The 131,096-nt window shown below is 64.7% G+C and overlaps 12 protein-coding genes and 1 non-coding gene across 28 annotated transcripts; 6 read left to right on the top strand and 7 right to left on the bottom strand.

The window, feature by feature from the left end:
- Window positions 1-21,997: 21,997 nt before the first annotated feature.
- OXA1L (OXA1L mitochondrial inner membrane protein) lies at window positions 21,998-27,926 on the top strand. 3 transcript variants are annotated; one of them, XM_043527414.1, is made up of 10 exons: window positions 21,998-22,180; window positions 22,548-22,667; window positions 23,965-24,157; window positions 25,613-25,756; window positions 26,086-26,171; window positions 26,371-26,535; window positions 27,071-27,175; window positions 27,315-27,429; window positions 27,502-27,582; window positions 27,695-27,926. In XM_043527414.1, the coding sequence occupies exons 1-10, from the start codon at window positions 22,094-22,096 to the stop codon at window positions 27,802-27,804; spliced, it is 1,206 nt and encodes a 401-aa protein (XP_043383349.1). In that variant the 5' UTR covers window positions 21,998-22,093; the 3' UTR covers window positions 27,805-27,926. The 3 variants fall into 3 exon arrangements, 2 of the variants coding, with proteins under 2 accessions (XP_043383349.1, XP_037733011.2); XR_006285523.1 differs by having other exon boundaries at window positions 21,999-22,180; window positions 26,346-26,535; window positions 27,267-27,429; window positions 27,695-27,756; XM_037877083.2 differs by having other exon boundaries at window positions 22,001-22,180; window positions 27,267-27,429.
- A 314-nt stretch (window positions 27,927-28,240) lies between these two features.
- SLC7A7 (solute carrier family 7 member 7) lies at window positions 28,241-37,811 on the bottom strand. 5 transcript variants are annotated; one of them, XM_037916041.2, is made up of 10 exons: window positions 37,673-37,811; window positions 35,738-36,214; window positions 33,092-33,217; window positions 32,516-32,769; window positions 31,714-31,837; window positions 31,536-31,639; window positions 30,829-30,925; window positions 29,522-29,671; window positions 28,689-28,872; window positions 28,241-28,478 (listed from the first exon to the last, which is right to left on the bottom strand). In XM_037916041.2, exons 2-10 carry the CDS (start codon window positions 36,210-36,212, stop codon window positions 28,418-28,420), a joined length of 1,575 nt encoding a protein of 524 aa, XP_037771969.1. In that variant the 5' UTR covers window positions 36,213-36,214; window positions 37,673-37,811; the 3' UTR covers window positions 28,241-28,417. The 5 variants fall into 5 exon arrangements, with proteins under 5 accessions (XP_037771969.1, XP_043383347.1, XP_037771968.1 ...); XM_043527412.1 differs by lacking the exon at window positions 37,673-37,811 and adding an exon at window positions 37,531-37,633 and having other exon boundaries at window positions 32,625-32,769; XM_037916040.2 differs by lacking the exon at window positions 37,673-37,811 and adding an exon at window positions 36,526-36,635.
- A 619-nt stretch (window positions 37,812-38,430) lies between these two features.
- MRPL52 (mitochondrial ribosomal protein L52) lies at window positions 38,431-40,232 on the top strand. Its single transcript, XM_037916046.2, has 5 exons — window positions 38,431-38,581; window positions 38,722-38,797; window positions 39,527-39,594; window positions 39,737-39,801; window positions 40,064-40,232. Exons 1-5 carry the CDS (start codon window positions 38,518-38,520, stop codon window positions 40,214-40,216), a joined length of 426 nt encoding a protein of 141 aa, XP_037771974.1. The 5' UTR covers window positions 38,431-38,517; the 3' UTR covers window positions 40,217-40,232.
- Window positions 40,233-41,632: 1,400 nt separating this feature from the next.
- MMP14 (matrix metallopeptidase 14) lies at window positions 41,633-54,085 on the bottom strand. The gene is made up of 10 exons (XM_037916047.2): window positions 53,874-54,085; window positions 50,486-50,634; window positions 49,602-49,724; window positions 48,761-49,068; window positions 47,667-47,828; window positions 47,073-47,233; window positions 46,740-46,878; window positions 46,491-46,641; window positions 45,782-45,897; window positions 41,633-45,216 (listed from the first exon to the last, which is right to left on the bottom strand). Exons 1-10 carry the CDS (start codon window positions 53,973-53,975, stop codon window positions 44,888-44,890), a joined length of 1,740 nt encoding a protein of 579 aa, XP_037771975.1. The 5' UTR covers window positions 53,976-54,085; the 3' UTR covers window positions 41,633-44,887.
- A 3,340-nt stretch (window positions 54,086-57,425) lies between these two features.
- LRP10 (LDL receptor related protein 10) lies at window positions 57,426-64,460 on the top strand. Of its 2 annotated transcripts, none has more exons than XM_037916048.2 (7): window positions 57,426-58,463; window positions 58,923-58,952; window positions 59,237-59,375; window positions 59,658-59,842; window positions 60,816-61,656; window positions 62,014-62,143; window positions 62,518-64,460. In XM_037916048.2, exons 1-7 carry the CDS (start codon window positions 58,415-58,417, stop codon window positions 63,007-63,009), a joined length of 1,866 nt encoding a protein of 621 aa, XP_037771976.1. In that variant the 5' UTR covers window positions 57,426-58,414; the 3' UTR covers window positions 63,010-64,460. The 2 variants fall into 2 exon arrangements, with proteins under 2 accessions (XP_037771976.1, XP_037771977.1); XM_037916049.2 differs by having other exon boundaries at window positions 57,428-58,463; window positions 60,819-61,656.
- A 1,986-nt stretch (window positions 64,461-66,446) lies between these two features.
- On the top strand, window positions 66,447-70,661 carry REM2 (RRAD and GEM like GTPase 2). 3 transcript variants are annotated; one of them, XM_037916050.2, is made up of 5 exons: window positions 66,449-66,780; window positions 66,979-67,244; window positions 67,443-67,516; window positions 67,947-68,154; window positions 68,699-70,661. In XM_037916050.2, the coding sequence occupies exons 2-5, from the start codon at window positions 66,998-67,000 to the stop codon at window positions 68,971-68,973; spliced, it is 804 nt and encodes a 267-aa protein (XP_037771978.1). In that variant the 5' UTR covers window positions 66,449-66,780; window positions 66,979-66,997; the 3' UTR covers window positions 68,974-70,661. The 3 variants fall into 3 exon arrangements, with proteins under 3 accessions (XP_043383346.1, XP_037771978.1, XP_043383345.1); XM_043527411.1 differs by lacking the exon at window positions 67,443-67,516 and having other exon boundaries at window positions 66,447-66,780; window positions 67,909-68,154; XM_043527410.1 differs by lacking the exon at window positions 67,443-67,516 and having other exon boundaries at window positions 66,451-66,780.
- Window positions 70,662-71,429: 768 nt separating this feature from the next.
- PRMT5 (protein arginine methyltransferase 5) lies at window positions 71,430-85,890 on the bottom strand. Of its 6 annotated transcripts, XM_043527408.1 has the most exons (31): window positions 85,697-85,859; window positions 84,639-84,757; window positions 84,078-84,163; window positions 83,764-83,898; window positions 83,567-83,679; window positions 83,299-83,348; window positions 83,046-83,209; window positions 82,509-82,670; window positions 81,579-81,656; window positions 81,222-81,280; window positions 80,864-80,986; window positions 80,204-80,379; window positions 79,894-80,003; window positions 79,617-79,710; window positions 79,380-79,496; window positions 78,907-78,971; window positions 76,674-76,781; window positions 76,504-76,584; window positions 76,291-76,338; window positions 76,168-76,217; window positions 75,922-75,966; window positions 75,539-75,694; window positions 75,155-75,208; window positions 74,723-74,840; window positions 74,057-74,209; window positions 73,471-73,608; window positions 73,225-73,290; window positions 72,696-72,888; window positions 72,333-72,431; window positions 71,920-72,004; window positions 71,430-71,741 (listed from the first exon to the last, which is right to left on the bottom strand). In XM_043527408.1, the coding sequence occupies exons 1-31, from the start codon at window positions 85,825-85,827 to the stop codon at window positions 71,738-71,740; spliced, it is 3,180 nt and encodes a 1,059-aa protein (XP_043383343.1). In that variant the 5' UTR covers window positions 85,828-85,859; the 3' UTR covers window positions 71,430-71,737. The 6 variants fall into 6 exon arrangements, with proteins under 6 accessions (XP_043383343.1, XP_043383341.1, XP_043383342.1 ...); XM_043527406.1 differs by lacking the exon at window positions 85,697-85,859 and having other exon boundaries at window positions 75,922-75,963; XM_043527407.1 differs by lacking the exons at window positions 75,155-75,208; window positions 85,697-85,859.
- Window positions 85,891-86,392: 502 nt separating this feature from the next.
- Window positions 86,393-86,465, top strand: TRNAR-ACG. The gene has a single exon. It is a non-coding gene; the product is annotated as a tRNA-Arg (tRNA).
- A 1,752-nt stretch (window positions 86,466-88,217) lies between these two features.
- On the bottom strand, window positions 88,218-92,725 carry HAUS4 (HAUS augmin like complex subunit 4). Of its 2 annotated transcripts, XM_037877152.2 has the most exons (10): window positions 92,589-92,725; window positions 90,590-90,650; window positions 90,379-90,521; window positions 90,173-90,304; window positions 89,422-89,562; window positions 89,237-89,333; window positions 89,021-89,166; window positions 88,821-88,951; window positions 88,526-88,594; window positions 88,218-88,458 (listed from the first exon to the last, which is right to left on the bottom strand). In XM_037877152.2, exons 2-10 carry the CDS (start codon window positions 90,642-90,644, stop codon window positions 88,275-88,277), a joined length of 1,098 nt encoding a protein of 365 aa, XP_037733080.1. In that variant the 5' UTR covers window positions 90,645-90,650; window positions 92,589-92,725; the 3' UTR covers window positions 88,218-88,274. The 2 variants fall into 2 exon arrangements, with proteins under 2 accessions (XP_037733080.1, XP_043383344.1); XM_043527409.1 differs by having other exon boundaries at window positions 88,821-89,166.
- Window positions 92,726-93,325: 600 nt separating this feature from the next.
- On the bottom strand, window positions 93,326-104,236 carry C13H14orf93 (chromosome 13 C14orf93 homolog). The gene is made up of 7 exons (XM_037916063.2): window positions 104,133-104,236; window positions 98,516-99,147; window positions 97,830-98,087; window positions 97,687-97,748; window positions 97,304-97,407; window positions 94,966-95,078; window positions 93,326-94,370 (listed from the first exon to the last, which is right to left on the bottom strand). The coding sequence occupies exons 2-7, from the start codon at window positions 99,071-99,073 to the stop codon at window positions 93,963-93,965; spliced, it is 1,503 nt and encodes a 500-aa protein (XP_037771991.1). The 5' UTR covers window positions 99,074-99,147; window positions 104,133-104,236; the 3' UTR covers window positions 93,326-93,962.
- Window positions 104,237-106,916: 2,680 nt separating this feature from the next.
- PSMB5 (proteasome 20S subunit beta 5) lies at window positions 106,917-108,936 on the bottom strand. The gene is made up of 3 exons (XM_037877137.2): window positions 108,705-108,936; window positions 107,840-108,146; window positions 106,917-107,423 (listed from the first exon to the last, which is right to left on the bottom strand). Exons 1-3 carry the CDS (start codon window positions 108,906-108,908, stop codon window positions 107,122-107,124), a joined length of 813 nt encoding a protein of 270 aa, XP_037733065.1. The 5' UTR covers window positions 108,909-108,936; the 3' UTR covers window positions 106,917-107,121.
- Window positions 108,937-111,447: 2,511 nt separating this feature from the next.
- PSMB11 (proteasome subunit beta 11) lies at window positions 111,448-113,025 on the top strand. The gene has a single exon (XM_037877030.2). The coding sequence runs from the start codon at window positions 111,448-111,450 to the stop codon at window positions 112,246-112,248; it is 801 nt and encodes a 266-aa protein (XP_037732958.1). The 3' UTR covers window positions 112,249-113,025.
- A 1,354-nt stretch (window positions 113,026-114,379) lies between these two features.
- CDH24 (cadherin 24) lies at window positions 114,380-124,202 on the bottom strand. Its single transcript, XM_037877120.2, is given in 13 exon segments — window positions 114,380-115,294; window positions 115,297-115,637; window positions 115,892-116,146; window positions 116,429-116,543; window positions 116,652-116,773; window positions 117,745-117,881; window positions 118,176-118,429; window positions 119,525-119,706; window positions 120,267-120,434; window positions 121,772-121,891; window positions 121,977-122,271; window positions 122,519-122,796; window positions 124,078-124,202. Coding segments are annotated over 12 exon segments (2,274 nt in total). The 5' UTR covers window positions 122,723-122,796; window positions 124,078-124,202; the 3' UTR covers window positions 114,380-115,213.
- Between the last annotated feature and the right edge of the window lie 6,894 nt (window positions 124,203-131,096).

Raw genomic sequence — 131,096 nt, 5'->3', positions numbered from 1 at the left:
CCTTGGACTCCCCTGTCTGTCTGTCTGTCTGTCTCCTTCTGTCGTTTCTGCCCAAGGCTGCAAGCTGCCCACACCTGGCACTTATCGGCTGCAGATGTCAAAGTGCTTTAGAAAGAAGGGCGGCCTCATTACTGCCACCACCCAGATGGGGAAACTGAGGCATGGGGGGGGACATGAGTGACCCGAGTTCCCCCTCCCCGCCACAACTGGCCAATGGCAGAGCCAGGAATAGAGTCCCCTGACTCCCAGGCCACTCACACAAACGAGATTTCAGATCGCCGCATGGTGGATCAAAGTCACACAAAGCAGGAAGGATCTGCCAGTTGCTTTCAGCTGCCTCAGCCCTGGGCGAACAGATGGCGTGTGAATCCCTGGGCAGCAACCGCCCTGGGTTAGAGACGACTCAGCTCACGCCAGGGGGTTTCCAGCCACTAGCCACGTGGCCAGCGCGGTAAAAAAAAACCCTTGCAGGCAGAGATTCATTCGTAGATTCCCAGGCCCCCAGGAGGATCCTCCAGGCCAGCTTCCTCCCTCTCACAGGCCATACGGTTTGCCCCAGAAGGTGGATTGAAGCATCTTCAGAAAGCAATTAAATCCCATCTTAAGGATCCCCAAGCTCTTTGGAGCAAGGGTCACCTTTTAATGGGTGTCCAGCCAGAGACCAGGACAACAGGGCCCTGATCTTGGTCAGGGTCTGGGCAGCGCCCGGCTCAATGGGGCCCTGATCTGGGCAGAGCCTGGCACGATGGGGCCCTGATCTCAGTCGGGCTCTGGGCAGCGCACGGCGCAACGGGGCCCTGATCTCAATTGGGGTCTGGGCAGTGCCCGGCGCAACAGGGCCCTGATCTCAGCCAGGGTCTGGGCAGCGCCCAGCCTGATGGGGCCCTGGTCTCGGTCTGGGTCTGGCCAGCGCCTGGCACAATGGGGCCCTGATCTCGGTCGGGGTCTGGGCAACTCCTGGTGCAATGGGAGCCCAAAAAAAGTCATTTATTTACACCATATGCACCAGTCGTGGTGCAGGATGGTCACATGCTGGCGAACCCCTTGTGCCAGACCCAATGTCCAATTTCCCAGAGAGCAACCCCGCCCCACAAATTAACCCTAGTGATGTTATGACACAGCAGCAAATTCCCCTGCTGTTTGCAACAGCTGCTCCGACTGAAAAGCACGTCACAAAACCCTGAGCAAGGCCGCAGCCTCCTCCAGGACTGAGACCCCACTTGCAGGCTCCATAATGATGAAGTGTAACAGTTCATCTAGTGGGGCCTGAGATCGACAGGGAAAGTTCACTGACCTGGAGAGTCATGTAAACTGGGATGGTCAAACAGAACCAAGCCCACTTCTGGGTCTAATCTAGGTTGGGTTCTTCTCAGTTCATGGGAAACCATTTCCAAGCGGCCGACCTGCTGTAAGTAGTCGATATCTCCGCTTGCTTGGACTTTCTTCCTTCTTGGAGCAGAAAACGTAGGGCAGTCACAAAACAAAGCCCAGAGAAAATCGATCCCACCTCTGGGTCTAACCGGAGCTGGGTTCTTCTCAGTTCATGGGGAGACCACTGAGTTCTTCATAAACTTGTCCTGTTAGACTTCTCCATGAGGTCAACTTAACCCAAAACCCTGGGCTAATGACTCAAGGGGCCCGGAGCCATTTCAAAAGGTCTTGGGACAGAATGATTATCAGACTGGGTCAAACCACTTCTCCTGGGTTCTCTCCCTGGCTCTGGGAGGGGGGTGGGAGCCAGGACTCCCAGGTTCTATCCCCAGCTCTGGGAGGGGAGTGGGGTCTAGTGGTTAGAGCAGGGGGGGCTAGGAGCCAGGACTCCTGGGTTCATCTGCAGTTGGAAAAGGGAGACCAGGTCCTGTTATGGAGCCAGGACCTGACTCCATCTTCAGCTTCTGCTGCTGCCATGTGGCCATTTCTCACCAGTGCCCCCAGTCTAAAATAAAGTCCTGTTAACTCAACCCCAGCCCCAGGGGCCCTGCTGAGCCGTTGTCCCTTTAATTGGGTCATTTACTTTGCGCGTCGCTGCCCACCCCACTGCAGAGAAGGGGAGAAGCTGGTCAGGGGCAGGGCAGGGTCTCAGCCTGGGAGCCAGGATGTTGGGGTAGGATTTTATATTTGTATTAAAGGTCATACTTTATCCTGCCAACCACCCTTTTTGAATAGCCGAAAGGAAAGACCTCCTGGAGCACCGGGTTTAGGATAAAAGGGTTGTATTATAAAAGGTGGGGTCTTGTTTTCTATATGCATTATAAACTTCCCTCTTGGCATTTCTTTGTTTTAAGGTTTAGTGAGTAAAAGACAGGGCCATGTATTGTGTCTATGTTAATTAACTTAAAGGAATGCTGAAGGCCCAAGCCACAGCGTGAACTGTTTTAATTATAAGATTTAGCAAGGCTTAATTTACAATGTCTTTTGCTCAGTATAAAACACTGCTGTTTGTGTACCTTTGAAGGTCTCTGTAAAAGACTGGTTGCATGAATGAGGAGTGCATGCATCCGGAACAGATAAGGTGTGAAGGCCATTGTCGGAGCCAGATGGTCAAAAAAAAAAAGGAATGAAAAAATTTAACAGATTTATCAATGCCAAAGAACGACCAATGCGCAGCCAGGACTGAGGGAAGGCAGATTGACGACCCTAAGGTAAAGACTGGCACTCCTAAAAACAAGACAATTAATTAAATCAAAAGGACAGAATGACCCTTTGGAAGGTGCTTTAAAATGTTAACATCAAAAAAACACCAATTAAAAAGTAACTGTTCACAGACTAACCCAGCAAAATCCATAAACTTCAACAACAAGAAAAGACTGTAAGAACAGGGTGCTTGCCCATGGGACTTTGGGTTGGTCTTGCCACTACTCCAGGTGCATCTGATCGCAAGCAACAGAGCCCAGCTCCCCTCTGCGACCAATCTGGCTGGCCACTAAATTAATCCAAACTCTGAACTAGTAACTAGAAATATCGGCTGGCGGGAGAGTGCAAGGCGTGTGTGTGTGACTGAAAAGCATACGCCAGCTGCTGTATTAGCAAAACATGTGGTGCTTTGCCCTCTCCCCTGTAAAAGATCTTGTGTGCTTTGTACAGCATCACAAGGACACCTGGTTCCCTCCCTGGCTCTGGGAGGGGAGTGGGGTGTATAGGGCAGGGGGGTAGGAGCCAGGACGCCTGGGTTCTCTCCCTGGCACGGGGAGGGGAGTGGGGTGTATGGGGCAGGGGAGTAGGAGCCAGGACACCTGGGTTCCCTCCCTGGCTCTGGGAGGGGACTGGGCTGTATAGGGCAGGGGGGTAGGAGCCAGGACGCCTGGGTTCTCTCCCTGGCACGGGGAGGGGAGTGGGGTGTATGGGGCAGGGGGGTAGGAGCCAGGACACCTGGGTTCCCTCCCTGGCTCTGGGAGGGGACTGGGCTGCATAGGGCAGGGAGGTAGGAGCCAGGACGCCTGGGTTCTCTCCCTGGCACGGGGAGGGGAGTGGGGTGTATGGGGCAGGGGGGTAGGAGCCAGGACTCCTGGGTTCCCTCCCTGGCTCTGGGAGGGGACTGGGCTGCATAGGGCAGGGAGGTAGGAGCCAGGACTCCTGGGTTCCCTCCCTGGCTCTGAGAGGGGACTGGGCTGCATAGGGCAGGGAGGTAGGAGCCAGGACGCCTGGGTTCTCTCCCTGGCACGGGGAGGGGAGTGGGGTGTATGGGGCAGGGGGGTAGGAGCCAGGACTCCTGGGTTCCCTCCCTGGCTCTGAAAGGGGACTGGGCTGTATAGGGCAGGTGGGTAGGAGCCAGGACGCCTGGGTTCTCTCCCTGGCACGGGGAGGGGAGTGGGGTGTATGGGGCAGGGGGGTAGGAGCCCGGACTCCTGGGTTCTTGGTTTGGGAAGGGGAGGCAGAGTCAGTTCAGGACACTGGAGCTGCCTCAACTTCTGCTCCTCTGCTGCCGCCTAGTGGCCATTTCTCCCATTGCACCCACTCAAACCACAGGCCTCTAATAAACCCAGCGTCCCTTGAGTCTCTTTAATTACCTGCTTTCACTTCCCCATTCACTGCCTGGCCCATCTGTGTGAATCACAAAAACACCTCGGGGGCAGGGTCTGAGCCTGGGTTCTCTCCCTGGCTCTGGGAGGGGAGTGAGGTGGGGTCAGGTGGTTAGAGGAGGGGCTGGGAGCCAGGAGCACTGCACTCTATCCCTGGCTTTGGGGAGGGAATATAACAATGGCCAGACTGGGTCAGACCCAAGGTCCATCTAGCCCAGTGTCCTGTCTCCGGACAGTGACCAATGCCAGGTGTCCCAGAGGGAATGAACAGAACAGGGAATCCTGAAGTGATCCATCCCCCCTCGCCATGCCCAGCATCTGGCAGTCAGAGGTTTGGGGCCACCCGGCACAGGGGGCTGTGTCCCTGACCAGCTTGCCCAATGGCCGTTGCTGGACCCGGCCTCCAGGAACGTGGCTCCTTGTGTGTCTGCAGTGTATACACCACTCATCACAGGCAAGGGGGTTTTGGACCTTCTACTTCTGGCCTCAGCCCATCCCCTGGCAGTGAGTTCCACAGGTTAACTGAAATCCTGCCTGCTGGAAACCTGCTGCATGTTCCTGAGCCCCCAGTTTGTGTCAGCCCTAGTCACCGTCTCCGCCCCGGCCCTCTGCCATGGGCCCGCGGTCACCCCTTCTCCCTCCTGAGCAGGCCCCGGCTTTGCCATCTCTCCTCACACGGAGCCCACTCCAGCCCCCACAGCCTGCTTCTGGCCTTTCTCCCAGTGCCTGGATCTGGGCGTGCGGGATGCCAGGGGTGGGCACTGGGGTTCCCTGTCTCGTTCTCTCTCCTAAGGCGCCGGGAGCTTTTCCGAGGGCGGCTGCGCGGCGAGCGGCTGTTTGCCGGGAACGAGCCGCGGCTCCGAGATCTCTCTCGTGGCAGCAGCTAATCTAGCCCTGTAGCAGGGTGGTTCCCTGCTCCGGCCCTGACAGGGCTGAAGCTGGCCCAGGGAGAGGGCTGGGGCTGTGGGGAAAAGCTCAGCCGGATTAAGGCAGCAGCCGCAGCTGTAGCCAGCTCCATCAGGCCTGGCTGGCCCTATAAGAGGCTGTGAGCCAGGGGCCCAGTCAGTCTCCCTCTGCCTGGAGAGGGAGAAGGGCCTGGCTGCAAGGTGCCGAGCAAGACACCCAGACTGGAGCAGGGCTGGGGAAGGGCCAGAGGGGCTGGGAGCTCCGGCCTGGAAAGCCTCAGGCTGCCGGCCTGACGACAGGCCAAGTAGGCGCAGGGTTGCAGAGGGCAGCCCATGGGTAGGTGCAGGCAGCAGGTCCAAAACCCCCTTGCCGGTGATGAGTGGAGTGGGCTAAGTGGGTCCTGGCAGTAGCCCAGACTGAGGCGAGGTGGGGTTAGAGGGTGGGGGTCCCCCTGGGTGGGGAGACCCAGAACCTGAGAGTGGGGGGGTACTGCCAGGGGGGCAGCACCCCAGAGAAAGGGGCACCGGGTCCTGGGAGGGACATGGGGCTGGCGGTAAGGCGAATCACTGGCCTGCAGAGGGCGCTCTGGTGGTGGGATGAGCTAATTCCCCACAACTACCAGCAGGAGGCGCCGCCGGGTGAGTCTGAACCTCCGCGGGCCTCAACATTGTGTCTGTAGCGGGGGTTACTTCTCCCCGGTACCTTCCCTTGTATCTATCCCCACTGACTGCGGAGGGAGGAAGGGAGAAGGAGCCCGGACGCCTGGGTTCTCTCCCTGGCTCGGGGAGGGGACTGGGGTGTATAGGGCAGGGGGGTAGGAGCCAGGACACCTGGGTTCTCTCCCTGGCTCGGAGAGGGGACTGGGGTGTATGGGGCAGGGGGGTAGGAGCCCGGACTCCTGGGTTCTTGGTTTGGGAAGGGGAGGCAGAGTCAGTTCAGGACACTTGAGCTGCCTCAACTCTGCTCCTCTGCTGCCGCCATGTGGCCATTTCTCCCATTACACCCACTCAAACCACAGGCCTCTTTAATACACCCGACGTCCCTTGAGTCTCTTTAATTACCTGCTTTCACTTCCCCATTCACTGCCTGGCCCATCGGTGTGAATCACAAAAACATCTCGAGGGCAGGGTCTGCCCCAGGCCTCCTGGGTTCTGCCCCCATCTCATGTTTTCCCCAGGAATTGCAGTTGGACTGTGAGGGGTTGTATGTGGGGGTGGGAAAATGACTAAATGGGTGACGCTGAGTAGTTGCCCACAGGGGAGGGATGAGAGTTCAGAGGGGGCCTAGGAGCCAGGACTCCTGGGTTCTTTCCCTGGCTCTGGGAGGGGAGTGGGGGGCTAGTGGTTGGAGGATGGGGCAGGATCAAGAACTCCTGGATTCTTTTACTGGCTCTGGGAGGGGAGTGGAGTCTGGTGGTTAGAGGAGGGGCTGGGAGCCAGGAGTCCTGTGGTCTTTCCCTGGCTTTGGAAAGGGAACATAAGAATGGCCATACTTCGTCAGACCAAAAGTCCATCTAGCCCTGTGTCCTGTCTTCCGACAGTGGCCAATGCCAGGTGCCCCAGAGGGAACAAACAAAACAGGGAATCACCAAGTGAGCCATCCCCTGTCACCCAGTCCCAGCATCTGGCGGCCCGAGTTCTGGAGCCACCCGGCGCAGGGGGCTGCATCCCTGGCCAGCTTGGCCAATAGCCATCACTGGACCCAGCCTCCAGGAATGTGACGCACTGTGTGTCACACCCCTTCTACTTCCAGCCTCAGCCCATCCCCTGGCAGTGAGTTCCACAGGTTAACTTGGCGCCATGGGAAGAAATACTTCCCTAGGTTTGTTTTAAAGCTGATGCCTCTTCCTTTCATCGGGTGACCCCTAATTCTTGTGTTATGCGAAGGAACAAATAACAAGGCCCTAGTCACAGTCTCCGCCCCGGGCCTCTGCCGTGGCCCCGTGGTGGCCCCTTCTCCCGGCAGAGCAGGCCCTGGCTTTGCCATCTCTCCTCGCATGGAGCCCGCTCCAGCCCCCGCAGCCTGGTTCTGGCCTTTCTCCCAGTGCCCTGGATCCGTGCGTGCGGGATGCCAGGGGTGGGCACTGGGATGCCAGGGGTGGGCACTGGGGTTCCGTGTCTCGTTCTCTCTCCTAACGCGCCGGGAGCTTTTCCGAGGGCGGCTGCACGGCAAGCGGCTGTTTGCCGGGAATGAACCGTGGCTCCGAGATCTCTCGCGTGGCAGCAGCTAATTTAGCCCCCATCATTGTGTCTGTAGAGGGGGGTTATTTTTCCCATTGTATGTTACTTTGCATTTATCAACACTGACTTCTGAGGGACGTAGGAGGAGCCCGGACGCCTGGGTTCTCTCCCTGGCTGGGGGAGGGGAGTGGGGTGTATGGGGCAGGGGGGTAGGAGCCCGGACTCCTGGGTTCTTGGTTTGGGAAGGGGAGGCAGAGTCAGTTCAGGACACTGGAGATGCTTCAACTCTGCTGCCGCCTAGTGGCCATTTCTCCCATTGCAACCACTCAAAGCACAGGCCTCTTTAATACACCCGGCGTCCCCCGAGTCTCTTTAATTAGCTGCTTTCACTTCCCCATTCACTGCCTGGCCCATCGGTGTGAATCACAAAAACACCTCGGGGGCAGGGTCTGCCCCAGGCCTCCTGGGTTCTGCCCCCATCTCGTGTTTTCCCCAGGAATTGAAGTTGGACTGTGGGGGGTTGTATGTGGGGGTGGGAAAATGACTAAATGGGTGACACTGAGTAGTTGCCCACAGGGGAGGGATGAGCGTTCAGAGGGGGCCTAGGAGCCAGGACTCCTGGGTTCTTTCCCTGGCTCTGGGAGGGGAGTGGGGGGCTAGTGGTTGGAGGATGGGGCAGGATCAAGGACTCCTGGGTTCTTTCCCTGGCTCTGGGAGGGGAGTGGGGGGCTAGTGGTTGGAGGATGGGGCAGGATCGAGGACTCCTGGATTCTTTTACTGGCTCTGGGAGGGGAGTGGAGTCTGGTGGTCAGAGGAGGGGCTGGGAGCCAGGAGTCCTGTGGTCTTTCCCTGGCTTTGGAAAGGGAACGTAAGAATGGCCATACTTCGTCAGACCAAAAGTCCATCTAGCCCAGTGTCCTGTCTTCCGACAGTGGCCAATGCCAGGTGCCCCAGAGGGAATGAACAGAACAGGGAATCACCAAGTGACCCATCCCCTGTCACCCAGTCCCAGCATCTGGCAGCCCGAGCTCTGGAGCCACCCGGCGCAGGGGGCTGCATCCCTGGCAAGCTTGGCCAACAGCCATCACTGGACCCAGCCTCCGGGAACATGGCTCCTTGTGTCAAACCCCTTCTACTTCCGGCCTCAGCCCATTCCCTGGCAGTGAGTTCCACAGGTTAACTTGGCGCCATGGGAAGAAATACTTCCCTAGGTTTGTTTTAAAGCTGCTGCCTCTTCCTTTCATCGGGTGACCCCTAATTCTTGTGTTATGCGAAGGAGCAAATAACAAGGCCCTAGTCACAATCTCCGCCCCGGCCCTCTGCCGTGTCCCCGTGGTGGCCCCTTCTCCCGGCAGAGCAGGCCCCGGCTTTGCCATCTCTCCTCGCATGGAGCCCGCCCCAGCCCCTGAGGCCTGGTTCTGGCCTTTCTCCCAGTGCCCTGGATCTGTGTCTGTGGGATGCCAGGGGTGGGCACTGGGCTTTCCTGTCTCATTCTCTCTCCTAACGCGCCGGGAGATTCTCCAAGGGCAGCTGCGCGGCGAGCGGCTGTTTGCCGGGAATGAACCGTGGCTCCGAGATCTCTCGCGTGGCAGCAGCTAATTTAGCCCCCACCATTGTGTCTGTAGAGGGGGGTTATTTTTCCCATTGTACGTAACTTTGCATTTATCAACACTGACTTCTGAGGGATGTAGGAGGAGCCCGGACGCCTGGGTTCTCTCCCTGGCTCGGGGAGGGGAGTGGGCTGTATGCGGCAGGGGGGTAGCAGCCCGGACTCCTGGGTTCTTGGTTTGGGAAGGGGAGGCAGAGTCAGTTCAGGACACTGGAGCTGCCTCAACTCTGCTGCCGCCTAGTGGCCATTTCTCCCATTGCACCCGCTCAAAGCACAGGCCTCTTTAATACACCCGGCGTCCCCCGAGTCTCTTTAATTAGCTGTTTTCACTTCCCCATTCACTGCCTGGCCCATCGGTGTGAATCACAAAAACATCTCCGGGACAGGGCCTCAGCCTGGGAGCCCGGACTCCGGGGTTCTCTCCCTGGCTCTGGGAGGGGAGCGGGCTCTGGTGGTTAGAGGAGGGGCTGGGAGCCAGGAGTCCTGTGGTCTCTCCCCGTCTTTGGGAAGGGAACATAAGAACGGCCAGACTGTGTCAACAGGGTCGTCCCTAGGCATACGCAGCTGCGTAGGGCACCATGAAATTTGGGGCACCAAATGTCACGGTGCCCTGGGCACCTGCATGCTGCATACACAGCAGGACCAGCCCCGGCGACCAGCCCCGTCCCCCGACCAGCCCCGTCCCGTGGGCTGCACCCACTACAAGGGGCAGGGCCATCCCTAGGTGGTGTGGGGCCCCAGACAACTCCCTCTGCTCCACCTCTTCCCCTTCCCCCCTGCTCCACTGGGGCAGGGCCGCTCCGCTTCCCAGCGGTGAGTGGGTGGCAGGAGGAGGGATCCCTTCCCCCAAATCCCTTCCCCCAAGGCCCCTCACCCAGGCAACACGGTTGGGGCTGGGGTGAGGGAAGCAGAGTGGGCTCCTCCTGGCCCCCTGCTAATCCCCTGGGCCTGTGGGGCCCCCAAAGTGGCCCCCCACAGCTCCTGCCTCCCAGACCATGGGGCCCCACGCAGCCCCCACCACCACCCCCGCGGGGGGCTGCATAGGACACCCTTATGGCTAGGGACAGCCCTGTGTGTCAGACTACAGGCCTATCTAGCCCAGTGTCCTGTTTGCTTTCAGTGGCCAGTGCCAGGTGCCCCAGAGGGGATGAAGAGAACAGGTGATCATCAACTGATCCATCCTGTGTCGCCCAGTCCCAGCTCCTGGCAGCCCGAACTCTGGAGCCACCTGGCACAGGGGGCTGCATCCCTGGCCAGCTTAGCCAATAGCCATCACTGGACCCAGCCTCCAGGAACGTGACTCACTGTGTGTCAAACCCCTTCTACTTCTGGCCTCAGCCCATCCCCTGGCAGTGAGTTCCACAGGTTAACTTGGCGCCATGGGAAGAAATACTTCCCTAGGTTTGTTTTAAAGCTGCTGCCTCTTCCTTTCATCGATTGACCCCTAATTCTTGTGTTATGCGAAGGAGCAAATAACAAGGCCCTAGCCACAGTCTCCGCCCCGGGCCTCTGCCGTGGGCCCACGGTCGCCCCTTCTCCCTGTGGAGCAGGCCCCGGCTTTGCCATCTCTCCTCGTACGGAGCCCGCTCCAGCCCCCGCAGCCTGGTTCTGGCCTTTCTCCCAGTGCCCTGGATCCGTGCGTGCGGGATGCCAGGGGTGGGCACTGGGATGCCAGGGGTGGGCACTGGGGTTTCCTGTCTCGTTCTCTCTCCTAACGCGCCCGGAGCTTTTCCGAGGGCGGCTGCACGGCAAGCGGCTGTTTGCGGGGAATGAACCGTGGCTCCGAGATCTCTCGCATGGCAGCAGCTAATTTAGCCCCCACCATTGTGTCTGTAGAGGGGGGTTATTTTTCCCATTGTACGTTACTTTGCATTTATCAACACTGACTTTTGAGGGATGTAGGAGGATCCCGGACGCCTGGGTTCTCTCCCTGGCTCGGGGAGGGGAGTGGGCTATATAGGGCATGGGGGTAGGAGCCCGGACTCCTGGGTTCTTGGTTTGGGAAGGGGAGGCAGAGTCAGTTCAGGACACTGGAGCTGCCTCAACTCTGCTGCCGCCTAGTGGCCATTTCTCCCATTGCACCCACTCAAACCACAGGCCTCTTTAATACACCCGGCGTCCCCCGAGTCTCTTTAATTAGCTGCTTTCACTTCCCCATTCACTGCCTGGCCCATCGGTGTGAATCACAAAAACATCTCGGGGGCAGGGTCTGAGCCTGGGAGCCCGGACTCCGGGGTTCTCTCCCTGGCTCTGGGAGGGGAGCGGGCTCTGGTGGTTAGAGGAGGGGCTGGGAGCCAGGAGTCCTGTGGTCTATCCCCATCTTTGGGAAGGGAACATAAGAACGGCCAGACTGTGTCAACAAGGTCGTCCCTAGGCATACGCAGCTGCATAGGGCACCATGAAATTTGGGGCACCAAATGTCATGGTGCCCTGGGCAGCCGCATGCTGCATACACGGCAGGACCAGCCCCGGCGACCAGCCCCGTCCCCCGGCCAGCCCCGTCCCGTGGGCTGTACCCGCTGCAAGGGGCAGGGCCATCCCTAGGTGGTGGGGGCCCCAGACAACTCCCTCTGCTCCACCTCTTCCCCTTCCCCCCTGCTCCACTGGGGCAGGGCCGCTCCGCTTCCCAGCGGTGAGTGGGTGGCAGGAGGAGGGATCCCTTCCACCAAACCCCTTCCCCCAAGGCCCCTCATCCAGGCAACACGGTTGGGGCTGGGGTGAGGGAAGCAGAGAGGACTGCTGCCAGCCCTCTGCTAATCCCCTGGGCCTGTGGGGCCCCCAAAGTGGTCCCCCACAGCTCCTGCCTCCCAGACCTTGGGGCCCCACACAGCCCCCCCCCGCCCCCCCGCGGGGTGCTGCATAGGACACCCTTATGGCTAGGGACAGCCCTGTGTGTCAGACCACAGGCCTATCTAGCCCAGTGTCCTGTTTGCTTTCAGTGGCCAGTGCCAGGTGCCCCAGAGGGGATGAAGAGAACAGGTGATCATCAGCTGATCCATCCTGTGTCGCCCAGTCCCAGCTCCTGGCAGCCCGAGCTCTGGAGCCACCTGGCACAGGGGGCTGCATCCCTGGCCAGCTTAGCCAATAGCCATCACTGGACCCAGCCTCCAGGAACGTGACTCACTGTGTGTCAAACCCCTTCTACTTCTGGCCTCAGCCCATCCCCTGGCAGTGAGTTCCACAGGTTAACTTGGCGCCATGGGAAGAAATACTTCCCTAGGTTTGTTTTAAAGCTGCTGCCTCTTCCTTTCATCGGGTGACCCCTAATTCTTGTGTTATGTGAAGGAGCAAATAACAAGGCCCTAGCCACAGTCTCCGCCCCGGCCCTCTACCGTGGGCCCGCGGTCGCCCCTTCTCCCTCCTAAGCAGGCCCCGGCTTTGCCATCTCTCCTCGCACGGAGCCCGCTCCAGCCCCCACAGCCTGCTTCTGACCTTTCTCCCAGTGCCCTGGATCTGTGCGTGCGGGATGCCAGGGGTGGGCACTGGGATGCCAGGGGTGGGCACTGGGGTTTCCTGTCTCATTCTCTCTCCTAACGCGCCCGGAGCTTTTCCGAGGGCGGCTGCACGGCAAGCGGCTGTTTGCCGGGAATGAACCGTGGCTCCAAGATCTCTCGTGTGGCAGCAGCTAATTTAGCCCCCACCATTGTGTCTGTAGAGGGGGGTTATTTTTCCCATTGTACGTTACTTTGCATTTATCAGCACTGACTTATGAGGGAGGTAGGAGGAGCCCGGACGCCTGGGTTCCGGTTTTGGGAAGGGGAGACGGAGTCAGTTCAGGAACCCAGGAGCTGCCTCATTTGTGGGCCTCTGCTGCCACCAAGTGGCCATTTCACCCATCGCACCCACGCTCAGCACAGGCCTCTTCGGCAACCCAAAAGGCCCCAGAGTGACCTGAGTCTGTAATTAGCTCCTTTCACTTCCCCATTCGCTGCAGGCTCATTGGGGCGACCCACAAAAACAACTCGGGCGCAGGGACTCCTGGGTTCTGCCCCATCTCGTGCTTTCCCCAGGAATTGAAGTTGGGGGGATGATCGAATTTATGGGGATGGCGGTTCAGAAAATGACTAACTTGGCAATACTGTGACCACAAGGGAGGGATGGGATCCTGGACTCCTGGGTTCTCTCCCTGGCTCTGGGAGGGGAGTGAGGTGAGGTCAGGTGGTTAGAGGAGGGGCTGGGAGCAGGGAGCACTGCACTCTATCCCTGGCTTTGGGGAGGGAATATAACAATGGCCAGACTGGGTCAGACCCAAGGTCCATCTAGCCCAGTGTCCTGTGTCCGGACAGTGACCAATGCCAGGTGTCCCAGAGGGAATGAACAGAACAGGGAATCCTGAAGTGATCCATCCCCCCTCGCCATGCCCAGCATCTGGCAGTCAGAGCTTTGGGGCCACCCGGCGTAGGGGGCTGTGTCCCTGACCAGCTTGCCCAATAGCCATCGCTGGACCCGGCCTCCAGGAATGTGGCTCCGTGTGTGTCAAACCCCCTTCTACTTCAGGCCTCAGCCCATCCCCTGGCAGTGAGTTCCACAGGTTAACTGAAATCCTGCCTGCTGGAAACCTGCTGCATGTTCATGAGCCCCCAGTTTGTGTCAGCCCTAGTCACCGTCTCCGCCCTGGCCCTCTGCCGTGGGCCCGCGGTCGCCCCTTCTCCCTGAGGAGCAGGCCCCGGCTTTGCCATCTTTCCTCGCACGGAGCCCGCTCCAGCCCCCACAGCCTGCTTCTGGCCTTTCTCCCAGTGCCTGGATCTGTGCGTGCGGGATGCCAGGGGTGGGCACTGGGGTTCCCTGTCTCGTTCTCTCTCCTAACGTGCCGGGAGCTTTTCCAGGGCGGCTGCGCCGCGAGCGGCTGTTTGCCGGGAATGAACCGTGGCTCCGAGATCTCTCGCGTGGCAGCAGCTAATTTAGCCCCCACCATTGTGTCTGTAGAGGGGGGTTATTTTTCCCATTGTACGTTACTTTGCATTTATCAACACTGACTTTTGAGGGACGTAGGAGGAGCCCGGACGCCTGGGTTCTCTCCCTGGCTGGGGGAGGGGAGTGGTGTGTATGGGGCAGGGGGGTAGGAGCCCGGACTCCTGGGTTCTTGGTTTGGGAAGGGGAGGCAGAGTCAGTTCAGGACACTGGAGCTGCCTCAACTCTGCTGCCGCCTAGTGGCCATTTCTCCCATTGCACCCGCTCAAAGCACAGGCCTCTTTAATACACCCGGCGTCCCCCGAGTCTCTTTAATTAGCTGCTTTCACTTCCCCATTCACTGCCTGGCCCATCGGTGTGAATCACAAAAACACCTCGGGGGCAGGGTCTGCCCCAGGCCTCCTGGGTTCTGCCCCCATCTCGTGTTTTCCCCAGGAATTGCAGTTGGACTGTGGGGGGTTGTATGTGGGGGTGGGAAAATGACTAAATGGGCGACACTGAGTAGTTGCCCACAGGGGAGGGATGAGAGTTCAGAGGGGGCCTAGGAGCCAGGACTCCTGGGTTCTTTCCTTGGCTCTGGGAGGGGAGTGGGGGGCTAGTGGTTGGAGGATGGGGCAGGATCGAGGACTCCTGGATTCTTTTACTGGCTCTGGGAGGGGAGTGGAGTCTGGTGGTTAGAGGAGGGGCTGGGAGCCAGGAGTCCTGTGGTCTTTCCCTGGCTTTGGAAAGGGAACATAAGAATGGCCATACGTCGTCAGACCAAAAGTCCATCTAGCCCTGTGTCCTGTCTTCCAACAGTGGCCAATGCCAGGTGCTCCGGAGGGAATGAACAGAACAGGGAATCACCAAGTGAGCCATCCCCTGTCACCCAGTCCCAGCATCTGGCGGCCTGAGCTCTGGAGCCACCCGGCGCAGGGGGCTGCATCCCTGGCCAGCTTGGCCAATAGCCATCACTGGACCCAGCCTCCAGGAATGTGACGCACTGTGTGTCAAACCCCTTCTACTTCTGGCCTCAGCCCATCCCCTGGCAGTGAGTTCCACAGGTTAACTTGGCGCCATGGGAAGAAATACTTCCCTAGGTTTGTTTTAAAGCTGCTGCCTCTTCCTTTCATCAGGTGACTCCTAATTCTTGTGTTATGCGAAGGAGCAAATAACAAGGCCCTAGCCACAGTCTCCGCCCCGGGCCTCTGCCGTGGCCCCATGGTGGCCCCTTCTCCCCGCGGAGAAGGCCCCGGCTTTCCCGTCTCTCCTCGCACGGAGCCCGCTCCAGCCCCCACAGCCTGGTTCTGACCTTTCTCCCAGTGCCCTGGATCTGTGCGTGCGGATGCCAGGGGTGGGCACTGGGGTTCCCTGTCTCGTTCTCTCTCCTAACGCGCCCGGAGCTTTTCCGAGGGCGGCTGCACGGCAAGCGGCTGTTTGCCGGGAATGAACCGTGGCTCTGAGATCTCTCGTGTGGCAGCAGCTAATTTAGCCCCCACCATTGTGTCTGTAGAGGGGGGTTATTTTTCCCATTGTACGTTACTTTGCATTTATCAGCACTGACTTATGAGGGAGGTAGGAGGAGCCCGGACGCCTGGGTTCCGGTTTTGGGAAGGGGAGACGGAGTCAGTTCAGGAACCCAGGAGCTGCCTCATTTGTGGGCCTCTGCTGCCACCAAGTGGCCATTTCACCCATCGCACCCACGCTCAGCACAGGCCTCTTCGGCAACCCAAAAGGCCCCAGAGTGACCGGAGTCTGTAATTAGCTCCTTTCACTTCCCCATTCGCTGCAGGCTCATTGGGGCGACCCACAAAAACAACTCGGGTCCAGGGACTCCTGGGTTCTTTCCCATCTCGTGCTTTCCCCACGAATTGAAGTTGGGGGGATGACTGAATTTATGGGGATGGCGGTTCGGAAAATGACTAACTTGGCAATACTGTGACCACAAGGGAGGGATGGGATCCTGGACTCCTGGGTTCTCACCCTGGCTCTGGGAGGGAGGTGGGGTCTAGTGCTTAGAGCAGTGGGGGCTGGGAGCCAGGACTCCTGGGCCCATCTGCAGTTGGAAAAGGGAGACCAGGTCCTGTTATGGAGCCAGGACCTGACTCCATCTTCAGCCGCTGCTGCCCGCTTGTGGCCGCTTCTCACCAGTGCCCCCAGTCTAAAATAAAGTCCTGTTAACTCAACCCCAGCCCTCAGGGGCCCTGCTGAGCCGTTGTCTCTTTGTCAGGCATAGGGCAGATTCTCAGACTGGGAGCACGGACTCCTGGATTCTCACCCTGGCTCTGGGAGGGGAGTGAGGTGGGGTCAGGTGGTTAGAGGAGGGGCTGGGAGCAGGGAGCACTGCACTCTATCCCTGGCTTTGGGGAGGGAATATAACAATGGCCAGACTGGGTCAGACCCAAGGTCCATCTAGCCCAGTGTCCTGTGTCCGGACAGTGACCAATGCCAGGTGTCCCAGAGGGAATGAACAGAACAGGGAATCCTGAAGTGATCCATCCCCCCTCGCCATACCCAGCATCTGGCAGTCAGAGCTTTGGGGACACCCAGCGTAGGGGGCTGTGTCCCTGACCAGCTTGCCCAATAGCCATCGCTGGACCCGGCCTCCAGGAACGTGGCTCCTTGTGTGTCTGCAGTGTATACACCACTCATCACAGGCAAGGGGGTTTTGGACCTTCTACTTCTGGCCTCAGCCCATCCCCTGGCAGTGAGTTCCACAGGTTAACTGAAATCCTGCCTGCTGGAAACCTGCTGCATGTTCATGAGCCCCCAGTTTGTGTCAGCCCTAGTCACCGTCTCCGCCCCGGCCCTCGGCCATGGGCCCGCGGTCGCCCCTTCTCCCTCCTAAGCAGGCCCCGGCTTTGCCATCTCTCCTCACACGGAGCCCACTCCAGCCCCCACAGCCTGCTTCTGGCCTTTCTCCCAGTGCCTGGATCTGTGCGTGCGGGATGCCAGGGGTGGGCACTGGGGTTTCCAGTCTCGTTCTCTCTCCTAACGCGCCCGGAGCTTTTCCGAGGGCGGCTGCGCCGCGAGCGGCTGTTTGCCGGGAATGAACCGTGGCTCCGAGATCTCTCGTGGCAGCAGCTAATTTAGCCCCCACCATTGTGTCTGTAGAGGGGGGTTATTTTTCCCATTGTACGTTACTTTGCATTTATCAACACTGACTTCTGAGGGACGTAGGAGGAGCCCGGACGCCTGGGTTCTCTCCCTGGCTGGGGGAGGGGAGTGGGGTGTATGGGGCAGGGGGGTAGGAGCCCGGACTCCTGGGTTCTTGGTTTGGGAAGGGGAGGCAGAGTCAGTTCAGGACACTGGAGATGCTTCAACTCTGCTGCCGCCTAGTGGCCATTTCTCCCATTGCACCCGCTCAAAGCACAGGCCTCTTTAATACACCCGGCGTCCCCCGAGTCTCTTTAATTAGCTGCTTTCACTTCCCCATTCACTGCCTGGCCCATCGGTGTGAATCACAAAAACACCTCGGGGGCAGGGTCTGCCCCAGGCCTCCTGGGTTCTGCCCCCATCTCGTGTTTTCCCCAGGAACTGAAGTTGGACTGTGGGGGGTTGTATGTGGGGGTGGGAAAATGACTAAATGGGTGACACTGAGTAGTTGCCCACAGGGGAGGGATGAGCGTTCAGAGGGGGCCTAGGAGCCAGGACTCCTGGGTTCTTTCCCTGGCTCTGGGAGGGGAGTCGGGGCTAGTGGTTGGAGGATGGGGCAGGATCAAGGACTCCTGGAGTCTTTCACTGGCTCTGGGAGGGGAGTAGAGTCAGGTGATTAGAGGAGGGGCTGGGAGCCAGGAGTCCTGTGGCCTTTCCCTGGCTTTGGAAAGGGAACATAAGAATGGCCATACTTCGTCAGACCAAAAGTCCATCTAGCCCTGTGTCCTGTCTTCCGACAGTGGCCAATGCCAGGTGCCCCAGAGGGAATGAACAGAACAGGGAATCACCAAGTGACCCATCCCCTGTCACCCAGTCCCAGCATCTGGCAGCCCGAGCTCTGGAGCCACCCGGCACAGGGGGCTGCATCCCTGGCCAGCCTGGCCAACAGCCATCACTGGACCCAGCCTCCAGGAACATGGGGGTAGGAGCCCGGACTCCTGGGTTCTTGGTTTGGGAAGGGGAGGCAGAGTCAGTTCAGGACACTGGAGCTGCTTCAACTCTGCTGCCGTCATGTGGCCATTTCTCCCATTGCACCCACTCAAAGCACAGGCCTCTTTAATACACCCGGCGTCCCCCGAGTCTCTTTAATTAGCTGTTTTCACTTCCCCATTCACTGCCTGGCCCATCGGTGTGAATCACAAAAACATCTCGGGGGCAGGGTCTGAGCCTGGGAGCCCGGACTCCGGGGTTCTCTCCCTGGCTCTGGGAGGGGAGCGGACTCTGGTGGTTAGAGGAGGGGCTGGGAGCCAGGAGTCCTGTGGTCTATCCCCATCTTTGGGAAGGGAACATAAGAACGGCCAGACTGTGTCAACAGGGTCGGCCCTAGGCATATGCAGCTGCGTAGGGCACCATGAAATTTGGGACACCAAATGTCATGGTGCCCTGGGCAGCTGCATGCTGCATACACGGCAGGACCAGCCCCGGCGACCAGCCCCGTCCCCTGGCCAGCCCCGTCCCGTGGGCTGTACCCGCTGCAAGGGGCAGGGCCATCCCTAGGTGGTGGGGGCCCCAGACAACTCCCTCTGCTCCACCTCTTCCCCTTCCCCCCTGCTCCACTGGGGCCGGGGCGCTCCGCTTCCCAGCGGTGAGTGGGTGGCAGGAGGAGGGATCCCTTCCCCCAAGCCCCTTCCCCCAAGCCCCCTCACCCAGGCAACACGGTTGGGGCCGGGGTGAGGGAAGCAGAGTGGGCTGCTCCCGGCCCCCTGCTAATCCCCTGGGCCTGTGGGGCCCCCAAAGTGGCCCCCCAATGCTCCTGCCTTCCAGACCCTGGGGCCCCACACAGCCCCCCCCCCCCCCGCGGGGGGCTGCATAGGACACCCATATGGCTAGGGACAGCCCTGTGTGTCAGACCACAGGCCTATCTGGCCCAGTGTCCTGTCTGCTTTCAGTGGCCAGGTGCCCCAGAGGGGATGAAGAGAACAGGTGATCATCAACTGATCCATCCTGTGTCGCCCAGTCCCAGCTCCTGGCAACCCGAGCTCTGGAGCCACCTGGCGCAGGGGGCTTCATCCCTGGCCAGCTTGGCCAATAGCCATCACTGGACCCAGCCTCCAGGAACGTGACTCACTGTGTGTCAAACCCCTTCTACTTCTGGCCTCAGCCCATCCCCTGGCAGTGAGTTCCACAGGTTAACTTGGCACCATGGGAAGAAATACTTCCCTAGGTTTGTTTTAAAGCTGCTGCCTCTTCCTTTCATCGGGTGACCCCTAATTCTTGTGTTATGTGAAGGAGCAAATAACAAGGCCCTAGCCACAGTCTCCGCCCCGGGCCTCTGCCGTGGGCCTGCAGTCGACCCTTCTCCCCGCGGAGCAGGCCCTGGCTTTGCCATCTCTCCTAGCACGGAGCCCGCTCCAGCCTGCAGCCTGATTCTGGCCTTTCTCCCAGTGCCCTGGTTCTGTGCATGCGGGATGCCAGGGGTGAGCACTGGGATGCCAGGGGTGGGCACTGGGGTTTCCTGTCTCGTCCTCTCTCCTAACGAGCCGGGAGTTTTCCAAGGGCGGCTGCATGGCGAGCGGCTGTTTGCGGGGAATGAACCGTGGCTCCCAGATCTCTCGCATGGCAGCAGCTAATTTAGCCCCCACCATTGTGTCTGTAGAGGGGGGTTATTTTTCCCATTGTACGTTACTTTGCATTTATCAACACTGACTTCTGAGGGACGTAGGAGGAGCCCGGACGCCTGGGTTCTCTCCCTGGCTCTGGGAGCGGAGTGGGCTGTGGGGCAGGGGGGTAGGAGCCCGGACTCCTGGGTTCTTGGTTTGGGAAGGGGAGGCAGAGTCAGTTCAGGACACTGGAGCTGCCTCAACTCTGCTCCTCTGCTGCCGCCATGTGGCCATTTCTCCCATTGCACCCACTCAAACCACAGGCCTCTTTAATACACCCGGCGCCCCCCCGTCTCTTTAATTAGCTGCTTTCACTTCCCCATTCACTGCCTGGCCCATCGGTGTGAATCACAAAAACATCTCGGGGACAGGGTCTGAGCCTGGGAGCCAGGACGCCTGGGTTCTCTCCCTGGCTCTGGGAGGGAAGTGGGGACTGGTGGTTAGAGGAGGGGCTGGGAGCCAGGAGTCTTGTGGTCTATCCCCGACGTGGCCAATAGCCATCGCTGGACCCAGGAACATGGCTCATTTTGTGTCAAAACCCTTTTGGTCTCACATGATCCCCTGGTAGTGAGTTCCACAGGTTAACCATGTGGCGGAGGAAGAAATACTTCTCTACATTTGTTCAGTTCATTGGGCGACCCCTGGTTCTTGTGTTATATGAACGGCCCTAGTCACTGTCTCTGCCTCAGGTTTACAGCCCTCTGGCGTGTCTTCTGCCCTCAGACGGAGGCTGCTCCGGCCCCTGCAGCATTTTATTCCCAAGGGTCCCAGACTCACATGAGACTCTGTCGTTAGCTCTCAGAGCAGCAGCCGTGTTAGTCTGTATCCGCAGAAAGAACAGGGGGACTTGTGGCACCTTAGAGACTATTTGAGCATAAGCTTTCGTGAGCTACAGCTCACTTCATTGGATGCATACTGTGGAAAATACAGTGGGGAGATTTATATACACACAGAACATGAAACAATGGTGTTGCTTCCCTCTTTTGGTTTTAGACCTTTAGGAGACGTCTCCCCTGGTCTACTCGGGCCCAGGCCTTAGCCTGCGAATCTCATTGGTGGCTGAAAGTCCTGGGTTCCTGTTCTCCCAAGCTCACAGGACTGGTGAGGCTTCACACACTGGCAGGACTGGAAATGTGAGGAGAGACGCTGGTGGGACCACATATCGGAGGTGCCTCCCAGCACTGGAGCAGCTCCCAGGCCTGATGCCCCCCTGCAGGGTTCTTATCTCCATCAAGCTGAGGCATAGGGAATCTGTGGCAGGGGCAGGGAATTGAGCCCTGTCTTGGGTTAGTGCCAGCCCCTAACTACTGGCCCATGCTTCCTCTCAGATACCCCAGCCACTGGGCTGGCTGGGGTTGATGGATGCAGCACTGAGGTGGGATTTGGTAGCTGCTTTCAACTACCTGAAGGGGGGTTCCAAAGAGGATGGCTCTGGACTGTTCTCAGTGGTAGCAGATGACAGAACGAGGACCAATGGTCTCAAGTTGCAGTGGGGGAGGTAGTGATAATCAAGGTTGGCCATTTCCAGCAGTTGACAAGAACATCTGAGGAAGGCGGGGCGGGGGGGGAAATAAACAAGGGGAAATAGTTTTACTTTGTGTAATGACCCATCCACTCCCAGTCTCTGTTCAAGCCTAAGTTAATTGTATCCAGTTTGCAAACTAATTCCCGTTGAGCCGTCTCTGGCTGGAGCCGGTTGCTGGAGGTTTTTGTTGAGGAATCGCCAGTCTGGGGCCCGAGGTCGAGCGGCCGGGGAGGTTGACGTGCCCCCGCCTGGGGGGTGAATGTTCCCGTCCCTGGCGTCTGGTGTGTGTCCCGGAGTCTCCGGCGCAGGGAGGGTCCGGTTGGCCAGCGGGCATGGCAGGGGGCATTGCGGGCACGTGGTGGCATCGATCACATGGGTGGATGTGCAGGGCAACGAGGGCAGAGTCTCAGCCTGGGAGCCCGGACTCCTGGGTTCTCTCCCCGGCTCTGGGAAGGGGGAGGGGGCTAGTGGCTGCCGGGGGGAGGCCGCGGGGGCCGGTCCCTTTAAGACGTTTCCGGTATAAGTCTGAGGTCACTTTTAGGGGACACATCCAATAGGGCTGCCTCCAGGGCGCCCTCACACCGGCGGCCGGCGAAGGGCCCCCTTGCCCTCACCTAAAATGGCCCCAAGAGTCCTGTGCCAAAATTAAATATGGCTTCCGCCATGCACTCAAAGGCACGTCTGCGCAGGACAGACCACACTCAAAATGGCCGCCACACCTGCCCTCAGCCAGGCTTTGCCACATTCACTATGGCTGCCGGAGGACATCCGGTCAATGGAGGCGTTGCCCTTTCTCAATATGGCCGCCTTTGGTAACAAATCATGTGATCATGCCTTCAGCCAACATGGCCGCCTTCCGAACACGCACGCGCGCCAGCCCTTTCTCATCATGGTCGCCTCTTAAGAATACTGGGACGCTGCCCTCATTCAATATGGCTGACACACGCCGCGGACGGACGCCGCCAGCCAGGACGGCGCCGACGCCCACGCGTACGCGTTGCCGGGTTGTTGCCACCATCGAAGATGGCCGCTGCCCATAATCCGGAGGCGGGGATACTGCCCGCACTCAAGATGGCGCCTGGCTGTATCAACATGTGATGCGTGCCCATAAACAACATGGCTGCGCTCGCTTCGTCACAGCGTCGCATGCAGCACTGCGCTGGCTCAGAAGGCGGGCGCGCGGCCGGGGGCGGCTCCTCCCCGCGAACATGGCGGCTTGTGCGGCTGCGAGACGGGGCTGGCGCCGGCTGGGACCCCCGGAGCTCGTCCCGCTCCTCAGGGGGCTCCACACGCAGGTGGGATCCGGGGGCACCCTGTGACGTCACAGCGGTCATGACCTTAGGGAAGCGGGGCGGGGGAAACCCCCGGGGTCACGTGGTCTGGGGCTTGGGACCCGCTGCCGTGGTCATTTCGGTGCTTTAGAGGTCGAAGGTCGTGACCTCTGAGGTGGGGAGCACGAGGGGTTCGTGGGCATGACCCCGCTGGTGACGTCACGGAAAAGGGAAAGACACGCCCCCTTGGGGCTTAACCTGGGATCAGCCTGGGGTCAAAGGTCATGGGGTCAAAGGTCCCTGGGGGTTCACAGGTGGCCAGGGGGAGCCCTGATCCTTGGCATGACGAGGTCAAAGGTCACCAATCCCCTCCCCCCTTTTCTCCCCCCAGATCTACAAGGGCGGGGCCCCCTCTGCCAGGCTCCATGGAAACACATTACGTGGGGCTCCCCTGCGCCCCCGACTCGTCCTGCGGCCGCCCCCGGCCCGGTGCCAGAGCAGCGCGGCCCAGGTGAGGGGCTGCGGGTCGGGAGTGAGGGGCACCGGTGGGTGGGGAGGCAGGCCTGGGCTGGCAGGGGGCTGCGGGTCAGGAGTGAGGGGCACCGGTGGGTGGGGGGGCAGGGCTGGGCTGGCAGGGGGCTGCGGGTCGGGAGTGAGGGGCACCGGTGAGTGGGGGGGCAGGGCTGGGCTGGCAGGGGGCTGCGGGTCGGGAGTGAGGGGCACTGGTGGGGGGGGGCAGGCCTGGGCTGGCAGGGGGCTGCGGGTCGGGAGTGAGGGGCACTGGTGGGTGGGGGGCAGGGCTGGGCTGGCAGGGGGCTGCGGGTCGGGAGTGAGGGGCACCGGTGGGGGGGGGGGGCAGGGCTGGGCTGGCAGGGGGCTGCGGGTCGGGAGTGAGGGGCACCGGTGGGTGGGGGGGCAGGGCTGGGCTGGCAGGGGGCTGCGGGTCGGGAGTGAGGGGCACCGGTGAGTGGGGGGGCAGGGCTGGGCTGGCAGGGGGCTGCGGGTCGGGAGTGAGGGGCAGCGGTGGGTGGGGGGGGCAGGGCTGGGCTGGGCTAGCAGGGGGCTGCGGGTCGGGAGTGAGGGGCAGCGGTGGGTGGGGGGGCAGGGCTGGGCTGGGCTGGCAGGGGGCTGCGGGTCGGGAGTGAGGGGCAGCGGTGGGGGGGGGGGCAGGGCTGGGCTGGCAGGGGGCTGCGGGTCGGGAGTGAGGGGCAGCGGTGGGGGGGGGCAGGGCTGGGCTGGCAGGGGGCTGCGGGTCGGGAGTGAGGGGCAGGGCTGGGCTGGCAGGGGGCTGCGGGTCGGGAGTGAGGGGCACCGGTGGGGGGGGGGGGCAGGGCTGGGCTGGCAGGGGGCTGCGGGTCGGGAGTGAGGGGCACCGGTGGGGGGGGGGGCAGGGCTGGGCTGGCAGGGGGCTGCGGGTCGGGAGTGAGGGGCACCGGTGGGCGGGGGGGCAGGGCTGGGCTGGCAGGGGGCTGCGGGTCGGGAGTGAGGGGCAGCGGTGGGCGGGGGGGGCAGGGCTGGGCTGGCAGGGGGCTGCGGGTCGGGAGTGAGGGGCAGCGGTGGGGGGGGGGCAGGGCTGGGCTGGCAGGGGGCTGCGGGTCGGGAGTGAGGGGCAGCGGTGGGTGGGGGGGCAGGGCTGGGCTGGCAGGGGGCTGCGGGTCGGGAGTGAGGGGCACCGGTGGGTGGGGGGGCAGGGCTGGGCTGGCAGGGGGTTGCGGGTCGGGAGTGAGGGGCACTGGTGGGGCAGGGCCAGGCTGGTGCTGTGGGTTCAGAGCGAGGGGTGCCTCTGTCTCATTGTCTCCTCTCCCCAGGTGCTGCCCCCCGCGGCTGCTCCGCCCCCAGCCCTGGGGGGCACAGTGCCCGGGGGGGAGCTGGCGGAGGTGCCGGAGCTGGGGCTGGCAGAGCTGGGGCTCGGCTCCTACACGCCCGTGGGGCTGATCCAGAACCTGCTGGAGTTCCTGCACGCCGACCTGGGGCTGCCCTGGTGGGGCGCCATTGTGGCCGGTGAGGGGCATGCTGGGATAGCGGGGCGCTGGGCGTCACCCCCAGGTCTGGAGATAGCTACCCACAATGCACTGTGGGTAACACTACCCCCCAAGGTATGGGGGCAGCCTGTGCAGTGCATTGTGGGTAATCCTGTCTCCCCCACCAGGCACGGGGGAGGTCTGTCCATTGCCTTGTGGGTGACGCTCTCTTCTCCAGGCACGGTGGGGGCGCGCTGCCTGGTGCATTGTGGGTAATGCTCTCTCCCCAGGCACGGTGGGGGCGCGCTGCCCGGTGCATTGTGGGTAATGTTCTCTTCTCCAGGCATGGTGGGGGCACGCTGCCCGGTGCATTGTGGGTAATGCTCTCTCCCCAGGCACGGTGGGGGCACGCTGCCCGGTGCATTGTGGGTAGTGCTCTCTCCCCAGGCAGGTGGGGGCGCGCTGCCCGGTGCATTGCAGGTAGCGCTCTCTCCCCGGGCACGGTGGGGGTGCGCTGCCTGGTGCATTGTGGGTAATGCTCTCTCCCTGGGCACGGTGGGGGCGTGCTGCCTGCTGCATTGTGGGTAATGTTCTCTCCCCGGGCACAGTGGGGGCGCGCTGCCCGGTGCATTGTGGGTAATGTTCTCTCCCCGGGCACAGTGGGGGCGCGCTGCCCGGTGCATTGTGGGTAATGCTCTCTCCCCGGGCACAGTGGGGGCACGCTGCCCGGTGCATAGTGGGTAATGCTCTCTCCCCGGGCACGGTGGGGGGCGCGCTGCCTGGTGCATTGTGGGTAATGCTCTCTCCCCGGGCACGGTGGGGGCGCGCTGCCTGGTGCATTGTGGGTAATGCTCTCTTCTCCAGGCACAGTGGGGGCGCGCTGCCTGGTGCATTGTGGGTAATGCTCTCTTCTCCAGGCACAGTGGGGGCGCGCTGCCTGGTGCATTGTGGGTAATGCTCTCTCCCTGGGCACGGTGCGGGTGCGCTGCCTGGTGCATTGTGGGTAATGCTCTCTTCTCCAGGCACAGTGGGGGCGCGCTGCCTGGTGCATTGTGGGTAACGCTATCTTCTCCAGGCACAGTGGGGGCGCGCTGCCTGGTGCATTGTGGGTAACGCTATCTTCTCCAGGCACGGTGGGGGCGCGCTGCCTGGTGCATTGTGGGTAATGCTCTCTCCCCGGGCACAGTGGGGGCGCGCTGCCTGGTGCATTGTGGGTAATGCTCTCTCCCCGGGCACAGTGGGGGCGCGCTGCCTGGTGCATAGTGGGTAAAGCTCTCTTCTCCAGGCACAGTGGGGGCGCGCTGCCCGGTGCATTGTGGGTAACGCTCTCTCCCCGGGCACGGTGGGGGCGTGCTGCCCGGTGCATTGTGGGTAACGCTCTCTCCCCGGGCACGGTGGGGGCGCGCTGCCCGGTGCATTGTGGGTAACGGTCTCTTCTCCAGGCACGGTGGTGGCGCGCTGCCCGGTGCATTGTGGGTAACGCTCTCTTCTCCAGGCACGGTGGCGGCGCGCTGCCTGGTCTTCCCGCTCATCGTGAAGGGGCAGCGGGAGGCCGCCAAGCTGAACAACCACCTGCCCGAGATCACCCGGCTCACGCAGCGCATGCAGGACGCCAAGCGCTCCGGCAACCAGTTTGAGTGTGAGGGCTGGGGGCGGAGCCAAGGGAGGGGGAGGGACCTGGGGTGGGTGGGGAGATAAGGGGGATGGAGACAAGGGATGGGGGTAGAAACTTGGCAGGATGTGGGTGGAGTCAGCAAGAGGGGGAGGAGCCTGAGGGTTGAAGGGTGGAGTCTAGAGCCAAGGGCGGGGCTTGGGAGCCAGGAAGGTGACACCTGGGGTCAAGGGGAGGAGCCTCCGTGATAGTGCAGACATTGGGAGGGGGAGGAGCTTGGGGGCTTTAGGGGAGGGGGTTTCTGGAGGGCTGAGAGATCAGAGCCGAGCCCCTAACTCCCCCTTCCTCCCCCCCAGTCTCCAAGTCGTATTCAGAACTGAATCTGTACCAGAAGGCCCACGACGTCAACCCCATACGGGGGTTCCTGGTGCCGCTTGTCCAGGTAAGGCTCCGCCCCCTGCCTAAGGCCCCGCCCTGCCCCTCACTGCTGACCCGCAGCCCCCTGCTAGCCCAGCCCTGCCGGTGCCCCCCACTCACGACCTGCAGCCCCTGCTAGCCCGGCCCTGCCGGTGCCCCTTACTCCCAACCCACAGCCCCCCATCTCTCCATGGCTCTGACCCTCATCTCTGCCCCTGCTCCAGGCCCCCGTCTTTATCTCGTTTTTCATCGCACTGCGGGAGATGGCCGCCCTGCCCGTGCCCAGCATGCAGAGCGGCGGCCTGGCGTGGTTCGTGGATCTGACGGCAGCCGACCCCCTCTACGTCCTGCCCCTCGTCGTCACCGGCACCATGTGGCTTATCCTGGAGGTGAGCCTGGGGGGGTGCGTGGTAGTGTAGGACCTACACGAAACAAGGGAGCCAGGAGCTGGCTGTAAATGGGCGAAGGGCAGGACTGTGCTCATTACGCTGGAGCACCCCCGCTGCCCGGGAGAGGGATGAAAATAATATAGGACCTACAATAAAGAAAGGGTGGTGGGGTTCCTGTAAACGCACTGGGAAGGGAAGCGGGGGGTGAAGGGCGGGGCTCTGCTCTCGCACCCCTGGCTGGCCAGCAGAGGAATGACGATCGCGTAGGACCTACAGTAATATGCTAGAAAGGATCATAAATAAAGGGCCAGTTGGCGGCTGTACCCAGCTGGCCAGGGCAGGACAATAATAGTGTAGGGCCTACAGGAAACAACGAGCCAGTTGGCTGCTCTGGCCTGGGGTGCTACAAGAATATTAGAGGGCCTACAGGAAACAAGCCTCAGTTGGGTTGCTTTTTGTTTGGTGGGGGCGTGTCTGGGGGTGGGGCCTATCTCTAACCCTGCCCCTCTATGTGTCCCCCCCACCCCTCTGGCAGCTGGGGGCGGAGTCCGGAGTGGACAACCCCAACCTGAAGGTGATGAAGACGGTTTTCCGGGTGATGCCGCTGGTGATCCTGCCACTAACCATCAGCTTCCCCACGGTGAGAGCCTCCGGGGGGGAGAAGGACAGCCGGGGGGGCCTGGCCCCGATCTCCCCCCGGCACCCACCTGACACTGCCCTGTCTCCCCCAGGCCGTCTTCACCTACTGGCTGACATCCAACCTGTTCTCCCTGGCGCAGGTCGGGCTCCTGCGGGTCCCGGCCGTCCGCACCCGGCTCCGCATCCCCGACCGCGTCCAGCATGACCCGGCCCTGCTGCCCGCGCGCCAGGGCTTCGTCCAGAGCTTGCGGGCCGGTGAGTGACCCGGGGGGGTGGGGGAGGGCTCAGCACAGGCGGGGGCTAACCCCTCCCTCCCGTCCCCCGCAGGCTGGAAGGACGCCCAGCTGGCCCAGCAGCTGCAGGAGCGCGAGCGGCGGGTCAAGAATCACCTCGCCCTGGCCGCGAAAGGTCTGTGCCCCCCCCCAACCCCTGCAGCTGTGGGACCCCCCTTGCATGCTCGGGCCACTGCCCCAGAGGGGTGTCCCCCCCCCACCCCATCTCACCCCATCTCTCCCCCCAGGACCTCTGCGCCAGACCTTCTCCCACAACCCCTTGCAGCAGGAGGGTGGGGCCAGCAGCACCAGCTCCAGCCCCCGCCCAAAGAGGCCCTGGCAGGACACGCTGGGCTGAGACCTGCCCCACAGACATCGCTGGACCCCCAGGACCTCAGAACCGCCACCAGGGGGCACCCCCCCCCCAATCTGGACTCTGCTCAGGGGGTGGGTCTGAGCCAATAAAGGACTCATCACCCACCCGCTGGTGCCATTGGACTCTGCTTGGGGGGTGGGGTAGGGTTGGAGACCCCTCTACTACTGGGGGCAGGAGAGTGCGCGGACTGAGGTCTTGTTGGGGGGAGCGTGGGGGCGAGATTGAGGGGCTCATTCCCAGGTTGGGGGACAGGAGGCAGAAGGGGCTATGGGGCAGGAGAGAGGCAGGGAGCGCAGTGCATGGGGGGAACTGGGAACCCACTGATGGGGCAGAGGAGGAGGAAGGGGATCTCCGGGGGGAGAGGCGGGGTTCTCTGGGGGAGGGCAGGGAGCGGACAGATGACACCCGGAGCCGGCTGTGACTGGAGTGATGCTGGTTTATTGGTAGCAGCTGCCTCCGGGGCAAGGGGGGGGCTGGTGGTGCCCCGACACTGGGCCGAGGGGGCCAATAAATTAAAGAGGAGGAGTGGGTCTGTGGGGGAGGGAAGGTGCCCCTTCCCCACTGGCTCCGTCACTGGGATTTGGGGCGACTGTCGTCAGGGTCCAGCTCCGTCACCACGGCCCGGCACAGCAGCTGGATGTGGCGGGAGACGCCGGCTGCAGAGAGAGCGGGACAGTTAGTGGAGGCTGTGGGTCAGGAGTGAGGGGCATAGTACAGCTGGGGGGGGTCCAAGGCTGGGCTAGCAGGGGCTGCGGGTCAGGAGTGAGGGGCACCGGGCCGGGCTGGCGGGGGCTGCGGGTCGGGAGTGAGGGGGGCCGGGGGGGCTGCGGGTCGGGAGCGGGGGGCGCTGGTGGGGTCTCACTCACCCACGGCCGCCCGCAGCCAGCGGGGCCGGCGGGTGTCCGGGCTCCGCACCAGCAGGAAGTAGACGGGCAGCCCTGAGAGCGCGATGCCGATGCCGATGAGCGAGTTGAGGGGGTCGGTGTAGAGCGGGACGGCCACCAGGAACACGGTGCACAGGCAGAAAAACAGCGGGAAGACGATGCTCAACTGGGGAGACAGCCAGGGGGTGAGCCGCCACCCCGGGACACGGTGGGGCCAGCAGGGGCCGGGGGGCAAGGGGTGAGCCGCCGCCGTGGGGCCGGGGGGCAAGGGGAGAGCCACCGCCCCGGGGCACGGCGGGGCCGGCAGGGGGCCGGGGGGCAAGGGGAGAGCCACCGCCCCGGGGCACGGCGGGGCCGGCAGGGGGGCAAGGGGAGAGCGGCCGCCCCAGGGCACGGCGGGGCCGGCAGGGGGCCAGGGGGCAAGGGGAGAGCGGCCGCCCCGGGGCACGGCGGGGCCGGCAGGGGGCCGGGGGGCAAGGGGAGAGCGGCCGCCCCGGGACACGGTGGGGCCAGCAGGGGCCGGGGGGCAAGGGGAGAGCGGCCGCTCTGGGGCACGGCGGGGCCGGCAGGGGGCCGGGGGGCAAGGGGAGAGCGGCCGCCCCGGGGCACGGCGGGGCCGGCAGGGGGCCGGGGGGCAAGGGGAGAGCGGCCGCCCCGGGGCACGGCGGGGCCGGCGGAGACCCAGCCCCAGGGCATTGTGGGCCAGGAAGGGAGCCCATGGGGAGAGACACTGCCCCAAGGGATTGTGGGATGGGCAGGGAGTCAGAGGGGGAGACACTGCCCCCAGAGGATTGTGGGAGGGGGTGGAGCCTTACCTTGAGTGGGCGGGGCCTGTCGGGCTCCTTCCAGCGCAGGTAGAGCTGCCCGGCGATGGACAGGCCCACAAAGAACCAGTAGCTGAAGCTGTAGTAGTTGATGAGCTGGAAGATGTCCTCCACGCAGAGATAGACCAGAGCCATGGCCCCCTGGGAGAGGGGGAGACCCCCCTCAGGGAGATGGACTGACCCAAGGGGACACACCCCTCCCAAGACAGGGCAATGGACTGACCTTTGGGACAGCCCTCCCCATTGGGGTAATGGGCTGACCCACAGGAACACCCCCCCCCCTTAGAGACAGGGCAATGGACTGATCCGTGGGTTAGTGCCCCCCCCCATCAGGGGCATGGATGGACTGTCCCAGGGGATGCCCTCAAGCGTGGGGGGTGGAGGGAATGGACTGACCTGACTCCTGCCCCCACTAGCTCAGGCAAATGGACTGTCCCATTGCATTCAACAACCCCTGGGCCTCCAGGAAAACTGGACTCTTCCAGGGTGTGAAATCTGCCCTTGTGGGGTGGTGTCTCCCATAATCCGTCGTGGTCTGTAGTCTGTCACTTTCCCCCACCCTTGCCCCTAGCCATGATCTGGCCAATGGGTATGATCGGTCCCATGGCAAACCCTGGGGGATGGTCTGGCCCGTGGCCACAGCCGTGGTCTATCCCATACCCCCCCGTGGGGAATGGTCCGTCCCATGGCCATAGCCATGGTCCATCCCATACCTCCCCATGGGGAGTGGTCCATCCCGTGGCTCCTGCCGTGATCCATCCCATACTCCCTCATGGGGAATGGTCCGTCCCGTGGCCCCAGCCGTGGTCCATCCCATACCCTCCACATGGGGAATGGTCCATCCCGCGGCTCCTGCCATGGTCCATCCCATACTCCCCCATTGTGAATGGTCCATCCCGTGGCCCCAGCTGTGGTCCATCCCATACCCCCCCCCACAGGGAATGGTCCGGCCCATGGCCCCAGCCGTGGTCCATCCCATACCCCCCCCCACGGGGAATGGTCCGGCCCGTGGCCCCAGCCGTGGTCCATCCCATACCCCCCCATGGGGGATGGTCCATCCCGCAGCTCCTGCCATGGTCCATCCCATACTCCCCCATTGTGAATGGTCCATCCCACGGCCCCAGCTGTGGTCCATCCCATTACCCCTCATGGGGAATGGTCCATTCCGTGGCCCCAGCCATGGTCCATCCCATACGCCCCACGGGGAATGGTCCAGCCCATGGCCCCAGCCGTGGTCCATCCCATACCCCCCCACGGGAGATGGTCCGTCCCGCGCCCCCCCGGCGCGTGGGGCTCACATTGAAGAGCAGGGCTGGCACGGGGGTGAATCGCTCCACGTGGATCATGCAGAGGGCGTCGGGCAGGTGCCCCTCCCGCGAGCCCACGAAAAACAGCCTGGGGCAGAGCAGAGTGTCAGGGGGCGTGGGGCGCAGAGGGGCTGGGGGTCGTGGGGGTGGGGAGCACTCAGGGCCTGGGGGTCACAGGACGGGTATGCCAGGGGCTGCGGGTCAGGGGTGGGGGCACTGTGGGGCTGCACTGGGGGCTGCGGGACGGGGTCACAGGGGGGCTGCAGGGTGGGGGGCAGGGGGTGCCGGGAGGCACTGGGGGCTGCAGGACGGGGGCTGGCGGGGGCTGTGAGGGCACTGGGGGGCTGCAGGTCGGAGGCAGGGGGCACTGGGAGCCGCAGGACGGGGGCTGGTGGGGGCTGCGGGGTGGGGGAGGTGCGGGGTGGGGGGGCTGCAGGTCCGAGGCAGGGGGCACTGGGGGCTGCGGGACGGGGGCTGGCAGGGGCTGCGGGGTGGGGGAGCTGCAGGGCGTGGGGGGCTGCAGGTCGGAGGCAGGGGGCACTGGGAGCCGCAGGATGGGGGCTGGTGGGGGCTGCGGGGTGGGGGAGCTGCTGGGTGTGGGGGACTGGGGGGCTGCAGGCCAGAGGCAGGGGGCACTGGGGGCTGCGGGACGGGGGCTGCGGGGTGGGGGAGCTGTGGGGCGGGGGGCTGGGGGGCACCTGGAGGCGGCGAGGATGGAGGCGTTCAGTCCCCCGAAGCAGGACAGGGCCACGGCCAGGGGGATGGTCCAGTTGAAGACGCCGAAGATGCGGTCGGCGAAGCTCTGTGGGGAGACGGGGGGTGAGAGCCCGGCCGGGGGGTCCCCCCACACCCTGCCCCCTTCCCCCCGGTACTCACCACGGCCACGGCGTCGCTGGCCAGCAGCTCGCCGGGCGCCAGCACCGTGTAATAGGCCACGTTGGTCAGCAGGTAAATGGCCGTCACCACCGGCATGGAGACCCCGATGGCCAGCGGCAGGTTCCTGGGGCCGGAGCCGGGTCAGAGCTGGAGCCTCGCAGCTGGTCAGCCCCGGCCCCCCACGAACCCCTCGCCTCCCGCCCCCCATGGCCCTCTCGCCTCCCGCCCCGGCCCCCCACAAACCCCTCGCCTCCCACCCCCCATGTATCCCCTTGCCACCCGCCCCGGCCCCCCGTGAACCCCCTCGCCTCCCAGCCCGGCCCCCCACAGCCCCTCCTCACCTCCCAACATGCCCCCCACCTCCTCTCCCACCCCGGCCCCCCCACACCTCCCCATCACCTCCCAACCCGACTCCTGCACAGACCCCCCCTCCAACCTCCCAAACCAGCCCCCCATGGACCCCCCACGGGCCCCCCTGCACTCACCTCCCAACCCCCTCAGTCCTTGCAACTCACTGACCCTGGGGCGTCCCAATGAGGAGCCCCCGGTCCGACCCCCGAGGCAGCTTGGGGGCCAACGTGCCAGGTGGGGAGTTAAACACCCCGCAGATGAAGTGGGGCAACAAAGCGAAGGGAAAGCCCAAGACCCTTCTTCCTGGAGCAGCCCCCCTCTCCTCCCCAGTCACGGGGGTCGCTATGGCTCCAGGCCGCACCCCCTGCCCCACAGGCTGGGGGACAGGTCAGGTCCCAGCTCAATAGTGGCAGGGGGGATCTATGGGGCAGACTGAGGATGGGTCACGTACCAGCTCAGCGGGGGCAGATCTATGGGGCAAGCTGCAGGGGTGGGACCGGTCCCAGCTCAGCGGGGCCAGATCTGTGGGGCAGGCCCGGCCCTCAGGGAGCAGCACCCACCTCTCGGGGTCCTTGATCTCCTCAGTGACGAAGTTGAGGGTGTCCCAGCCCGAGTAGGAGAAGAGGGCTGAGTAGAGGGCCAGGGCCAGGTCCCCTACGGCCAGTGAGGAGCCCGCGAAGGGGTCAGCGAAGTGCTCGGAGTGTCCTGCAGGGGGAGGCAGGGAGTCGGCCGGCTGGGGGGCACGGGCAGGGCTGTGGGGGGCACGGGCAGGGCTGTGGATCGGGGAGTGAGGGGCGCCGGGGGCTGTGGGCCGGGGCTGAGGGGCACTGGGGGCAGGGCCGGCAGGGGGTGAGGGGCCACGGGGGCTGCGGTCCGGGGCTGAGGGGCCCCAAGGGCAGGGCTGGCGGGTGGTGAGGGGTGCTGGGGGCTGCAGGCCGGGGCTGAGGGCCAGCGGGGGATGAGGGGCCCCGGGGGCAGGGCCGGTGAGGGGCCCCGGGGCAGGGCTGAGGGGCACCGGCTGCCCTACCCTGCGCCAGGCGCACGACGCCGGCGACGATCACGGCCAGCAGCGCCAGCAGCTTGGCGTAGGTGGAGATGTCCTGCACCCGCGTCCCCCATTTCACGTAGGCGCAATTAACGAATGTCAGGAGACCTGTGGGGAGAAGAGAGCGTGAGACCCCCTGAGTCGCCCCAGAGCCCCCTGCACGCCCCGGACGCCTGGGTTCTTTCCTGTCTCCCGGAGAGGAGTGGCGGCTCGTGGTTAGAGCGGGGCACGGGGGCTGGGAGCCAGGACTCCTGGGTCCTCTCCCTGGCGCTGGGAGGGGAGTGGGGGCCGGTGGGTCAGAGCAGGGGGCCCTGGGAGCCCGGACTCCTGGGTCCTCTCCCTGGCGCTGGGAGGGGAGTGGGGGCCGGTGCGTCAGAGCCAGGGGCCCTGGGAGCCCGGACTCCTGGGTCCTCTCCCTGGCGCTGGGCCCCACACCCCTCCCTGTTGTTTTCCTCCACTTCCCGTCAGCCTTGATCTTTCCCCAGGCATGTTGTGACTGGGAGACTCATAAATCCGGCTGGACCCGGCCCGGGGGGGGGGCCCCGGTGTCCCCCCCCCATCCTGGCGCTGGGCCCTGGGGGCTGGGCCAAGCGCCGGGGGCAGCCGGGGACAAGGCCAGAGATTCCTGCCCCTCTCCGGCTGGGCCCAGACACACCCGCCCCCCATGCCCCTCACTCCCGCCCCACGGCCCCCCACGGGCCCAGCCCTGCCCCCACCCGCCCCCTATGCCCCTCACTCCCGTCCCACGGCCCCCCACGGGCCCCTACGGGCTCGGCCCTGCCCCCTCACCCGCCCCCCATGCCCCTCACTCTCGCCCCACGGCCCCCCCACGGGCCCAGCCCTGCCCCCACCCGCCCCCTATGCCCCTCACTCCCGTCCCACGGCCCCCCACGGGCCTGGCCCTGCCCCCCACCCACCCCCCATGCCCCTCACTCCTGACCCATGGCCCCCCACGGGCCCGGCCCTGCCCCTCACTCCCGCCCCACGGCCCCCCACGGGCCCGGCCCTGCCCCCCACCCGCCCCCCATGCTCCTCACTCCCGCCCCACGACCCCCTCCCGGCCTGGCCCTGCCCCCCACCCGCCCTCCATGCCCCTCACTCCCACCCCACAGACCCCCACGGGCCCGGCCCTGCCCCCCACCCGCCCGCCATGCCCCTCACTCCCGCCCGCAGCCCCTGCCGGCCCAGCCCCCCATGCAGGCCCGCGTGAGGCGGTGGTGCAATGTGGGGGCCTGACTCGGCGTTTTCCGGCCGCTGGATCCGGCAGTGAATCCCCGACTCAGCACCGGGGCCATCAGCCGAGCCCAGCCCACAACCCCCTGCCCCCCGCGGGCTCAGCCGGCCGGACAGAGCCCCACACTCGCCAAGCCCAGCATCCCTCCGCCGCGGGCTCCGAGCTGGGGCTGGGAGCCAGGACGCCGGGGTTCCTTCTCTGCCAGTGGGGGTTTCCTATAGGGTTGGAGGAGGCCAAGGAGCGAGACTGGGCCAAAGGGCGAGTGACGGCCAGAGCGGAGGGGGAGAGAGAGAGAAGATGATGCCCCACACTCCTGCCCTGCAGCCCCCTGCCCCCCCGACCTGCCCCCCCCAGACCTGCCGCTGCCCCTCACTCCCGACCCACAGCCCCCTGCCCCCCCAGCCCTGCCGCTGCCCCTCACTCCCGACTCACAGCCCCCTGCCCCCCGAGCCCTGCTGCTGCCCCTCACTCCTGCCCCGCAGCCCCCTGCCCCCCCGACCTGCCCCCCCCAGACCTGCCGCTGCCCCTCACTCCCGACCCACAGCCCCCTGCCCCCCAGCCCTGCCGCTGCCCCTCACTCCCGACCCACAGCCCCCTACCCCCCGAGCCCTGCCGCTCCCCCTCACTCCTGCCCCGCAGCCCCCTGCCTCCCGAGCCCTGCCGCTGCCCCTCACTCCTGACCCACAGCCCCCTGCCCCCTCAGCCCTGCTGCTGCCGCTCACTCCTGCCCCGCAGCCCCCAGCCCCCCCAGCCCTGCCGCTGCCCCTCACTCCTGCCCCGCAGCCCCCTGCCCCCCGAGCCCTGCCGCTGCCCCTCACTCCCGACCCACAGCCCCCTGCCCTCCCAGCCCTGCCGCTGCCCCTCACTCCTGACCCACAGCCCCCTGCCCTCCCAGCTCTGCCGCTGCCCCTCACTCCTGCCCCGCAGCTCCCTGCCCCCTGAGCCCTGCCCCCCAGCTCTGCCGGTGCCCCTCACTCCCGACCCGCAGCCCCCTGCCCCCGAGCCCTGCCGCTGCCCCACACTCCTGCCCCGCAGCCCCCTGCCTCCCGAGCCCTGCCGCTGCCCCACACTCCTGCCCCGCAGCCCCCTGCCCCCCCAGCCCTGCCGCTGCCCCTCACCCCCTGCCCCGCAGCCCCCTGCCCCCTGAGCCCTGCCGCTGCCCCTCACTCCCGACCCACAGCCTCCTGCCCTCCCAGCCCTGCCGCTGCCCCTCACTCCTGACCCACAGCCCCCTGCCCTCCCAGCTCTGCCGCTGCCCCTCACTCCTGCCCCGCAGCTCCCTGCCCCCTGAGCCCTGCCCCCCAGCTCTGCCGGTGCCCCTCACTCCCGACCCGCAGCCCCCTGCCCCCCAGCCCTCCCGGTGCCCCTCCCTGCGGCCCCCAGCCCCCGCTCACAGATGCAGACGGCGGCCAGCAGGCGGTGGGCGGCGTAGGGCCCCGGGCAGCTGGGGAAGACGGGCTGCACCATGTAGCTGGCGAAGGTGAGGGCGATGACGGCCTGGCTGGTGGGCTCGATGATGAGGAGGGAGGCCCAGAGGCGGACGAAGGCCGCCAGCCCCCCGAAGGCCTCCAGGATGTAGGCGTAGCTGGCCCCCGACTTGGTGACGGTGGTGCCCAGCTCGGCGTAGCACAGCGCCCCGAAGACGGAGAAGAGGCCGCCCACGGCCCACACGGCCAGCGCCAGCCCGTAGGAGGCGCTGTGCAGTAGCACCCCCTTGGGCGAGACGAAGATGCCCGACCCGATCATGTTGCCCACGATGAGGCAGATGCCGCTGAGCAGCGAGATCTCCCGCTGCAGCTTGACGGGGGGTTCCGGGGGGCTGGCGGGCTCCTGCGGTGGGGCTGGGGCATAGTGCGGGGTGGGCGCCATGGCTGCAGAGGGGAGAGAAGGGGTTAGGGTGGGGGGGCGCAGGATGGGACATGGGGCCTTTCCCCTCTAGGGGGCGCCGATCTCATCAGACAGCCCCCCAGCGGGGAGATAGGGGAGAGGGGAAACGGGGGGGGGTAGTGCGTTAGAGCAGGGGGGGGCTGGGAGCCCGGACTCCTGGGTTCTCTCCCCAGCTCTGTGAGCGGAGTGGGGGCTAGTGGGTAGAGCAGTGGGGCTAGAAGCCAGGACTCCTGGGTTCTCTCCCAGCTCTGCAGGGGAGGGAGGCGAGGCCCCAGGGCTCCGCACAGACACTCACCGCTCCTGGCACGTTCCCCTCCGTCCCCTCGCAGAAAGAGGAAGAGCCGGGAGGGGCAGAGACTTTAACTTGACAAGGGGGGGCTGGGCTCTGGGCCGGGTCCAAGGTCCCTGGAGGGGAGCCAGCAGCGTGACAGGGGAGATAAGTGCTGCGAGCTTCCCCCGCGCCTGCTGCGAGCTTCCCTGACAGTGCCCCCATGCTGCAAGCTTCCTCCTCCAACAGTGCCCCACCACTGTGAGCTTCCCCCCACCCATGCTGTGAGCTTCCCTGACAGTGCCCCCACACTGCAAGTTTGTCCCTCCCCCCACTGCGAGCTTCCCTGACAGTGCCCCCATGCTGTGAGCTTCCCCCCCACTGCAAGCTTCCTTGACATTGCCCCCCAAGCTGTGAATTTCCCTGACAGTGACCCCACACGCTGTGAGCTGCCTCCTCCAACAGTGCCCCCTATGCTGCGAGCTTCCTCCAAGAGTGCCCCCCTATGCTGCAAGCTTCCCCCCGACAGTATCTACACACAATGGGGACATTTGCACCCATAGCTGGGGATTGAACCCAGGAGTCCAGCCCTGTGAGGCTCATTGGCGTCCTCATTAATAATTAGCCAAAAGTTAATAACCAATGAGTCAAACTATTAATTATGTGACCTCTGACCCTGACTTTGCCCTGCCCCCTCCCCCACTCACAGGAGATGGGAAGGGGGCAGAAAAGGGACCCAGGCATTCAGGGATCCTGGACAGAGAACCAAAGAATGGCCAGACAGGGTCAGAGCAACGGCCCAGCCAGCCCGGCTCCTGGCTGCCAACAGACCAGGGCAATTATCCAGGGATTCTCCCCGAGCTCTGGGGCCACCTGGCACAGGGGGCTGCGTCCCTGACCAGCTTGGCCAATGGCCGTCTCTGGACCCGGCTTCCAGGAACGTGGCTCCTTGTGTGTCAAACCCCCTTCTACTTCTGACCTCAGCCCATCCCCTGGCAGTGAGTTCCACAGGTTAACTGAAATCCTGCCTGCTGGAAACCTGCTGCATGTTCATGAGGCCCCCAGTTCGTGTCCACCCTAGTCACAGTCTGCCATGGCCCTACGCACTGGATCCGCCTGGCAGGAACCCAGGCGTCCGGGCTCTGAGCCCAGGCTGAGACTGGGCAGAACTCACTTCATCTCGGGGGGAGGGGAGGGAGAGTCCGCGAATTGACTCTTCTGGGCTCCCGTGGATACTTTCAAGACGGCGAAAACTGCAGGGCCAGGAACGAGCCAATATGGCCGCGCTCAGTGGATGCCTTCCCCACATACGGTACAAGATGGCGGCGCCCATTAATTTCCTTTAGCAAGATGGCGACGGTCAAAAATGCCTTTCCAAGGTGAGGGCTACGATCATTTCCGGTCCGAACATGGCAGCCCCTACAATATCCTTCACCAATATGGCGGCCCCTATGCATCCCTTCCCCAAAAATGGCTGCGCCTATCACTGTCCTTAAAAAAAATGGCGGCCCACTGTCTAAAACAAGATGGCTGCGCCCATTAAAGCAAACTAATTATACAATTCCGTCAAAGATGCTGTCCCCCTTTAAATTCCTTCCCAAATATAGCGACGTCCTGTAGTTCCGTAACCAAGATGGCGCTGCCTGTATTTTCCTCACCAACATGGCGGCTCACAGCCTTTGGCTATTCAAGATGGCGACCCCCATTAATTCCATGTTCAATGTGGCTAATACACAATATCTGGCCGGAAGATGGCGCCGTCCTGCGAGTTAGTGCCAAGATGGTCCGCAGACCCCCTTTCCGTACAGTTCCCTTAGCCTGTGTGTCCAACATGGCGGCGCCTATCTCCCTTCAAACCAACATGGCGGCTCTCACGCCAAAAATGGCGGACCACTTCACCAATATGGCCGATGCCACGTTTCCCATTCTGAACATGGCGCCGCCCCTTGGGCGCTCCCATTTCTAACATGGCGGCGCCTGTATCCTCCCTGCCGTACAGACTTTATAAATTGCTCCCACATGGTCCCAGCGCTACTTCCTGTCCCATTTCCGAAAATGGCAGTGCCCCTGGGCCTGAAGCTGGGTAGGGGAATGTGGGGAGATCTAGCATGGGGGCGGGGTCAGATCAACGGGGCGCGGGCGATGTGGGGGGAGGGGATTCCCAGGTTGGCAATTGGGGGGCCCCCATATCTCACTGACCCCCCTCTTTCCCCACCCCCGCAGCGCCTCGCCTGGCCGCAGCCCCCCGGCACATTCACTGCGGCGCCGCCCGCCCGGCCGTGGGGCAATGGAGAGCCCAGTGAGTGGGGCTGCGGGACGGGAGCGGGGGGCACCGGGAGGGGGCAGGGGGCTGCGGGTCGGGAGCGGGGGGCACTGGGAGCAGGGAGGGGGCTGCGGGTCGGGAGCGGGGGACACCGGGAGGGGGGAGGGGGCTGCGGGTCGGGAGCGGGGGGCACCGGGAGGAGGGAGGGGGCTGCGGGTCGGGAGCGGGGGACACCGGGAGGGGGCAGGGGGCTGCGGGTCGGGAGCGGGGGGCACCGGGAGGAGGGAGGGGGCTGCGGGTCGGGAGCGGGGGGGCACCGGGAGGAGGGAGGGGGCTGCGGGTCGGGAGCGGGGGGCACCGGGAGGGGGGAGGGGGGCACCGGGAGGGGGGAGGGGCCTGCGGGTCGGGAGCGGGGGGCACCGGGTGGAGGGAGGGGCCTGCGGGTCGGGAGCGGGGGGCACCGGGTGGAGGGAGGGGCCTGCGGGTCGGGAGCGGGGGGCACCGGGAGGAGGGAGGGGCCTGCGGGTCGGGAGCGGGGGGCACCGGGAGGGGGGAGGAGGCACCGGGAGGGGGGAGGGGCCTGCGGGTCGGGAGCGGGGGGCACCGGGAGGGGCCTGCGGGTCGGGAGCGGGGGGCACCGGGAGGGGGGAGGGGCCTGCGGGTCGGGAGCGGGGGGCACCGGGAGGAGGGAGGGGCCTGCGGGTCGGGAGCGGGAGGAGGGAGGGGACTGTGGGCTCATTGTGACCCCCTTTGCCTTCACCCCAGGCAGGGACTCGCCCCCAGCTCGGCCGGCTACGGGCCCCTCCGGGATCTACCTGACTGGTCCTTTGCAGGTGAGAATCTTCCTCTGTTACCACCGTGCCTCCCTGGACGCCTGGGTTCTCTCCCCAGGCTGGGAAGAGCGGGGACGGGAGCTCGGACTCTTGGGTTCCAGGATGGGGCAATGGGGTTCACTGACTTCTCGGATCTCCCCAGACGGGCGCCCTGCCCCCCTGTGGAAGGGCCAGACCCGCCGGCGGCAGGAAGACGAGGCCTTTGCGGTGAGTGGGAGGCTGGGGGGGGTCCAGGGGCTGGGAGCCCGGACTCCTGGGTTCTCTCTCTGGCTCTGGGAGGGGAGTGGGGGCTGGTGGTTGGAGCAGGGGGACTGGGAGCACGGACTCCTGGGTTCTCTCCCCCGCTCTGGGAGGGGAGTGGGGGCTGGTGACTAGCCCAGTGGGGCTGGGATCCCCGGCGTTGCTCTCGGGCTGGGAGCCAGGACTCCTGGGTTCTCTGGGCCCCCCTCACCCGCCTCTCTCTCCCCAGCGGCGCGTGGCCATGCTGGGCCAGGAGATGGAGCGAGGCCTGCAGCGCTGGCAGGTCCAGCAGCGCCAGCAGCAGGAGGCCAAGGAAAGCAAGAGACAGAACCAGCTGCAGCCCAAGGGGGCCGCCCTGCGTCGGGGCAGCCCCCCCCAATAAATCCCTGCGCCCCCAGCGACCGTCTCTGGGACTGCTTTCCGCGCCCGGCCAGGACGCCTGGGTTCTCCACTGGTTAGAGCGGGGGGAGTGGGGCTGGGAACCTGGGTGAACTCATCAGGTAACAACCTCCTCCTTCCCTGCCCCCCCTCCGGAGCGCCCCCCCGTAGTGCCCCCAGCAAACCCCCCCCCCCCCCCCCCCCCCCCCCCCCCCGCCACCCGCAGGATGTGAGCTCAGGCTCTGGAGGAAGTAACAGAGACTGAAGAGTCTCCTTCCTTCTCCCCCCCCCCTCCGGCCTGCCGGTGCCCCTCGCTCCCAACCCGCAGCCCCTGCCCCCCCAGCCCTGCCCCCCCCCCCAGCTCTGCCAGTGCCCCTCACTCCTGACCCGCAGCCCCTGCCCCCTGCCAGCTCTGCCGGTGCCCCTCACTCCCGACCCGCAGCCCCTGCCACCCCAGCCCTGCCCCCTGCCGGCTCTGCCGGTGCCCCTCACTCCCGACCCGCAGCCCCTGCCACCCCAGCCCTGCCCCCCCCAGCCCTGCCGGTGCCCCTCACTCCCAACCCGCAGCCCCTGCCACCCCAGCCCTGCCCCCTGCCGGCTCTGCCGGTGCCCCTCACTCCCAACCCGCAGCCCCTGCCAGCCCTGCCCTCCCTCCCCCCGCCCCAGCCCGACCCGCAGCCCCTGCTGTTGGTGGTTGTGTGTGGTTTCTCCCCATTTCTCTGTCTCCCGAGTGTTTCATCACAGGCGAGTCATGAGGCTGTGACTTGGACCAGCTGCAGTTTCGTGGCTGGTGGGTGGGGGGGTGGATTTCCCCTCCCCCCCCTTGAAGACTTGGCTGTTTTGCAATCCAGGCACTCCCCCCCTCCCCTCCCCCAACAGCTGTAATTGCTTCCAGATGTGCAGCCACGACAGCAGCTGGTCTGACTTCATCGTGTGGGCGCCGCGCCCGGCGCACGGGACTGGGGGAAGGCAGCCAGGGCTGGGGGGAGGGAAGACAGTGCCCCTTGCTGGGCCCCCCCATTCCCAGCCCTGGAGCCCCCGCCGGCCCCCACCCCTGTTTGTTGTGTACTGCGCCGGCGGGATGATATGGGACGGGGATTTCTGGCTTTTTGGATCCAGCAGGAGATTGCAATAGGGGAAATCGCGGTTAGACCCACGTCACGGTGTCTGGGCCACAAGCCGTGGGTTTGGTGACTCAGCCCCCCACAGCTCTGCTGGTGCCTCTCACTCCTCCGACCTGCAGCCCCTGCTCGCCCAGCCCTGCCAGTGCCCCTCAATCCTGACCTGCAGCCCCCTGCTCGCCCAGCCCTGCCGGTGCCACTCACTCCCGACCCGCAGCCCCTGCTAGCCCAGCCCTGGGATCCCCCCAGCCCTACCACTGCCTCTCTGTCTTCACCCTTTAGAAAACGCACTCAATTCATTTGCAAAAAAAAAAAAAATACTTTTTATTCATTGATTTTTCTTAAAAAAAAAAAACAAAAACAAAACCAAAACATCCCCTGACAAATGTCCCCAAATCCCCATTTTTTGGCTAATTTTCTCCTCCAAAGCTGCCTGCCAACATGAACCAAAAAAATCCCTTCAAATGAAACAAACAACTTGAAAACACGAGACCCTGGAAATGTTTCCAGTGGCCCTGGAGCCAGGTTTGTGTTACAAGGAGAGAGATTCTGGAAGGACGCACTGAGAATCCCCCAGTGTATCCAATTCTTCCCAAAACTGGGGTTTGTTTATTTCTAACAGCGAAAGAGGAAGAAAAACTGCAATGTCGTAATTCAGTGCCCAGGAAAACGCTGATGTAAGTCAAGGAAGATCATAACATAAAACCACAACATTGTGTAGAAATCCGGCTGTGTATGAAACTCCCACAGGGTTTTCATTGCCAGGCAGGACAGAATAATTCTGAAATCTCTGGACAATTGAACCATGAAATCCCTGCACTTTTGTTGTTTCCACTCTGGAGATGGCGAGATCACACCAAAACCAGGTGAATTTCTGGATAATTTGACTTACAGTTTATTCAGATTGATTTTCCTCAGATCAAGAACAAAACTGGGCGTTTTCCTACCACGTTTTTAGTCCCCATCCCCCCGGGAAATGACTTCTTTGTTATTAGGATTTTGCAACTAATAACAAATATCTCAAAGAAACTGCAGGACACCCAAGAGAGGAGCAGAAAGGCCTGAATCGTCCCTGGAAAATGGGGGTGTCTCTTGAGGAGCGAGGGCAGGATCTGAAAATCCCCATTTATTTAGCAATTCAAACGCGGCTTGTTTCTTAAATGTGCCTGCTCTTGGGTTTCATCAAACCGACCATCTGGAAATAATAGCCAGGAAAGGCCCTGCCGATGGCGCGATAGGATGGATATTGATTCTTAAGAGCTGACACAAATGACAGTAATTTCCTGGGACATTTTTAACAGTCACACCAGCATTTTGGATGCAGCGATTGGGGGTTAATGAGTTGTTAATTCCAGTTCCCTGCTGAAGATAGTTAAAATGTCCTGGGGCTTTTAATAACAGCCGTTAATGATTAATGGCCCAATAATTGCTAATAAAAGCCTCTGCAAACCAGCTGCCAGTTTTATTCAATTTCCCCAGATGCTAGAGGTTTAAAAATAGGGAAAATTGCTAATACCCCCCCACACACCCCGAAAGTTCAAACAACCCCAATTCCTGGGATTTCATTCAAGTTGCCCTGGGTTCTTACTGCCATGGAAGAGTAACCGCTGTGCTGGCTGGCCCGACAGAAATTACCCGCACGATTTATACACTTTCCCCAGCAATCGGTGGTGAATATTAAGAGCAAAATCATAATAAATCCTCAGAAAGGGGGGTTTATTACGAAGAGTGATATCTGCAGCCGAAATCTCTGGGCGTTTTCATGGCACGTACGTTCCCCGAGCGATATCTGCTAAAACCCACGGCCACGTTAATAAAAAGCCCAACAATTCAACTGAGACGATTTCCCCAGAAATGCGCTGACTCAATAGCAAAATAATATTAATTAATAACAATAATACATTGAAAAATACCCAGAGAGACAAAAAACAACCCTCCCCCCAGAAAGCACTTTAATCCGACGGTTTCAAAACACCCGGGTGAAAATCCCTGCGAAGCGGGTGCGGGGCAAAGCAGGCCCCTTGTCCCGGCCAGCGGGAATTGAGGGGCATCCCCCTGCACCCCACTGTACCACCCCCTCTCCCGCTTACACACTGATTTTAGTTAATTGCCTTTTGTTCTATACAATAATTAAGTTTTTTATTACAAAAATTATACATTTAAAAAAAACCCAAACAATGAGACCCCTCCCCAACACTGAAGAGGAAAGAGGAGGGGACCCCTAAACCTGACCCTTGCTCCACTGAACCAGCCCATAAACCCCCAAACTGGGCCCACAGTGCACCCCCTAGCCAGCCCCCCATCTGCCCCATTCATCCCAAACTGGATCCAGCCATGGTCCCTGCCCCCCACAGGGACTCTTTCCTAGGCAGAGTCTATGGGATGGTCTCTGACACCTGGGTGACCCCTACTGGGCTGTGGTCCCCTATTACTCGGGGGGGGGGGGGGGGTGCAAGATTCCCTGTGGCCCTGCAGGAAAGTGGGGGCAAAATAAGGCCCCACCCCCTTCCTTTGGCTCTGCCCCCAAATACATCATGCTGCCCCATGAGCACCGTGCCTGTTTTCCCATCATCCCCGGCTCCTCTAGCCCCGCCCATTAGAACGTCCTGGGTTTGACCTTGGTTTGACCTAGCTCTGCCCATTGTACTGCATGGCAACCGTCATCTGCATAGCCCCGCCCACTGTAATGTAAAGTCCCCTTATTTGCATAGACCCACCCACTAGAATGCAAAGCCCCCTCATCTGTGTAGCCCAGCCCACTGGAATGCAAAGCCCCCTTATCTGCATAGACCCGGCCATTTAATGCTAAAGCCCCACCCCCTTCAGCCAAATGCCATCCCTCTTTTACTAGCTCCACCCCCATAGTTCTTATGGCCCCTCCCCCTCTGCAGCTCCACCCCTGGGTTCCCAAGGCCCTGTCTAAAGTACCTGAGGGCCAACCAGGGTCCTCCATTCCACAGATGGCCCTACCCCCAACTTTGTACACAGACCAATGGGAGATTCAGCCCAACCCAACCCGACAAACAGGGGAAATAGAGCCAAGCTGATGGGCTAGGTCATGAGCCCAAGACTGGGGGGAGGAGCCAGCATGACCTTTGCGGAGGCAATCACACTGCTGTCTCCCATTGGCTTCCCCTCTGGTGAGGTGAAAGTTGAGAGGTCATAGGGGAAGCTGAAGGACCTGAACTTTGACCTTTCCCCAGGAGGTCAAAGGACACATGGTTACACAAGGGGAGGGGGTCAGGGGTCACCCCGCAGGCTACTGAGCGCGCTCAGCACGCTTCGGGGGGGGGGGGGGGGGAGAAAGGAATGTCAGAAAGGAGGAGGTGCCAAGGGGAAGCCCCCACCCTTCACATCTTGTCCAGCAGGGAAGGGGAGGAGCTTAAGGGGAGGAGCCAGAGAGAAGCCCCGCCTCTCACACCTTGTCCAGCAGGGAGTGCTGGCTGTGCAGCAGGGGGGGCAGAGCTGGGGAGGAGCCAGGGGAACCCCGCCCCCCACCTTGTCCAGCAGGGGGTGGGGCCAGGGAGGCAGGCAGGGCTGGGGAGCCCCACCCCTCACACCTTGTCCAGCAGGGAGCGCTGGCAGTGCAGCAGCCGCTTGGGGGTCCCACGGCGTTTGAAGACCAGGACGGCGGCACCCAGCGCCAGGGCGCAGAGCAGCAACATGACGGGGAGCACCACGGCAGCCAGGTCCACCGCCCCGCCTCCCGCCTCGTCCACCTCGATGACGATGACCTCGGTCTCCTCCCGCTCTTCATCCTCGCGCCGGCCGCCCCTGCAGCCTAGCCAGTCCCGCAGCGCCGACTTGGGGTAGCCCGGTTCCACCCGCAGCTGCTGGTTGTTGAACTTCCAGTAGCGGCCGCCCTTGTAGAAATAGGTGAAGGCTGCGTAGCCGGGGCGGGGAGCGGGGAGAAGAGACACGCGGACGGGAGGAGACGATCAGACACGGGGATAGACAGACGGGAGGAGACGGACATACGGACACAGGGATAAGAGGACAGAGAAAGAGACGGATGGACAGGGGAAGAGAGGGGCGGACGGACACAGGCCAGACGGGGAGGAGACGGACGGATGGATACACAGCCAGATGCGTCAGAAGACATACAGACACAGAGTCAAGCAAGGAGGAGATGGACACAGGACCAGACAGGGGAGGAGATGGATGGGGGGACCGGGATGGGATGGGATGGATGAGGAGTGGCGGGAAGAGGGGAATAAAGCAGAGGCTAATCAGCCGCGTCCCTCAAGTCCCTCCCCCACCGCTGCCCCGAGCCCTATCGACCCTCCTGGTGAGGTCAGAGCCTGGGTGGGGACCCCACGGCCCAAAAGTCCCACCACTCGCCTCCCCGCGTCACCCCGGGCTCTCCCCATGCCTCCCCAGAGATGTCCCAGCCAGGTGGGGCTCAGCCGAAGCACCCCCCCTCTTTGTCCCCCACGTCCCCGCCATACCTTCATCGCTGCCCATGAAGGCCCCACGGGGTGACTCAGGAATCCCCTCCCAGACGGCGACGTTCTTGGGGTACTCGGCATCCACTGAGCGGCTCTCCTCATTGAAACGGTAATATCTGCGGGGGAGGGGACAATGAAGGGGGGCTAACAATGGGGGGGATCCCAGCGGGGGGCTCTCTGGAGGGGCGCTAACAGCACAGGGGGACCCCAGGATAGGGAGTGGGGGGTCCCAGTGCGGGGATCTCTGGGAGGCTCTGACAGCACAGGGGGATGCCAGGGTGGAGGTCACTGTTTCCTCTAAGCTGTGCGCGCACACATATCCGAAACCCCGCGCAGACGGTGACACACCGCGCACACAACAATTTGCACAGAAGAAATTTTTTGCGCACACGGCCTGTCAAAAATTAGAGGGAACATTGGTCAGGGTCCCAGTGGAGAGAATCTCTGGGGGGTGCTGACAGCACGGGGGACAGCGGGGTGAGGAGTGGGGGGTCCCAGAGGGTGGCTCTCTGGGGGGGCACTGACAGCCCAGGGGGACCCTGGATTGGGGAGTGGGGTTCCCAGTGGGGGATGTTCTGGGGGGCACTGACAGCACAGGGGGACCCCAGGGCACAGAGAGGGGGGTCTCAGCGGGGCATGCTTTGACAGTGCAGGTGGACCCCAGGGAGTCCCAGTGGGGGGGGTTGCACGGGGGACGACTCGCACTGACTTGTTGCCCCGGAAGAAGTAGGTTTTCCCGCTGGGCATCCAGAAGAGGGCAGCATCGATGCGATCAGTGGGGAGCCCCCGGCCCAGCTCCCGGAGAGGTTTGGGGTACCCAGGCTGCAGGATGGCTTCATCGAACACCCAGTGCTTGTCACCTGCAGAGCGTGAGGGCAGGGTCAGCCCTGGGGGGAATGGCCCCATCCCCCACCCCCAGCCTGCCTCCCCCCCAGGAAAAGGCCCCGCATTCTGGTACCTTTGAAGAAGACAAATTTCCCGTCTTTCCTCTCATAGGCCGTGCTGATTGATGCCGGGAGACCGACCCAGAACTGGCCAATGGGGAGTGGATACCCGTCCATGACCCGGTTGTTCCGGACCCGCCAGAACCAGCGCTCCTGGGACCAGAGAAATTCACAGTTCTGCTGGTGCCCCTAACTCCCGACCCGCAGCCCCTGCTAGCCCAGCCCTGGCCCTCCCCAGCTCTGCCAGGGCCCCTCACTCCCAACCCACAGACCCCTGCCAGCCTGGCCCTGCCCCCTCCCAGCTCTGCTGGTGCCCCTCACTCCTGACCCACAGACCCCACACACACCTTGAAGACGAACATCTCCCCACGCAGGACAGCAATGGTGTCAAAGTTGCCGTCGCAGATGTTGGGACCATAGGGGGGGTTGTTGGGCTCGTCAGGCACATGGGGCCTGGCCGTGGTGCGGGGCACCGGGGGGGCCTTGGTGGGGACCCCCAACTTGCTCCCTGGGCAAAGGGACACAAAGGGTTAATGGAGAGCGGAGTAGATTGGGGTTCCCGTGGGTGGGGGCAACCTGTGAGGGGAGGGGTCAGGGACTATGAGGGAGTCTGGGTGGGGGTCAGGTGTTGTGCCCCATGCACCCAGTGCTGGGGGCTGTGGGTGCCCTGTCTTTCAGGGTGAGATTCAGGGGGTGAAGTTATTGGCTGCTGGCCGGGGTTGGGATGTCAGCATGAAGGGCGAGGCGGTGTCACACCCAAAGGAGTTAAAGGTTAAGGTCAGGGGTGAGGATGCGGGTCACACCCCCAGAGAAGGGCAGGGCCCCCTGCACTGTGAAGCCGCAGGTGTCCTGTTGGTGGGTTAGAAGTTGGGTGGTCACACGCTCCTGCATGCCTCGCCAATGGGCAGGGTTTACAGTTTCAGGGCAGGGGACAGTCGCACCGTAGAGCTGCTGGATGCCGCGCAGGTCATCTTCCGGCAGCACGAAGTTCTCGGTGTCCATCCACTGGTAGAAGGGCGCCATGATGGCCGAGGGGTCGTTCGAATGCTCCAGCCCCAGCGCATGGCCCAGCTCATGCACGGCCACCAGGAAGATGTCGTTCCCTGGGGAAGCAGGAGCGTCAGCGTGTGGCACGGCCTGATGGGGGTGTCACCACAGCCGCCCAGGAACGGGGACTTCACCGTATCCACCTGGGAACGGGGACGTCACCACATTCGCCCCAGAACGGGATGTCACTGCATCTGTCTTAGGACAGGGATGTCACCAGGACTGGGGACACACCATGTCTTCCTGGTAGCAGGGATGTCACCACGGCCAACTGGGAATGGGGACACCGCTGTGTCTGCCTGTGAACGGGGACGCCACCACGTCTGCACAGGTGAAATCATCCCCCCTGCATGTTCAATTCCCACAAACCCCTTGGAAATGGGACATGCGGGGGACTGGCTGGGGGTAGGGAATGGGGCACTGGCCCAATCCAGCCCCAAAGCAGGGGACTGTCTGGCTCAGGGGGCAGGGAATGGGACACGGGGCCTTTCCCCTCTGGGAGGCGCGGACTCTGATCCCGCCCCGAGGGGACTGGCTGGCTCAGGAGCGGCTCCCATGTGGCCCCAGAGGGGAGGATTCGGGGGGGTTCCCACCGATGTGGAAAGGGCAAGTGATGCCATAGTCAGCCCATAGTCAATGAGTTGGGGGAGGGGACTTTCCCAGCGTCTCCTTCCCTGCCCTGCTCCCCTCCCTCGCCTCCCTCCATCCCTGGAAGAGAAAGTCCTGTTGACTCCCCCACCTCCTTCTTGCCGTGCTCCCAGCCCCACATAACCTCTCCCATCGTTCCCCCGACACCCTGTCTGTCCCCCTGCCTACCCCGAACCCCCTATGCCCTCTCCCTTCCCCCCAAGCCCTCCACCCACTCCCAGCCCCCCACGACCTCTTCCGCCGCTCCCCCAACACCCCATCTGTCCCCCTGCCTACCCTGAACCCCCTATGCCCTCTCCCTTCCCCCGAGCGCTCCACCCGCTCCCCAGCCCCCACTTACCATTGAGGTCATCGTTGCGGACGGTCCAGGGCTCGGCCAAGTCGAAGTGGGTGTCACCGCCAATGTGGGGGCCGGGGAAGTAGGCATGGGCCAGGAAGCCCCCCTCCCCATCAAAGGGGGTGCTGTCACCGTGGAAGCCCTCAGCGAAGAAGATCATGATGTCGGCCTGCGGCGCCCGGCCCTGGCGCACGTGGGCGTAGGGCACCTCGCGGAAGCGCAGTGGCGTGGCTGCCCCCCACACCCCAAAGGCCCGGCGGATGGCTTCAAACGTGGCTGCCTCACCCACCTTGGGTGTGTAGTTCTGGATGCTGGCAGGGGGTGGGGGGAGAAAGCCTGGGTCAGACCTGCCTGGCTCCTCCACATTGCTGCCCCATGGTCACTGTACGCCCCCCCACCCCGTCACTGTCCCATGCCCCCATTGCCCCCTGGCCCCCTTCACTGCTCCACAGTGCCCCCCTCCCGGCATGGTCTCATGGCCACCCGACTGTCCCACACCCACAGCCCCCCATCACTGCCCCTCGGCCACCCAACTGTCTTCCCTGCAACCTCCCAGCCACCCCGCTGCCCCCCAAAGCCCTGTCGCTGCCCCACAGGCCCATGGCTCCCCACAGCCCCCTGTCACTGCCCCACAGCTCCCTCACTGCCCCATGGCCCCCCCATCACTACCCCACAGACCTCCCCCAAAATGGCCCCTTTGTCTCCAACCTGCCTGCCGCAGCCCCAGAGCCCACCCAGTTCCCCATGGGCCCCTCAGCTCCATGGCCCCCCAGCTCTCTGCCCCTTCACACCCACCCCCAACCCCTTATGCCCCCAGCCCCCCCCACCTCCCTCGGCCTCTCACCAGAACGTAATCTCGTTGTGCTCCCATTTCAGGCCCTGGATGGCGTAGCGTCTGCGCCGAACGTTGGCCTTGATCTCGGCCCCGAACTTGTCCGGGACACCGCAGCGGGGCCGCTGCATGGCCCTGAGGGAGCGGAGAGCAAGGGTAAGCCAGGGGGAGGGGCGACTCCACTCGACCTCGCCCCTGCGGGCAGAGTCTCCCAGCACTTGGGGCAGGTTTTCGTGTGCGTGAGGGTTGAGATCCCGTCTCCTCAGCATCGTGTGGCAGGGCTCACCCTACCCATTTCCTTTCAAAGGGACCATTGCCCGAGCTCAGGGCCCTCATGGTGCGGGGTGCTCCGCAGACTCCAGGTCACGAGTAGGGTTGGGAATAGAACCCAGGTGTCCTGCCCCTTCCCCCTGTGATGTCACAGGTTTGTCACCCTGCTGTTACTCCCAGCTCCCAGAACGGAGCAAAGGTCCAACTCCCGGGCCATTTCCTCCCTTCCCAAATCCCGCCACAGTTCCTGGCTTCATACCCGCCCTGGGGCTCGGATTGGGGGCACCAGTTTGGGAAAATCCCATGATTCTCAGTGGCGGGAATTTCCAAAGAGGCAACCCCGATTGACCGCTAAGGGGCTAAAACCCAACATCTATTGTTGCCCAAACCCCACTGACCCTTAATGGGGCTAGAACCCAATGTCCATTGGCACCCAACCCCCATTGACCCCTAGTCGGGCTAGAACCCAATGTCCATTGGCCCCCAACCCCCATTGACCCCTAGTGGGGCTAGAACCCAGCGTCCTTTGGCCCCCAATCCCATTGACCCCTCATAGCACTGGAACTCAAAGCCCGGTAGGCTCAATGGGGGTGGCTCTCCTGGGGCTTGGCAGTGGGGTGACTCACTTCATGGTGTCGGCGTCTGCAGTCCCAGTGACCCGCAGGCCGTAGAAGCTCTGCATGGCGCTGATGGCAGCCGAGAGCGACTGGGGCGAGCGCTGGGTGTGGGTCCGCAAGTCGCCGGGGGGGAGGTACCCGTACTGCTGCAGCCAGGCCTGGGGAATGAGAGAGTCAAGGGGGCCCACAGACCCCCACAACACCGACCACCCATCCTCCCTCCCCCTGAGCAGCCCCCCAATGCCCAGCTCACACACACTTGCCCTCCATCCTCCATAAACACCCCCACCTGCCCTCCTTATCCCTCATGCCCCCAGCCCCCCACTGACCCCATCTGCTCCACACCAACCCCCACACATACCCTTCACTGATCACTCCGTCCCCTCACCCCCACCCCACCCATATAGTGATGCCTAAACCCCATCCCCCACACATGCCCCACAACACCCACCCCATCCCAGACATTGTCCCCCTATAACCCACCCCACGCCAGCCCTGAATCCATGCAAGAGCTCACCCACCCATCCCCCAACCCCTGGCATCATGTACTCTGCAACTCAAGGCTGGGCCAGCAGGGGCTGCGGGTCCGGAGTGAGGGGCACCGGCAGGGCTGGGCAGGAACAGGACTGGGCCAGCAGGGGCTGTGGGTCGGGAGTGAGGGGCACCGGCAGGGCTGGGCAGGGACAGGACTGGGCCAGCAGGGGCTGTGGGTCGGGAGTGAGGGGCACCGGCAGGGCTGGGCAGGAACAGGACTGGGCCAGCAGGGGCTGTGGGTCGGGAGGGGGGGCACCGGCAGGGCTGGACAGGGACAGGACTGGGCCAGCAGGGGCTGTGGGTCGGGAGTGAGGGGCACCGGCAGGGCTGGGCAGGGACAGGACTGGGCCAGCAGGGGCTGTGGGTCGGGAGTGAGGGGCACCAAAGTGCTGGCGGGGAGGGGGGGTGTCATTGAATAAGGGCTGTTCATCAGAGGCATGAAGGCGGGGGACCCTTAGCCCAGTGTGCTCTGGATTGTGCCTATTGGATCAATTCCTCACCCAAGCCGCCCCCCTCCCCCCGTTCACCTCCCAAAGCCTCCAGTTGATTTATCCTCCAGCTTCCTTTCTTCCCTCCCCCGCCCCAGCTCTAAATACAGCCCCTCCACCTCCCCCGCTTCCGCTCCCCCACCCCCAGGGGCTAAATTTTCTCTTCCAAGCGAGACACAAACAAGTGTCGCCCACTCGCCGGCGGGCAGATCCCACCTGCTCGACACGCGGTTATCCCTGGCCTGGTTCGTTCCTCCTTCCCAGCCAACCCTCCAGCGCTCGAGTCACCCAGTTCCCCTGCCCTTGTCTCATTTCAGCTCGTTTCCATTTGGGGGCCCTGCACTCCTTTCTTCTGGGCCTGGTTCGTTCTTCCCACCAAACGTGGAAGGGAAAAGGTGTGCGCGGCCCTTGGCCCCTATGCCGAGCTCTCCCGAGCCCGCAGGGCCCTTGGCCCCTATCCCGCGGGCTCCTTGCTCACTTCTTCAGTCTCTCTCCCAAGCCGGGAGCAGGAAAGGCAGCACGCTGGCCCAGTCCCCCCTTCCCCCACTCCCTCTCCCTTCACCACACAAGCAGGCCTTTGTGGCTGGGGATTTGGTGGCGAGTTCCCCCCCACCCTCCGGGGGATCCCAGCCAGCTCCCCCCCACCCCCACCTCCTGGAGCATGGAAGAGAAGGAAGGAGACGGACTTGGCTTGGAGGAGCGAGAGGGCAGAACCGGCAGAGAGTTTGGTGGAAGCCAAGAAAGTGTTGGCCACAGAAATGGGGTGGGAGGCCAGGGCTTTGGTGAGGTCCTTCAAGGAACGATTGTGTAACTGGAACAGCCTCCGGACTGAGAACGAGAGAGAGAGAGAGAGAGTAGATAGATACATAGATAGATAGATAGATAGATGGGGTGTATGTAGATAGATTAGATGATAGAGGGGATGGATGGGGATAGATAGATAGAGATAAGGTGCATGGTGAAGAAAGAAAGAAAGAAAGAAAGAAAGAAAGAAAGAAAGAAAGAAAGAAAGAAAGAAAGAAACTGGCAGCCAAAAGAGGAACATGCCAGTTTCTTGGGTGACATCCAGATATTTCGGAGCGGGTCCAGATGTGACTCACGCAGCCCAGCGAGAATGGAGGACTGAAAACACGGAGGGAGTGGAGGAGAGAAGGGGGAGGTGGGGGGACCCAGGTAGGGGAAGGGAGCTGTGGGAGAGGAGGGCCAGAGAAATACCATTAGTGAAATGAGAAAATGAGAAAATGGCTCAATAAATAAGTACAAGGGGAAGAAGAAAAGGAATGGGTAGAAGGAGAAAATCCCCAAAGAAAGGAATGGAAGCAAGGGAATGAGAAAGTCTGGTGAACAGATGAGTGAGCGGGAAGTGGTTCCTGGAGTTACATTTCAGGGCTGGCCCTGGAGGGAGAAGAAAGGATGGCGGAAAAGCCCAGATCAAGGAGTTCAGGAAGGAGAGAAGGAGAAACCCCCAGATGGAGAAGTAAGACGGAAGGAAGGGGGAAACAGAGGCATGAAAGAAGATTGGTTGAGGGTCACCCCTTACAGAAGTGGCGTCCCTGGGACGGGGAGGGGAGAAAGGATAGGAAAAGAGCGTAAATAAACGAATGGAAGCGGAGGGGAGGAACAAAAGAAAGGAGGGAATGGGACAATCTGGCAAGCGGAGGAATGGAAACCAACAGCCAGGCGTGGAGATAAAGCGCCCGGCTCGCTCCAGGCGCAAAGCGCGAGGGGGGGACGAAGGAACCGGCGGCCAAACCAGGGGGCCGCGCAGGGCGCAGAGGAAGGAGCGCGGCAGCCGCCGGAGGGAGCGAGGGGCGCGCAGCGAAGGGCCGAGGGGCGAGGAGCTGGAGCCCGGCGAAGGAATGTGGAAGTTTTTGGCAGCCGAAGTTTGCCGTGGGGGAGGGACGCGCCGCGCGGCGGGGAAGCCCGGCACGAAGCGGGGCGGCAGCAGCGGCAAAGGAGGGGTGCAAAGGGGAGCGTGCGGAACAGAACCGAGGGATAAAACGAGGGGCAGGAAGGGGCGCCTGGCCCAGCGCCGGAGGGGAGGACTGTGAACCTGGGCAGGGGGAGGTGGGGGCCCCCCCGGCTAGGAAAGAGGGGGCAGGGCGGGGGGGCACCAGAGGAAGGCGAGAGACGCGGGCGAAGCTGCGGAGGGAGCCGGGGGACCGGGCGGCGCGTGTGAAAAGCGGGGCCCCTTGGTTTTCCGGGCGGATTGGAGACCAGCCCCCAGCTTCGGGACGGTCCCCAGCGCCGGGCCGTCGGCGCACCCGGGCGGGACGGCCCGGGCAGCTCTGCGGCCAGGGGCGGGCGGGAGCCCGGCGCCAGCGGCTTGGCCCGCGGCGAGTTGGCCGGCGCGATGCCCGGCGGCCGGGACTCACCTCCGGGCTGAAGCTGGGGCCCCCTGCGGTGCCCTGCAGCAGGGAGCTCAGCGCCAGGCTGGCAGAGAGCAGGGAGGGCACCAGGCTCGGCGAGGGGCTCATCTTCCCGTCCCTCCCTCCGCGGCGACTGTCCCGGTCCCTCGCCTCGCCGCCTCCCCTCGGCTGCTCCCGCCTCCCGCCGCCGGACTGGGGACGTGGGCAGCGCCTGGCTCCAATTAGAGGGCGCGGGGCGGGGGGCTGGGAAGGGACCGGCCGAGGGGGGAGTGGGGAGCGAAGCGGTGGTGCATGGAGCCGCCTAGAGGAGAGCGGCGGGAGAGCTCGAGCCGGGCTGGCTGGGGAGATGGGTCGGGGGGTGTCTGGGGAGAGAGATCAGGGGGTGTCTGGGGGACAGATCCAGTCGGGGGATGGATCTGGGGGGTGAATCCGGGGGTGTCTGGTGGGATAGATCTGGGGGTATCTGGGGGGTGGATCTGGGATGTCTGGGGGGATAGATGGACGGTCTGGTGGGATAGATCTGGGGGTGTCTGGGGGGTGGATCTGGGGGTCTGGGTGGATAGATCTGGGGGTATCTGGGGGTTGGATCTCGGATGTCTGGGTGGATGGATCTGGGGGTGTCTGGGGGAATAGATGGGGGGTCTGGGGGGATAGATCTGGGGGTGTCTGGGGTTGGATCTCGGATGTCTGGGTGGATGGATCTGGGGGTGTCTGGGGGAATAGATGGACGGTCTGGTGGGATAGATCTGGCGGTGTCTGGGGGGTGGATCTGGGGGTGTCTGGGGGGTGGATCTGGGTGTCTGGGGGAATAGATCAGGGGACTCTGGGTAGATAGATCTGGTGGATAGATCCGGGGTGTGTGGGGATGAATCCAAGGGTGTCTGGGGGAATAGATGGGGGGTCTGGGGGGATAGATCTGGGGATGGATCTGGGATGTCTGGGGGGTGGATCTGGGGGTCTGGGTGGATGGATCTGGGGGTGTCTGGGGGAATAGATGGGGGGTCTGGGGGGATAGATCTGGGGGTGTCTGGGGTTGGATCTCGGATGTCTGGGTGGATGGATCTGGGTGTCTGGGGGAATAGATCAGGGGACTCTGGGTGGATAGATCTGGTGGATAGATCCGGGGTGTGGGGGGATGGATCCGAGGGTGTCTGGGGGAATAGATGAGGGGTCTGGGGGGATAGATCTGGGGATGGATCTGGGATGTCTGGGTGGATGGGTCTGGGGGTGGATCTGGGTGTCTGGGGAATTGATGGGGGAGTCTGGGGGATGGATCTGGGGGTGGATCCGGGATGACTGGGTAGATGGATCTGGGAGTGTCTGAGGGGTTGGATCCAGGGGTGTCTCGGTGGATAGATCCAGGGGTGTATGGGGGGATAGATCAGGGGATGTCTAGGGGGATAGATCTGGGGTGTCTGGGGGTGGATCCGGAGACGTCTGGGGGGATAGATCAGGGGATGTCGGGGTGGGAGTGGTGGATCCAGGGGTATCTGGGTGTGTAGATCCGGGGATGTCTAGGGGGATAGTTCGGGGGGTCTGGGGGATGGATCTGGGAGTGTCTGGGGGGTGGATCCAGGGGTGTCTGGGGGATAGATCAGGGGATTTCTAGGGGGATAGATCCGGGGTGTCTGGGGGTGGATCCGGGGGTGTCTGGGGGATAGATCAGGGGGTGTCGGGGGGGTGGAGGCAGGGGTGTCTGGGGGATAGATCCGGGGTGTCTGGGGGGGGATAGTTCGGGGAGTCTGGGGGATGGATCTGGGAGTGTCTGGGGGTGGATCCGGGGGTGTCTGGGGGGATAGATCAGGAGATGTCTGGGGGGTTGGATGCAGGGGTGTCTGGGGGATAGATCAGGGGGTGTCGGGGGGTGGATGCAGGGGTGTCTGGGGGATAGATCCGGGGTGTCTGGGGGGGGATAGTTCGGGGTGTCTGGGGGGGATAGTTCGGGGGGTCTGGGGGATGGATCTGGGGGTGGATCCGGGGGTGTCGGGGGGGTGGATGCAGGGGTGTCGGGGGGGTGGAGGCAGGGGTGTCTGGGGGATAGATCCGGGGTGTCTGGGGGGGGATAGTTCGGGGAGTCTGGGGGATGGATCTGGGAGTGTCTGGGGGTGGATCCGGGGGTGTCTGGGGGGATAGATCAGGAGATGTCTGGGGGGTTGGATGCAGGGGTGTCTGGGGGATAGATCAGGGGGTGTCGGGGGGGTGGATGCAGGGGTGTCTGGGGGATAGATCCGGATGTCTGGGGGGGGATAGTTCGGGGTGTCTGGGGGGGATAGTTCGGGGGGTCTGGGGGATGGATCTGGGGGTGGATCCGGGGGTGTCGGGGGGGTGGATGCAGGGGTGTCGGGGGGGTGGATGCAGGGGTGTCTGGGGGATAGATCCGGGGTGTCTGGGGGGGATAGTTCGGGGGGTCTGGGGGATGGATCTGGGAGTGTCTGGGGGTGGATCCGGGGGTGTCTGGGGGGATAGATCAGGAGATGTCTGGGGGGTTGGATGCAGGGGTGTCTGGGGGATAGATCAGGGGGTGTCGGGGGGGTGGATGCAGGGGTGTCGGGGGGTGGATGCAGGGGTGTCTGGGGGATAGATCCGGGGTGTCTGGGGGGGATAGTTCGGGGTGTCTGGGGGGGATAGTTCGGGGGGTCTGGGGGATAGATCAGGGGGTGTCGGGGGGGTGGATGCAGGGGTGTCTGGGGGATAGATCCGGGGTGTCTGGGGGGGATAGTTCGGGGGGTCTGGGGGATGGATCTGGGGGTGGATCCGGGGGTGTCTGGGGGATAGATCAGGGGGTGTCGGGGGGTGGATGCAGGGGTGTCTGGGGGGGATAGTTCGGGGGGTCTGGGGGATGGATCTGGGAGTGTCTGGGGGTGGATCCGGGGGTGTCTGGGGGGATAGATCAGGAGATGTCTGGGGGGATAGATCAGGAGGTGTCTGGGGGATAGATCAGGGGATTTCTAGGGGGATAGATCCGGGTGTCTGGGGGGTGAGCTCACGGAGTAGCCAGGCAGACGTGGGTGGTGGCTGAAGACAGGCAGACTGAGGGAGCTGGGGCAGGCGGGGGGGGGGGGGCTGTGGGGCAGGATGTGGGTCTCTCTCATCAGCACATTTCCAACCATCGGTTTGTTCCTCTGGCTCTTTGATCCTGTGGCTGCTGATTCAGCCTCCTCTGATTTCGCTAAGCGAGGCCTCGACCCCAGCTGGGGTCAGACAGCGAACCCAGGAGTCCTGGCTCCCAGTCCCCCTCACCCCCAACCACTAGCCCTCACTCCCCTCCCAGTCCTGGCTGGCTCCCAGCGCCCCCCCCCCAAGTCAAGGACCTTGGCTGTTTTATTTAGCAGCAGGACAGGACAGACAGTGTGTGAGGGGTGTTGAATAAGAGCCAGTGGGGGTGGGGAATGGGGGGGCGTGGGGGGAGGGGGGGAACCCATGCTGGTGCCCCCATCTCCGCACCTCCCCCTCCTGCCACTAGGTGGCGCCAGAGGCTGTAGGATGGAGATGGGAGGGAAGTTGGTTCTTAAAGGGCAATTCTGGGACCCCCCCTCAAAAAAACCAGGACTCTTAAAGGGCCGGTACCGCAATTCTGGGACCCCTCCCAAACCAGGGCTCTTAAAGGGCCGGTACCCCAATTCTGGGACCCCTCCCAAACCAGGGCTCTTAAAGGGCCGGTACCGCAATTCTGGGACCCCTCCCAAACCAGGGCTCCTAAAGGGCCGGTACCGCAATTCCTGCCCCCAGCAATGTTAGTTATGAACATTTCCAGCCATTGTTCAGTGGCCACTAGGGGGCGCCGAGCGAGGAGCTGAGAGTCCGTGTAAACAGGAAATTGTGCACACGGGGAGTCCCGCAATTCTGAGACCCCCCTAAGGGTCTTAAAGGCGCAGCAGCGCCCTGCCAGAGCGGAGGGTGGGCACTGAGACCTTTGAACCCCAATACCCAGCCCCGCGAGGGGGAGGAGCGTACGGGGGGGGGTAGAGTTAAAGGGCCAGGAGCATCACGGCAATGGGGGAAGGGAGGCAGCTTCCCCCCAGACCTATAGGCTCCACGCCCCCCCTCCCCCGGCTGCGGGACACACTCCTAGCCCCCCCCCCCCCGGAATGAGGGGCCTCTGGGCGAGGGGAGGGTCAAGGGGAGTCGCCCGAAGGGGGGGGTGAGGAGCAGGAGGTCACGTGACCCGGAAAGTTGCAAGCCAGGAAGCGAAGGACGGAAACAAAGTTACCAGCGAAGGAGACGCGCGACGGGCGGGGGGTTCTAGGCTCGGGACGGGACCGGACCGGGGGGGTTCTAGGCTCGGGACGGGACGGGGGGGACCGGAAGGAGGGAAGGAACCAGCCCGGCTGTGAGAGGGGGTGAAGGCCCCCCCCCCGAATCCCTGCCCTCCCCCCCCCCGAACGGAAGTCGCGGGGTCGGGGCCCTCCAGAGCCGGGCGGGGGGAAGTCGGGGAGCGCGGGAGATGTGCGGGTGCTAGGGGGGAGGGGAATCCGCCCACCGACCCTCCCCCACCCCCGGATCCTCTGGGGGGCAAAAGGAGAAAACCGGGACCCCCCACCCTGAAAATGTCACCACTGGGGGCCGCCTGGATCCTGCTGCTTGGACTCGTCTGGGGTAAGAGATGCCGGTGCCCCTCACTCCCGACCTGCAGCCCCTGCCCCCCCTCCCCCCCCCCAGCCCTCCCGGTGCCCCGCACTCCCGACCTGCAGCCCCTCCCTCCCCCCCAGCCCTGCCGGTGCCCCACCACCAGCGCCCCGCATTCTCGACCTGCATCCCCTGCCGGCCCTGCCCCCCCCCAGCCCTGCCGGTGCCCCGGACTCCCGACCTACAGCCCCTGCCGGCTCTGCTCCCCCCCCCGCCGGTGCCCCGGACTCCCGACCTACAGCCCCTGACGGCCCTGCCCCCCCCCACCCCTGCCGGTGCCCCGGACTCCCGACCTACAGCCCCTGCCGGCCCTGCCCCCCCCCCCCCAGCCCTCCCAGTGCCCCGCACTCCTGACCTGCAGCCCCCGCACGCCCCCCAGCTCTGGGTCCCCCACTTTTTCTTCTTATCTCAGTTTATTTTCCCCCCTAGAAGCTGCTTCCTACACAGAGAAAGACTCGGGTGAGTGGGGGGGGGGCTGAGTGTGAGAGGAGGGCTCTCTGGGGTGCAGAGAGTGGGATTGGGGTGCAGGGCCTGGGTGGGAGAAGGACAGCAGTTGGGGGGCTGGTGGGGGGAGGGGGAAAGGCAGGGATTGGGGTGCAGGGGCTGGAGGGAGAAGGGGAGGGGGAAGGGTGGGGATTTGGGGTCACTGGGTGGGGTAGCACTGTGATTGGGGGGGCTGGGTGTAGGGGAGGGGGCACGGGGGGGTCCATTGCTGACCTCTGCACCCCCCCGTTCCTCCCTAGCCACCTGTCATGCACCCCTGGAGGTGCGGGGGGAGCGCCAGGGGCTGATCCGCAGCTTCCCCCCCCGGCACGGCCGCATCCTGCCCAGCAAGTGCACCTGGGTCATCCTGGGGGGCCCGGAGGATGTGGTGACCATCAGGTGAGAGACCCCTCTGCCCCCTGCCCCACTCCCCCGGCCACCCACCTCCTCCCCCACTCCCTCAGCCCTCTCCTCACTCCCCCCACCGGCCATCCTGTTCTGCCCCAGAGAAGAGCAAAACCAGTAATTATCCCAATTAACCTCCCTCCCCTCCCCGGCCCTGGGGCCAGATGGGAGTCAGCGCCCCAGAGGGGAGAGGCCCCATACCCTACCCCCTACCCTGGAGCTGGCGCCCCCTGGAGGGGAGAAGCCCCGTACCCCTCACCCGCCTCCTCTCTGCAGGTTCGAGCGGTTCCAGCTGGCGTGCGGGGAGGCCAAGCTCTACGTCTGGGCTCACTCCTACCCCCACCAGGCCCTCTGCGGCTCCCGGCTCCCCGCCCCCCTGGAGTACAGGGGCACCAACGTCACCCTCAGCTACTGGCGCAGCTGGACGGTGGCCGAGGGCTTCCAGCTCCGCTACGAGAGAGGTGGGGGCGCAGCTGGGGAATGGGGCAGGGGGTGCACCTGGGAGGGGTGGGCAACTCGTCAGTCTGTCTCTCCACCCCAATGTCCCGCCTTCCACTCATCCCTATGCGACCCGACCCAACCATCCATCCATCCCCACCTGCCCCGACCCTACCATCCATCTATCCCCACCCGACCCTACCATCCATCCCCACCAGCCCTGACCATCCATCCATCCATCCCCACCAGCCCTGACCAACCATCCATCCCCACCCGCCCATACCCAACCATCCATCCATCCCCACCAGCCCTGACCAACCATCCAATCTCACCTGCCCAGACCCGACCATCCATCCAACCCCATCCCCACCTGACCAGACCCTACCATCCAACCCCATCCCCACTAGCCCTGACCAACCATCCAACCCCATCCCCACCAGCCCTGACCAACCATCCATCCCCACCCGACCTCACCATCCGTCCATCCATGCATCCCCACCCATCCATCCCCACATGACCCAACATCTGTCCATCCCCACACAACCCAGCCATCCATGCAACCCAATGCAAGCATGCATCCATTCCCCACAACCTGACCATCCATCCATCCCCACACGACCCAACCCAACCATTGATCCATCCCCACACAACCCGACCAACCATCCAACCCCACCTGCCCAGACCCGACCATCCATCCATCTCCACCGGCCCAAACCAACCATTTCACCACACCCGCCCAGACCCAACCATCCATCCCCACACAACCTAACCCGACCCATCCGTCCGTCCTCACCCGCCCCGAACCATCCGTCTATCCATCCATCCCCACACAAACCGATCCAACCATCCATCCCCTCGTGACCCAACCATCCATCCCCACACGTACCCATCCTTCCATCTATCCAACCATACACCCATCCCGATGCAACTGTCCCATCCATCCCCGTGCAGTCTGTCCATCCCTGTCCCTGTTTCACTCTCTCTCTCTCATCCCAGCAGGTCCCCTCCTCTCTGCCTCACCCCCATCTTGTAACCTGACCCTGAATGATTTCTATGGGGTCTTCTCCCCACCTGCCTGGCCTGGGGGCCACGCTGGTGCCCTCATCCGGTGCCGCTGGGCCCTGGACCCCCACGATAGCCGCCCCCTCACTGTACTCTTCACCACACTGGACCTGGCTCCGAACGACTCCCTGGAGGTCTATGAGGGCCACCCAGACCTGCCGGCTGAGCCGAGGCTTCTGCGGCGCGTGGATGCGGCCAGCAATGGGCAACCAGTAGCGGTGGAGTCGCCCTCCAGCCGGGCGTGGGTGGCCTGGCAGGGCCTGGGGGACCACGGCTTCAATGCCACCTACCACGTGCGTGGGTTCTGCGTTCCCTGGCAGCGGCCCTGCGGCCAGGGGGATGAGGCCCGGTGCTACGGCGAGGCGGAGCGCTGCGATGGCATCTGGCACTGCCCAGATGGGGCAGACGAGGAGCGCTGCCCAGGCTGCCCAGAGGGGAGCTACCCCTGCCGCGCTGGTGCTGGGGGCCCCTGCTACGCGCCTGCCGACCGGTGCAACTACCAGACGCTGTGCCCAGACGGGGCGGATGAGCGGGGCTGCTGGCGCTGCCAGCCCGGCAACTTCCGCTGCGGAGACGGGCGCTGCGTCTATGAGGCCTGGCGCTGCGACGGGCAGCCCGACTGCACCGACGCCTCCGACGAAGCCGCCTGCCCCTACGCCCTGCCCCGCAAGGTGGTGGCCGCCGCGGCCATCGGCAGCCTGGTCTGCGGCCTCCTGCTGGTCATCGCGCTGGGCTGCACCTGCCGGCTCTACGCCGTGCGCAGCCAGGAGTACAGGTGGGGGCGGGGCCATGGGATGGGCGGGGCTATGGGGCGGGGCTTCACCTGCCGGCTCTATGCTGTGTGCAGCCAGGAGTACAGGTGGGGGTGGGGCCATGGGATGGGCGGGGCTATGGGGCGGGGCTTCACCTGCCAGGTCTATGCCGTGCGCAGCCAGGAGTACAGGTGGGGGCAGGGCCATGGGATGGGCGGGGCTATGGGATGGGGTGGAGCTCTCGTGTGGATGGGGGCGGGGCTATGGAGGGGTGGGATCAGAGGCAGATGAACCGAGGGCTGGAGGGAGTTGTGAGGAAGGGGGGCAGTGGGGGGGAAAGCCCCAGGGTCACCATCTCACGCTCTCCCCCACCCCTGCAGCCTCTTCGCCCCCCTGTCCCGCAGCGACGCCCAGCTGGTCCGGCAGGAGGCGCCACCGTCCTACGGGCAGCTCATCGCACAGGGCCTGGTCCCACCCCTCGAAGACTTCCCCACCGACAGCCCCGGGCAGGTGAGACGCATCCACCCTGCACCCCGCTGAGCCCTCCCCTGTCCTCTGAGCCCCCCACGGCACCCACCACAACCCTGTCTCCACAGAGAGAGGCCCCCACTCCAGCCCCGAACCCTGAGCCCCCATGACCTGGCCCCCACTGAGCGACCCACCCCACACTGTGCCCTCCACTGAGAGCCCCAGGGTGGTGACCGCCTCCTAGGTCTCCACACCCCCTCCCACAGCCCCCCCCCGGCTTCTCCACAGAGACCCTGGGGCAGATGACACCCCCTGATCCTCCCCACCCGACCCCTGAGCCCCACTCCTGGATCCCCAAGCATGGGAGGCTCCCTCCCCCTGGTGCTGACCCCCCCTCCACCCCTGTCTCGTTGCAGACGTCGCTGCTGGGGAATCTACGCTCTCTGCTCCACCTGCTCCAGCATGAGCCGGTGGGGGGGCGCCGGGCCCGCCGGCCCCCCCGCCCCCTGCGCCGTCTGCTGCGCCGCCTACGCCGCTGGGGGCTGCTGCCCCGCTCCGCCCCTGCCGCCCGCCCCCCTGCTGCCCCCTCTGCCCAGCCCCCGCCAGATGCCGCCAGCCAGGAGGAAGGGGGGGCGGCCGGCGGGCCCGATGAGGCCCCGCCCCTGCCACAGAAAGTCCCGCCCCCTGGGCCAGAGCCCCCCACAGCCCCACCCCCTGCAGGCCCCCAGCGGCTGCCCAGAGGGGTGATGGGGGCCCTCCGTGGGTGCCTCTTCCCCTCCTCCGAGGGCCATGGGGAGCCTCCGAGCTTCCCACCCTCCCCCGTGGGGGAGGACGACGTGCTGCTACTGCCCCTGGCTGAATCCCGGCCCCCGCCCCCTGCCGAGGACGATGACCCCCTCCTCACCTGAGTGCCTCCCGCCGGGCCGCATCGCCTTGAAGAACCCAGCGGCCAACGGGGAGAGCGGTTAAGCCACCCCTGCCACCAGCAGGGTTCAACTGGGGTGGCAATATTTGTGAGGCAGTCAAAAACTGGCCCACAAAGGATGGTGCCATTGCACGTTGCCTTTAAGGACTTAACGCTAACTGAGCAGCGAAAGAATATTTGCCTGCCCGTCAAAAAAGCTCTTCAAGGGAAGAGCTTTGTCAGACATTGCCTTTAAGAACCTGGTGGCTAATCGGAGAGCAGGGCAGCTGGGCAGGGTTGAACCAATCGCGCCCACCCCCAGAGGCCACATCTGGCTGCATCTGAGCGGAAGGAAAAATATTTGTCTGGCAGTCACAAAAGGCTCTTGAAGGGGATGTGCCCTTTCAAAGTCTTTGTATGGCTGTTCTAAAGAACGTCTTAAAGGTGCTGGAACCCTATTAGTGGAGGAAAGAAAAGGCAGTTAAAAAATACTCTTAAAGGCAATGGCTCAGCTGGCAGTAATTTTCCTCTTCTATGAGTCGAAATTTTCTATAATCAATTATTTTTTCCTACCTGGGTTAGAAAAATGAACCTTTGCACATTTCTTTTTGCAGTGCCTGATAAATGAATCTTTATGGTCAGCAAGCCTTGTGTGTGTGCAGGTTTAAAAAAAAACGTCTTTTAAAGGCAACGGGCAAAGGGCAAAATCCACAACATTTTACTCCCCGTTTGCTAAAATGTTGTTCTGATTGAAACAAAAAAATGAGAAATGGGCAGAAAATGAATATGTGAGTTTATGTAGCTGGGATTCTCTACGCAAAATATTTACATGGCTGTCAAAAAAGAAAACTCTTAAAGGTAATGACCATTTGACCTCCTCAAAAGATTGTTTGACGTCATTGGTTTTTTAAATATGACTTAGAAGAGACAATGTGCATTTGTATTCAGCTGACAAATTGATCAGTGATTCTGAATGACAAAAGATATATGTGGCAGTTTTTATATATATATACACACACACACACACACACCTAAAGGCAATGACTAAATCTGAAAGATTGTCGGCCATTTTTGATAGATTTTTAATATATATATGTGTCGTTTTTGTGAAGAAGGTGAGGAATAAGATGAAAAGAAGTGTGTGTGTCTATGGATGTGGGAAATTCACTTGTGAGTCTTGGCACCAAATATTTGTAATGTAAACTGATTTTTAAAGGCAATGGCAAAAGCATTTAACCAGCTACCGCGAGAGAGGTGTTTTGTTTTTTTTTTGTAGTTACTTTTTTAAATTCAAAATCGGAAGCTGAATTTTCACAAGTTCCATGGCTAGAAAAGCTGGACTTGATTCTCAACCCAGCTGCTTTGTGTTGCTGAGTTTTTGTTGTTGTTGTTTCAAATAAGCTTCTTAAAGGCAAAGTTTGGATCAGAAAAAAATACACCAACTTTTGGCAGTGACATTTTATTTGGTTTGCGTGTTTGCTTGTTTGTTTTGTGCAATTATATTTGAAAGAGAGGAACTAGGGAGAAAATCAAGTTACAAATCTATGCCCCAGGACATCGAGGTGGGGGATGTCAGTGTAAAGTATTTGCCTGGCCATTAACAAATAAAATAAACCCAGTTGTTTCTTGCGTTTATCTGTACCCATAAATTAAATAAAAATCCGACGTGACTCACCATACAGCTTACTTGCGAAATACAACGGTGAGACTGAAAAATGTAACCAGCTTTGGTAGAGAACTTTTAAAAAGAGAAAAAAACCCACAATAAATGGGTGCATCAGTGTATGCAGCCTAGGAGAGACAGTGCAAAAATTTGTGTGGCAGACAAAAAATAAAATACTGTTAAAGGTAATGGCTGGGGTGGGGGAATTTAACCAGGTTTTTCTGAAGAACTTGTTTTATTTAAAAATGAGAAATAACTGGAAAAATAAGATTCAAAATCTACATAGCTGCAAAATTAGAATTGACGAGGCAGTCAAAAAATCAAATATTAAAGGTAATGGCCAAAATGCAAAATTGTAACCAGCTCATTTGTCCATCGTTTTGTAAAAAGAGAGACAATAAATTTGAGCATCTGCCTATGTAAAAAATAAGATGAGAATTCACATGCAAAATACTTGTGTGGCAGTCAAAAAATACAAAGTTCTTAAAGGCAATGGCCAGGTGGAAAATTGGAGCCATCTCTCCTGCAGCGATTTCTCTCGGTGTGAGGGAACCGGGGGGGGGGGGGGGGGGGGGGGGGGGGGGGGTTGCCAGGCCGGCGGTTTGACGGCAGGTGGGGAGGTTCCTGATTATTTTGGTATATTTGGCCTGGAGGCTCCAGGCCAATCAGATTTCTTGTTAGAATTTTGCCTATTATTGTCTGTTCAAATTATTGCTAAGAATTCAAGGAAAAACACATTGAAGAAGAAAAACTGGTGAGGGTTTTTCCTCCCCTCTGAGCAGAATAACTGGCATTTAATGAGCAAGAACAGGCCAGGAGACGCACTGTCCGGAGTGCCAGCGAAGAGCCTTCTACTGCTGCTACCTAGGAGAGTCCCCCCTGTAGAGCGAGGGGCCACTTCAGCGCTGGGGGCCCTGGGTTCAGCTCCTACTTCTACATTCACCTGTCTCTCCTCATACCCCCCCATCTATATGTCTCTCCCCATACCCCCCCCCGTCTATCCCCATACCCCCCCACCCATCTATCTATCCATCCATCCATCCATCCCCATGCCCCCCATCTATCTAGCCCCATCCGCCCCTAGATAGATAGACAGATAGAGGGGTGGGTGGGGGAGTGGGGGTGGGTTGAGAGAGGGGTGGGGGGGATGGATGGAGGGGGGGGGAGGGGTGGTGGATGGAGCGGGTGAGGAGGGGGAGGGGGAGACGTTGGATGCTCTCTCTCTCTCTCTCTCTCTCTCTCTCTCTCTCTCATTAGCGGCTCACTCTCATTAGCTGCTAAGGTGGAAATTATTCAATTAGTCACGAGCGGGAAAATGCCAGGGAGGTTCAATTACCGCCTGCGGGGGCGGGAGGGGAGAGAGTCTCCCAGCGGGGCTGGTTCCTGAGCCCCCCCGCGGGCTGTGGGGGGGGGGATTGGGGTACTGGGGGGAGGGGAGGTGCTGGGGGGGCTGCAGACTGGCGCGGGGGGTCCCAGGAAATCCACCAACGGGGCTAGTTCTTCCTTCCCAGGACCTAATCACACCAGCCAGTCCCCATGCGCCCCCCGCGCCAGACAGGGAACCCCCACCCTCCATAACACCCCCCCCCGCCAGCCAGGGAACTCCCAGCCCCATCGGTCCCCCCACCCTCCATACCCCCACCGCCAGCAAGGGACCCCCCCGCCCCATCGGACCCCCCAGTCCCCTTGGCTCCCCCACCCGCATACCCCCTCCAGCAAGTCCCCATGACCCCCCCAACATCGCCCCCCCAGCCAGACCCCAAGCGCCATTGGTCCCCCACTCGCCATACGACCCCCCCGCCAGCCCCATCGGTCCCGCCGTCCCGCATCAGCCGGCCACCGACCCCCTCCCAGCTCTCTGCCCCCGAGTCCGGCGGCCCCCAAGGGCTCCAGGGCTGTCGCTGAGGGGGATGGGCGGGGGGTCCCCTGCCCCCCTCACGCGTGACCTCACGGGGGCGGGGCGTCCCCCCGCTGAGCGGGGGGGGATTTAAAGGGAGCCGCTTCCCGGCCGGCTCCGGAGAGACGCGAGCGCGGGAGACGGAGGCAGCGGCAGGAACCAGCCCCGGGACCCCAGGACCGGACCGGACCGGACCGGACCGGACCGGGCAGCAGGTGGGGGGCGGGGGGATGGATCGAGAGATGGGCTCGGGGGAGGGGAGTCGAGGGGAGATTAGGGGTGCTGGGGGAGTCGAGGGGCTCTGGGGGGAGGGGGTTGGGGTTTTGGGGGTGCTGGGGGCGTCGATGGGGGACTGGGGGGAGGGGGGTTATTGTACTTATTTAATCTCCCCTCTCGCCTGTGCCCCCCCCCAGCTCTGCCCCCAGCCCCCCCATGGCGCTGCCCCCGCTGGGGGGGCTCCGGGGGCCCCGCCGGGGCAGCCTGCCCCTGCCCTCCAAGCACCAGCTGCGGCGGGAGGCAGCGGTAGAGGAGCCGGACTCGCCCCCCGAGTCGCCGGGGGGGTCCCCGGGGGGGCCCTACCGGGTGGTGCTGGCTGGCGAGAGCGGCGTGGGGAAGACGGCGCTGGCCGGCATCTTCGGGGGGCTGCCGGACGGAGCCCCCCGCGAGGACGAGCACCCCGGTGAGTGCCGCAGGAGTGGGTGGGGGGGCAGAGGCGGGAACTGGGGTCCCCTGGCTCTGTTGGGGCCCCTGCCCCATGGGCGCTGTCCTGTCTCACGGGGGTGGGGGACCCTGGCTGTAAGGGGGGGCCCACACCCCCCAGGCCCACCGTGGCTCTGGGGAACTGGCGCCCCCCTCCCAATTGTGGCTCCCCCCCTAGCGGACACGTACGAGCGCCGCCTGTCGGTGGACGAGGAGCACACCACCTTGATCGTCTACGACATCTGGGACCAGGTGGGACCTGGGGGGCCCAGCACGACCGGGGGGCGGGGCCTCAGATCCAGTGCCTGCTTTGCTAATTATATGCAGAGCTGTGCACGTGATGCATGGAGGTGGAGTGGGGGGGCTCTGCATGTAGATTTATGCAAATGATGCAGAGAATTGGGGTGTGTGGAAGGCATGCAAATATATGTAAATTAACGCAAGCTTGACCGGATTGGCGTGGGCCTATGCAGGCCAATACACGTGGATCATTGGAGGGAATTGGGGTAGCATGTAAATTTATGCAGATGTATGCAAATTAATGCACGAGGCTGGAGGGTGCATGACATGAACTAGCCAATCATGTGCTGGCTGGGGGAAGGCGGGGCCTCACTTAATGCATGCAGATCTATGCGGCTCTCCAGGTGCTGACGGGGGGTCCTGGGGGCACCTCTCCCCCCAGGGCGAGGCGGGCAGCTGGCTGCAGGAGTCGTGTCTGCAGACGGGCGACGCCTTCCTGCTCGTCTTCTCAGTGACCGACCGGCGCAGCTTCAGCCGCGTCCCGCAGACCCTCCTGCGCCTGCGGGAGGGGAGCCCCCACCCCGACCCGCCCGTCATCCTGGTGGGCAACAAGAGCGACCTGGCGCGCTCCCGAGAGGTCTCGCTGGAGGGTGAGTGACCCCAGAGGATGCCCAAACTGCCCTGATCACCCATCCCCCGGTGGGTCCCCTAAAGTGCCCTGAAATCTGCCCTAACCCCCCAGGGGGACCCCTAAATCACCCTGAGCCCCCCCTGGGGGGCCCCCTCTAAACCACCTGGAGCTCATCCCTGGGGGGGGGGCCCCAACCACCTGCCTGAGCCCCCCAGCCCCTGGAGCCCCCCCAAACCACCCACACACCTGCATGACCCTCCCCAGCCCCTAAACTACCCTGATTCCCCCCCAGACCCCTCCAAACTGCCACCACACCTATTCCCACCCTATCTCCTGAGCCCCCAGCCTGCCCCCCGGCTACCTGATCCCCAAAACCTCCTATGCACCCCCCAAACCTGAGCCCCCTGCCCCTCACCCCCCCAATCCCTAGGGACCCCACAATCTACCCCCAGTCCATAGAACCCCCCCCCCCAACCCCCACTGACCCCCTGCTCAGCCCCAGGGTGGGGAGGGGGGCAGCTGGGCACAGGTCACTAATGTGGCCACTTGGCCCCACCCCCCAGAGGGCCGCAGTCTGGCTGTGATGCTGAGCTGCAAACACATCGAGACGTCGGCCGTGCTGCACCACAACACGCGGGAGCTGTTCGAGGGGGCCGTGCGCCAGATCCGCCTGCGCCACCGCCGGCCAGCCGGGGACGGGGGCCGAGATGGGGGCCCAGGCAGGCGCCGCGAGAGCCTCACCAAGAAAGCCAAGCGCTTCCTCTCCAGCCTGGTCCCACGCAATGGCCGGTTCTTCAAGCAACGCTCCAAGTCCTGCAACGACCTCTCCGTGCTGTGAACCGGCCCTTTAAGAGGAGGCCTCCCCCACCCGCCAGTGGCTGAACCTTTAAGAGCTGCTCCCAGGCGGAGACTCCCACGATCCCCCTGGCTTCGCACCTTCCCGGCCTCCGGTTTGCCAGCTGGGTAAGACTTAATTTTTGTCCTCCGTAGTTGCGCACATCACCTTTAAGAGGACATTAAAGGCACCATGTTTAGTTGGACAATCGGGGACATTGTGCGCTGGAGGTTTTTTTTTGTTTGCCGTAGCCACGCACTTTCCCCTTTAAGAAGGTGTTGAAGGAGCGGTGGCAATGGGACACACCAAGATTTTGTTTGCCGCAGTTGTGCATGTCGCCTTTAAGTGCCATGTCGTTGGAGAGGACTGGCCGCCTTTGGGCTGTTTTTTTATTTGTCTCTTTCACCTTTAAGAGGATCTTAAATCTCAGCAAGAGTTTTTAAGGTACCACCTCCAAGTGGAATTTGCTATTTGCCCTCCATGTTTGCACACCTCACCATTAATGAATGGGGTATTAAAAGGCCCCTCCCAGCAAAAGGCTGTTTTATTTGTCCACCACACTTCTGCCCTTCACCTTTAAGAGGGGCTTAAAGGTGCCACCTTGGAACTCTTTGAACAGGTGCTGATGGATGGCTTTAAACTGGATTTAATATTTGACCTCTGCAATTGTGCGCTGCACCTTTAAGAGGATTTTAAAGGCATGGACTTTGATCAAGCCTTATTATTTGTCCTCCACATTCCTGAGCCTCCCCTTTAAAGTGGCTCACCTTGACTACACCGACCTGAGAATGTTATACTGAGACACCGGACGGCTTTGTCCTGAACTCAGTATTTACCCTCCACACCTGTGCACCTCACCTTTAAGAGACTCTTAAACTCACCAAGTGGGGAATGAGTTAATCAGCTACTTCAGCGCCTTGTCCTGGAAGCTTTATTTCTTTATTTACTATCCTCCACATTTGTGCACTTTTCCTTGCACGAGCTCTTAAAGGTGCTGACCTTCCAGTCCTCCACATTTGTACCCCTCACCTTTACGACGCTCTTGTTAAAGGCGCCTCCGTGGGAGCCAGCTGCCGAGGCCAGACATGGAAAACGTCCTACTGGCTTGCCATACATGGGCACCTCCCCTTTAAGAGCATGTTAAAGGCACGACTCAGGTCACATTTTCTGTGCCTAGCTTTGTTCCTGGAAGAATGAATATTTGCCCTGCTGGTCTTCGATATGCATCTTTAAGAAGCTCTTAAAGACACAGAGTGGGGGACCTTTCACTCAAACACAAGAAGTGGACTACTTTGTGAACCTCCCCTTTAAGAGACTCTTGAAGGCACCAACTTAGGGGATCCTCCTGCCCAGACATTGTGATTTGGCCATGTACACCTCCCCTTTAAGAGCAGCCAAAAAAACACCAATCAGACAGCCTGCCCCTTTGAGAGAGAGAGACTCTTAAAGGTACAGGTGGATTCTCCCCTCTGGGTCTCTGCTTTAGTCTCCCAGGGACCCCCGCAACACCTCGGTCAGGCTCCCCCACTGCCCCGACTCTGGGGAATGGAGGCCATTTTGGGGGCATGGCCTCCTGCTCTCAATTAAAGCCCTTCTCTACCACAGCTGAGAGCTGCATCGTTATTAGGGGAGCCAGAGGGCCTGGGGGAGGGAAAGGGACAGGGGTTGGGGGGAGTTGAGGATCCTCCTGAGCCCTGGTCACGCTCCTTGCATTCGCTCTGGGGGCAAATGGGCTGAATGGTGGGGGATCCTTGTCCCAGGAGCCCCCCAACCCCCTGTCCCCCGGCTGCCATGGGCTCCTGCCCAATTCCCCCACCAATTCTCAGCCCCGGCCCCTACCCCGCACCCACCCCCCAGTCCCACAACCCCCTCTCCCTCACCCCCTGCTCCTAGCACCATCCCAGCTCTTCCCCCACCCATCACCTGGGGGGCACAAAGCTCAGCCCCCCCCCACGCCACTAGGACGGGGGAGAGAGTCAGCGACAAAGAGAAGTAACTGCATCCTGTTGCCATAGAAACTGAATCCCCTTGCCATGGAAACTGCATGGTGGTGCAGCCTGGAGGTTGCCATGGAGATGGGTAATGTTACCAAAGCAACGGAGCAGTGGCTGCAGGGGGTCATCTGGCCTCTCCCAGTCAGGGGTGCTGGGGGGACCTTCTATTTATAGCCTGGCCCTCTGCCCCCCCGCGCACCAGCCTGTGGGGGCAGCAGGTGACTCAGACTGACGTGGGCACAGCCCAGAAACAGCCAGAGCTAAATCTGGAGCTGCCCGTGCCCCGGCCTGGGGACGGGGGGGGGCAGCACTGGGCCAGCCAGGGGCTGCGGGTCAGGAGTGACAAGCGACATCAGCCTCCCCAGCCCCGCCCCTCACTCCCGACCCACAGCCCCCTGCCCCGCCGGCGCCCCTCACTCCCGACCCGCAGCCCCTGCCCCTCCTCCGTCACAAACTTTTGATGCCTTTTTTGGTGGTAATTGTTTTTAATTTGTTTCCATAAAGAAAATAAAAGAAAAAGAAGAAAAAAAACCCACTTGTTGGCAGGGGGGAGGGGCTGGGTAGGGCCAGGGGGCAGAGCCAGGTGCCCCCATTTAGCCCCCGCTCCCCGAGATGGGCCCCTGCGAGGTCAGGGCAAAGTCCGCGGGGCAGGGGGGGTGGTTTGTTGCTCGTGCCCCCCCCAGCCCCATTTCTGCCCCTGGAGCTCTGACTCCGCGGGAGGCCCTGGCAGCCCAGCCCCCACTCCAGCCCCAGGGTCCGTGGGGGGGAGGTCGCTACCTGCAGACCGAAGAGGGGGAGTGTTAGAGGGGAAAGGACCAAGCTCCACCCCACATTCCTGAGTCCCACCTCCGCCAGCCCAGCCTCACCTCAAGCAGCCCCTCTCCGCCCCACCCCACCCCACCGTCAACCTGCCAGCCCCCCACCCCTGCCCAGCCAGCCCCGCCCCCAGACTCACATGCCCGGGGAGGAGAAGAGCCCCGAGAGCTGGAGGCACTGGGATGCCAGTGTCTGCGAGGCCAGGTTCAGCGCCGGGCTCAGAGCTAGGGGGGTGGAGGAGAGACGGTCAGAGGGACTTGCATGGAGCCCCAGCCGCCCCGGACCCATTCCCCGCAAGGCAGCCTGCAGGGGATGCCAGGTGTCTGGTGCCAAGCCGAGGGGGCTCTGGGAGGGTGCAGGGGACACACAGAACCGACAGCAGCCCGAATCCTGGGGGGCTGGGCCAGGCCGGGACCCCCTCGGCGGCGGGTGGGGAGTGACGGGCCAGCCAGGAGCTGGTGCTGCCCGGAGCTGCTGAGGGGGCCCAGTCCCTGTCCGTGGGGACATGGGGTACACGCCACCCCTCCCAGAGCCCCTCAAGCACCGAGTTACCTGTCAGGGCGGCAGGGTTCAGGGCGCTCAGCGGGATGGCGCCGTTCAGTTGAAGGGCGGCCTGAGCCGCAGCTGCAGCCGGCAGCTGGATCCCGGAGCCTAGGGGGCAAATGGGGGGTCATCGGGGTGCAAATGTGCCCCCCCCGCCCTACCCCACCAGCCTGGGTCACAGCTGGATTCAGGCCACACAGGACCACTCTCCCCCTTTGGCCAGGAACCCCCACTCGTCAGCATGGACAGGAACCGCTCCCCCCCAGCCACTGTCTCCCCCCTGCCCAACCGCAGCCCTCCCAGGCCAGGAACCCCCCCCTCCAGCCACAGCCCCCCCCAGGCTAGGAAACTCCCCCAGCTGCAGGCCCCCACCTTCAGCCAGCTTGGCCAGCAGCTGCAGCCCGCCACCGGAGCCAGGCTCGGTCTCCTCGGGGCCCTCGGGGAAGGAGATGTCCGTGGTGCCGTCCAGCCGCTCGGTGACGTGCCCCAGGCGCATGGGGCGCCCGGCCAGCTCGAACCCGTTCAGCTGCTCCAGCGCCCGGCGGGCACATTCTGCCTCCGCGAACTGCAGGGGGGGGCCAGGTCAGGGGGGAGCACAGAACGGCTGGGGGAGGGGCAAGGCCAAGGGGTGGTGGTGAAGCCGGCCTGACTGCAGGGCAGGAGGTTACGGCTGGTGGGGCAGGGGCAGGGATGGCCTGGCTAGGGGATAGGGGAGCCAAGGCCGGCCCACGGGGGAGGTAGGGCTGGGGGGGCAGGGCCAGTCTGGCAGGGGGTCTATTGAGGGCATACTGGGGAGGAGCCATCAAAATGGAAAAATGGGGGTCGGGTGCTTCAGGGGAGCCAGGGCTGGGATGTGTGTTGGCGCCGAGGGGGGCCGGCTGGGGGGTGGGGTCCCACTCACCGTCAGGAATCCGTAGCCTTTGGACTGGCCGGTGTCTGGGTCCCTCATCAGCACGATGCTGTCAATCTGCATGGGGGCCAGGCAAAGGATACAGAGCTAGAGTGGAGTCAGACAGGGCCCCTCCCACAACCACAGGCCCCGCCCACAGCTCCGGGAAACCCCCAGCCCCTCCCCACCATGGGGATGCCCACTCCCCACAGGGGGAATCCTCGGCCCCTCCCCCAGCAGGGAGCCCGCGCCCCCCACCTTGCCGAAGGGCTCGAAGATCCCGCGCAGCATCTCCTTGGTGATGTTGCAGTGGAGGGAGCCCACGTAGAGCCGCATGGGCCCCCCGCTGCCCTTCTGCAGGGCACTGGCCATGGCCGCCAGCCGGTTCTTCTCCGCCTGCGGGGCAAGGCGTGGGCTGAGCCGGGGTCCTGACGCCCCCGCCTCTGCCCAGTCCCCTCCCCGTCCCCAGACGTGGCCCAGCCGGCCCCCTCTCCCCCCAACACCACCCAGCTGGCTTCCGCTCCCAGGCGCCCCACTCCTCAGCCAGGCCCCCCCAGGCCCTCCTCGGCTGTCCCCTGCCCCTGAGACATCCCCCAGCCCTGCCCTGGATGGTCCCGCCCCCCATCATCCCTGGTCGTCCCCTTGCTCCTGTCATCCCCCTGCCCCCCTGGACACCCTACAGTCCCCCGACACCCCTGTGCCCCGCCATCATCCCCCCACCCCCCAGGACACCCCTTAGTCCCCTGACACCCTTGCCCCCAGCAGCCCCCCTGGACACCCTCCACCCCCGAGCACCCCCTGACACTGCCCCACAGCTCCCCTCTATCATCCCCTTGTCCCCCACCTGGGAGGCCTGGACGATGATGGGCACGCCCAGCAGGCGCTGCCCCGTCAGCCCGATGGCCAGCGGCACCGACTGGATCTCACAGAACTCCACGTAGGCAATGCCCTTGGAGCGCCGCGAGTTCCGGTCCGAGATGATCCGCACGTCCCGCACCTGGGGGGAGACGGCCGAGGGGCGGGGCCCAGAACAGGGCGGGGTCAGAGATGGCAGGAAGGGCAGGGCCAGGCACAGGGGGGACGGCCACGGAGAGGAGAAGCGGGCCCAGCATGGGGGGTGGGGTTGGAGATGGCAGGAGGAGCGGGGCCTATGCACAGTGGGTGAGGCTTCAGGAATGAGCAGGTGGAAGAGCCAGGTTACCCTAGCCTAGGGTGTCCAGATGTCCCCTTTGCAAAGGGACAGTCCTGTTTTTTGGGACTTTTTCTTATATAGGCGCCTATTACCCCCACCCCCGTCCCGGTTCTTCACAGCTGCTGTCTGGTCACCCTACTCTGGCAAGACAGACCTCCTTCGGGCCACCAATTCTGGTCGGACGTATTCCCGGAGATTTCATCACAGACATCCCTAATTCAAGATTACTGTTTAATTCCCAAGACTCTTGGCCAATCCTGGAGGGTTGGCAACCATCGACCTCCTGGGGGTGGGGGTGGGGCAGGGCCGGGGCGGTACCTTGCCGACAGCGGAGAAGAAGTCCTCGAGGTCGCGGGGGCGGATACGGGCGGCCAGCTGCATGCAAAACACGGTGCGAGCGTCCCGCTCCTCGGGGCTCAGGCTGCCCAGTGCCTCCCTGCAGGACAGGGTGTCAGGGGGGCTGGGCCAGGGCCCTCGACTCTTCCCCCACTGCGCTCCCCCAACCAGACCCCCCAGCTCCTCTCCCGCCAGGCCCATTTGCAGCAGATCCTCCCACCCAGATCCATCAGGTCCGCTCTCCCCGGATGATCCAACCCCTGGACAGATCCCCCCAACTCTCCTCCGCCCAACCAACCAGATCCCCAGCCAGACCCCTGCCAACACCACTCCCAAAGCCCCCATCTCTGCTCCCGGCATGGGGCCCAGATCCATGCCCGGCCTCCCCCGGCTCCTGGTATGGGCGTCACTCACCGCACGGGGCTTTTCTCCCGGTACAGGGGGCTCTTACTGTGTCCAAACCGGCGCCTGGGGGCAGACACCAGGTCAGGGCCAAGCGAGTGGAGGGAAGGCAGGGGCTGGGTTCCCCAGGGGGCTGCAATGAGAAGGGGAGGGAAGGGGGTGGGGTCCCTCCAAGTACGGATGGGCAGGGAGTGTTGTGAGGGCAGGGCCTGGCTGGGGAGCGGATTCCCTCGCCCGGGGGTAGGTCTGGCCAGGGCCTTCCTCACCAGGACGCAGGGGTTGGTCAAGGAGGGGCGGGGGGGGTCTCATTCACCTGGGGGTGGAGCCTCACTCTCCCAGGGGCAGGGTTTGGCTGGGAGTGTGGTTCCACTCACCCAGGGGCAGGGCCTGACTCACCCGGGGAGTGGGGGGCTGCGGTACCGGGCTCTCTCCTCGCGCCGGCGCTCCCGGCTCCGGGAACGGCTCCCCCGCCGGCGCTCCCGGCTCCGGCTCCTGTGGCGGCTCCGGCGCTCCCGGCTCCGGCTACTGCGCCGCCGCCGCTCCTGGTCCCGGCTAGAAAGACAGAGTGTCAGAGACCCCGCCGGCCAATCACACACTCCCTTGGCCTCACCCAGCCAATCAAAGCCCCCTGGCCAATCACAGCATCCCTGGGCCACCCTCAGCCAATCACAACTCCCCTCACACACCCTATGCGCCCCTGGCCAATCACAGCTCCCCTCACACACACACTCCCAGCCACCCCGTACCCCCAGGCAAACACACAAGCCCCCTGCCCCTACCTGTGTCTGTGCTCACGGCTCCGACTCCTCTTTTTCCTGCTGCTACTTGGGGGGTGGAGAAACAAAATTAGCATAGGACAGCCCCCTGCTCCCCCCAGTGTCAGGAGGGGACACCGTTAGCGTGGGGCAGCCCTCCGCGGCCCGCCCACTGCCAGGGGGAGACACCGCTAGGGTGGGCCAGCCCCCGCCCTGCCCACTGCCAGGGGGAGATGCCGTTACTGTGGGGCAGCCCCCCACCGCTCTCACCTGCTGCTGGCACTCTCCTTCTTCACCTCCTTGCTCTGCTCCTCCGGGGGCTGTGGGGGGAGCACGGAGAGATGAATACAGGATGCAGCCCCCCATCCCCCCACAGGCCCCCCCATACGTTACCTGAGCCGCAGGGGCTTCAGCTGGCGCCTTCGAGGGTCCTGCCTGGGCCTGGAGGAAACAAAGCCACGCCTCAGTGGGAGAAGGGGCAGCCCGCATCGGCACCCCCGCTCCGCTCTCCCCACCAGCCACCAAGGACCCCCCTCCAGCCTCCACTGCTCCAGAGACGCTGGGGAAACTGAGGCACACCCCTCGCAAGGGCCCCCCGCCCCTCACCTCCTCCTTCTTGTAAGGCGCCTCCAGCATGGCTTCGATGACAATGTCGAAGTCGTCGGGCGTCATGGCGTCGGCCGAGCTCTGCGGGAGAGGAGAGGGGGGATTAGCCCCAGGCCGGCCCCTCGGGGCCCCATCCAGGGAGCCACAGCTGAGGGGAGCAGGGTACTCACGGGCTCCTGCAGCGGATTCGAGACCCCCGGCTCCATGGAGCGCGCCGGGGGTGCCCCACCCCCGAAGGGCAGGGCAGACTCCGGGCTTGAGCGGCTCTCAGACGCGTCCTGCGGAGAGATGGGGTGTGGTGAGCGTGGGGGGGCCCCCCCAATCGTTCTAGCCTGCATGCTCCAGACCCCCCCACCCAATATCAGGCTAGGGGTCCCAGGCGTTCCGGACCCATGTCCCTTTGCTGCCCCACTACCAGTCTGGAGCACTTTGCAAGATACCCCTCTCCCGCCACATATTGAGCCTGGCTGCCAGTCCCAGGCTGGGGGCTCCAAAACCAGCGGAGGGGAAAGAGCCACCCACAAGTCACCTGCTTCCTGGCACCCACCCTGCTCTAGCCCCCCCCCCGCCCCCCAATTCCAAACATTCAGAGAAGACACCACCCCTAGGTCTGGGGAACACCTTGGGAGGCACAGCCAGGCCTGTTCTAGAGCACCCCATCTCCAGCATGCCGCCCCGAGAGCATCATGGCTCTAAATCCTGGGCCAGAGTCTGCTCTAGATCCCCAGGGAGCCAAGCCTGCTCTCGACCCTTCCCAATTCCAGACCGGTTCTACAGACCCAGGACCCGGGATGCTGATGTGCGCAGGGCACCCCCTTCATCTGGCCAAGGGCCTAGCAAGACCCCAAGTCCCAACCCGGTTGGAGGAACCTCTGCTCTAGAATCCCTCCACTCTAGAACCTAACTTCTAGGCCCCGCCTCCACATTCTAGACTTTGATGCCACCCCTCCCCCGACTGTTCTATCCCTGCAGCAAGCCCCACCCTCCGCGTTCTATGCCCCCTTGCAAGCCCCACCCCGCCCCGTAGCCCCGCCCCCCAGCCCTCCGCGTTCTAAGCCCCTTACAAGCCCCGCCCAACCTCTTAGCCCCGCCCCTAAGCCCCCAGCGTTCTAAAGCCCCTTGCAAGCCCCGCCCAGCACCGTCCCCAGCGTTCTAAGCCTCCCACGAACCCCTCCGCCCAGCATTCTAGAACCCCGCGCTTGCGCCCACCCCCCTCACGGGACACTGACGTTATCACCTTCACCCCCCGTGAGGTGCCCCCCCCGCCATGACGTCACCCTGCCCCCGCTCTCACCCTCCTCCGGGGTAGCGCCGGCTCCTTGGGCTCCGGGTTTCTCCGCGGCCGGACGCGGCGCTAAGATGGCGGAGGCCGCGGCTGCCTCCAGAACCTTCCCCTCCCCCAGAAGCTTCGCGCGCAGGCGCGAACGGGGCGGCAGCGTGACCCTGATTGGGTGAGCGGGACGGCGCTGATTGGCCGCGGTCGGCCAAGGGGACGCGGCTTGGAACAGCGCCGTTGCTGATTGGTCAGTTCCCAGAGAGGGCGGCGCTGATTGGCTCAGAGTTTGGAGGGGACGGGGTGTTTTTGCGTCAGCTCCAGCGATGATTGAGCGAGAGCGAGAAGGGGGCGGGCCTTCCCTCCAGTGGCCTCGCTGTTTGGCCCGGAGCGGGGGGTGGGGGGTGCGCTACTTTCCCCGTGGCCGAAGGGTGATTGGCAGGTGAGGCGGGACTTGGCGGAGAGCGACCACCCTGATTGGTTGAATATGAGTCAGCGGATGTGGCTTGGCTCACAACAGCAACGTTGATTGGCCCAGAACGAAGAGGGGCGGTACAGCAGCGTCAGTAACCTATCCCCACTCGCACGGCTGCACGCAGGGGGCTGGTTGCCATGACAACGGGAGGGCGCCCCTCTCCCGCCATAGACGGACACACACAGGGGCCCAGACAGAAAGCTTTATTGAAACGCACGGACCATGGACAGAGAGGGGAGCGAGGGCCGCATGGGGCGGGGTCTCGGTCCAGGCCCCGCCCCCGGTGACGTCCGGGCCACTCACAGGCCGAGACGGAGAAGGGGGCGGGGTCTCAGTGACGTGGCGCCCGCTCAGAGGCCGATGGTGGAGGAGCGGCCGCTGGGGTTGTGCAGGGCGGAGCAGCCGGGCGCCGTCACCGCCCACTCGTACCACACCTTGCGCGGGGCCGCGCAGCGCCAGAAGGCCACGCGCACGCGCTCCCCCGCGCGCACCGCCAGCGGCTGCTGTGGGGAGAGAGGGAGCGTCAGCCCGCGCCAAGCCCCACCCCTTGCCAAGCCCCGCCCCCTCCCCAGGGACACGCCCTACCGCTTCCCCCTCCCCCGTGAGGACACTGCCCCCCCGCCGGGGAGCCCCCCTGGGGGCGGGGGCCGCTCACCTTGATGGGGAAGAAGATGGGGAACCAGGAGAACATGCCGGGGGAGTGCGTCTCTGGCCGGATACCTGGGGGGAGGGGGCGTGAGACGGGGGCCAGGACCCCCTGGGCACCCTCCGCCCCCCCCAAGGAGTCTCCCCCCCCCACCGGGGGAGCTTCCCCCCAAGATCTGCCCCCCTGCCAGCCTGGGCAACCTCCCCCCTCCCCCCTGATCTGCCCCCCCCCTCCCCCCAACACCTAGGGAGCCACCCCCCTGCCAGCCTGGGCAACCTTCCCCCCCACCTGGGGAAGCCTTGCCCCTCTGGATCTGCCCAACCAGGAAAATCTCCAGCCCCTACTCAAGCTTCCCTACTCCCCCTGACATCCCCCCACTGCACCGTGACCCCATCCCAGTGCCCTGGCCCTGCCCCTCACAAGCCCCCAGCTGCACCCTGCTGTCCCCCTTCCGGCCCAGCAGCCCCCGGCCCCGCACTCACTGAGTGTGACGTCGCCGTAGAGCGTGGTCTCGAAGTAGCCGGCGAAGCCGTGCAGCACCGTGTTCACCTCCACCGCGAACTCCAGCTGCCGGTACTGGCTCTTGTCCCGGTCTGGGTCTGCCCAAAGGGGGGAGGTTAGGGGAGAACTTTCTCGTAGAAGGGTGTGGTCAGCTCAGGCCCCTCCCCTCCCCACCCCAGAGGGGTGTGGTCAGCTCAGGCCCCGCCCCAGCGCCCTACCTGGGTGCGGATGGTGGAAGGTGAAGCAGGGCTGGGGTGGTGCCAGCTGGTGGAAGTTGTGGAGCCGCACGACATAGGGCATCTCGAACTGCGCCTGGGGGGGGAAGAGAGAGACCTGGTCAGAGCGTGACCCCCAGCCCCTGCCAGACAGCACCCGGGCAACCCCTGACCAAGCTGGGGGGGGGGTTCAGACCGGCGGGGGACAGGAGGACTGGAGGGGGCTGTGGTCGCGAGGCCAGGAAGGAGGCACGTGGTGGGGCATGGTTGGGGGGCTCACCTCGGGGTGCCGGTCCTTCTCCCGACAGGCGCGCACCTCGTTGTACAGCTTGGAGGAGGAAATGGGTGCCAGGAAGGACGTGTAAGTGCTGGGGATGCTCACGCCACCCGCTGGAGAATGGGGCGGGGGGAGAGGAGGGTGTCAGACATTGGGGCAACAAGCGCCCCACACCAAAACTGCCTCCCTGCACAGCAACCCTCCACAACTCCCCCCCCATGCCCCACCAGCTCCTCCCTCTGCCCCCCACCAACACCTCCCACTGCTCCCCCTGCCAGACCCACAGCTCCCCCCACCCCCGGAGCCCGCTCACCCCGCAGGCAGTGCTGCGCCCCGTCCAGGCACTCGGGGGACAGCTCGTTGTCAGCAAAGGAGCCCAGCAGCTCCGACACCAGGAGATCGGCCTGCTCAGGGGCTGTCCAGTCCCGCATGTCAGACGATACCACGGTCACCTGCGAGCCCCACTCCTCGTACTGCCAGCTCTCCAGTCTGCGGGGAGTGCAGAGTTAATCCAGGGAACTGTCCGCCACTGGCTCCCCGCTCCTACCACGAGCACTCCAGATTAAACCAGGGAACTGCCCACCGCTATATCCCCCCATCCTGCTGCCAGTGCTCCAGCCTTCGGGTTGGTGTGGGGCTAACCCAGGGAACTGCCCACCACTGGATCCCCTCCTCCTACTTCGATTGCGCCCCTTCATACTGCCAGCTCTCCAGCCTGTAAGAGTCACGGGGTTAACCTGGGGAACTGCCTGTCACTGTATCCCCCCACTCCTACCGCCAGCTGTCCAGTCTGCAGGGAGCGAGGGTTAACCCAAGGAACTGCCAGCCACTGGATCTCCTCCCTCCTCGTACACCAGCTCTCAGGGGAGGAGGGATGGATAAACACAGACAATGGGCCTAGTCTCAGCAGGCTCTAACTTGGCAGGGGGAAGGGGGGGCGAATATGGGGCAGGGCCAGCACAGGGGCACTCACGTCACCACAGCGTTGGGGTTCTTCTCCACGGCATAGATTTTCACCCGCCGGCCGGCCTGGCGGGACGCCCGCAGCGTGGCATTGACCAGGGGGCCCCGGCCGGCCCCCAGCACCATCACTACCCTGAGGGGCACAGAGGGAGGTCAGAGGGCAGCACACAGGGGGTGCCAGGGGGATGGATCTCCCCATCTGGGGGGAAGGGTCCGAGTGACCTTCAGGGGCATCACCGGGGCAGGTTGTCAGGCGTGCCATGTCCCATGGGGCTGGGGCAGCACCAGGTGGGAGGGGTATAACTGAGGGGTGGGGCGTTGCCATGGAGGGGCGGGGTGTTGCCATGGAGGGGCGGGGCGTCACTCACTGCACATTCGTCTCCTTCTCCTCTTCAGGCACCCGGTCCAGCAGGCACCTATAGATCGCCTGGGGGGGTAGAGGAGAGGGGGTAGTCTCTGGGGAGCCCTGCAGCCCCCCCCAACTGCCCCCCTTAGATCCTGCCCCCACACCACACTCCTCCCCCCAGGCCCCACCCCCAAATACACCCTGCCCCCATTGCCCCACCCTCTCTGAACCCTAACCCACTAGGCCTTGCTCCCATTACCCCTCGCCACAGGCCCCACCCCTTCCCACAGCCACTCCTCCTTCCCTCTGGCCTCACCCCCTTAGCTAGGTCCTGCCCACCAAAGCCCCTCCCCCTGTTCATGGCCCAGCTCCCCCACACCTGTTGGTACTGGGAGTATTTGATGGGGTCCTTCTCAAAGACCTCATAAGTCTGGGACTCCAGGTTGTCCATCAGGGGCTACAGGAGGAGGGGAGAGCAGAGTGAGGAGGGCAGGGAGGAGGAAGACCCCCCCCCATTGCACTGCAGAGCCGGTGACATTCACTCTGAACCCTAATGATGCACGCCAAGCCCACCAAGGGAAGTGGTCACTCTGGGCCCTAATGATGAACCCTGACATGAGATGTTTACTCTGAATGCGGATGACAGATGCATCAACATTGCATAGTCACGGGGCGTCCCCTCAGAACCCTAACAATGGGCACCCAATAGCCCACAGGCGTCACAATGACGCTAGGTGATACTGCATGAATGAAGGTGAGTCGGCAGCCACAAGGCCCAATGACAATGCTCTAGCAGAGTTCACCCTGAGCCCTAATGACGTGGTGCAATGCTGTCCCGAAATCCTGGCAAGTTCCAATGTTAACTCTGAACCCTAATGATGACACAAGAACGTTGGCTCTGGGTCCAAGTTATGCTACTCTGATACCTATGAGTCCCAACCCCAGCACGAGGCAGCATTCATCCTGAACCCTAATGACGATGAGATAGAATACTGACCAAGCCCTGTTAACCCTGCAGCCTAGGATGGTGGATATGATGCTAACCCAACTTGCACTAACCCTGGACCTTAATGATGGGGGAATATGATGCTGGACCAAGCCCTGTTAACTCTGAACCCTAATTATGGTGGGACAGGATGCTGGTCCAAGCTGTAACAATGTTGCTGTGTTAACCCTGGGCCCTAACAATGCCAGTTGGCAATGTTAGCCCTGAACATTGAAGAAGCCATTTTGTGAGCCATGGGTCTTAGCCCCAGTGCTATGACGGCGTTCACGCTGAGCCACACCAATGACAGCCGTGGTCGCTCACCTGCAGGGGGGACTGCAGATAGTCCTCGTACCCCTTGGCGAAGAGCTCATAGGCGGAGGGTGGGGGCCGGTTCTGGCTCAGGTACTCCAGGTACTGCAGGTAAGAGCAGAACTCCTTCTCGGGGTGGTGGTGAGCGCCCCACACGATGAACTGCACCTCCAGCTGGGGGGCGGGGGCGGGGTTAGACAGCGACAATGCCCCCCCCACAGCCTGACCCGCCCTGACCCCCAGCATGGGGAGACAAGCCCCTGGGATACTCCCCCCAGAGCATAGAACCCCCACAGTGAAGGGGGGGATGGAAAACGGGGATCACACCCCTCCTCCATCCCAGTGCTGGGAGCTTCCCCACAGCAGTGTCCCCAGCTAGGAGGGGGCCTGGAGAGCTTGGTGGGTGTAGCAGGAGATGGTGCATCTTGGGAAGGTGGGGGCGTGGCTCAGTGACAGGGACAGGATCATGGAGGGCAGGGCTCCGGGTGGGCATGGCTTCAGAGGGTGGGGCCAGGAGATCTGGGTGGGGAGAGCCTGGGCAGGGCTCACCTTCAGCAGGCGGAAGACCAGGCGCTGGTGCATCTTGGAGAGGACGGGAAACCCCTTCTTATTGGTTAGGAAGATGCTGGTGGGCAGGATGGCCGCTTTGATTGGCTCCCCCAGCCAGCGGTCGATGACGTGATTGGAGGGCAGGTCTGGCCCCACCTCCAGGGCTGGAGGGGGCAGAAAACAGGGGTCAAGAAACCTGCCATCCCCTGCCCCAGTGCTGCGAGCTTCCCCGCAGCAGTGCCCCCACACTCACCCACTGCAATGCGCTTGTTGTAGTCACAGAGGGTCCGGAAATCGTGCCACCTGCAGAGAAACGGGGGCCAGTGAATAGGGAACAAGATCCTGCCCTCCCTCGGTGCCCCCCCAGTTCCCCTCTGTGCATTGCCCCCCTCTCCCCCAGATCCCTAACCTCAGCCCCAACAGGACGCCTCCCCGCATCACGTGTGCTTGCCTCAGTTAAAAGCAGGCTCTGGGGCTGCGTGCTTCCCCCCAGCAGTGCCCCCGGTCCCCCGCCCCCTCACCATATCCATGTCTTCTCGTCTCCCGAGCCGTCCTCGGGCACCGGCACCGGCTCATTCTCGATCAGGTCGTCCCGCAGATCCTCAGGGGCCAGCAGGGGGACCCGCATCCAGAACTGGGGGGGGTTTGTGTGTGTGAAATGAGGGGTTAGTCACAGCCGCACCCCCTCCCCCCCCCCGCCGCCCAGCCCTGCACTCACCATGGTGCTGTGGTGCCCGGTGTGGATGTGGGTGCTCAGCACCCGGGCCAGGTTGGGGTTCTCGCCCTGCGTCAGGGGCAGCAGGAATGCGGGGAGCCCCAGGTAAGCCCCAAAGTTCAGCTCCTGCAGCATTGCCTGGGGAGAGAGGAGACTGTGTACCCGCCACTCACTCCCCCAGAGTAACCCCCTCCCCCCACGGTCTATCCCACCATCCCCCCACCGCGACACCTCCTCCCCACCCCACTATCACCTCTCCCCTAACCCCCGGGGCTGTTATAATCCCCCCCCCCCCGGGCTCCCAGCCCCCCACTCACCGCCTCTGAGTTCCTGCGGACGGCCTCCACCTTGGCGTCCGGGCGGATCCAGGGAGAGAGCTTCCCCACAATCAGCGTGTTCCAGTCTGGGGGGGCGAGAGTGGGTGAGATCCACAGCGCAGGGGGCACCCCAGCAGGGGGACGGATAGCTCAGTGGTTTGAGCATTGGCCTGCTAAACCCAGGGTTGTGAGCTCAATCCTTGAGGGGGCCATTTAGGGATCTGGGGCAAAAATTGGTGATCGGTCCTGCTTTGACCAGGGGGTTGGACTAGATGATCTCCTGAGGGCTCTTCCAACCCTGATATTCTAGGATTCTAGGGTGCAGCGGAATAGACATGGCACCAGGTAGCCTAGTGCGGGGTCGCTCTTCGTAGGCTGGGGGGGCCCAGATAGTGCCCGGCAGCCCAGCGGGGGGCACAGACAACGCAGGGGGGGCTCCAAGGCCAGGACTGCAGTGGGATCTCAGCAGGGGGTGCTGTCCTGGGAGTATTAGGAGGCACAGCCAGCGGGGAGTGGGGGCAGATGGCACTGGGAAGCCCAGCGGGGGGCAGGGGGGCTCACCTCTCCCCGAGAGCAGCAGGTCGGAGCGGGTGTGGGGGCCAGGGCGGCCGCTGGCCGGCTGATGGCTGAACTCCCGGCGGTAGCGTGGGTGGAAGACCGGCATGCACAGGAAATCGAACCTGCGGAGAGACGGAGGGCTAGGCTGGAGGACAAAGGCCTGGGAGCTTCATCCAGTGGCGGAGAGTTCCCCAGGCCAGCAGAGCCCCAGATCCCCCTGGGTGCGATCCCGCCAAGCCCCAAGCTGGCCTGAGATGGGGGAGGGGCTCCAGTGGCAGGGGGGGAGGGGAGCTGGCCCGGGGTGGGGGAGGGGCTCCAGTGGCTGGGGGGAGGAGAGGCTGGCCTGGGGTGGGGGAGGGGCTCCAGTGGCTGGGGGGAGGGGAGGCTGGCCCGGGGTGGGGGAGGGGCTCCAGTGGCTGGGGGGAGGGGAGGCTGGCCCGGGGTGGGGGAGGGGCTCCAGTGGCAGGGGGGGAGGGGAGCTGGCCCAGGGTGGGGGAGGGGCTCCAGTGGCTGGGGGGAGGAGAGGCTGGCCTGGGGTGGGGGAGGGGCTCCAGTGGCTGGGGGGAGGGGAGGCTGGCCCGGGGTGGGGGAGGGGCTCCAGTGGCTGGGGGGAGGGGAGGCTGGCCCGGGGTGGGGGAGGGGCTCCAGTGGCTGGGGGGAGGGGAGGCTGGCCCGGGGTGGGGGAGGGGCTCCAGTGGCTGGGGGGAGGGGAGGCTGGCCCGGGGTGGGGGAGGGGCTCCAGTGGCTGGGGGGAGGGGAGGCTGGCCCGGGGTGGGGGAGGGGTTCCAGTGGCTGGGGGGAGGGGAGGCTGGCCCGGGGTGGGGGAGGGGCTCCAGTGGCTGGGGGGAGGGGAGGCTGGCCCGGGATGGGGGAGGGGTTCCAGGGGCATGGGGGGAGGGGAGGCTGGCCCGGGATGGGGGAGGGGCTCCAGGGGCGGGGGAGGCCAGCGCGGGGGGGTCCCCAGGCTGCGGGGGGTGGGAGGCTGGGCAATTCGCCGCCACATGAGCGGGGCTCGGAGGGGGCGGGGCGGTGGCCACGTGGGGCGGGTCACGTGGTCTCACCCCTGCCGAGCCACGGCCCCCAGCGTCTCCGCCACCTCCGGGACGCAGCTCAGGTCCCGGCCGCTGGACACGCGGGGACCCCCCGCCCCGCACGGACCCGGAGCCGGAGCCGCCGCCGCCGCCGCCGCCATCTCTGCCAGACGCGCCCCAGCCCGGCCGGCCAATCACAGAGCCGCCTCGCGCCCTGATGGCCAACCACAGCGCGCTTCCGGTCCAGGCGGCCAATTGGGAAGCGGAGGGGCGGGCCAAGCCGGCGAGAACCAATCGAGTCGGTGGCACCAGGACGGTTCCATTTCCCTTCATGCGCTTCGCGAGGCAAGGACTACATTTCCCTGCATGCCCAGCGCCCGGAACGAACAGCCTCTCCCCCAAGACCACATTGCCCACAATGCATTGCGCCCCTGGGGTTTACGGGGTGCTAAGGTTCTATTACCCACCGTGCATTGCGCCCACGGGAGCCCCGCACTCACTTTCCCATCGTGCTCGGCGCCTTTTCGGCGGACAGGATAGTGCCTGTCTCTTGCTTGTGGCCTACATTTCCCACCATGCCTCACTCTCCATGGAGGAAGACAGATTTCCCAGCAAGCACCAGGTGTGCGTGTGCGTCTCTCTCCCCCCTCCCCAACCGGCGGACTACGTCTCCCAGCAGCCCTGGCTCGGCGCTATAGGAGCAGCTGCCGGGGGGTAACCCTGTCAGGGCCAGTGGCGCAATGGATAACGCGTCTGACTACGGATCAGAAGATTCTAGGTTCGACTCCTGGCTGGCTCGACTCTGTTTTGTCTCCGGGCATTGGGCCCCTCCTCACCAGCCGCGGGCCCCCCCGCCTCGTTCCATTCCGGCTTTTCGTTTAGGGCCGGGAGCCCGGACGCCTGGGTTCTGTGCCCACCTCACAGCGGGGCGAGGGGGTTAGAGTGGGGGGGAGCCCGGACGCCTGGGTTCTGTGCCCACCTCACAGCGGGGCGAGGGGGTTAGAGTGGGGGGGGAGCCCGGACGCCTGGGTTCTGCGCCAACCTCACAGTGGGGCAAGGGGGTGAGGAGCTAGGACTCCTGGGTTCTGTGCCCAGCCCTAGGAGGGGAGTAAGGCTATAAGAACGCTGTAACGGGTCACCCCCCGTGGCCCAGGCAGCCCTGGCTCCTGGCTGCCAACAGACCAGGGCAATTATCCAGTGATCCACCCCAAGCTTTGGGGCCACTTGGCGTAGGGGGCGGCGTCCCTGACCAGCTTGGCCAATGGCCGTCGCTAGACCCGGCCTCCAGGAACATGGCTCATTGTGTCAAACCCCTTTTACTTCTGGCCTCAGCCCATCCCCTGGCAGTGAGTTCCACAGGTTAACTTGGTGCCATGGGAAGAAATACTTCCCTAGGTTTGTTTTAAAGCTGCTGCCTCTTCCTTTCAGCGGGTGACCCCTAATTCTTGTGTTATGTGAAGGAGCAAATAACAAGGCCCTAGCCACAGTCTCCGCCCCAGGCCTCTGCCGTGGGCCCACGGTCGACCCTTCTCCCCGCGGAGCAGGCCCTGGCTTTGCCATCTCTCCTCGCACGGAGCCCGCTCCAGCCCCCGCAGCCTGGTTCTAGCCTCTCTCCCAGTGCCCTGGATCTGTGCGTGCGGGATGCCAGGGGTGGGCACTGGGGTTCCCTGTCTCGTTCTCTCTTCTAAGGCGCCGGGAGCTTTTCCGAGGGCGGCTGCGCGGCGAGCGGCTGTTTGCCGGGAACGAGCTGCACCCGGCTCTGAGATCTCTCGCATGGGCAGAGCGGGGATTGGGGTCCCACGGCGCGTCACTGGGCACTTCTCTCCGCTGAATTTCCTTGCCCGTTGTGGTGCCAGCCCAGCTCCGAGACCCCCGGAGTCCCTCCCTCGCTGGCGGCTCTGCACTGAACTAGCTGGGGGACCCCTGCCAGCCCTGGGATCCCTCTCCACTCCGAACCCCCCATTCTCCCCCTTTAGGCCTAGCTTCTCCCCAGCCACTGGGCCAGGAGAGACCTTCCCCCGCCCCCACTCACTGAGCTAGGAGCCCTTGGGGAGGGACTGTGGCCCAGGCTCCCCACCCCTCCCCGCCCATGGATCCAGGGGGCAGATTTCCCTTCTCCCAGCCCATGGGGCCCTTTGCTAGAGCTTCGCCAGGCACCGAACTTCAACCCGGGCCTGGCACTGCCAGGACAAACGGGCGTCACAGGGGATAGTGTGCTACAGTGATGCGTGCTGGGAGCCACTGGCTAAGAGCAGGGAGCCAGGACGCCTGGGTTCCACACTGGCTCGGGGAGGACCGCGGGGTCCATCAGTCAGAGCTGGGGACAGGACTCCTGGGTTCTACGCTGGCTCAGTGTCTAGCAGGCAGAGGGGCTAGGGAACCAGGACTCCTGGGTTCCACACTGGCTCAGGGAGAGGTGCGGGGTCTAGCAGACAGTGGGGGCTGGGGGCAGGACTCCTGGGTTCTACGTTGGCTCGGGGCAGGGAGCAGGATCTACCAGGCACAGGGGGAGGGGGGCCGTGACGCAGGAAGGATGCCAGGCGCACCGAGCCAGGGGATCCATCGCCATGTTTATTTGAGCCCCGGAAAGTGGGGCCCGAGCCCCCCGTCAGTGGCAGCCCTTGCTGAATTCCTGCAGGGCCCAGCGCTTGTTCTCGATGCTCCCGCACAGCTGGGCGTACTCCTGCACCAGCCCCTCGAACTCGGGCCCCAGGCTCTCGTAGGCGGCCAGGATCTTCCGAGCTGTGGCCAGCTCCTGCTCCTGCTGCTGCACGGCGCCCTGCAGGCTGGCCCTGGGGAGAGGGGAGGGGTGAGTGCCAGCCAGGGCCCCCCCCCCGCCCCACCGGAACCCCGCCGTACCTGATGGCCCGATGCACCTCCACCTTCTCCGGCGAGTAGGTGTCCACCAGCACGCTCAGCTCCTCCAGCCTGCGAAGACAGCGCGCGGCAGAGAGCCCTGAGCCGGCCACCCCACAACTCCCCCCTCCCCCAAGTTCGTCCTCGGGGCCACTGGGGCTGGGCAAGTCACCGCCGAGCCGCAGCCAGCGAGCCGGCCCCGGCTCCCGTGTCCCCGCCGAGCCCCAAACCTCCCAGCTGCCGATGAGCTCGGACCCCAGCCCCGCCCGGAGGGTGACCTGTGCCTGGCCGCGCTCACCGGATCTTGAGGAACATGGCGCTGCACTTCACCTCCAGGTAGTGGGTGTTGAGGCGGTCCAGCGCAGCCTGCGTGCCGAGCCGGTGCTCCTGGGCCAGGCGCTGCAGCAGGCCCAGGCAGTGCAGGAGAACCTGGGGGAGAGAGGGGCTGAGCGGCTCAGAGGGGTGGCCCCGCCCCACCCCTCCCCGCCCGGCCCATACCTGGGGGTAGGCGGCTCTCTGCCTCTCCAACAGCCCCATCAGGTCCCGGCGCCGGCTCCGGGCTGCCTGCCGGCGCCGCTGCTCCGCTGCCAGCCCCTCGGCCAGGGTCCAGAGCATGGCGCAGCGCGCCGTCTCCCCCGCGCGGTCTGCGGGAACAGGGGTCAGAGCGGCTCCCTCCTCACGACCTGACCCCGCCCCCGCCCCACACCCACTCACCGCTCTCGGGCCGGTGGTAGCTCAGCAGGGCTAGCCCCTTGCGCCGCAGCCGCTCCTCGAGCTCCTGGGGGAGGCGCTGCTGCAGCCGCGCCAGGTCCTGCAGAGCGGGAGGGCAGACAGAGAGAGGGCTCAGCTCCCGGGCGCCAAGGTCCCTCCCCCTCCCCTGGCCAGAAGGGCTGGGTTACCTGGCTCGGGGGCAGCAGCGCCAGCAGGTCAGGGGCCCCCAGGCCCAGCAGGGGGGGCTGGGAGCCACGCAGCGAAGGGCCCGGCTCCAGGATGCGGCTCAGCTCCCCCAGCAGCAGCCGCTGCTCCAGCGTCTCCAGGAACTGGGGGGAAGGAAACGGGTCAGGGAGTGTGGGGACACCGCCCCCCGTTCCCCAAACACTGCTCACCCCCAGCTAACCCCTCCCCCAGCCCGTGACGCCCAGCTCTTCCCCATCCTTTCATCCCCAGGGACTTCCCTATCCCCTTTGCCTTCCCTGCACCCCTGAGCCCCCAAACCCCTCCCCCTCCAATCCCTCCCCATCCCCTGAGCCGCCAAACCCCTTCCCTCCAATCCCTTCCCCCATCCCCTGAGCCCCCAAACTCCTCCCCCTCACCCCAATCCCTCCCCATCCCCTGAACTCCCAAGCCGCTCCCTCTCTACCTCCCCCATCCCGAGCCCCCAAACCCCTTCCCCCTCTCCCCAATCCCTCCCCCATCCCGAGCCCCCAAGTCCCTCCTCAATCCCTCCCCCCTCCCCCATCCCAAGCCCCGAAGCCCATTGCCCTCTCCCCAATCCCTCCACCATGTCCCCCATTCTTGAGCCCCCAAACCCGTCTCCCATGCCCCCCCTACCCCGTAGCCCCAAAACCACTCTTCCTCAGCCTGAATCCTAGCCCAGCCCCCAATCCCTGCTCTGTTGTCACTGAGCCCCCCAGTTCTCCTCCAATGCACCTTCCTGTCCGGCGGGGCAGGGCTGGCGTCCTCCGTGCCAGCCCCCTGCTCCATCAGTGCCTCCTGCAGGAGCCGGTGCAGGGCCTCCCAGCGCAGCCAAGCTGCCCGACGCAGCTGCAGCTCCTTCCCCGCCTGCAGGGGGTGAGAAGAGGGTGAGCGGGGTGCAGCGGGGCAGCCACCCTCCCTCGGGGCGTCCCCACACATACCTGCTCCAGCTGGCGGGCCAGGGGGGCGCTGAGCCCGCTGAGGTCCAGATAGGGGGTCAGGCCGAGCAGCAGGTTGGTCAAGCCAGGGTGGGCGCTCGCATCCTCCTCCGTTAGCTGGCATGGGGGCAGGCAGGCACCGCCAGCTGTGGGGAGACACAGTGAGGGGGAGCGAGGGGCACCCCCCACCCAGCCTGGCCCCTCCCGCACTTACCTGGGCCCAGCAGCTCAGCACCCACGTCCTCTGGCACCCTGGTCGGCGCAGCCATCACCCGCTGCAAGAGACGCGTGGGCTCAGTGGAGCCTCATGCCAGCCCCTCTCCCGGGTGCCCCCAGACCTACCAGTCAGCCGGGGGGCAACCAGCCTATGCCGACCTGGGCCCCCAGGGGTAGGGGGCAGCCCATGCCCAGCTCCCACTGCAGTAGGGTAGGACCCCCAAAGGCCTGCCACCATGGGGGGGGGCCTTCCACGGACACCCCCTTCCAAGAGCGCCCGGGCCAGCGCTCCTCCCCCCGGGCATCGCCCCTCCCCCAGCCCCTTCCGGGCTCCTCCCCCCGGGCATCGCCCCTCCCCCAGCCCCTTCCGGGCTTCCCCCCCCCCCCGGCATCGCCCCTCCCCCAGCCCCTTCCGGGCTTCCCCCCCCCCCCGGCATCGCCCCTCCCCCAGCCCCTTCCGGGCTTCCCCCCCCCCCGGCATCGCCCCTCCCCCAGCCCCTTCCGGGCTTCCCCCCCCGGGCATCGCCCCTCCCCCAGCCCCTTCCAGGCTCCTCCCCCCGGGCATCGCCCCTCCCCCAGCCCCTTCCGGGCTCCCCCCCCTCCCCCGGGGCATCGCCCCTCCCCCAGCCCCTTCCGGGCTCCCCCCCTCCCCCGGGGCATCGCCCCTCCCCCAGCCCCTTCCGGGCTCCCCCCCCTCCCCCGGGGCATCGCCCCTCCCCCAGCCCCTTCCAGGCTTCCCCCCCCCGGGCATCGCCCCTCCCCCAGCCCCTTCCGGGCTCCTCCCCCCGGGCATCGCCCTCCCCCAGCCCCTTCCGGGCTCCCCCCCCTCCCCCGGGCATCGCCCCTCCCCCAGCCCCTTCCGGGCTCCTCCCCACGGGCATCGCCCCTCCCCCAGCCCCTTCCGGGCTCCCCCCCCCCCCGCATCGCCCCTCCCCCAGCCCCTTCCGGGCTCCCCCCCCCCCCCGGCATCGCCCCCTCCCCCAGCCCCTTCCGGGCTCCCCCCCCCGGGGCATCGCCCCTACCCCAGCCCCTTCCGGGCTCCCCCCCCCCGGCATCGCCCCTCCCCCAGCCCCTTCCGGGCTCCCCCCCCCGGGGCATCGCCCCTCCCCCAGCCCCTTCCGGGCTCCCCCCCCCCCGGGCATCGCCCCTCCCCCAGCCCCGTCCGGGCTCCTCCCCACGGGCATCGCCCCTCCCCAGCCCCTTCCGGGCTCCTCCCCACGGGCATCGCCCCTCCCCCAGCCCCTTCCGGGCTCCTCCCCACGGGCATCGCCCCTCCCCCAGCCCCTTCCGGGCTCCCCCCCCGGGCATCGCCCCTCCCCCAGCCCCTTCCGGGCTCCTCCCCCCACAGGCATCGCCCCTCCCCCAGCCCCTTCCGGGCTTCTCCCCACGGGCATCGCCCCTCCCCCAGCCCCTTCCGGGCTCCTCCCCACGGACATCGCCCCTCCCCCAGCCCCTTCCGGGCTCCCCCCCCGGGCATCGCCCCTCCCCCAGCCCCTTCCGGGCTCCTCCCCCCACAGGCATCGCCCCTCCCCCAGCCCTTTCCGGGCTCCTCCCCGCGGGCATCGCCCTCCCCCAGCCCCTTCCGGGCTCCCCCCTCTGGGCATCGCCCCTCCCCCAGCCCCTTCCGGGCTCCTCCCCACGGGCATCGCCCCTCCCCCAGCCCCTTCCGGGCTCCCCCCCCCCCCCGGTATCGCCCCTCCCCCAGCCCCTTCCGGGCTCCTCCCCACGGGCATCGCCCCTCCCCCAGCCCCTTCCGGGCTCCCCCCCCCCCCCCGGTATCGCCCCTCCCCCAGCCCCTTCCGGGCTCCCCCCTCTGGGCATCGCTCCTCCCCCTCCCTCCGGCTAGCGCCTTCCAGGCCCCTCCCTCAGCCCCTTGCGGGCTCCACGACCCCCCGGGCAGCGCCCCTCCCCCAGCCCCTTCCGGCTCCCCGACAGCGTGCCTCCCGCGCTGGCGGGGTCGGACCGCGGTGAGAACAGGCTCGGGGGGCCGAGCTCACCCTTCAAGAGGAGACGCGGGTACGTCACGGTGGAGCCTCGGTTCCCGCCTTTTCTCCCGTCCTCGCTGTGCCGGGGGGCGGGTTCCACGGTCTGGGGGCGGGCGAGCTGCGGGAGGGCGGGGCCGGGAGCCAATGGGAGCGCCGGGGGGCGGGGCTGCGAGAGGGCGGGGTAACGTCGAGGGCGGGGCGGGGCTAGCCCTGGCCCCCTCCCGCCCACAGCGTGTGGTGCTCTCCGCCCCTTCCGCCCTCTGGAGTTGTTCACTCTGACCCCTACTGACGGACCCGCCAGGGCTGCCGCGTTGCCCTCACCTGCCCTTCCCCCAGCCAGCCATGGGCTCTGCCCCTCCCTGAGCCCAGAGTGAGGGCATATCCCCTGCAATGGTGGGGGATGGGGGGGCAGAGGGAGGCCTGTTTGGGACCAGTAATATATTCAAATGTATGATTTGCATATGCTAATTTTGCCCAGGTAGGGTATTCTGAGAGCAGGGAGGGGGCACAGAATGGACAACCCCAGTGTCTCCCAGGTTAAGGGCCCAGCCTGGAGGTGCCCAAGCTGGGCCTGACCTCAGACACCCCCCCCAGAACACCCCTCTGAACCCCAAAACCTGTTGGGAGAAAACCCAGGCATCCTCACCCCCACCCCAACCACCCCACCCCTCCCCCAGCGGCAGAGAACCCAGGCATCCTGGCATAGAGAAGCAGTAGAGACTGCAGCAAAAGGAGATACTGAGGCAGAGTGTGAGAGTGAAATGGCCTCATATTTCAGGGGACTCCCCCCTTGTCACTGTGCCCCCTCAGCCTCCTGCCCCCCAAGTACCTGGGGGGAAATCCCCATTTCCAGGCCCCCCAGTCTTTTGTCCTCCTCCACCATGAGATCAGGCCCCGTGGGGCTGGGAACGGCCTGTTCCCTCTCCCCATAGTGGCCATCTTGGATGTGGGGCGGCCATCTTGGCTCCCCCTTTTTGTCCCCCAAGTTCTCATCCGTCTCCACCTTGAGGTTAGTGAAGGAGATGGGTGGGGGAGGAGCACTCCACACCCGTGCCCCCCCAGTCAGCAGTGGCCATTTTGGCTCACTTATCCTCCCCAAGGGGTCCTTGACAGCACTGAGGTGGGGGGGACGTCGCAGCTCCTGCCCCCGGTGGTATCTTGTTGGGAGGCAACCATACTGAATGTGGGGCAGCCATCTTTGATGCGTAGCAGCCATCTTGGCTCGCTCATCTCTCTCTACCTTGATGCACCATTTCCTGTCCCCATTCCCCCAGAGTCCTCCAGCAGCCATCTATGGTCCCTCAACATGCTCCACATTGAGCCCACGTCGGGAGGGTCGCCGGCCCCCCGTGGTGGTCATCTTGAGTGTGGGGCACCTGTCCTGGCTCACTCGTCCTTCTCCACCTTGATCTCAAGGAAGGGGCGGAGATCGGGGCAGAAGGCCTTGTGGGGTGGGGGGAAAGGGGCAAGGCCGGAGCCCTCCCCCTCTTCGCGGTCCTGGAAGTGGGGGTCGTAGAGGTGGGGGGGCAGGAGCTGGGCCTCAGCCGAGGGCAGGCGCTCAGAGGGCGGCCCATAGACCCGGTTGGCCTTGGCGCCGTGCTTGGCATTGATGTCCAGGCGGTAGCAGAGCTGGGTGAGGGGGGTGGCACGGAAGCGGGGGGGCCGGGCCACCCACACCCCCGGTTCGCTCGGGCTGTCCTCCTCGTCCGACATGAGCTCCTCCGTCACACCCCGCCACAGCCGCTGCTCCTCAGGGCCCAGCAGTCGCGCCACGCCCGCCCGGTTGGCGAAGAGCTGGGGGGTGAGCCGGGGGGTCAGCCCCGCCGTGCCGCGAGGGGTCCCGGCCCCACCCCTGCCACAGCCATGCCGCTGCCCAATCACACCCCCCACATGGCCCCACCTCCTGCTGTTCACAACCCCCTGCCCGGCACCAGCATAACCCCGATCCACCTGCTGTGCCCCCCGCACGGCCCGGCCCCCTGCTGTGCACAACACCTACCCCTCCTGCCGTGCACCTCTCATGGCCCTGCGCCCCCCATGGCCCCACCCCCATGCCCTACGCTCCCTACAGCGCCCCCCGCCTACCCTGCGCCCTCCATGGCCCCACCCCCCTGCCCTAGGCTTCCTACAGCCCCCACACCTGCCCTGTGCCCCCCATGGCCCCACCCTGCTGCCTTGCGCCCCCCATGGCCCAGGCCCCCCTGCCCTGCGCCCCCCATGGCCCCATCCCCCTGCCCTACGCTCCCTACAGCCCCCCCGTGCCTGCCCTGCGCCCCCCATTGCCCCACCCCCCTGCCCTACGCTCCCCACAGCCCCCCCACTTGCCCTGCGCCCCCCATGGCCCCACCCCCCTGCCCCATCCAATACCCCACCGTGCCAGGCCCCTCACCCGGTAGCGCCGGCTCCGCAGTTTTTTCTCCTCCTTTTCCTTCAGCCCCTTGAATGGGTTCAGGGAGTTGCGATACTCGCGGCGCTTGGTCAGGAAGTACGCCACGCAGGCACCTGGGCACGACAGGGCTCGGTCAGCAGCAGCCAAGGGCACCGAGGGGGCAGGGGTCGGGCAGGAACGCCGAGGGGTCAGAGGTCAGGCAGGAAGCGCCAAGGGGCACAGAGAGGGGTCAGGGGTCGGGCAGGAAGCGCCAAGGGCACAGAGAGGGGTCGGGGTCAGGCAGGAAGCGCCAAGGGGCACAGAGAGGGGTCAGGGGTCGGGCAGGAAGCGCCAAGGGGCACAGAGAGGAGTCAGAGGTCGGGCAGGAAGCGCCAAGGGCACAGAGAGGGGTCAGGGGTCGGGCAGGAAGCGCCAAGGGGCACGGAGAGGGGTCAGGGGTCGGGCAGGAAGCGCCAAGGGCACGGAGAGGGGTCAGGGGTCGGGCAGGAAGCGCCAAGGGGCACGGAGAGGGGTCAGGGGTCGGGCAGGAAGCGCCAAGGGGCACGGAGAGGAGTCAGGGGTCGGGCAGGAAGCGCCAAGGGCACGGAGAGGGGTCAGGGGTCGGGCAGGAAGCGCCAAGGGGCACGGAGAGGAGTCAGGGGTCGGGCAGGAAGCGCCAAGGGCACAGAGAGGGGTCAGGGGTCGGGCAGGAAGCGCCAAGGGGCACGGAGAGGGGTCAGGGGTCGGGCAGGAAGCGCCAAGGGCACGGAGAGGGGTCAGGGGTCGGGCAGGAAGCGCCAAGGGGCACTGAGAGGGGTCAGGGGTCGGGCAGGAAGCGCCAAGGGCACGGAGAGGGGTCAGGGGTCGGGCAGGAAGCGCCAAGGGGCACGGAGAGGGGTCAGGGGTCGGGCAGGAAGCGCCAAGGGGCACGGAGAGGAGTCAGAGGTCAGGCAGGAAGCGCCTAGGGGCACGGAGAGGGGTCAGGGGTCGGGCAGGAAGCACCAAGGGGCAGGGAGAGGGGTCAGGGGTCGGGCAGGAAGCGCCAAGGGGCACTGAGAGGGGTCAGGGGTCGGGCAGGAAGCGCCAAGGGGCACAGAGAGGGGTCAGAGGTCAGTCAGGAAGCGCCAAGGGGCACAGAGAGGGCTCAGGGGTCGGGCAGGAAGCGCCAAGGGGCACGGAGAGGAGTCAGAGGTCAGGCAGGAAGTGCCTAGGGGCACGGAGAGGGGTCAGGGGTCGGGCAGGAAGCACCAAGGGGCACGGAGAGGGCTCAGGGGTCAGGCAGGAAGTGCCTAGGGGCACAGAGAGGGGCCAGGGGTCGGGCAGGAAGCGCCAAGGGGCACAGAGAGGGGTCAGGGGTCGGGCAGGAAGTGCCTAGGGGCACAGAGAGGGGTCAGGGGTCAGGCAGGAAGTGCCTAGGGGCACAGAGAGGGGCCAGGGGTCGGGCAGGAAGCGCCTATGGGCACAGAGAGGGGTCAGAGGTCAGTCAGGAAGCGCCAAGGGGCACAGAGAGGGCTCAGGGGTCGGGCAGGAAGCGCCAAGGGGCACAGAGTGGGGTCAGGGGTCGGGCAGGAAGCGCCAAGGGCACCGAGAGGGGTCAGGGGTCGGGCAGGAAGTGCCTAGGGGCACAGAGAGGGGTCAGGGGTCAGGCAGGAAGTGCCTAGGGGCACAGAGAGGGGCCAGGGGTCGGGCAGGAAGCGCCTATGGGCACAGAGAGGGGTCAGAGGTCAGTCAGGAAGCGCCAAGGGGCACAGAGAGGGCTCAGGGGTCGGGCAGGAAGCGCCAAGGGGCACAGAGAGGGGTCAGGGGTCGGGCAGGAAGTGCCTAGGGGCACGGAGAGGGGTCAGGGGTCAGGCAGGAAGCGCCAAGGGGCACAGAGAGGGGTCAGGGGTCGGGCAGGAAGTGCCTAGGGGCACAGAGAGGGCTCAGGGGTCGGGCAGGAAGCGCCAAGGGGCACAGAGAGGGGTCAGGGGTCAGGCAGGAAGCGCCTATGGGCACAGAGAGGGGTCAGAGGTCAGTCAGGAAGCGCCAAGGGGCACAGAGAGGGCTCAGGGGTCGGGCAGGAAGCACCAAGGGGCACAGAGAGGGGTCAGGGGTCAGGCAGGAAGTGCCTAGGGGCACAGAGTGGGGTCAGGGGTCGGGCAGGAAGCGCCAAGGGCACCGAGAGGGGTCAGGGATCGGGCAGGAAGTGCCTAGGGGCACAGAGAGGGGTCAGGGGTCGGGCAGGAAACATGCCTAGGGGCACAGAGAGGGGTCAGGGGTCGGGCAGGAAGCGCCTAGGGGCACAGAGAGGGGTCAGGGGTCGGGCAGGAAACATGCCTAGGGGCACAGATGGGGGGGCAATGTGTAAACACCCACTCACCCTTTAGCTCCTTGTCAGTGTAGTTGTGCTGACTCGTCACCAGTTCGTGCCTCAGTTTCTCCAACAGGAATTTCACCACCCCAATGTTCCAGGAAGACTTGATGCTGCCAAGGTGGCAGAAGGGAGGGCGAGAGTCATGCCAGAGCCCCCCATCCCACTGCCAGACAGGTCTAGAGGTTAGAGCGTGGGTCTGGGAGCCAGGACTCCTGGGTTCTATCCCAGCTCTGGGAGTGGAGGGGGCCTAGTGGTTAGAGCAGGGCGGAGAGCAATCCAGGACTCCTGGGTTCTCTCCCTGGCTCTAGGAGGGTGGGTGGGCCTAGTGGTTAGAGCGGAGGGGGAGGGGCATACCAGGACTCCTGGGTTCATTGCAGGGAGGGACTCACCTTTCAGAGCCATTGAATCTCCTCTGGTTGGTGATGTGGTTGTGGACGTTATGGACGAGTTTCTGTGGGGCAGACAGTGAGTCACTGGCGTGAGGGGTCCCCAAGCCGCCCCCCCTCCGCCAGCCCGGCCAGCCTCCACTCACCGACAGCACCAGGTCCCTCTTGCGCCGGGAGTTCTTGGGCCCACTGCCCCGGCTGCGGCAGGGGCCGCTGGTGAACCCCAGGGAGAACCGGGGCTCCCCTGGGCTGCCATTCTCTAGGGCCGTGCAGGGGGGTGGCTCCTCGGAACCCGAGGGCGAGGGTTCCCCCACGGGCTGGGGGGAAGGGGAGGGGGTGGTGGGGAAAGCCGGGACCACCACTCGCTGAAGGGGGACCTCCAGGGGGGGCAGCTCCTCCAGCACCTGGGAGAGAAATGCATCAGCCCTGATAGTGCACCTCACTCCTGACCCGCAGCCGCCTGAGATCTCCCCACAGCCCCGCGGTGCCACTCAATCCTGAGCCGCAGCCCCCTGGGCTCTCCCCATAGCACCGCGGTGACCCTCACTCCTGGCTCACAGCCCCCTGCGCCCTCCCTACAGGCCTGAGGTGCCCCTCACTCCCAACCCGCAGCCCCTTAGGACACTCCCACAGCCCCGCGGTGCCCCTCACTCCCAATCCGCAGCACTGGCATTGCCCTTCAAGCCTGTGCCCTGGGCACCAAGTGGGGGTTGGCGTGACTCCCACAATGCATCACTGCCAAGCAGCTCTTGGACAGGAGCCAGCTGTTCCCGGCCAGGAGGGGCTAAGCTACCACCATGGCAGGGCGCAGTGGGGTCTGTGGCTCACACACCCCACCCAGTCCCGAGTCTCCAGGCTGCAGAGGTGAGAAACCCAGGCGTCCGGGAGGTTCTGTCGCTGCCCCTAGCTGCCTCAGCTCCTCGATCACCCCTTGGACGCTGCTCCCCAAGCCTTCAGCCTCCACCTCCTCCTCGGGCTCCTCGGGCTTCTCGGCCACCGTCGGACAGGGGCTGGCCTTGACGGTCGGGGGCGCCCCCCTCCGCAGCCCCCCAACCTCCTCCTCCAGCCGCCGCAGGGCCTGGTTGTTGGCCTTTGCCAGGGCCAGGGCGGCCTCGGCCAGCCCCACGGCCTTGTCCAGGCGCTGGTAAATGACGTGCAGCAGCTGCTCGGAGCTCTGCACTGCCAGCCCGTGGCCCGAGACACTGATGGGGGCACAGGGGGCTGGGGGTGTACCACCCGCCCCCTCTGCCCCTGGCTCCCGCTTGCATGCGCAGCAGCAGGCCGTGGCCTCCTGGGAACCGGGGGGTGAGAAGAGGATGGTGGCGCTGAAGGACATGGCGAGCCCAAGGGTTTGTGGGAGCTTCCCGCTCAGCACCCCCGGTGCAGGCATCCAGGGCGTGGGCGCACCCGGGGGCAGCTCCCAGAGCCCATGGCTCCCCTGGGCGGGGGTGAGCGCTGCAGGGGCTGCGGGGAGGGAAAGTCAAGGAAAATATGACCTCTGGGCGGGGGGGCGGCTGTGGGAGGGGGTTGGCATGACCCAGGGGTGGGTGGCTGCGGTGGCGGTGACATGACCCAAGGGGTGAGTGGCTGTGGGGGGGTGACCCAAGGGGGGTGGCTGTAAGGGTGGGGTTGGCATGTTGGGGGGACAGCTGTCGGGGGGTTAGTGGCTGCGAGCGGGGGGTTGCATGACAGGGGGGTGGCTGTGAGGGGGGTGATGGCTGTGAGGGCGGGGTTGGCTTGATCCCGGGGGGGTGTGGCTGTGAGGGAGGGTTGGTGTGGCCCTGGGGGATGAGTGGCTGTGAGGGGGGTGTGTGTGGCATGACCCAAGGGGGTGAGTGGCTGTGAGGGGGGGTGTGGGGCGTGACCCAGGGGGATGGCTGCCGGGGGGGGAGTTGGTGTGACCAGGTGGGGCCTTGGCTGCAAGGGGAGCTTGACGGCTGTGAGGCAGGGGGTGCCATAGCCTAGACATCAGTGGCCACGAGGGCCAGGGAGTTGGCGTGACCCAGGATGAGGGAAGGAGGTTGGCGCCTGACCCGGGATGGGGGAAGGAGGTTGGCGCCTGACCCGGGATGGGGGAAGGGGGTTGGCGCCTGACCCGGGATGGGGGAAGGAGGTTGGCGCCTGACCCGGGATGGGGGAAGGGGGTTGGCGCCTGATCTGGGATGGGGGAAGGGGGTTGGCCAGACCCGGGATGGGGGAAGGGGGTTGGCACCTGACCTGGGATAGGGGAAGGGGGTTGGCCTGACCCGGGATGGGGGAAGGGGGTTGGCGCCTGATCTGGGATGGGGGAGGGAGGTTGGCGCCTGACCGGGATGGGGGAAGGGGGTTGGCACCTGATCTGGGATGGGGGAAGGGGGTTGGCACCTGACCCGGGATGGGGGAGGGAGGTTGGCGCCTGACCCGGGATGGGGGAAGGGGGTTGGCGCCTGACCCGGGATGGGGGAGGGAGGTTGGCGCCTGACCGGGATGGGGGAAGGGGGTTGGCACCTGATCCGGGATGGGGGAAGGGGGTTGGCGCCTGACCCGGGATGGGGGAGGGAGGTTGGCGCCTGACCCGGGATGGGGGAAGGGGGTTGGCGCCTGACCCGGGATGGGGGAAGGAGGTTGGCGCCTGACCCGGGATGGGGGAAGGGGGTTGGCGCCTGACCCGGGATGGGGGAAGGGGGTTGGCGCCTGACCCGGGATGGGGGAAGGAGGTTGGCGCCTGACCCGGGATGGGGGAAGGGGGTTGGCGCCTGATCTGGGATGGGGGAAGGGGGTTGGCCAGACCCGGGATGGGGGAAGGGGGTTGGCACCTGACCTGGGATAGGGGAAGGGGGTTGGCCTGACCCGGGATGGGGGAAGGGGGTTGGCGCCTGACCTGGGATGGGGGAGGGAGGTTGGCGCCTGACCGGGATGGGGGAAGGGGGTTGGCACCTGATCTGGGATGGGGGAAGGGGGTTGGCACCTGACCCGGGATGGGGGAGGGAGGTTGGCGCCTGACCCGGGATGGGGGAAGGGGGTTGGCCTGACCCGGGATGGGGGAAGGGGGTTGGCGCCTGACCTGGGATGGGGGAGGGAGGTTGGCGCCTGACCGGGATGGGGGAAGGGGGTTGGCACCTGATCTGGGATGGGGGAAGGGGGTTGGCGCCTGACCCGGGATGGGGGAGGGAGGTTGGCGCCTGACCCGGGATGGGGGAAGGGGGTTGGCGCCTGACCCGGGATGGGGGAAGGGGGTTGGCGCCTGATCTGGGATGGGGGAAGGGGGTTGGCCAGACCCGGGATGGGGGAAGGGGGTTGGCACCTGACCCGGGATGGGGGAAGGGGGTTGGCCTGACCCGGGATGGGGGAAGGGGGTTGGCGCCTGACCCGGGATGGGGGAAGGGGGTTGGCGCCTGACCTGGGATGGGGGAGGGAGGTTGGCGCCTGACCGGGATGGGGGAAGGGGGTTGGCGCCTGACCTGGGATGGGGGAAGGGAGTTGGCGCCTGACCCGGGATGGGGGAAGGGAGTTGGCGCCTGACCTGGGATCGGGGAAGGTGGTTGGCGCCTGACCGGGATGGGGGAAGGGGGTTGGCGCCTGACCTGGGATGGGGGAAGGGAGTTGACGCCAGACCTGGGATGGGGGAAGGGAGTTGGCGCCTGACCTGGGATCGGGGAAGGTGGTTGGCGCCTGACCCGGGATGTGGAAAGGGGGTTGGCCTGACCCGGGATGGGGGAAGGGGGTTGGCCTGACCCAGAAGTGGGTGACCCTTGAAGCTGATGTGAGACAGGCTGGGGACTGGAACAAGGCCTGGCTTGAAGTGGTTTCCATTATATCTAGGGTTGCAGGTTGGGTCAATGGCTCTCAGCCTCCCACTGTACAGATTGCTCCATTGCCACTGGCCACGGGGCTGGGGCTGGGGGGTGGCATGATGTGGGCTGGGGGGGCTGACAGTGAGGCAGAGCTGGGGCGGGGGGTTGGCATGACAGAGGGCCGGGGGGGTGGTTGGCGTGATGGAGGGCCGGGGAGGGGGTTGGTGTGACACGTGGTCAGGGGTGGGTTGGCGTGATGTGGGGCCGGGTTGGCTTCATGCAGGCCAGGGGAGTTGGCGTGACGTAGGTCTGGGGGGTGGTTGGCGTGATGCAGGGCCCGGGGGGGGTGGTTGGCGTGATGGATGGCCGGGGGTGGGTTGGCGTGAGGTAGGTCTGCGGGGGTGGGTGGCGTGGTGGAGGGCTGGGGGTGGGTAGGCATGACATGGGGCCTGGTTGGCTTCATGCAGGCCGGGGGGGGGTTGGTGTAATGGAGGGCCGGGGGTGGGTGGTTGGCATGATGGAGGGCCGGGGATGGGTAGGCATGACATGGGGCCCGGTTGGCTTCATGCAGGCCGGGGGGGGTTGGTGTGATGGAGGGCCGGGGGTGGGTGGTTGGCGTGATGGAGGGCCGGGGGTGGGCTGGCGTGATGGAGGTCTGCGGGGGTGGTTGGCGTGATGTGGGGCCGGGGGTGGGTAGGCATGACATGGGGCCCGGTTGGCTTCATGCAGGCCGGGGGGGGGTTGGTGTAATGGAGGGCAGGGGGTGGGGTGGTTGGCGTGATGGAGGGCCGGGGGTGGGTTGGTGTGATGTAGGTCTGCGGGGGTGCTTGGCGTGATGTGGGGCCCGGTTGGCTTCATGCAGGCCGGGGGGGGTTGGTGTGATGGAGGGCCGGGGGTGGGTGGCTGGCGTGATGGAGGGCCGGGGGTGGGTAGGCATGACATGGGGCCCGGTTGGCTTCATGCAGGCCGGGGGGGGGGGGGTTGGTGTGATGGAGGGCCGGGGGTGGGTGGTTGGCGTGATGGAGGGCCGGGGGTGGGTTGGCGTGATGGAGGTCTGCGGGGGTGGTTGGCGTGATGTGGGGCCAGGTTGGCTTCATGCAGGCCAGGGGGGGCTGACGTGATGTAGGTCTGGGGGGTGGTTGGCGTGATGCAGGGCCTGGGGGGGTTGGCGTGATGTGGGGCCAGGAGTCCTCTGGGACCCTCATTTCCATAAATGCTAATGACGCCCCTCCCTGCCTGGGCCGTTGGTTGTTTACTTGGGGCCCAACGGTTTAGAATCCCGGCCTGCCCAACATTCCACTGCGTGTGTGCAGCGCGGGGGCGGGGAGGGGCGATGGGAGGAGGGAGCGAGCGCCGGGGCCGTGTACAAAGCGCCGCGTCCCCTCGCCACCAACGCTCTCATTGGCTAGCGCGGGAGAAGCCCGAAGTAGCCGATTGGCTGTGAGCCGGCTGTCGCTAGGCCAGGGCAGAAGGGAGGGGGGTTCTGGGAGCAAAGATGGGAGAAGGGGTCCCTCAAGGGGGACTTTGATGTTGGGCCCTTTTCATGGCCACCCCGTAGCCATCTAGGATTTCGGGGCTGCCCCCCCAACAAATGATCTCCAGACCTGGTCACACCAACCACGCCCCCACCTCCTGTCAGGTCACGCCAACCTCTGTCATGGCCACCCCAGCCTGGGTCATGCCAACTACCCCCCCACCTCCTGTCAGGTCACGCCAACCTCTGTCATGGCCACCCCAGCCTGGGTCATGCCAACCACCCCCCCACCTCCTGTCAGGTCACGCCAACCTCTGTCATGGTTGCCCCACGCATGGCCCTCCTCCCCATCCATCCTCCCCACGCCTGGCCAGTGGTGCTGGAACATTTTTAATAGTGGGGGTGTTGAAAGCCAACCCTGTGCACCCCACCCCCACGCTGAGGCTGGGAGCACCCCCTGCACCCATTCCTATGCACACGGCCCTTCTCCCCCCCCCCACGTCCATCCGTCCGTCCCTCCCCACACAGGTCTTCTCCACCGCTCCCCTCCCCATCCGTCCCTCCCCAGGCCGGGCCTTCTCCACCCCTCCCCTCCCCATCCGTCCCTCCCCGGGAGTGGCCTTCTCCACCCCTCCCCTCCCGATTCATCCCTCCCCACGCCAGGCCTTCTCCACCCCCTCCCCTTCCTTCCCCACACCAGCCTTCTCCCCTGGGTGTGTGTACATCTCTCCTCCTCTCTGTCCTCCCACCCCCAAGAGCTGTGCAACCGAATCCTGCTCCCCCACAAATATCTATCTACCCCCCTCCAGCCCCTTCCCTGTCCACCCCCCCGCATCTATCCTCCCTCCCCTTTCCAGCCCCTCCCTGTCCAGCCCCCCCACATCTATCACCCCTCCAGCCCCCCTCCCCGTCCATTCCCCTGCATCTATTCTCCTCCCCCTCCAGCCCCCCTGCATCTATTTCCCCTCCCCCTCCAGCCCCCCTGCATCTATCTATTCCCCACTCCCTCCCAACCAGCCACCCCTCCCCCATCCAGCCACATCCCATGTACCTATCCCCCCCGCCCCCCGCCAGCCACCCCCTCTGGATTGCACACGGCCCTGCCCCAGGCCGCCTCTTTGCACGTGTGCCCAGGCCAGGCAGCGCAGGGGGGTGGGGCGGGGGGCCCGGCCCGGCCCCCCAGCGCCCCGGGTAAAGGATACAGGAAGGTCGCGGGCGGCTCTTTGTATTCGTGTGTGTGCACCAGGGGACGTGGGCCACATGCCGCCCCCCCCACCCGCTCTGATTGGCTGGGGCACTGCACACGCCCGCCCAGCTTCCCCCCCCAGCTGCACACGCCCGCCCTCAGCACACACTGCTCCCCCGGCTGTTCCCACCCCTTAACACCCCCCCCCCCCGCTGCTTCCATCGCACCAGCTGCACACGCCCACCCTCAGCACACACTGCTCCCCCGGCTACTCCCACCCCCTCAACCTGCCCCCCCCCCGCTGCTCCCACCCCACCAGCTGCACACGCCCACCCTCAGCACACACTGCTCCCCCCGGCTGCTCCCACCCCCTCAACCCTCCCACCGGCTGCTCCCACCCCACCAGCTGCACACGCCCACCCTCAGCTCACACTGCTCCCCCCGGCTGCTCCCACGCCCTCAAAACCTCCCACCGGCTGCTCCCACCCCACCAGCTGCACACGCCCACCCTCAGCACACACTGCTCCCCCCGGCTGCTCCCACCCCCTCAACCCTCCCACCGGCTGCTCCCACCCCACCAGCTACAAACACCCACCCACAGCGCACACACCCCCGCCCGCTCATACGCCTGCCTCCCCCCCGCACACACGCATTCCTTGGTGGGTCCCTGCCAGGGGCACCCCAGCTGCTCCCATCCCCCAACCACTTCCCCCCCCCAGCTGCATATGCCCGCCCCCAGCACGCACTGCTCCCCCCCGTGGCTCCCACCCCCGCCCTTCCCCAGCTGCACATGTGGGCCCACAGCATGCACACCCCCAGCTGCACACGTCTCCCCCTCCTGCATGCCTCAGTGGGGCCCTGCCAGGGACACCCCGACATGCTCCCACCTTCCCAGTCCCCCCCAGCCACCCTCTCTCTGTCCTTTCTCCCCTCCTGGGTTGGCTCCGTGTCCCCCTCTCCCCCAGTGCTCCACCCTCCCTCTCTTCATGCCCCAGCTCCGAAGCACCCTTGTCTCTCACTCTCCCCCCACCTCCATTCCCCCTTTCCCACTCCTCACCCCACGCCGGGGATACAGGGGAAGGGGCAGTGGGGTCAAGCAGAGATGGGGTGCGGGCAAGGTTAACCCTGGGTCGCCTCCCACAGAGTGACCCAGCAAAGAGAAGTGGGGGTGAGATGGGGTCTGTGGGGCAGGATTGAGGAGCATGGGCCGCTTGGGGGGAGACCAGGACTGCTGGTTTCTCTCCCTGGCTCCAGGAGGGGAGTGGGGTCTAGTGGTTACAGGGGCGGGGGCTGGGAGCTAGGACTGACTCCTGGGTTCTCTCCCTGGCTCTGGGAAGGAAGTAGGGTCCATTGGTCAGTGGGGCTGGGAGCCGGACTCCTGGGTTCTATGCCCGTCTCCTTGCTGCTCCCTGGTGGGTTGCTGACATGCAGCCACCTCGGCACCGCAGGCGAAGGCAGGGCACAGGGCCGGTTCCGAAGCCCATGGAACATGATCCGGCCGGATGGCACCGACCCCGGGCCGGCTCTGGGGTGGGCTGCACAGAGCAAATCCACCTGTCGCCACTGTCACCCTCATTGGCCGGCTTCACCTTCCAGCCCCGCGTCTTGTCTGTGCTGGCTGGGACAGTCACTCCCGGCTGTACTCACCCCCGCAGCACTGGCTGGGACAGTCACTCCCAACTGTACCTATAGGGCTGTATTCATCCCCGCAGCACTGGCTGGGACAGTCACTCCCAACTGTACCTATAGGGCTGTATTCATCGCCGCAGCACTGGCTGAGACGCTCACTCCCGGCTGTACTCACCCCCACAGCACTGGCTGAGACACTCACTCCCAACTGTACCTATAGGGCTGTATTCATCCCCGCAGCACTGGCTGAGACACTCACTCCCGGCTGTACTCACCCCCGCAGCGCTGGCTGGGACAGTCACTCCCGGCTGTACCCATAGGGCTGTACTCACCCCCGCAGCACTGGCTGAGACAGGGGCTCCCAACTGCACTCCTCACCCCCCCCCCCCCCCCCCCCGCCAGCACTGGCTGGGACAGTCACTCCCGGCTGTACCCATAGGGCTGTACTCACACCTGCAGCACTGGCTGGGACAGGGGCTCCCGACTGTACCCACACAGCTGTACTCACACCTGTAGCACTGGCTCACGCCCAGCTCGTCCTCATTTCCCACTCCCCCATTTGTGGAGTCAAGCACTACTGGCCGGCCCCTGGCAGGCGAATGACAAACCGCACCTGACAGGCGGCCGATGCCCCGGTGAGTTCCCCTCTGGGGATCTGCCAGGCAGCCAGCTTCTACCGCAAGGAAAGGCCGCACTGGCAGAGCCTCCTCGCTCGCCCCCAGCTGGCTCTGAGCCTTTGTACGAGGAATTAATAAACCAGGGCCCGCTGGGCAGTGCCACAATACTCCCTGGAAGCCAGCAATGCGCAAGGGTCAGGCGAGGTTGCCCAGTCCCTGTCCCTGCGGATTTACAGCTGGTAGGGGTAGCCCCTCAGGCTGTAAAGCCGGGAGCAGCCAGGCACTGGCCCTGCAGATCCTGACTGCCCCCATCGGCGATGTCCCCTGTGCGTCCCCCAGCCTTCCTGGGAGGCCAGAGAATTCAGGGTCAGAGCACTGCCTCCAGCCCCCAGCCTGCCTCCCCACCCCCCATCGGATTCCCCAAGCCAGGCTCCCCCTGATCCAGGGCAGGCTGATGCCCAGGGAGTGGGTGGCGCAGGCGGGCCAGGCTGGGCTCACTAGCAGCCCAGCCTAGGATTAGGCCCACCCCCCCAAATAACGACACTCTCCAGCAGTAGGGCAGAAACAAGCTTTATAGGGAGCCAGCAGGGTCCTCGCACCATGGGCCCCTGCAGCCACCCCATGGCCCTAGCTCCACCCCCAGCTATAGGGCACGTCCCCTGCCATGTGCAGTTACCTCAGCCATGCCCCTTCCTTTGTAACCTTCAGGGAACCCCCATGGCCAATCCATGTCCCCCCCCGCCCCCCCCCAGCCCACACTCAGGCGGCCCCGTCCCCCTGTGGGTCCCCGCGGTACTGAGCGTGAAGCTGGGCCACGTCGTCGGTGGAGACGCGGACCCAGCCGTCCTGCCGGACATGGTACAGGTTGACCTCGCCCCCAGAGTAGGCATCGCGGTAGGTGGCCTGATAGATGGCACGGCGGGCCAGGTCGTAGGCCTCTTCGGCCGACAGGTCGGGCGCGTAGCCACGGTCCAGCACCCCATAGGCGTACACCGAGCCCGAGCCCACGGAGAAAGCGGTGCCCGAGAGGCGGTTCCCCTCACTGTCCACGTAGTACAGGCCTGAGGGAAGAGGGGGGTTACTACAGGCTCCCCCCGGAGATGCGGTCCCCCCTCTTCCCAGGGACAGGGGGCTCCCCCTCCCCAGCCACGGGGTCCCCCCTGTTCCCAGAGACAGGGGGCACTGCACATGTAACTCCTCTCCCCAAAGTGAAGCCCAAGGGGAGGGGATGGGGCAATGAGGGTCCCCTGGAAGGTGTAGATAAGGGGATCATCCCAAGGGGGAAGGTTGGTACAAGTGAATGGAGGGGTGAGGAGCTGGGGAGGGAGGGGAGACCCTGGGAGGGGGCTGGGTGCTCTGGGGCCCCGGGGCGGAGCTGGGGAGACCCCAGGAGGTGGGGGCTGGGTGCTCTGGGGCCCCGGGGAGCAGGGAGATTCCCGGGAGGGGGCTGGGTGCTCTGGGGCAGGGGTGCCCTCACCTGGGCCCCGCTTGTCCCAGCCACAGATCATGGTCCCCATGCGGAGGCCCAGACCCTTGTACTGATACACCATGTTGGCCAGCAACTTGGAGGCGGCGGCCACGGAGATGCGCTCCTTGTTGCGCAGCTGGTAGATGCGGCACTGCCGGGCCAGCAGCCGCTCCCAGAAGCTGCAGTCGGCGGCGCCGCCCGCCATGGTACCCAGCAGGTAGGGGTTGATCTCGATCACCTTCTTCACCGTCTGCGAGGCCACGTAGGAGCCGGCCGTGGCCCGCGAGTCCACCGCCACCACCACGCCCTCCTGGAACTGGGAGAGGAGGGGTCAGGGGGCACCAAGCTGGGGTATGCCCCCCCGGAGCAGAGTGCCCCCCCAGGGCACAGTGCCCCCCACCACCACCACGCCCTCCTGGAACTAGGGGAGGAGGGGTCAGGGGGCACCAAGCTGGGGTACACCCCCCCCGGTGCACAGTGCCCCCAACCGCCACTTTCCTGGCACTGGAGGGGGTGGGCGGGTCAGGGGCACAAGCCCGGGTATGGCCCCCCTGGGGCAAGGCACCCCCACTCCGAGGAGGGCAGCCCCATTCCTACACCCCAGATCACTGCTCCACCCACTCCAGGGCGGAGGGGCTGACCCTGACCACACTGTGCCCCCCATATGGACTCTGGCACAGCCCTCAATCCCCTTCCCTGCAGCATGTCCCGGGGGGCACCCCCTAATTCCCGCCCCTACACACATAGCAGAGTCTGTACCCCCCCTCCTCCCAGCCTAGCCCCGCCCCCCCGGGGGGGTCTCCCAGCCTAGCCCCGCCCCTGGGCTGGCGCTGCCCTTGGGGGGAGGGGGGTCTCCCTCTCCGGCCCCGCCCACCTTGAAGGCCAGCGTGGTGGTCCCGTGCAGCAGCTCGATCCTGGCGTCCCCCGCCGCCGGGAGCCCCCAGGCGGGCGGGGCCAAGCCGGGCGGGCCTGGGGCCGCGCGGGGCCCGGGGGCCTGGAGCTCGCAGCGCCCCGCCAGCCCGAAGAAGCCGGCCCGGTTGACGGGCAGCTCCGGCGGCAGCAGGCTGGCCAGCGCCATCTTAGGTTAGGGCAGGATGGGGGCGTGGCCTCGCCCTGTCCCATATATAAGGCCGGCCGCCATCTTGGGTGAGGGCACAGCGTGACTCGGCGGCGCTGTGACCGCCATATTGGAAGGAAGGGCTCTGTGACTTCACCTCCTATCAGATGTATGGTGCGTGGGCGCCATCTTCGGTGACGGCAGCGCATGCGCCGTGAAGGCGAGCTGGCTAGACTACCTAGGTCACTCACGGGGTTCGGCGGCCACCTTGGGTTGGGGTGACGGGCTCGCGTAAAGCTGTGCGTGGCGGCCATCTTGGAAAAAGGCAAGGCGGCTTCACTGCCTGCTGAAAGCGGCGGTCCGCCATCTTTCCGAGGTCAGTGAAGATCACGTGACAGATCCCGTAGCGGCCATCTTGGTTATGAGCAGCCTCACTTCGCTCCCGTCTAACACATGGGGAGCGGCGGCCATCTTTACTAGGGGCATGACTGGCCCTGGAAAGGGCGGGGGCTGGAGGCCCGCGCGCCGCCCGTCCCCCAGCGCGTGCAAATCCTCCTGGGGCAGGTCCCACCTGTGGTCCGTGTGCAAGGGCCGTGCAACCTCGGGCTGCCACCTTTCTACTCCCATCCAGCCGAACACCCTGGCCCCGCCCCTCCCCGAGGCCCCGCCCCCTCACTCATTTTCACTGGGCTGGGGGGTGGCCTTGGGGCGGGGCATGACTCTGGCTGGGATGGAGGGGGATCAGGGTTGGGGCTGGGGGAGTGAGGGCTCTGGCTGGGGGGGCGGGCACCGGGGTGGGGCTGGGATGGAGGGGGATCAGGGTTGGTGTGGGGGGGTTAGGGCTCTGGCTGGGGGCAGTGCGCGGAGCCCCCTCACTACCCCTTGGAGCCGGAGGGGGGAAATGCCGCTGCTTCCAGGAGCCACGCAGGGCCAGGACAGGCAGGGAGCCTGCCTTAGCCCTGCCGTGACACTGACCAGACTCTTCATGGCCCGGTCAGCAGGCATTTCTGTCAAAAACTGGACACCTGAGAACCCTAGTGCAACCCCCCCTGCACACTCACTTGTCAGTTGGCAGCCTCTGGGGGCCAGTGTGCAAAGCCCCTTTGTGAATATGCAAACCACCTGGGAGTGTGCAACAGCCCACGTGAGTGTACAACCCCCCATTGTGAGTGCGCAACACCCTTTTGACTGCGCAACCCTTCTTTGCTGCATGTTTGTGCATCCCATCATGTGAGCATGCAAATCCCCCTTTGGGAGTGTGGAAACCATTTGGGAGTATGCAACCTGCCACATGAGTGTGCAAGCCCCCTTGATGAGTGTGCAAGCCCCTTTTGCAAATTGGTAAGCCCCTGGGTGTGTGCAACCCCCTTTGTGAGTGTGCAACACCCCCTTGACTGTGCAACCCCTCTTTGCCAGTGCACAACTCCCCCTTTTCATTTATGCAAACCCCTTTGTGTGCATGCAAATCTCTTGCTGGGTGTGAAAATCCCTTTGCAATATGCAGATCCCCTTGGGAGCCTATAAATTGCCCCATGAATGTGCAAGCTACTGTCTCTGTGTGCAACTCCCCCCCCCCCCCCTCCAGAGCATGCAACTCCCTCAACCCTTCTTGGAGAGGTGGGGGTGAAACAAAGCCCTGTGCTGGAGTCAGCTGCCCCTGATGTGCACGAAAATGCCTGGTGTGTAAGGGTGGCTCCTTGCCCGTCAACATGTGTGTGTAGAACCCCAACTCAAGTGTGCAAAATGCCTGGGGCTGGGCCAGCCCTGTTTGCACGGCAGCCAGTGGCTCCCTATGCAGGTGCAGCCCCCCTCTCAGGCTCCCCGTCTCTGTGTGCAAGCTACCCCTTGTGTGGACCAAAACACACCAGCCCCCCCATGCATGTGCACAATCCCCTCTGAGTGTGCAAAGTTCTCTGCCATGACCCATGTACAATTCCTCTGAGTGCCTCTCCACCCGGTTTGTACAGAACCCCTTGCACCTGGCCGTATGCCTTTGGGTGTGCCAAGGACCTGGGCACGTGGAAAGCAGATGGCAGGTGTGCCAATTCCCCCCTGACCCTCCAAACGCCTTGGGCATGCAAAGCCCCGCTGAGACCGTGCAAAAGTCCTTGTGCGAGTGCAAAGCCCCTTGTGCATGTGCAACCCCCTCCCCACCTCGGGTGTATGTGCTGCCACTCACCTCCTGAGCATGGAGACACCCCCATTTCGCCTGCGGCCCCCCAGCCCTGGTAGGTGTGGGGCGAGGGGTCCGGTGCTGTTACCTGACACATCCCCTGTGTGTCTCTCTCTGCCCCCAGCTCTGGGCAGGGGACGCGGCGTGGGGGTGGGGGGACGCCGGGCTGAGCAATGGAGCGTGACAGGAGCTGACAAGGCAGCGTCTGGGTGGGGGGGAATCAGAGACCGACAGGGGGGCTCCCTCCCGCCCAGCGCTGCTCCCCCTCCCCCCAACTCTCTCCTGCCCCAATGACACTGTCTCCCCTCCCCCCAGCAACATTCCCCTCCCCCGTCCCCCTATATTTGCTGGTACCCTCCCTCCCCGCCCCACTCTCCTGGCTGACCCATGGCTCTGCAGGACTTACTGTGCTGCCGGCCCCGCTCCCCGCCGCCCCCGTGGCCCCTGCCACCCCCCTGCCCGGTGCCTGCTGACACCCCCTGCCCCCTGCCCCACGGCACCACCACGCTGGCCTTCCGGCTGGCCCAGGGCGTGGTGGCAGCAGCTGACACCCGCTCGTCCTGCGGCACCTACGTGGCCTGCCCGGCCTCCCGCAAGGTGCTGCCCGTCCACGCCCGGCTGCTGGCCACCACCTCGGGGACCTCGGCCGACTGCGCCACGTGGCTGCGGGCCCTGCGCTGCCAGCTGGCCCTGCGGCGCCAGGAGGACGGGCGGGAGCCGGGCGTGGCCGAGGCAGCGGCGCTGCTGGCGGGCGGGCTGCGGGCGTGGCGGGGGCGCGGGCTGTGCGTGGCCGTGGCGCTTTGCGGCTGGGACCGCGCCGGCCCCGGCCTCTGGTACGTCTACAGCGACGGCACCCGCCTGCCCCTGGACGTGGTGGCCGTGGGCTCCGGCTCGCCCTACGCCTACGGGCTGCTGGACGGGGCCTACCGCCCTGACATGCCGCCCGCCGCCGCCTACGCCCTCGCCCGCCGCGCCGTGGCCCACGCCGCCCGCCGCGACGCCTACTCCGGGGGCTGCGTCGACGTCTTCCACGTGCGCCGGAGCGGCTGGGTCTGGGTGTCCCGCGGCGACGTGGGGGAGCTGGGGGGCCTGGCCCGGGCACTGGGGCCCACCGAGGAGGAGGAGGGAGCAGAGCAGACCAGTGTGGACCAGTATAAACCAGCAGGAACCAGCCTGGAGCATCATTAGCCCGTCTACACCAGGACAAACGGACTTGGAGCGTTATGAATCGGCGCGGACCAGCGCTCAGCAGCACGACGTAGCTTAGAGCAGCGCAAAGCAGCCGGGCACCGTGACTACAGCCGCCTTGGACCCACCCCGCTCCAGCAGCCCCGCGCCGGACCGGCATAACCCAGCCTGGCCTCCCGCGAAGCAGCCTGCCGGGCCCCCAGGGACCGCCCAAGCAGGGGAGCCCCGGGCGCAGGCGGCTGTGGCCGCAACTGGAATAAAGCAGCAGATGAGCAATAAACGCGGCTGTGGCCGGGCAGTGCGGTGTCTGGGGGCCGAGACGTATGGCGGGGGGGGGGGGTGTTCCATGTTTATCTCCCCATCTGGCACCAGCCCTCCATCCCCCGCCCCACGGCGCCCCCTGCAGGCGAGGCTGGGACTGGAGTAACTGGGAGCCCCACGCGCCTGGCTGCTGGGGGGTGTTATTCCAGCCATGCCCTGGGCATGTCACTCCCTGATCTGAACTGGGGTCCGGGGGCGGCAGGGTCTGGGCCCCCCCCGACTCCTCCTTCCGCTCGGCTGCTTCGCTCCCCCTCCGACTGCACTGCCCCACGGCCCTGCCACGCGGCCAGCTGCCCGACCCGTCTTTGTCCCTCCGTCCCTCGGTCCCTGCCCCACTCCTTCCGTCCCTGCCCCACTCCTTCCATCCAGCCCTGCTCCCTCCATCCCTGCCCCACTCCTTTCGTCCCTCGGTCCCTGCCCCACTCCTTCCGTCCAGTCCCGCTCCCTCCGTCCCTCTGTCCCTGCCCCACTCCTTCCATCCTGCCCCACTCCTTCCGTCCCTCTGTCCCTGCCCCACTCCTTCCGTCCACCCCCACTCCCTCCGTCCCTCTGTCCCTGCCCCACTCCTTCCATCCTGCCCCACTCCCTCCATCCCTCGGTCCCTGCCCCACTTCTTCCGTCCCTGCCCCACTCCTTCCATCCTGCCCCACTCCCTCCATCCCTCTGTCCCTGCCCCACTCCTTCCATCCTGCCCCACTCCCTCCATCCCTCTGTCCCTGCCCCACTCCTTCCATCCTGCCCCACTCCCTCCATCCCTCTGTCCCTGCCCCACTCCTTCCGTCCCTGCCCCACTCCTTCCGTCCAGCCCCACTCCCTCCGTCCCTCTGTCCCTGCCCCACTCCTTCCATCCTGCCCCACTCCTTCCGTCCCTCTGTCCCTGCCCCACTCCTTCCGTCCAGCCCCACTCCCTCCATCCCTCTGTCCCTGCCCCACTCCTTCCATCCTGCCCCACTCCCTCCATCCCTCTGTCCCTGCCCCACTTCTTCCGTCCCTTTGTCCCTGCCCCCTCCTTCCATCCTGCCCCACTCCCTCCGTCCCTCTGTCCCTGCCCCACTCCTTCCGTCCAGCCCCACTCCCTCCATCCCTCTGTCCCTGCCCCACTCCTTCCATCCTGCCCCACTCCCTCCATCCCTCTGTCCCTGCCCCACTTCTTCCGTCCCTCTGTCCCTGCCCCACTCCTTCCATCCTGCCCCACTCCCTCCATCCCTGCCCCACTTCCTCCATCCTGCCCCACTCCCTTCATCCCTCTGTCCCTGCCCCACTCCCTCCCTCCTGCTCTCATGTTGACCCGCCATCTCTCGCTCCCCTCTTTCCCCCATTGCTCTGCTCTGTCCCACCAGCCCCTGCTGACCCCCCTCCCCATCTTTCTGGGGGACCCCAGTGTTCAGGGGGGCCCCATTAGCAGGTCCTTCATGCTCCAGCAGAGCGGGGGGGGAAGGGCCAGCAGAGCAGTGCCCCCACCCTTCTTTGCTACTGTTGGGGGGGGGGGACCTGCTGGCCCCCCTCCCCTTCTCATTTACATAGAAATTAAATTGGAGACAAAGACACTTGGGCAGAACAGTCATTATAGCATCGCCCCCCGGGCCCTGCATGAACCCAGGAGTCCTGCCTCCCAACCCCTCCCCCAGCTCGAACCACCAGACCCCACTCCCCTCCCAGAGCCGGGAGGGAACCCAGGAGTTCTGGCTCCCAGCCCCTCCCGCCCACTCTAACCACCAGAGCCCACTCCCCTCCCAGAGCCGCAATGAGGCAGAGGTTTGTAGTTTACAAAATAAAGTGTTTATTAGGAAATTATAACATGGACACTTCCCCCTCTTCTCGAACACAATCGTACGTCCCTCCCACCCTACACAATGGCACCCCCCCCCCCCAGTATCCAGTGGGATTAAAAGTCCCAATGCAGAATCCAAGGGGGGTCAAGGGGGTCCGGTGGATCCAGGGGGTCTGGAAGATCAGGGGGGCAGGAGGATCTAGTGGATTTGGGGGGGCAGGGGTCTGGTGGATCAGGGAGGTTCCTAGATCTGTGGGGTCCAGCCCACGCCCTCATCCCCTGGGATTTCCTGGGGCTCTCCTGGCTGGGGGCAGCGGCAGGATGCGACGTTGGGGGTCTCAGCCTGATGGGGGGGCTGGATATGGCATTAATTGGGGGCGGGGGGTCACAGTCAGTCACAGTGGGCGAGCGGCCATGGGGGGGAACACAGGACAAATGCCGAGCTGGGGCGGGGGAGGCCGTGGGGCCGAAGCACTGAGAGGGGGCAAGGCGCAGCAGGGGAGGGGTGCGTGCCATGGCCATATGTAGCCACTCCCCCATGGCCCCGGCCATGCCCTGGGGGCTGAGAAGGGGGTGTGGCTGGAAGTGGGAGTGGCCTGCTTGGGGGCGTGGCCAGGAGAGTGTGTGGGCCTGCAGGAGTGGCCATGGCATGGCCTGGCGGTGGGCGTGGCCTCACTGGTGTGGCCAGGAGGTGGGCATGGCCTTGCTGGTATGACCTACAGGGAGGGGGGCGTGGCCTTGCAGGTGTGGCCGGGAAGTGGGCGTGGTCAAGTGGCATGCCCAGGGCATGGCTGGAGGTGGGTGTGGCCATACTGGCATGACCCAGAGGGAGGGGCGTGGCCTCTCAGGAGTGGCTGGGAGGTAGGCGTGGCCTCAGGCAGGCCCCTCTGGGCCCCCATAGAGCTCGGCCAGGGTGCGAAAGAGGGGCCCCCACTCACCAGGGTCGCCCCCTCCCCCTCGCTGCCCCCCCAGGAGGAGCCCAGGGGGCTGAGACTGCCGCAGGGCGTGTCCCCCCCCTCGTAGCCGTAGACCTGCAGCGAGTCGTAGGGGGGGGCCCGGGGGTCCGCGTCGGCCTGTCCCAGGCGGGCGGCGAGGCAGGCGGCCAGGCCGGGGGGGCCAGGGAGGGGTCCGGGGGCGGGTGGACGCTGCAGGGCAGCCATGTCGAAGGCCTGGGTGTCGGCCTCGCCCCCCCCCTCGTCGTCGTAGCTGATGATGTTCTCGCGCACCTCGCCCTCCTCCGCCGGCGCTGCCCGCGCCCCGCCCTTGGGGCACCCCCGGGCCAGGAGCCCTGCCAGCGCTGGGGGGGGAGAGGGGGGGTCAGTGCCGGGCCCCCAGAGCCCCTCCTACCCCAGCCATCCCTCCCCTATCCTGCCCCCAGCCCTCCCATACCCCCCTATCTGGGTGCCACCTGGCCCGTCCCCCCGGTTCCCCTCCTCCATCCATGCCTGCCTTGGGGCCCCCCGGGCCAGGAGCCCTGCCAGCACTGAGGGGGGGGTCAGTGCCGGGCCCCCAGAGCCCCTCCCCCATCCCGTCCCCCCACACCCCCCTCACCGAGCAGGCTGGTGCCGCAGCCCAGGATGGCCAGCAGGGCGGCAGTGCTGAGCCCGGGGGGGGCGCGGGCGGCGGGGGGGGGCTGGCAGGAGCGCAGGCTGCCATCGGGCCGGCACTGGCAGATGCTCAGCGTCAGGGTGGGGGTGCCCGTCAGGGGGGGACGTCCCCCATCCACCAGCTCCAGGGGCACCAGCAGGGGGGGCCCACCTGGGGGGGGCAGCCACGGGGCCCGGAGCAGGAGAGCAGCTGAACCATCTGGGGGGAGACACAGAGAGTAAGTGAGGGGGTTGGGGGAGGGGTGGTAAGCAGAGGGGGAGAGGGACAGCGTGGGGGACCAGGGGAGGAGTGGAGGAGTGGGGAAGTGGGGGGACCTTGGGAGGGCCGGGGACAGAGGACAGCTTGGGGGGCCAGAGGAGGGGGGGCAGCTAGCAGAGGTGAGGTGCGCAGGAATGAGGCGGGGCTGGCGGAGGGGTGGGGAGGGGGAGGGGGACAGCATGGGGGGCTGGGGGAGGAGGGGAAGTGGGGGGGCACTCTCACCCTCGTTGTCTCGCACAGTGATGTTGGGGGGCCCCAGCCCCGGGGGGGAGCGAATTGTCACCCGACTCCCGGCCCCACCGTCGTCCCGGTCCCGCGCCCAGATGGTCTGGATCAGCTGTGGGAGGAGAAGAGCGTGAACCCAGGCGTCCTGGCTCCCAGCCCCCACCCCCACTGCACCCCCATCGGCCCTGGCAGGGAGGGACCCAGGCATCCGGGCACTCACCTGGCCTGGCGCTGCGCCGTGACAGATGAAGGGCTCGGTCCCTGGTGCCAGCTGGGGCACGTTGTCGTTCACGTCCAGGGCGTGCACAGCCACAGGGACGGGCGCAGCCCACGCCGGGCTGTCTGGAGCAAGAGACGGGGAGGGGCACGCGGCCAGCACAGCCACGAGCGGGGACACGCCCGCCACGCGGAGACACGCCCGCCACGCAGAGACACGCCCGCCATGCGCAGACACGCCCGCCACGTGTGGAGACACACCCGCCACACATGGACACACCCGCCACACGCGGAGACACGCCCGCCACACGGGGACACGCCCACCACGCGCAGAGATACGCCCACCACGCACGGAGACACGCCCGCCACACGGGGACACGCCCGCCACGCGCGGAGACACTCCTGCCACACGTGGACACGCCCACCACGCACGGAGACACGCCCGCCACACGGGGTCATGCCCGCCACGCACGGGGACACGCCCACCACGCGCGGAGACACGCCCGCCACACACCGGGTAGCATGCCATGATCCACAGCAACACCAGCACACATGCCGCCAACACAGAACATGCAGCCCACGTGCAAAGCCCGTGTCAGTCCACACGCGGCCAACAGGTAACGATGCACAAGCCGTGCACGAGTCCCAAAGCATCAACAATATGCCACCACCACGCAAAGCCCACATGCAATCCAGGGCCAGCCACCAGCCAGCCAACACACAGCCCACACGCAAACCACAGCCAGAGCCGGGGCCACACGCAACCAACACGCAGCCCACGGGGCAGCCATGCCCGATACACAGCCACACGACGCACACACAGCCCACACACAGCCACAGGCCAAACACCAGGGAGAGTACGGAGTCCACACGCCACCGACACACAAAGAACACGCCAACAACATGCAAACACCACGCCACCAACACGCAGACACAGAGGGGGAGAAAAGGCTGGTGAATACATACTAAGGCAAACCAGAACTGTCAGCACCCCCTGCCCGGGCAGCTGCCCCCCACTGAGCCCCCACAGACCTCCCCCCCTCCCCCAGTGGTGTCAGCCCCCCTGGGCAGCCGCCTCCGGCTGGGCCCCCCCTTACCTAGTTCAGTGGCCACCACAGTTAGGTTGTGCCAGGCCAGCGTCTCCCTGTCGAGGGGCAGGGCCGTGCGGAGGGTCCCGTCCTGGGGGCTGATGCTGAAATACCGCCCGGGGTCTGAGTGGGGCAGGATGGAGTATCTGGGGGAGCAGCGAGAGATCGGGGGGGGTCAGGGAGCTCTCCCACGGCCAGCACCTCCCCGTGCCCCACGGCACCCCCTGCTGGGCACTCTCCCCACAGCTAGCGCCTCCCCGTGCCCCACGGCGCCCCTAGCTGGGAGCTTCCCCCTGGCCAGCACCTCCCCGTGCCCCACGGTGCCCCCTGCTGGGAGCTCCCCCCACAGCCACTGCCTCCCTGTGCCCCATGGTGCCTCCTGCTGGGAGCTCCCCCCATGGCCACCGCCCCCAGTGCCCTCTGCAGGGTGTGGCTGGTACCGGATGGCGCTGCTGGGTGTGTCCAGGTCGGAGGCTGTGATCTTCCCCACCACGGTGCCGGGGGGGCTGTCCTCGGGCACACCCAGCTGGTAGCTGGGCCGGGCGAAGGCTGGGGGCTCGGCCGCGTCCTCCACGGCCACATGCACGGTGGCCACGTCCTTGAAGGGCCCCTGGCGGATGTACAGTGGGTCAACCCACGTGTTGGCCGCCTCCACCCGCAGGGTGTACGCTGGGCGCTGCTCGAAGTCCAGCGGCTGGGGGAAGACGGGGTGGGGGGAAGAGGAGGGGGTTAGCAGTCGGTCTCGGGGGGAGATGGGGGTGTGACGAAGTGGGACTGTTCTTAATGTTCTCTCTGAATACGGTGTAGGTGCCTCAGTTTCCCCTATGCAGTTCTGAAGTATCTCGGGGGTGGGATAAGGGGGTGTGATTGCTGCAGAGCCCTAGTGAGCCAGCGTGATGCTGTCTGCACAGAGAATGGCCGACACCCCGTCTCCTGGCCACTGATGGCCTGGGGCCTCCCCTGCAAGGAGCCAACTGAAGGGTTTGGAGAACACAGAGATCAGGTGGCCTCCTAGCCCGGAAAAGAGACAAAGGCCAGAGGAGGGGCTGGAGAAATGGAGTTTGGAGCTGGCTGGGGAAATGGAGGGGGGCCCAGACGGGGCTCTGGCCTCCTTGGCCCCAAGATGGACCTGACTTCGGGCTCCTGTTTCCTGTACCTACAAGCTCTGTTTTGGACCCTGTTCCTGTCGTCTAAGAAACCTTCTGTGTTACCGGCTGGCTGAAAGTCCCGTTTGACAGCGGAGTCGGGGGGCAGGACCCTCTGGCTCCCCCAGGGCCCCGCCTGGGCGGACTCGCTGGGGGAAGCGCCCGGAGGGGCAGGGGAGGCTGAATGCTCCAGGGTCAGACCCAGGAAGGTGGAGCCGGGGGAGCTGTGTGTCCTGCAGACGGGCTGCGCCCAGAGAGGAGGCTCCCCAGAGTCCTGCCTGGCTTCGTCGGGAGCAGTCCCAGGCATCGCCCGGGCACCCCGTGACAGGGGGCGTCAGCCGCCGGGCTCAGGGGGAGAACGGGGGGGTTAGCAGTTGGCCCCGAGGGGAGGATCCCAGCCTGGGAAAGAGGGCATTGGGCAGCTGAATGGCAAAGGGACCCAGGCATCCAGGAAGAGGGGTAGGGAAAGGGGGCAGCAAGACACGTAGCCATGGAGGGCACAGCGGGACCCTGGTGTCCGGGCGGGATGGGTCTGGGTAGGTCGGCAGGACCTTGGGGCGGGGGGGCGGGTAGCTGGATGGGACCCCAGGGTCTAGGGAAGGGCAGGGGAGGCTCGCGGGGAGTCAGGCGTCCGGGTGGGGCACCTGGCTGATGGTGAGGAGGCCGTCCCGGCCCAGTGGGTCGGTGCTGATGGTGAAGGGCCCGTCCCCGTCCAGCAGCCGGTAGTGGAGCCTCGCGTTGTCCCCCTCGTCCGGATCGTGGGCCCGGAGCCGCCCCACGGGGGAGCCAGGCGGCAGCGTCTCCAGCACCGAGAACTGGTAAGAACCTGCCGGGGGGGCCGGGGGTCAGCCAGAGAGAGACGCCCCCCCAGGCAGCCTTGTGTCCCACAGCGCCCCCCACTGGGACCCCCCATAGCCAGCACCCCCGGCACCCCATAGCGCCCCTCCGCTGGGAGCCCTCCATAGCCAGCACCCCCCTGCACCCCATAGCGCCACTCTGCTGGGAGCCCGCACACACCCAGTGCCCCCCCCAGTAAACAGAAGGAAGGTGAAAGGGGGAGGGAAGGGGGAGTGAGGGGCGATGGGGGGGAGTTAAAGGCCAAAGGAGGGGCATGGGGCACAGCAGTTGTGGTTTCGGGGGTGGGGAGGTTGGGGAAATGGGGTGGGGGTAGAGAGGGTTGGGGGCACAGCAGCTTGGGGATTCAGGGTGGGGGGTGATATGTGAGGCTGGGTCCCGGGGCTGAGGGAGAAAAGGGGGCATGGGGTGGGGGGCAGGGGGCTGAGTACATGAGCAGGGCAGGAGAGGGAGTCAAGGGGTGTGGAGAAGGGGCAGGGGTGGCAGAGGGGCCACAGTGGACCCGGGGGGGGGGGGCAGTGGGTCTCTCACTCTGGGGGAACTTGGGTGGGTTGTCATTGACGTCGCTCAGGGTGACAGTGACAGTGACGCTCCCCGACAGCCCCCCGGCGTGGCCCCCCATGTCCTTGGCCTGGATCACCACCAGCAGCTCGGCCTGTGCCTCCCGGTCCATGTTGGGGATCGCGGTGCGCACCACGCCTGCCACGGGAGAGAGGGGGCAGTCAGAGACCAAGGGGGCAATGGACGGGTGGGTGGGTGGATGGGTGGATGGACAGAGGGACGGATGGAGGGATGGACGGTTGGACGGATGGACAGACAGACGGATGGAGGGACAGACAGGTGGATGGACAGAGGGATGGAGGAGGGATGGGTGGATGGAATAGACGGACCGAGGGATGGGTGGACGGATGGAGGGACGGGTGGACGGACGGACGGACAGACAGATGGAGGGATGAGTGGATGGACGGGTGGACGGACAGACGGATGGAGGGACGGGTGGATGAATGAAGGGATGGGTAGATGGAGGGATGGATGGACGGGTGGACGGACAGACGGATGGAGGGACAAGGGGACGGAGGGAGGGACGGGTGGACTGATGGACAGATGGGTGGAGGGACGGGTGGACGGACAGATGGACGGAGGGAGGGACGGGTGGATGGAGGGAGGGATGGACGGGTGGACGGACAGAGGGATGGAGGGACGGGTGGATGGATGGACGGATGAGTGGAAGAGGTGATGGATGGGTGGACGGACAGACGGATGGGTGGACGGAGGGAGGGATGGACGGATGGAGGGACGGGTGGACGGACAGACGGATGGAGGGACGGGTGGATGGAGGGAGGGATGAACGGGTGGACGGAGGGACAGGGGGACGGAGGGAGGGATGGGTGGACTGATGGACAGATGGGTGGAGGGACGGACAGACGGACGGAGGGATGGGTGGACGGATGGACGGATGAGTGGAAGAGGCGAGGGACGGGTGGACGGACAGACGGATGGGTGTACGGATGGAGGGACAGGTGGACAGACAGACGGACGGGTGGACGGAGGGAGGGACAGGTGGAGGGACGGGTGGATGGAGGGAGGGATGGACGGGTGGACGGACAGAGGGACGGAGGGACGGGTGGATGGATGGACGGATGAGTGGAAGAGGCGATGGATGGGTGGACGGACAGACGGACGGGTGGATGGATGGAGGGACGGGTGGACAGGCAGACGGACGGACGGACGGAGGGAGGGACGAACGGACAGAGGGAGGGACGGATGGGGAGATGGACGTATGCTCTGAGGGAGGACACTCAAAGACACGCAGATGGAGGCCACAGAAGCCATGAGCAGGGGCAGATGGGTTGGAGGGGGCAGGGGGGCACAGACACTCAGGGGATGGGAGATGGACACACTGGGGCCCCATATCACACCCCCCCCACTTCCTCCCCCGCAACCAACACCAACCCTACATGGCCCACCTGCATCCCAGCCCCCCAGCAGGCTTCACCCCGTCTCCCCCCACCTCTCTGGGCGGCGTCTGCCCATACCGGTCTGGGGGTCGACGGAGAAGAAGGGCAGCCCCTCCAGCACCGTGTACACCAGCTTGGCACTGTTCCCATAGCTCGGGTCATCGGCGTCCTGGGCCGTCACCTGGATCACGGGTGTCCCTGGGGGGAGAGCGCAGTGAGGGGGGTGGGCTGCGGGTCGGGAGCGAGGGGCACTGGCAGGCTGGCGCAGGGCGGGCGCACTCACCCACGTTGCTCATCTCGGGCACAGTGGCATGGTAGGGGCCGTGCGGGAAGACGGGCGGGTTGTCGTTGATGTCCTGCACTTTGATGATGAACTGGGAGGGCGGCTCCAGGGGCCGGTTCGAGGCCCGGTCCACGGCCTGGGCCAGCAGCGTGTACTGGGCCTTCTCCTCCCGGTCCAGGGTCTTGGTCACGTGCACGTTCCCCGTCCGCTCGTCGATCACAAACACCGTCCCGGCCCCTTCGCCCGTCAGCACATACTTGAACCGCCCCTCGCCCCGGTCCACGTCCGAGTGCAGCTGTGGGGAGAGGGGCGCATGGACCCAGGCGTCCGGGCTTGCAGCCCTCTGAAGGACCCGCTCCCTTCCCAGAGCCAGGCAGAGAACCCAGGAATCCTGGCTCCCAGCTCCACCCCCGCTCTAACCACTAGACCCCAGGCCTCATCCCTTCCAGAATACCCAGGTGTCCAGGCCCTCCCCATGCCCACGGGACCCAGATTTCCAGGCCCTCCCCCCACCCACGGGACCCAGGTGTTCGGGCGCTCACCCTGCCGATGAGGACAGGCTCGGGGCCGGCATACTCCTCGATGACGAAGAATTGGTTCCAGACCCAGCTACGTCGAGATCTCAGCAGGGGGCGCTCCCAGCCCTGGGTTGGGGCCCCCCGGGAGCCGGGCCAGGGGGGACCCAGGCGTCCGGCGCAGCCATAGCCCCCCAGCCAGGTCAGCAGGAGCCCCAGGATGCTGGGCATGTTGCCCACTCACGCCGCCTCCTGCGGGGGGCACTGCCCATGGGCCCCCGCCCAGCTACCCCATCGGGGGGCACCTGGAGGGACACGGGGCTCAGCTATGGAGGGAGACACCCTAGAGCCCCTCCCCCTCCAAGCACTGAGATGTCATAAAATCCACCGTGAGCAGGCGGGGGGGGGGGAGCACAAGGGGTGAGCAAAGGGGGCAGAGAAACCAACGTCCAGTGTGATGAGCTTCCAGGGCTCAGCAGAGAATCCAACAGAGCTGGGGGCTGTGGGTCGGGAGTGAGGAGCACCGGCAGAGCCGGGGGGGGCATTGCCGGGGGGGCAGGAGCTGAAGTCGGGAGTGAGAGGCACCGCAGAGCTGGGGGGGGGACAGAGCCGGGGGGGCAGGGGCTGCAGGTCGGGAGTGAGGGGCACCGGCAGATCTGGGGGGGGGACAGAGCCGGGGGGGCAGGGGCTGCAGGTCGGGAGTGAGGGGCACCGGCAGATCTCGGGGGGGACAGAGCCGGGGGGGCAGGGGCTGCAGGTCTGGAGTGAGGGCACCGGCAGATCTGGGGGGGGGGCAGAGCCGGGGGGGCAGGGGCTGCAGGTCTGGAGTGAGGGGCACCGGCAGATCGGGGGGGGGGCAGAGCCGGGGGGGCAGGGGCTGCAGGTCGGGAGTGAGGGGCACCGGCAGATCTGGGGGGGGGGCAGAGCCGGGGGGGCAGGGGCTGCAGGTCTGGAGTGAGGGCACCGTGGGTCTGGAGGCAGATTTACAGCCGGGCTGCGTGACCGAAATGGCTAATGAGGGTCGGAGCCGCTGGAGACAGACGGAGAAGATCCCCGCGCCCCCCCCCCCGCGTGTCCCCCCCGTGTCCCCTCCCCCGCCATTGCGATTGTCACAGTCAATATTTAATGTCTCCGGACGCGCCCGGCGGACAAAAGAAGGGGGGGAGCCGTTGCCCCCCCGGTTTCCCCCATCCCAGACACCCTATGGGGGGGGGGTTGGAGAGAGGAAAGGAGGAAGAGACAAGGGAGGAGAAACACAAACAGCTCCCAGCCTGCCCCCCCCCCCGACTCCGACCCCCCAGACTGGGCCCCACCTCCCGACTCCCCCCCAGTCCCTGGGCCCCCCCACCTCGATCTCCCGCATTTACCTCCCCGCGCTCTCCCAGAGCCCCAGGCCCCGCGCTCCCCACTTCCCCCCAGCCCAGGTCCCCTCACTGAGCCCCCGAGCTCCCCTGACCCCCCAATCCTCCCGCAGGTTCCCCCCCGGAGCTGAAGAGACACCAGGGGAATGTGGAAGTGGGGGAAGGAGATTCGGGGGACCCCCGTCCCCGCTCTCCAACACCCACAGACGCCCCCCAGGGACTTACCTGGGCCTGGGGGACCCTGGGTCGGTGGGGGGCGCGAGGGCAGGAACCGGGGCGGGGGGGACGGGAGAGGAGCGGGAGCCGCTGCCTGGACACGAGCGAAGGATGCGGAGACGGAGCTGAGTCCTGCCCCCCCGCACCCCTCCGCCCGCCTCCTTCCCTCCGGCCCCCCGAGCCGCCTGCTGCGGGGGAGAGATAAGAGCCCCCCCCAACCCTCTTCCGCGTCTTCCTCTGCCCCCCCAGCCCTGCTGGTGCCCCTCACTCCCAATCTGCAGCCCCCTGCCAGCCCAGCCCTGGGGCCCCCCCCGGTACCCCTCACTCCAGACCCGCAGCCCCTGCCAGCCCAGCCCTGGGGCCCCCCGCTGGTACCCCTCACCCCCGACCCTGCCAGCCCAGCCCTGGGGCCCCCCCGGTACCCCTCACTCCCGACCCTGCCAGCCCAGCCCTGGGGCCCCCCCCCGGTACCCCTCACTCCCGACCCTGCCAGCCCAGCCCTGGGGCCCCCCGCTGGTACCCCTCACTCCCGACCCTGCCAGCCCAGCCCTGGGGCCCCCCGCTGGTACCCCTCACTCCCGACCCTGTTAGCCCAGCCCTGGGGCCCCCCCCGGTACCCCTCACTCCCGACCCTGCCAGCCCAGCCCTGGGGCCCCCCCCGGTACCCCTCACTCCCGACCCTGCCAGCCCAGCCCTGGGGCCCCCTGCTGGTACCCCTCACTCCCGACCCTGCCAGCCCAGCTCTGGGGCCCCCCCCGGTACCCCTCACTCCCGACCCTGCCAACCCAGCCCTGGGGCCCCCCGCTGGTACCCCTCACTCCCGACCCTGCCAGCTCAGCCCTGGGGCCCCCCGCTGGTACCCCTCACTCCCGACCCTGCCAGCCCAGCCCTGGGGCCCCCCCGGTACCCCTCACTCCCGACCCTGCCAGCCGAGCCCTGGGGCCCCCCGCTGGTACCCCTCACCCCCGACCCTGCCAGCCCAGCCCTGGGGCCCCCCCGGTACCCCTCACTCCCGACCCTGCTAGCCCAGCCCTGCGCCCCTCCACCTCCCCAGCCCTGCCGGTGCCCCTCACTCCCGATAGCCCAGCCCTGCCGCTCCTGCCCCCCTTTTCCCAGCTCCCGGCGAGCATCACCTGCCCTCTGCGGTGGCTAGGAACCGGGAAATGTGATTGTTTTTAATGAGCTGTTGAATATTTAAGTGGGGTGTGTGTGGGGGGGAGATTTATGGGGAGCAGGGACAGGGGTGACCCAGCAGGGGGACACTCAACACCCTTGGCAGCCCTCCCCGCACTCCTCTTATCCCCAGCTGGGCCCCCCGGAGTCACAACCGCGAAAGTTTGTGAAAGCCGAATTGATACAGTTCCCGGCCACCTCCAGCCCCGGACTACAAAGAACCCAGGGCCCGGGTGAGGGGCACGAGGAGGGCTGGGGTGGGGGACAGGGCTGGGCTAGCAGGGGCTGTGGGTCAGGAGTGAGGGGCACTATGGGGTAGAGTTTTGTTAATGGCCTTATGGCCCCCAGGCGACCATCTAGGAGTGAGGTGGGGAGTTAGTACTTTGGACCAGAGGAATTGGGGAAAGATGTTGTTCCCCTAGTCCCTGGGCCCCTCCTCCAGTGGGGCAGATAAGGGCAGGTAGGCCTGAGGGGCAGAGCGGGGCAGTGAATTCTAGGTTGTGGGGCTTAGCATTAGAGAGATGGGGGTCAAAGGTCACAGGGCCAAAAAGCACCAGTGTTCTTCCCTCCTGCGGCTGGTGCCAGGGGGGTTGGAGTGCCCCCCAATGTATGGGGCAGGGGCCTCCCCCACTTGTCTCCCCCTCACTAGGCCAGGGCGACCTTCCTCCAGGCTGTAGCACTTCTTATCGGGAGCCTCAGGCTGGTATCTGAAGCCCCCTTCCCACGAGGAGGCTCAACCCCCTTTTCTTGTGCCCCCATCCAACCCCCCCACAAAACAGCTCACCCAACCTCTCATTTTCCACACTAAAAATTATTTTTTCAGCATCAGGCGAGAAAACGTTTGCTCTTCTCCTCTGCTGAGCCGGCAAAAATGAAGAACTCAGCCCGTTCCCCTCCCTCGCAGCAGGTTTCATTTATTCCTTTTTGCTCTGAAAACCGGCAACTATGGTCAGAACCCTCCAAACCAAGACCAGCGCCGTTTCTCTGCTTCTTTTATTTTCCAAGCAAAAAGAAAACGGATAAAAGCAGAGGAAAAAGGAAGTGACCAAAAAATGGTGCCCCCCCATTTTCAAGGTTTTTAGCCTGGCGAGAGCTGGATAAAGGGGCCTGTTCTCTCATGTCTAGAGGAGTTTTCCCCCCTCGAAAAGTGTTCAATTAGAACGACCCCTCCCCTCCCCGTTTTCATGTTTCTGACACCACCTCCTGGGAAAAACAGAACAAAAAGACTAAGAATTGTCACAATTTTGCCATTCTCTGAAATCTTAATTCTTGGAACCCTCAATAAATAAATACCACTTAAAAAAATATCAAAGCCGTGTGAGAGATCCTCCCAGGGAAAAGCAACCCCAAAAGTCCCCCATTTTTCTCCTTTCTAGAATTCGGCATGCGCTGGTTTTGAACCCCGGGAAGGGGGACGGTCCAATGTTAATGGCACTGGGGCGCTGGTCGAGGCGAGGAGAAACCGGTCACCGACCTTGCAGATGTGGCGCTCGCGTCAGTTCCACGTTAGGCGTGTGCTACAGGCACCATGGTTGGAGATTTTCCCCTAGTGGTACCCTGGAGGCCAGGCCTGGTGCCCCCGGGACCCCTGCGCTCATGCACCGGTAGAAGGGGTCCCACCAGCCCTGTACCCTTCAGTTCCTTGTCAGCGGCTGAGCCAGCGAGGATGGAGGGCGGGTCCAGACTGGACGTGAGCAACATCTCAAAGAACAAGTTACGAAGGTCAGTCAGCGTCTTTTCTCCGAGTGCTGGCTCCCATCCATTCCACGGACAGGTGACACCCAAGGTGTCTGCGGACCCCTCTCCCAACGCTGGCATCGCCTGGGCCTGCTGGGTGAGGGTATAGCGGGCTGCGAAGGGATGGACCGATGCCCCCGCTGCGGCCCGGCAGATGTCCTGGATTCGTACCGGCGCGAGAAAAACTGCAGACGAAGCCCTTGCAGAGCGAGCCGTGACGATGACCAGAGGGAAACGTTTGCCTGTAACATACCCAGCTGCAGGCGGGTATCCAGTCCGTGATCCTCTGAGACGACACCAGCAGACCCTTTGTCCTGTCTGCCACCAAAGAGTTGTGTTGACAGCAACGTTCCTCAGCCGAATCCCGAGGAAGAAGACAGGCAGAAAAATGTCCCGGTTGTTAGGGAGCTGGGACACCACCTTCATCAGGAAGGCTGGGTGAGGACACAGACAGACCTTGTCCTCAAAGGACAATCAGAAGTGGGGGCTCTGATTTTGGGAGGCCACCTTCCACGAGCAGCAGAAGCTGGGAACAAGATGCCAACAGCTTGAAGAGGGGGGCCCCCCAGCAGCTTCGACAGCACCAGACTCAGGTCCCACGGGGGAATTGGGTCATGGACCTGAGGGCGGAGCCTTTCCAGACCTTTAAGGAACTTGACCATCATCTCATGCAAGAAGTTGGATTTCCCGCAGAGCGGAGGGTGGAAGGCCGAGATGGCTGCCAGGTGGACTTTGATGGACGATAGGGCCAGATATTGGTGCTTTGGGTGGAGCAAGACTGGGTGCAGAGAGGACTGAGATGGGGACAGACCCCCAATCCGAGGCCCAACATGTGAAATGCTTCCCCTTGGCCACACATCGCCCTGGGAGAGGGTTTTCTGCTACCCAGTCAGACTTGCTGGACCTGCTCCAAGGAGGCCCTCCTCAGGGTTCAGCCATGGAGCAGCCAAGCCATCAGATGCAGGGACACGAGGTTTGGATGAAGCGACCGACCGCTGTTCTGCGAGAGCGAGTCCAGGAATAGTGGGAGCTCGAACAAGGCCGCCACCGACAGGTCCAGAAGCATGCCAAGCCACTGGGGCTCTCAGAATAACCCTTGCCCTGTCTCTCTTGGTCTTTAAGAGGACCCTGTGGACCAAGCGTGTCGGTGGGAAGGTGTACAGCAGTCACCCCCGCCCACAAGAACAGACGATGTCGGATGCTGAGCCTGTGCGTTGAGCAAACCTGCTGGCATTTCCTGTTCCATATGGAGGGGAACAGGTCCACCCAAGGGGTCCCCACCTCTGGAAGACAGTGCTGATGACCTCTGGGAGGAGGGACCACTTGTGGGGAGAGGAGAAGGGCCTGCTGAGGTGATCCGCCCCTGCGCGTCCCGGGGGTGGTGCGACGCCTCAAGGTGAACGGTGTGTTCCACGCAGAAATCCCGTAACCGAAGAGCCTCCCAGCACAGAGCAGCACAGCGAGCTCTGCCTTACTTGTTGGAACTGGGTCTCCAGCAGGTGGTCTCTGGCCCAAGTGGAGTCAAGCACCGCTCCTATAAACTCTATCCTCTGAACCAGTATCAGAGCTGATTGCTGTTTGTTTATAAGCAGATCCAGCTCCCGACAGGTGGCCCATACCATGCTGTGTTGGACCTGAGCCTGTGAATGGCCTTAGACTGCCCGTCAAGGTATGGGCAGATCTGTAAGCCCCGACATTTCAGGGAAGCTGCCACCACCACTATGTGGTTTGTGGAAACTCTTGGGGCTGACAAGAGACCGCAGGGGAGTGCAGTGAATTGGTAAGGGTGCTGCTCCAGCACGAACCGGAGGAATCACCCATGCCCACAAAGATGGGAGATATGGAAATAAATGTCCTTTAAATCAGCAGCTCTCAACCTTTCCAGACTACTGTTCCCCTTTCAGGAGTCTGATTTGTCTTGCAAACCACAAGTTTCACCTCACCTAAATCACTTACAAAATCAGACAAAATAAAGAAGCGTCACAGCACGCTAGTACTGAAAACCTGCTTCCTTTAAGAACATAACGGCCAGACCGGGTCAGCCCCAAGGTCCATCTAGCTCAGTATCCTGTCTTCTGACAGTGGCCTACGCCAGGTGCCCCAGAGGGAATGAACAGAACAGGGTATCATCAAGTGATCCATTCCCAGCTTCTGGCAAACAAACAGAGGCTAGGGACACCATCCCTGCCCATCCTGGCTAATAGCCATTAATGGACCTATCCTCCATGAACTTATCTAGTTCTTTTTTGAACCCTGTTATAGTCTTGGCCTTCACAACATCCTCTGGCAAGGAGTTCCACAGGCTGACTGCGCATTGTGTGAAAAAATACTCTCTCATTGTTACCATATAATTATAAAATAAATCAACTGGAATGTAAACATGGTACTTACCTTTCAGTGTATAGTAATATAGAGCAGTATAAACAAGTCGTCGTCTGTATAAAATTTTAGTTTGTACTGACTTCGCTAGTGCTGGCACTTACAGTCTCTCCCCTTTTTCTTGTAGGCCTTGCTCCTGGGAGACCCGAGAACCTGAGAGGTGGTTGTGGCTGGAAGCATCTCTGAGGCTCGGGGCGCGCAGAGGCCCAGAGAGCATCGCGTGGCCCTGGAGTCCTTCAAGCCGTGCAGCTCAGGGTTCGTCTGCTCCAAAGGAGAGGTCTGGGACTGACTGCTGAGCCTTGTAAGAAAGACCCGAAGACTGCAGCCACAAACTGCACCGCACAGACACAGCTGACGCCAAGGATCTGGTTGCCAAATCGGCCGTGTCTAAGGCGGTCTTGCCTCCCTCCATGATGGCCAAGAGTTCCTGCCTCGACTCCCGGGATGGGGGTCTTGACGCTTGGCCACAGAGTCCCAAATATTAAAGTAGCGTCTCCCCAGCAACGCCCGCTGGTTGGAGATACGAAGCCATTGGCTGGCTGCCCAACACACCTTCCTACCAAACCAATCGAGTCTTTTCATATCCTTATTTTCAGGGGTGGTGCTTGTTCCTCCCTGTCTGCCCTGCTTGGTAGTGGCTGAAACCATCAGGGGCTGCTTCCTCCTCCACTGCGACAGATGGAAGCTCGGTACTAGGGTCGGAGTCTGAATCCAGGTCCAGTACTGGGGTACTCCTCGGAGACCACTGAGGATGACATCTGGGAGTAAGGTCCACGGGTTCCAATAAGGCCAATGTGCTGGCCAATGCCCGGGTGTCCAAGCGCCTGCAGACATATCTGCACCGAGGTCTGACGTGTACGACTGGTACCAGTGCCTCTTTGGGGGAGGGATGGATTAACCCTGGAGTCAGAAGACGATTCCTGCCTTGGGACCATGGCGGAGCCATTGCTATGTCCACGTACTGGTGGTGATGGGGGGCCGGGGAGCGGCGTCGAGCCGGAGACAGGTGCTGCGACACCAGGGATATGTGTTGTGGCTCTGGGGGCTGATGCCAAGAAACTGGTGCCCAGGAGGCTGGTGAACAGTGCTGTGAAGCCAGAGATCTGCGTCGGGTCGGAGACCATGGTGGACCCATGGGTGGGGGACTCCCCCTGGAAGGGGCTGGTTGAGGTTCCAGGACGTGGGGGGCACCGGGAGAGACATTAAGTACCTCACTGCCTGGAACGCCTCCAGGAGTCAATGGAGCTTGTAGGTGGAAGGTGCCCCGACCGCTTCCAGGAGTCGGTGATGGGTCCTGGACCAGGCTTGGTGCCTCGGGGAGCGTTGCTGCTGCCGCCCATGATTCTGGGGAGGACAACTGGCCTGGCGTGGGTCTCACCTTGTCCCCCACCTAGTCCTCCGAGGCACCAGGGAGCGTCAGGTTTCTGCTCACTGATTCTTGTGCCTCTTCCTTGGCATGGGAGATGGAGAGTGGTGCCGGGAGTGCCGTGGTGCTGGGAGGGGCCCAGTGTACACCAAGGCCAATGTTCCTGGACTAAGCCACTTCCAATAACGGGGCATTCAAGCGAACATCCCTGTCCTCAGCTGTGCGGAGTTCTGCAGATCTTGCACCTGTCCTTGACGTGAGCTTCCCCGAGGCACTTTGAGCAGCTCACACGCAGGTCGCTTGCTGGCCTGGGCTTGCGGCAGGCAGCTCACGGTTGGAAAGCCAGGCACCCGAAGCGGGACACCGAACTAAA

Source organism: Chelonia mydas, chromosome 13, assembly GCF_015237465.2.
Source record: "Chelonia mydas isolate rCheMyd1 chromosome 13, rCheMyd1.pri.v2, whole genome shotgun sequence".
Lineage (NCBI taxonomy): Eukaryota > Metazoa > Chordata > Testudines > Cheloniidae > Chelonia > Chelonia mydas.
This window is presented reverse-complemented; position numbering and strand designations above follow the sequence as displayed.

Coding starts and splice junctions, on each gene's coding strand:
- REM2 (XM_037916050.2), top strand. CDS start 66,998: ATGGCGCTGCCCCCGCTGGGGGGGCTCCGGGGGCCCCGCCGGGGCAGC. Junction 67,517..67,946: donor TCTACGACATCTGGGACCAG/GTGGGACCTGGG, acceptor CTCTCCCCCCAG/GGCGAGGCGGGCAGCTGGCT. Junction 68,155..68,698: donor CCGAGAGGTCTCGCTGGAGG/GTGAGTGACCCC, acceptor CCCACCCCCCAG/AGGGCCGCAGTCTGGCTGTG.
- MRPL52 (XM_037916046.2), top strand. CDS start 38,518: ATGGTCCCAGCGCTACTTCCTGTCCCATTTCCGAAAATGGCAGTGCCC. Junction 38,798..39,526: donor GTGGGGCAATGGAGAGCCCA/GTGAGTGGGGCT, acceptor CCTTCACCCCAG/GCAGGGACTCGCCCCCAGCT. Junction 39,595..39,736: donor ACCTGACTGGTCCTTTGCAG/GTGAGAATCTTC, acceptor GGATCTCCCCAG/ACGGGCGCCCTGCCCCCCTG.
- C13H14orf93 (XM_037916063.2), bottom strand. CDS start 99,073: ATGCCTGCACCGGGGGTGCTGAGCGGGAAGCTCCCACAAACCCTTGGG. Junction 98,088..98,515: donor GAGACTCGGGACTGGGTGGG/GTGTGTGAGCCA, acceptor TTTCTCTCCCAG/GTGCTGGAGGAGCTGCCCCC. Junction 97,408..97,686: donor AGATTCAATGGCTCTGAAAG/GTGAGTCCCTCC, acceptor CCACCTTGGCAG/CATCAAGTCTTCCTGGAACA.
- HAUS4 (XM_043527409.1), bottom strand. CDS start 90,644: ATGGCTGCGCCGACCAGGGTGCCAGAGGACGTGGGTGCTGAGCTGCTG. Junction 89,563..90,172: donor CTGCCCCGCCGGACAGGAAG/GTGCATTGGAGG, acceptor CCTTCCCCCCAG/TTCCTGGAGACGCTGGAGCA. Junction 89,167..89,236: donor CTACCACCGGCCCGAGAGCG/GTGAGTGGGTGT, acceptor CTGTTCCCGCAG/ACCGCGCGGGGGAGACGGCG.
- SLC7A7 (XM_037916041.2), bottom strand. CDS start 36,212: ATGGCGCCCACCCCGCACTATGCCCCAGCCCCACCGCAGGAGCCCGCC. Junction 32,770..33,091: donor CGTCGTGCGCCTGGCGCAGG/GTAGGGCAGCCG, acceptor CTCCCCCTGCAG/GACACTCCGAGCACTTCGCT. Junction 29,672..30,828: donor TGCCAGCCCTGCTCTTCAAT/GTGAGCCCCACG, acceptor CCCCTCTCCCAG/GGGGCCATGGCTCTGGTCTA.
- PSMB5 (XM_037877137.2), bottom strand. CDS start 108,908: ATGGCGCTGGCCAGCCTGCTGCCGCCGGAGCTGCCCGTCAACCGGGCC. Junction 108,147..108,704: donor CCACCACGCTGGCCTTCAAG/GTGGGCGGGGCC, acceptor CTCCTCTCCCAG/TTCCAGGAGGGCGTGGTGGT. Junction 107,424..107,839: donor CTGGGACAAGCGGGGCCCAG/GTGAGGGCACCC, acceptor CTCTTCCCTCAG/GCCTGTACTACGTGGACAGT.
- OXA1L (XM_037877083.2), top strand. CDS start 22,094: ATGGCGGCTTGTGCGGCTGCGAGACGGGGCTGGCGCCGGCTGGGACCC. Junction 26,172..26,370: donor TCCTGGTGCCGCTTGTCCAG/GTAAGGCTCCGC, acceptor CCCCTGCTCCAG/GCCCCCGTCTTTATCTCGTT. Junction 26,536..27,070: donor CCATGTGGCTTATCCTGGAG/GTGAGCCTGGGG, acceptor CCCCTCTGGCAG/CTGGGGGCGGAGTCCGGAGT.
- MMP14 (XM_037916047.2), bottom strand. CDS start 53,975: ATGAGCCCCTCGCCGAGCCTGGTGCCCTCCCTGCTCTCTGCCAGCCTG. Junction 46,879..47,072: donor GGGAGATGTTCGTCTTCAAG/GTGTGTGTGGGG, acceptor CTCTGGTCCCAG/GAGCGCTGGTTCTGGCGGGT. Junction 45,898..46,490: donor TACTTCTTCCGGGGCAACAA/GTCAGTGCGAGT, acceptor CCTCCCCCGCAG/ATATTACCGTTTCAATGAGG.
- PRMT5 (XM_043527408.1), bottom strand. CDS start 85,827: ATGGCGGCGGCGGCGGCGGCGGCTCCGGCTCCGGGTCCGTGCGGGGCG. Junction 80,987..81,221: donor GAGAAGGAGACGAATGTGCA/GTGAGTGACGCC, acceptor TGTGCCCCTCAG/GGTAGTGATGGTGCTGGGGG. Junction 79,497..79,616: donor CTTCCACCATCCGCACCCAG/GTAGGGCGCTGG, acceptor CCCTTTGGGCAG/ACCCAGACCGGGACAAGAGC.
- PSMB11 (XM_037877030.2), top strand. CDS start 111,448: ATGGCTCTGCAGGACTTACTGTGCTGCCGGCCCCGCTCCCCGCCGCCC.
- LRP10 (XM_037916048.2), top strand. CDS start 58,415: ATGTCACCACTGGGGGCCGCCTGGATCCTGCTGCTTGGACTCGTCTGG. Junction 59,843..60,815: donor CCAGCTCCGCTACGAGAGAG/GTGGGGGCGCAG, acceptor CTCTCATCCCAG/CAGGTCCCCTCCTCTCTGCC. Junction 61,657..62,013: donor GTGCGCAGCCAGGAGTACAG/GTGGGGGCGGGG, acceptor CCACCCCTGCAG/CCTCTTCGCCCCCCTGTCCC.